Source organism: Lonchura striata, chromosome 7, assembly GCF_046129695.1.
Source record: "Lonchura striata isolate bLonStr1 chromosome 7, bLonStr1.mat, whole genome shotgun sequence".
NCBI classification, from domain to species: domain Eukaryota; kingdom Metazoa; phylum Chordata; class Aves; order Passeriformes; family Estrildidae; genus Lonchura; species Lonchura striata.
This window is the reverse complement of record NC_134609.1, coordinates 15,182,265-15,308,636: the sequence shown is the minus strand read 5'-3', so window position 1 is coordinate 15,308,636 and position 126,372 is coordinate 15,182,265. Positions and strand designations below refer to the sequence as shown.

Genomic DNA, 126,372 nt, shown 5'->3' with positions numbered 1-126,372 from the left:
TGCTGAGATCAGTTTACTTGTGACTAAAATCCTTGCACTAGCCTCTGTGTGAACATTAGTGTATTACTCTTGCCATTCTCTGCATTAGACATGAAAGACACATGACTTCAGAGTGGCATTCACAGCTTCAAACAGTAATGCTGGTATTTAATAGAGAGTCAGTTGTCTCTAGATCTGCACAAAGCCAGGGGTATTTTGACATCACTGTCAAAGAATGTCAGAGACTGGAAGAGAAAAATAATTCTTTGTTGGAAGACTGAAAGCGTGTTTTTCCATGTTTTATGTTTAATAAAGAAGAAATAAAACTTGGAAGGATATTCTTTTATGCTATCCAAATGTATACTATTCCATTTACTGAAAGCTTGTTGTAATGAATCTAGATATGAAAAGATACTAATTATTATAGATTGGAAACAGTGCAAAGGAAATTGATGCCTTAGTAAATTTAGTCTCATCTCTCACTCAAACTTCCCCAAAGCAAAGTAGAATTAGATCTGAAGAGCAGTCATTTTAATCTGGGGTACTTTACTTTTTTTTCCATGGGAACTGCACATGAGGATTTAAACTTAGCAACATGGATTTGAATTTTCCAGGTGCCACTTGCAGATTCCTTAGGCGTGTCCACAGGTGTCCCTGGAGAACAGGCTGAAACCATTTTTCTGAGATTTTGGTTAAGTAACATGGAGGCTAGTGGAAGGATTCCTGTCACCTCTGATCCTGCACACTGTGCTGCAGACCTCCTGAAATGTGCTGAGCACATGCCTTTACACAGGGTTTGTTTGGCTGTTCACAGGATCCAGGTTTGGGGTTGTGCTTGGAAAGGCAGTCCTGAGTAAGGTTGGCAGCAGAATTTTGTCTCCTCCATGTAAGTGATTTCAGCCCATGAATTTCACAGAACCTGGGACTTCTCTGGGGCTCTTTCATACCGCCTGGTGCACACCTTCCTTTCCATGAGGCTTGGTTTGATGTCAGCCCCCATCAAAGGGTGGGAGCCCTGGTGTTCCTGGGGTGGCTTGGCAGCACCAAGCACCATCACTGTGGAGGAGCCAAGGCTACCAGGCACCCTCAGAGCAGAGTTTGTGTCTCCTGGGCATGAGCCAGCAGAGTGGGCATTGCTGGGTCTGTCCTTTGGTCAGAGAACAAACAAGTCAGGCAGGGCCCACATGCATCAAATGGAGCAATTTTATTTTACTTCTGCCACATAGTGTGTTTCTTTTGGGGATTCTTAAGTCCTTATGCAGGGAGAGGAACATACAGTGGTCTGCTGTGGTCTGCTTTTGTGCTTCAGCTTCAGGAGCTGCTCTGCTGAACTGTGGGTGGAGGTGGCTTCTCTGGCTGCAAGTTATGGCTTAGTTTAACAACAGCAACAACCCTCTTCTTCCACCAAAATAAAAGAGATCTCTGTGTGCATTGTTGTGGGGTGTGGTTGGAGGAGAGAGAATCACTGTTTTCTTAGTGATATTCCCAATCATAATTTTTTTTGTCCTTCCTAAAAAAAGGCTAAAAAAAAATATTCCAGTCCAAAGAGGCAGGCCCAACTTTGTTTCAACATAATTACCTTGCATTCAGTTGAACTTCAGCCCTTCTGTACACTAACACTTCAATCTAATTGTTTGATTAAACTCGTATTTCCTCCAGAAAGGTACATAAATAAGTGAATTGTTGAGCAAATTAAGAATACTTAACAGCATTGCATCTGAAAAGTAGTTACGCTGATTAAATTTTCTGTCCTTGAGGATTTTCAGGAAATTACTTTTGATCGTCAATAACACAATTAAGTAAACTACACGCACATTAGCATGAATAATTGATAAGAAATTATGTATTACCACGAAGCACTGATTTAATAATTCATGATGCGACACTCTAGTGACTGTGCAAAACTGGATAACATCTACAAGTCTGCCTGATGTTGCTGGAAATGCTGCAAATACAAACAAGTCCACAGTTTTGTTGTACAATAAAGGAAAGTATCTGATGCATGCTGTAGTTTCTGTTTGTTTAATACTTGAATAAATTTAGAAAGAAGACCCTGAAAAGCTCCTGTACTGTTTTCATTCAGATCAATTTCTCTGTGCAAGCACCTTTCCCAGTGATGACTGCCCAGTTCTGCTCAGACCACAGTAATGTTGCAGAGTGAGGGAGGCTCTCCCATGCACAGCTGGAACCTGCTGGGTACCTCAGAACTTGCAAAATTTGGAGTTTCAAAGCTTTACAAATCCTCCTGGTAAGGAGCAAAACAGCATTATACCCCCTTAGAGCCTGAGCTCTTCAGTGTCTGATGTGTCTGTGATTATAATTATTTAGTAAGATTTTGTGGGTGATTGCTCTAAGTCAGCCAAAAAGGAGGCTGATTTGTGTGTTTTGAGTGTACACAGTTACACTAGTTAAACCCTAGGCCAATTCTCTTACAATTCTCGCAGTCTGCCGAGGGGAGGCAGATGAATATTCATGTTCTTGTCAGCAATTGGAGCAGCCAAGGCGTGGTGAGCCACCTCTTCCTCTAAGCCTTCGATCTGAGACCTGGCTGCTCAGGGTAGTGCATCCCAAGAGAACCTGCTTGAAGTCACTCAGCAATAGCACAAGGGCAAGAGCAAAACTCCAGAGATCTGTGTCTCAGTCATGCTTGTTTCTAGCCACCAGACCCTGCTCCCTTCCAGATGGACTGCCCACTGCAGATGAGCCACCTGCCCACTTTCTGTGCTGTCATATATCAGGGCTATGCCACTTAAACCTTTCTAATGGCCATTTCAGTAGCTCTGATTAAGTCTGGCATTTAAAACTTTATAACTCAGCCATAAAAAGTCACTCAGGCTGAACCCCAGCTTGAGAGGCCCAAGCCCAAGGGGATGATTTACATGAGAGCTATTCCAAAATTAGACTGCATGGTATTTTTTTGGTTATGTGAAGGAAAATTGGAAGCCCAAGGTTTAAGGGAAAGGTGTAAGATAAATATGTTTTGTTTGACAGTTCACTGCATTGTTAATAGATCCTATGAAATAATTTTCTCTGGATTTCTGTACTTGCATGAGCCATGCATAGCATGGACAGTTACTGTGACAACATTGCTTGCTTAGGTTTGGCAAAGTGTCTCCAGTCCTGGGCTCCTTTCTCAAGAAATCACAGATACTCACAATGCCCAGGCTCCTCCTCATCCCCTACCTTCCCTGCATCCTCATTCATGGCTCTGTGGAAAGCCCACAGCCCTGCCTCCAGCCCTGGTGCTGGCTCGCCACTTGTGCCACCACCATGTGCAGTTCCTGCTGCCCCAGGGCCGAGCCTGGCACTGGGGAGGCTTTGCCAGAGCCATCCAGGAGCCCGTGCTCAGGATGTGTGACCACAAGTTGGGCTGGGTTTTGTCACTGGGGGTTGCTGCAAAGTGCCACACTGTGGGGCTTCTTTAAAAGGCTGCCTGCCATTCTCTCAGCTCTCCGTGCTTGTTACCCCTTACACATCTAATTAAGTCTCCTTATGCCTATGTACATTATAACAAGAAATGTGGAGCTGTGTTTTCACTTTTGCTCAGTTATGCTTTAGGCTAGTCCTTCCTACACTGCATGCTGGATAGTAATGAGATTGTTGGTCTAATTGGCTCTTTATTAGGAGTATTATTTACAACAATGCTGAAGGCCATGTGCATACAGATCTTCGTTTACCATTAAACTCTTATCTCTTGCAGTCAGTGCCCTCCTCTCTGTTGCCCACAGACTGTTGCCCTTGGCGAATTTGGGATGACCTCTCCACTTCCCAGAGGAGTCCCCCATTCCAGGTCATAGCCAGGGATGAAAGCCTGCTGGCAGGGCTGTGTCTCTGGAAGTCTGCACTTGTGCTGTGCACTCGAGCTTTCTGCTTTGCCGCAGCAGAAAGAAGCCAGCCCAGTGTGGGAGGAAGTCATTTGCTGCCGGGTGGACCACAAGGGAACAGGGGATGGAGATGAAATGCTTGTGGTGTGCTGCTGTGGCACATTCTCCCTCTAAACGAGCTCTGCTCGATACAGAGGCTGCTGTGCTCGGCTGGCGGTGCGGTGGAAGCAGCGTGTGAAGCAGGGGAAGTGAGATGCCCTGGACTGATACCCAAGCCTTGAGTACATAACTCAGAGCTCTCTGCTGAAGAGTTTGACACCCCTGGCGGGGATCACGGTGCGGCCTGAGGGTGGGGGGTTGCACCACCACAATGCCATAAATAAAAATGTAATAGAGTACAATAAACAACGCTTTATTCTTTCCGGTTAAAAACTTCCTTTGCAATGTAATAAAATATTGACTTTAGGTGGCCATATTACCACAATATAAGATCTTTTCCTGACAACTACCGAAAAAGCATTTAACAGTCCTGGCTTGTGAAAATGTGAAATTCATTGGCCTGTAGCGCATCTAGCCTTAGTTGAAAGCGATGTTTTGACAACATTTTAATAATCCAACCACAGTGGCCTTGTCTACCCTGAGTTGTCTGCCACAAATAGGTGCTGATCTGCTGTTTCAGAAGTCTGAGCATCATATTTTGGAGTTGTGAGATGTTTCTTGTGGCAAACTAGTAATAGTTAAATCTCTCTAGGATTTAAAATATTGGCTTGCATAATTCTAGTATTTAATTCAATGGCTTCTTCTGTAGTCAGTATTTTTTCAATATAACATCCATAATACGAAACAGAGAAGGCAAAAAAACTCACTGTTTGTGTAATTTTATTTAAAAAGAGTTTTCACATGCAGAGCCACAAAAGGCAGCTTCTAGAACTCTTCTCTGATGGGCCTGGAAGTTACTGAAGCTGCTTCTGGTCTCAGAAAATGCAGCTAAATAACTCTACAGCGTCCTGGAGCATCTGAGATTGTGACAGCTATTTGTACAGAGAAAGTATCCACTCCTCTGGGCTGGTCTAATGGCAGAGTGGCTGTTACTATCCTGCTTTCTAAGTCCCAGCACAAGCCAGAGTACTATGACATTAATGTTTATACGGGTGGACACCAGGAATATGCCATCCTTCATGATTTACTTACCCATCTTCGTCCCTAACAATGGCCTGAACACACTCTGAAAAGTGCCTTCAGCCCAGTCTGGGAGACGTCTGATAGTGTCCTGAGAGCAGCAATCAGAAGGCAGGCCAGACACAGCCAGCCTGAGACACGACTCCTTGGGACTGGTCAAGGCCAGGAGAAAACTTCATTTTTAATTAAACTGTGTTTGCTTTGTCAGCCAAACTGGTTTACCTTTCAGTTCTTCTGTTTTAGAATTCTTTTTTATTAAACTCCAGCATTCAGTATTGGCCCTAGAGACTAACACTTGCTATAGTGGCAAATTTATTAGGGCTCCCCTAGGTACAAATAGGCCAAGTTTTTATTATGTGCACACAGCTTCTTTTCACCCATACTGTAGCAATGTGTTAAATAAGATCCAAAGCCCATTAAACGAAGAAGCCCATCTCTGCAAAGAAGACTCCCCAGGAACCTAAAGTCTGCCTGTTGTATCCCAGCTGGCTCACCCTCACTCCATCGTGCTGGCTGAAGCCATCAGGTTTTGGCAGATGCTTGAGAACCAAGATGCTGGTGTGATCACCAGCCTTGGCAGAGCAAGGGATAGAAGCATCCCTGGGAGTTGTTACTTTTTATTAGAAATATTCCTGTAGCAGTGCACAAGAAATTGGCTGCTGGCAGGAAAGGAAGATGTACAGGAGAAAAGAGCTGATCCTATTTCTCCTCTGAACCATTACTTTAGAGCTAAACCCAGCTGGGACCGAGTCAGAAGTTCTCCAGGGAGGATTTGACAATCACAATCTGACAAGGGTCAGAAAGGAAGTTTCAAAATGACTCTCAGAAAGCCAAATACTTGAATACTTCTCCTGTGGGTCTGAACCTGGGAGCAATCCAGATTGATGCTGCTGCTTATTCAGATAAATAACACAGCAAACAAGCAGCCAGACATCCTGTGTGTGTGTGATTGTGTGTATGTGTGTGTGTGTGTGAGCATGCATATTTAAACCACAGCTTCCTCTCTCTTTTGGTGGAGTTCCCCTCCACCGTGCTCAGGATCAGTGTTTAGGTGAGTCAGCTTCATGCACCCCACAGAGCCCTTTCTCTGTCAGTGCAGGCCAGGACTCTACACAAGGTTCCACCCCTTCCTCCACTATGAGACTGTGGGTGGAGCTCATAACCTGGCTCCAAGCTGGAAGGAAAGGAAGGGGGAGAATTTCTTGCTGGGTAGTTTTTTACTGGCAGACCCAACCTGAGCCCTATATTACTTTGTGCAGACATTCTGAAGGGAGATATTTCTTGCTAAGAGGTCCCATCTTTTAGTAATTGAATGGGTCTCCACAGTCTGAGAGGTAATTTGTCCCTTCACTGACAGCTCACATCTGGGACCCCTCAGTGTCACCCTGCTTCTCAATGCCACACTGGGTTGTCTGCATCACATCATCACAGAGATGAGGAGCACTGCAGCTGAAGATGAAAGTGGTACTGTTTGTTCCACACAGAGGGGTCACTAGGTCTTGGCTGAAATTCTCTTTTGAAGTATCTGGTTGGTTGGATATATTTTTTTTTTTTGGTTATATGTCATAGGTCTGCTGCTCTGTACAAATATCAAGTGTCTACAGAGCTGTTGAGGTTGGGAAGCTTCTTGTCTATAGGAAACTCTGAAAATCTTCAAATTCCTAGCCAGTTCAGATGAAATCAAACATTTAAGAAAATAATCCACTGATTTAAGAGCTATGCTTTTTCACCAGCTTGAGGAATCACATACATATTAAAATTTAGTGACACTGGTTCTATTCTGTTGCTCAATACACAGTTTGCCAGACACTGTGAAAGCAGGAAAGGAGGGAATAAATGAAAGCCTTTGTTATTAATTAGATTTTAGAACTATAGTACTGAACCACAAAAGTAGGAGCCAGGGTATTGGAAACACCTTATTCCTGCTGCCACTGCATAGGAAGGCAATTTAACCTTGATTCCATGCTCTCTGTCTCTGGGACTTACATGTGCCCAACCAAAATAGCTCCTGCATGTAAAGGTGGATATATCTGGCCCACAATTTAACATGGCCCTTAGCACCTGCCACAAGGGAGAACTGCATTGCCCAGATGCTACTTTTGTAAATGATGGCATCGTTTAAGTACATTGCTTTCACTTCATGCTTTCCCCCTGCCTTCTCTCAGGGACTCTCTCTCTTCCTGAGCTCAGCTCCTCACATTTCTATCAGCAGGAGGGAACATTTTGGGCTTGCTAAAGGCAGATTGGGAAATACTTGTGCTGGCAGAGTTGGCAATAAGCAGCAAGGAGCAAAAAGTCTTCTAAACAGCCCAGCATGTTATGGAGGATGATGTCTGCTGTGTGCTCTGTTAGCTAACAGCATGTACACAGCAGTGTGAGCATTAATTTGGGGGAATTAGGAATGAGTGAGGGTTTAGCTCGATTCAGGCTGGATTTAGGATTAGCCATAACAAAAAAACACACAAATTGGGATCGTGGGGCTTTATCTGTGGTCTCTGAGCATCACAGGCTTCCTCCTGCTCAGCCCGATTGTATGCAACCATGGCTGACAATGCTGCTCCAGCAAATGACAGAGTACAGATGCAGACACACATAAAACCTCTGGTTTACCCCCAGCTCAGCTTTATTTACAGGATGAAGGGTATTTACCTGCTGAAGGAGCAGTGTGGCTGTACCATTCCCCTTACATTAGTGCCATCTCACAAGCACTGGAAGCTTTCCAAGGACCAGGCTGTTTGGGATTTTCAGATGAGAAGCATAAAAATTGACAAGTGTACAGCACGCGGTTGGTGTCCTGCTGAGCCTGATCAGATAACCTCTCAGTATACCCCAGGGATGCAGATATTGCACACCATTAAACATGTCTCAGATGCCCAGAAGGATATAAATCTACAAGCAGGTTGCTCTGCCCCTGGACAACAGAGTGAGCCGCAGCGAGAGCAGCCTCCCTGCAGCGCTAATAGCAGTTCCAGCGCGGAGCGGGGCACACGGCAGCTGGACCCGGGGCCGCGGGAGCCCCGCGCCGGAGGAGCTCGGCTGCGCTCCCGGCGACAGCGGAGCTGCGAGCACCGCTCTGTCACTGCATCGGACACCGCTCTGTCACTGCATCACACACCGCTCTGTCACTGCATCAGACACCGCTCTGTCACTGCATCGGACACCGCTCTGTCACTGCATCACACACTGCTCTGTCACTGCATCGGACACCGCTCTGTCACTGCATCACACACTGCTCTGTCACTGCATCGGACACTGCTCTGTCACTGCATCACACACCGCTCTGTCACTGCATCACACACCGCTCTGTCACTGCATCACACACCGCTCTGTCATTGCATCGGACACCGCTCTGTCATTGCATCAGACACCGCTCTGTCACTGCATCACACACCGCTCTGTCACTGCATCAGGCACTGCTCTGTCACTGCATCGGACACTGCTCTGTCATTGCATCAGACACCGCTCTGTCACTGCATCACACACCGCTCTGTCACTGCATCAGGCACTGCTCTGTCACTGCATCGGACACTGCTCTGTCATTGCATCAGACACCGCTCTGTCACTGCATCACACACCGCTCTGTCACTGCATCAGGCACTGCTCTGTCACTGCATCGGACACTGCTCTGTCATTGCATCAGACACCGCTCTGTCACTGCATCACACACCGCTCTGTCACTGCATCAGGCACTGCTCTGTCACTGCATCGGACACTGCTCTGTCATTGCATCAGACACCGCTCTGTCACTGCATCACACACCGCTCTGTCACTGCATCAGGCACTGCTCTGTCACTGCATCGGACACTGCTCTGTCACTGCATCGGACACCGCTCTGTCACTGCATCACACACCGCTCTGTCACTGCATCACACACCGCTCTGTCACTGCATCACACACCGCTCTGTCACTGCATCAGGCACCACTCTGTCACTGCATCAGACACCGCTCTGTCACTGCATCACACACCGCTCTGTCACTGCATCAGGCACCGCTCTGTCACTGCATCACACACCGCTCTGTCACTGCATCACACACCGCTCTGTCACTGCATCAGGCACCGCTCTGTCACTGCATCAGACACTGCTCCTCTTGCATCACCATTTTGGTGACCGTAACATCTCTTCTTCATTCCAAAATGGGCAAAAACCCCCCAAAGCACCACTACCAACAGCAAAACAAACAAACCAATCAAAACCCCCAAACACTGGGGCAAAAAGGTCAAAACAATATTCAGCTCAACAAACTCCAAAGAAATAAAACAAAAAACATTTTGTGACATTTAAAAACCTTTTCTGTATCTTTAAATTCATAATACATGCTTTTAAAATAATGATTTCTTTAAAAAGTAATTTCAGTCCAAAAGAAAAGGTCCAGGACTGTTTACTTAGACATCCATGTAAGCAAACAAGGACTTCTCAATAATTTTTGATCAAATTTCCTGTCTGAGAAGACAGCAGATGAAAAAAAATTAACACTCCAAATACATAGGTTTTTTACCAGCAATTTCAGTGTTGTCAAAGCAGTGTCTTTTTCAGCAAAGAAACTGCTTTATTGGAAAATTCCTGCTAAGGTGCAGTCATGTGACTTGGCTGTCGGTGGTTTTTTGGTCCAGTACTCCAGGTGGTATTTGATCCTGCTTGGTTTATGTTAGGGTTCATCTGGTTGCTAAGGAAAGGAGTTTATGGCAGCAAGATCAGTGCTAGGGCCAGTTCTGCTGCTGGGTTGAACTGCTGGGGCTGATCCCGCTGCCAAGAGGAGTGTTTGTGTCTTGGGCTGATAATGCAGGGGGTTCAGGAGGGGGACACAGTAAGCCAAAGGGCATCTCCATCCCCTTTTCCAGTTCCACCTGGCCCCAAACTCACCAACTGCACCACCTTAAGCAAGAGGGGAAAATGTGTGGGTGATCACCCTGCCTCCAGCAGAGAGATGGAGCTGTGGGGATATCCCAGGTACGACCCTAGTCCTGGCAAGAACGTGGAAAGAAGCAAACATTCATCTCCCTGGGGCAGTGGAACATGGGAATCCCAGGGGAAAATGGAGCTCCCTTGTGGACATGTGCACAGGAGCTGCAACAGGACATGTGCACAGACAAGTGGGAGCTGGAAAGGACATTGAGGGCACTGTTTAGACCATGTCCAGACCCTTCAGAAGGACATGAAGCCTGTACCTATAAATTTATATAGACATGTAGACACACCTAGATGCATCTCTACACAGCTATGGGTGCACTATTTATAACATTGTCTTAATATAAAGTGATAGGAAATCCTGTTTTCATTATTTTTCTAATATTGCCTTTTAGAAATTTCAAGTAGTGCAGACGCTTTTGGCATGGAATAATTCTGGAATGTTTTCACCCACATGCCTTGGGAAGGGATGCAGTCTCAAGGCACCTGTTCCAGGCTGTCAGTGTTCACCAGCAGAAACCGATTCTGCCAACAGACTTTCAGGAATCTCAGGACAAGCAACGAGTGTTTCTCTTGGACCACATCCAGTTTTCATCCCCTGCAGCTTATCAGTGCTAGGAATAGAAAGATCAGTGTTTTATCTCAGAGTCTGTCATCTCTACCCTGTTGATGTAAGAATGATCCTGAAGAAGGCCACCTTAGCTCACCTGAAATGCTTCATGTTGGTGACAACACTGACAATGCTGGCACAGCAATAATTCCATTTTCATGTGCTCTGAATGCTGCCATTCCCCATGCCAGCTTTAAGAAAGCAAAAGGACAGTTGTGATGAGGCTCTGAATGCCAGTGGGCAGGAGTGTGAACACACCAGGGAGCTCCATGACAAGGGAGTCCAAGCCAGCATAGGGAAGAACCAGCCTGTCAGGCACATTGCCTTTGGCAAGCCCTGACTTTGCAAAGTGCAGATCCAGCTTTGAACACTTTTACTTTTTGCTGGAGTCCCACTTCTTTCCATTGCTAGAAGGATTTCAAAGATTGTCCCTGCTTATCACAGTCTTCTCTCTCTTCTTTCAAAGTACCGCAGGCCTCAATCTATTCAATATGGACTTGGACACAGGAAAGTGCTTATCTTTTACCACTGCAAGCTGCTTCCCCAAGGCTTGTGTTAAATCTGCTTTAATAAAAACACAGAGCTTTAGTCAATTGGGACATAAAAGTTTTCTCTTCTGCACTATTGGAATGCTGCTTTCTAAGTATGTTCAATAGCATATTAGAAGCAAGTCTCTAATTGGCCATATAGTACCAAAGATCTGACTATCTAATGTGAGAAATCAACATCATGAAAACTTTGAGAATATCAAAAAGAAGCAAGGGAAGACCACAGGTCATTTTCAGCCATTCCCTATCCATTTAAACCCCGTAATTAGAATATTATATTTAGTATCAGGGGACAGTATTAAATGTGAGATCATCATAAGACCAGAATAATCATCCTAAACACAAAATAAATTAATCACTGACCTCTGCTGTTATAATGAGGATTTCACAAAAAAAAAAACAAACCAAACACATTGAAGTCCAATTTACTCAAGTGTTCCATGTTCTTTATCTCCTATAAGGCTCTGAAGCAGAGTTTCTTTAATAAAAATGACTGATGTACACCAGTTGCTCCAAATTACACATTTATATGTATTCACTAGAGCCCATGTAACCCATCATGTGCAATATCACCAGCTTCTGATGCTGTTTTTCAGTGAGAGAAGGGATCAAATTTAGAGTTTTTTATTTACTCAGAAATGAAACAGAGCATATCCCCCAAATACAGATGTGCAAACCTGTCAATGTATTTCTGGTAAAAACATAACCAGCCAACTATTCTCTTTATGGTCTGTTATATTCCTATTACAGGAGCACTTGCACTGTCAGCAAGGACTTCTTGGATACTCAGGGATCGAAGCAGAGCAAACCTAAATAAAATTGCCAGTCTGGACAAGGACTGAGCCAAAATCACTCTGAGAAGAGTCTCCACTGTGTTTCACAACACAACATACAGTAGGAAAAAATAAGGAGAAAAGTGAAAAAAGACAAGTTACACACCTGGCAACTTCCCCCAGGTGGATTGGACACAGGGAGTACAAAAGTGCTGATGTCCTCTGGGTGGTGGCAAGAAGGTGATCATCTCCCTGTGCTTTTGGACTGGGTGCTGGCACCATATCTCCATGGTCCTCTAGCCAGACAGACCACTGCCCTTGCATAACAGGGAGGGTGGGAATGATCACAGGAGTCATGGGCCAAAGGTGCTTCTGCCCAGTGTCCTCCTCCCTCTCTTTAGGAAGGGGAGGAAGGGGCATAAAGCCTTGCATCCAGTCATCTCCTAGATCTTTTAATTGTATACCACAAACACACACACACACACACACTTCCTTGCTCTCAATTTTCTCTGCCAGCATAACTGGAGATAGAATTACAGTGACACATATTTACAATGAAAAAGCTGGCTAGAAGTCATTCCAGTATTATAAAACAAGTCCCATTTATTTTGTTTATTAATTAATAAATAATTACTTATTTGCAAATACAGTTGCATTGATGGAACATATATCTTCTTAGACAGATGACTTAGGAAGGCACTGAACTCCCAAGGAGGGGTTGACAAAAATCCATGCATGTAGGCCATTTCAATTAAACTAAACTCTCTGAAACAAATCCAGCATTTTCCACGAGGAAATTTAAGCCCCTGGGACAGAGCCATGACTGTGGGGTGGCAGCCCAAGTCTGCCATGTGACAGATGGACTGTTGGCATTACAGTCAACCCACAAGGAGAAGGAGATTCAGAGGGAGGCAGTTCTGGCCCGAGAATGAAAGACTAGCTAAGCCTCAGTCACACCTGCCAAGGAAGAATCACCACTGTAAAGAGCTCAGGGCACCAAGAAATGCAGCATGCACAAAGGCCACATGCAGGAGAAGGAAACAGTGAGAACAATGGCCCCTGTTCCCTTCAGCCTGCTGTGTTTCTGTGCATACCAAGAACCTGCTCTGTTCTTTAGTCCTAACCACAGTCTGCTGGCAAGGCAGAATTTAGCTTGGCTTGCCTCAACACCTGTTTAATCTACAACTTAATGTCACTGTCACAAAACACTGCTTTCCTACAACTGCTTTCAGGCCTATTGCACATTTCCCATAGCACCCCTCCCCCAAAGAAAAGGGTCAATTTACAGCTCTCATTCTGCCTAGTACTGACCTCCTCCAGCCCTGTTTCCCACAGCAGCAATGGAAAACATCCCCCAGCAAACACAAACACAATAGGGTAAAGAATGAAAAATATTTGTTATTTGAAAAGGTGTCATTTGTCTTCCTTTAATACACAAACATCTTATGCTCACCATCACCAGCATTACTGCTTTCTTATACTGATATGCAAATAGCAGTTTTACAGGTACATTACATATGTATATAGGGTTGTTTATGTGGATGCATGTATGTGTTTGCACACACACACTCCCACAGCCTAGCAAGAAGTTGGCCAGCAGCATGGCCTAGGCCAGAGACAGGTTTGCTGATGGGTTCCTGCTCAATACCAGGCTGGGACCTGGAGCAATACTTTTCTAATATCATTCATGCCCTGTGGCAAAGTGCAGAAAGCTTTGGATACAAGACAAAAACCACTTTCTTATCTATTCTCTAAACTCCCCTATTTGTTAAATTTCACAGAATCATAGAATTATTAAGGTTGGAAAATACCTTTAAAATCATTGTGACCAATAGTTAGCACCAAGTGTTCACCACACCTTTTGAACACTTCCAAGGATGGTGATTCCGCTAGTTCCCTGGGCAGCTTATTCCAATGACTGAGCACCCTTATAGGGAAGAAATGTTTCCTAATGTCTAATCTAAACTTCCATGGAAATTACCTCTCAGGTGATTTCCTCAGGTGCTTTCACTTGTTACCTTGGAGAAGACCCTCACCTTGCTACAACAATTTAGCTACAACTTCTCCAGGTCAAAAACCCCTCTGTTCAGAGATGTTCAGAGACACATGTCCACTGTGAATGCAGCTCCCTGAAGCTAGCAGAAAGGGCTGATGGAAAAGAAGAAGTCCTACTTGAAATGTATTTGGTATCCAAGTTAGAATGCTCCTCTTTTGATGCCCGTGTTTCAGTTCAGCTTAACAGCAGAGGGAAAAATACACCCTGCTTTCCTCTCATACCTGGAAGCAGTATGATGGAGCATCCCATTCTCCACAAGAAGAGTTTTAGGAGACCCTTGATAAAAGGATTCAGAAGCGTGCAGGTCTACAAAATAAATGGCAGTTAAAGAAGTAAAAGGACTCTTTTTAAATGCATGTATACATTTTTGTCATCAAGCTACCATTAATTTTTTAATCTGTGCACAGATACTTCATATCCACAGTCTTCCCTTGGAAAGGAAGCTTTTATCCTGTCCTCTGAGAGCCTACTTCTTGACTTGTGGATGTTAAGGGCATTAAAATTTGTAATACCACACACACACACACACAAAAGAAAAAAGGCTTGTGCATTCTGATGGGCTTTAAGATTTCATAGGTTTTGTCTAAATGTACCATGGAAAACTCTAATGGATCTATTTATCTATATTTTAACATGTGGATGAGATGCTACTCTACACTGGATAGACATTATGCTGTATAGAGTGACAGCAACAGAGAAGTGCAACATGAATAGCACCATCAGTTTACAAAATATTGGTGACTAAAAAATTATTTATAGGAAGAGCCACTTCCCTGAATTGAACAACTTGAAAATTAATTCTTGTTCTTGAAACACTCTCGTTTTTCAGGATTTTTTTAAAAAACTTTCCTTCAAAATGAGCCCTTTCTCAGGGGAGACTGCATTAGCTGAGCTCCAAGTAAAAGTTACTTAAAATTTTAATGTTTTCAGAACAAGATCACAGGATAATTCAGGCTGCAAAAGATGTCAGGAGATCTCTGGATGAACCTCCTGGTGAAGGAGGGTCAGCTTTGAGGACAGCCCAGGTTGTTCAGAGCTTTATGCAGTGAGGTGCTGAAAACTTCCCAGAGTGGAAAACTTAACAATAAATGTTTATTCAAATATGGGCATTTAGCTGAATATGTTTAAAACTCAAACCATACCAATACAAGCTTCTTCATTTCCAACACCTCTGCTGCAATCAAACCTACCAAATCACACAATGTGTAACAGGTCAAATCAACCACAGAAAATCATCAAAGGCTAAATCCAAACCCCACTGTAATCAGTGAAGTGATGTCCTTAGTGTTTGTCTAAGAGAAATGCTTCAGTAAGTGGCACTGATGAAAGGAACTGTCTGGTGGGACCAGGACAGGTTGTGAACATATGGCTCATGTCAGGGATGAAGGAAGGCTGAGAGCTGAATTCAGGTTAAGGAAGAAGAAAAAACACATAGTGGGTCTGTGTCCCAAGAAAGCCTTCAGTCCTGGGAAGTTTTCTGAAGGAATACTCTGTCATAAATATTAACACTGGAAGAGGGAGCAGTGTCCTGTCTCCACACTGTATTCATTAACATAAGGCCTGATTCATCCCTTTCTTTTCAGGAAGTCAAGAGCTGCTTCACTGAAAAAAATCCTGTAAAAATTCCCTAAGATGTGAATCAGGCTGAAAGTCACTGGCATAATTCTTCCTTAGAGCTTCTGCACTTCAGTTATAACTGGGGAAAACAGTATGAAAATGAGACAGAAAAATCTAAGCCAATACTCCAAATATAGATATTTACAAGCAGGCACAATACATTCAATTTTTTCATCTTTTCACCTAGGTTTACTCATTAACTATGATGATAAAAAAGAGCTTATGCAAGGATGAGTGGTATTTTCATACAGATTTTCAAAGAAAAGTGATAATTCAAAGAAGCACTTTTCTAGAAATTAATACTTTGGACATTCTGAATATTTTGTTTGTTTTTTTTTGTTTGTATTAGATAACAGAATTCACAAGATCAAACCTAGGTACATTTTTCAGGTTTTAAAAGTTAGTTTCAGTGGGAGCCTGAAAACAAAACAAAACACGTTTCAATTACAATAGTGAAGAACTTCTTGTCCTAACAAGCAATTAAATACTGTAGTGGGATTTCATTCAACCTTGCTCCTCACTAAAATATTTCAATCCAAGTATCAAGATAACCTGAAGTTTTAAGTTGCATTATAAATAAACCCTGACTCTGGGGGAACCTATTTGGATGTTATCAAGATATATAAAGAATTCAGCAGCATGTTAGTGGGCACTGCAAAAGTATATGGGAAGTCTAGAACAGCAGCAACTGTATTCTGGTTGTTTAAAAGGGTTTTTTTGTTTTTTTCAATGGTTTTTTTATTGTGCATCCAGTATACAATCTTCTTGTCAATGACATCAGGGCAATCAACGTGTGCAAAACATGGATCTTGCATGTATGGCATACTTGTAGCCACATACTTTCTACCTGCCAATGTAGTTCAAAGACAGTGAGTGAGGAAAGCTCAGTAGATGCAGCTCAGTTCTAGGTCTCACAGGATGCATAGGATGGTCTCATAGGTTTTATTTAGTGTCATATATCATGCAGCACATCTGGGCAGTAGGACACTTGCTTTGGCTATCCCAGCCTTCTTAATGACAAAGCAGCAGCAGCAGCAAGCAGTGGCTTTACATTGTCAAATGTATTTGTCTAGCTGGCATTGCCCCTTCATCTCACTGATAATTTGGTGCTTACTCAATTTCTCTTTCCTTTTAACACGAACAGCTTTTGTTTCCTTTCCCACCCAAACCACAATGAGATCCAAAGTGTTGTACAAATATCAAATCTGCATGTGCTTTTGTGTGCATGTGTCTGTCCAAACACTTCTTAAAAACACTAGCTGGCATGTTTTGTTACTTCAGTTTTCAAGATACTCCTTCAGCAGCAAAATCATCTAAATTGGTGAGGGTGACAATGCTAGTACTTTGGATTGGGCTCATATCCTTTCCTAAGTGAAGCTGAGTTTCTCCAGCATCCCGATGGTAGGAGTAGGAGGCTGGTTCAGTGTCGGGCTGAGTATCCACAGACTCAGTGTGTCTGTAGTCCTGCTGCCCATCTTCAGGTAGTTCAGCTGGTTCTGGTGCAGCAGGCACTGACCAGGCAGGTTCAGAGAGCTGAGAAGGTGATTTCAGCACAGCTACTGATGAGGCTGGTAGAGGCAGCACTCTAGGGTAGGAGGCATAGGGAGAATTCTTAATTTCTGAAGAGGTGGACTGGTGTAAGTTCTGATCCAAGGAAGGGACTGAGACTTGAACATATTTGCCTGTTTCTGGGTCATAAAATGTCTTTACATTAACTTCAGCTGGTAAATCAACGACATAGTATTGACCGGAGTCAGGGTCCTGCAGGAGCTTCCGCTGGGTGGAAGAGGGTGAAGAGCTTGCTGCTGGTGCCAGTCTAGGTTTCCCAGGAGTGGTCTCTGTGGGAGTAAAAGTTGAAGGAAAGGGAGGATGAAGGGGAGAATATACTAAGGGTGAAGCAGATACTGTTGTCTCTCCAGAATGAGTAGGCTTTCTCCCTACAGCATCTGCATGCTCAGTCTGATGGCTTTTCTGCTGCTCTTGCACTTTTTTCCTCTTGCTTGCCAGCTTTTTAGCCCGACGCAGAGCCTTTTCTGTTTTTGGTGGCACAGTGGGTGGCTTGCCTGTGGGTCTCCCGCTAAGTCCCCTGGGCTCCAGTCTCCCATCTTCCCGTTCAACATCTAAAAGCAGATTCCTCTGTGCTGAATTGATTATCTCTTCTGCAGGCATATAAGCTTGCCTCTCTAGTGCCGTGTTCCACAAGGCAGGATTTGTACCATCCTCTGTCTCTCTAAAGCCAGAAATAGTTGGCTTATCTGACAGTGAACTGGCAGCAAGAGAGTGCATCGTGCTTCCTGACCTGGGGCTTGTAACAGCAGAGCATGAAAGACTGTCTAACAAAGGTGCATCTTCTGTATGTAGGATATCCTCTAAAGTGTCATTGGATACAGAAGAACATGTGTGGTCCTCTAATATGGAGCCAGTTACAGGGGAAATTGTCTGCCTAGTGATTATTTTTTTTGCACAAGAGCCCCCTTTGCGGTTAGATAAATGATGATTCTTAAAGTAATTTGTCTTTCTTTCTGCAGGATAGCTGGGGTTGTTTTGTGCTTGGTCATTTTCCGGACCTATAATTGGCTGTGTTAAGCTGTGTCTTGCCTTTGTAGGTTTCTTTTTACTTCTACAGACAGTTTCCTCATCCACTTTCCCAAATTTATTTAACAACACACAAGTCTTTTCATCTTCCTCTGTCAGTTTTCCAAATGAAAAGCTCTCTGTATTGTCCAGAAGACTGGGATCCAGTGTTACTGAAGTAGATCCAGGCTCACTGGCTTCTTTTTCTCTGTCAGGTGCTCCATCTCTCACATTCTGCTGCCCTCTGTGTCTTGATGCCCACCAGCCAACCTCCTGGGCGTGCAACATGTTTCTGGGCTGCTTGTTGTAAACTGCTGGGGACATAAACTTACGTTCCATTTCCTTATAACTGCTGCTCACTGTATCATCCAGGGAAAATGACCGGAGTAGGGGCAGCTTGACAGCCTTTATTACCTGAGGTGACCTGAATGTGTTATCTTTAATCATGAACAGACTGGGTTTGGTTGAGCTTGAAGATGAGGGTGTTTGTGGTTCCTCAGGCCTGGAGATGGACGTGTCTCTTATATTGTCAGATGCAGAATTTGTGCTGTTGGCCTCTTCTCTTTTCTCTCTCTCTAGTTTCTCTTTCATCAAGCTCCTCTGTTCATTCCCAGTAACACTTCCCTCCCTCTTCTCTGCTGCACCAGTATCAGGGCTGATACAAGCACAATATTGCAGTTCATCTTGCCCAACCTCTTTCCATCTCTCCTTGTGCCTTTTCTTACTTCCTGAACCCATTTCGCTGTCAGTCCTCTGGCTTTCTTGGAGGCATGTCTGTTCCATCAGGGGCACTGGCAGAAATGGCTCTTCCTGAAATGGCTGCTCCACTGTGGAGACAAAGGACTGCTCTGAGGAACTAGTACTTCTTTTGCCTCGTGCTTCATGGCCAGGTACCACAATGTTAGTTTGGGTGCCACTGTAAGGTTCATCTTCTGGTGGTGAGAGTTGGTTTAGGAGTGTTTTGAAGGCAAAATTTTCATTCTGAATAGCAGCTTGTCTTTCATTTTCCTCACTCTGCACATTGTGATTTCGCATGGGCTGCCCAGCTTTCGTATCTACATTGTCTCTACTGAAGGGTCTCTGTGCTGTATACTGCTGATGTTTTCCTAAGTCAAGTTCATTTGATTCATGTCTGAACAAGGGGAAATTTTCATTATCCCCTGTGTTTTTATCAAGATCTTGGTGTTTTGAATTGTCTTGCTTCATGCTGTCTCCAGTTTGGTAAAATGGAAGGTCTTCTGTTGTCTGGGGTGAACTCAAAGTCAGATAATTGCCTGTGAAGTGTCCAGTTAAATCGGTTTTATTGTCATTTTCATGAACACTGCTAGACAATACATAAGCTATATCACTCAATTCATCTTTCTCTGTAATATTTTTCTCACTTTTGTCATGTGAAATTGAGAATGAGGAGTCCATTTTTGTAGTCTCCTGCATATTTTCCCTTGTTCTATTTTTCTCCTCCAAGGCCCTTAACAGGGGAGAAGGGGTATAAATGCTTTTAACACGTTTGCGCACATCCTTTAAGTTAAATAACAGACTTGATGCTGTCAACCTGCAATTATCCCAAGACCTGTAATCATCTAAGGTGCTCTCCCCATGGTCTCCTGAGGCCGTGCTCTCTGTGGGAGGAGGTGTCAGTGGGATCAGCTCACTTTCAACAGTGTCCACCTCCTGTTTTGGTGGTATGATGGGTGTTAGGAGTTCGCTGATGTTGAAAGAGGAGCTGATGGATGCAGGGGAGCTTGCCTGTTTAGCCAGAGGAGTCACACGCAGACCAAGGTCAGCACCAGTTGCCTTTTCAGACAGTGAGGTCTTGTGGCTGTCTGTGCCCTTCTCCTTTGCAGCCTGTCTCTTCCCTGCTGCCCCTTCTGTAGCCCTCTGTCTCCTCCAGGGTGGATGGGCATTGCCCAGCTGGGGGCTCTGGGACTCCTCTTCAGTGAAGGTGGCCTGGGGTTTCGGTGGAGGTGGACTGGGGGACTCAAACCTGAGTGAGGGTGAAACCGTCCTACAGGACACAGACTGGGGTGACACAGAGGCCTGGGACAAGGCAGTGGGGGAAAGTCGAGCTGGCACTGGGGGTGGTGGCACAGGAGGGGCTTCGGGGCTCGGGGGTGTTGAGGGGCGGCCAGGCCGGGAGGGGGGTGGGAGAGGAGGTGCTGGTGGGGCAGGGGGTGGCCGAGGGGGACCCTGGTGTACATGGTTCCTAGGGGGAGGAGTGGGAGGGAAAGCAACAGGATATTTGCTTTCTGAAGGGAGGAGACCCTGAGGTACAACTCGGAGAGAGAAAGAAGCTTCTTGTACAGTTGGCTTCATCTGAAAATCTTTATCTTTCTTAGCAATAGTGGTCATGACAGGTGACGATTTATGTTCACCTGTGTGGAGTCCTTTAACAACTGGTGATTCTTCCAGGTATGCAAGACCATCCTTTTCCATTTTTATGTGAACAAATTCCTCCTTTTCTGTCATTTTTTTATGATGAACATTCCATGATTCAAAAGCACTATTTTCACTGTGAAGAAAACTACCTTTTTTTGCTGGCTCACTAACTTTCAAGTTTCTGTTTTTTAAAGCCTTCTTAGAAGAATGGGAAAAATTTGACTTGGCTACTTTTGACATCTCAATCAGCACAGGATAATAACCATCAGAGTCTCCATAACTCAGGTCTATTTTATTACGTCTTCTCTGTGGCTCATGTTTGCCGCTGAGGCAGTGGCTACCTTGACTAGCCTCAGAAAATTCAGAAAGTTCCTTGTGGATACTTAAAATGTCTGTATCATCCCAGGAAGCAGTATCACTGCCATGATTTATTTTGTATTTTTGAAAGCTGTTCTTAATGGGCTGCTTATTTGCTATCAGAGAACTTCCTGACCCTTGGTCTGCAGTCTTATCAAATGTCTTAATCAATGAGGACACTTTTGAAACATGCTTATTGTTCCTTGGACCAGGGACTGGCAAGCTCAATTTCCTTTCCATGGCAAAGGTGTTGTTTTTGGCAATCCTCTTTTCCTCCAAAGCATACTTAGGTAACTGCTGGAATGTAGAAGCCCATATTGTATGTTCATTGTTTCTTGCTGTTAGCTTGTCACAGACATTGCTTTTCTTGATGTCATGGTTTAACGTCCCTGAGTGAATTTTAGCAGACAACTGGAGGGCAAAGTCAGGTGAAATGCAAAGTTCTGGTTCATTGTAAGGGTCTTCAAGTTCTGCTACACACAAACTTTTGAAAGCCCGATCTGTGAGGCTGCTCACCTCTCTGTCTGTGTCATCCAGGAGACTCCCAATACTTGAGGAATCACTGTGTCCTTCTGTGTGTTTCTTATTTCCCTGCATTGTTCATGAGAGTCATGGGTGAAGTATCCAAAGGATACTTTTGTTTGAGATGTTGAATAGGCAGGTGACTTTGTGAGGCAGATCCAGCTGTTTGCAATTCACAAGCACAAAGCCATTCTTCCAGATGGTGCTGCTGCACATTGACTCATCTTACAGAATAGCTGAAGAAAACTTTCTTCTCTGCAAGGCCAAAAATTATAAATTACAATTTTTTCTATATTAACACTATTAGGCAGAGAGCATTTTCCAGATATATCAGTCGCTGACTACTTTTGTGATGCTACACAACGAACATCATCACTGTTGTTTTGATCAAAAATCACTGTTATTTTAATCAATTCAAGTAGCTCATGGTAGATAGTTTAATTTCTGGAAAGAGCCATTAAAAAAAAGTGGTTTTACCTCATATTTTTACTTGAGCTCTTAAACAAGGACATAAGAAACAGATTTCAAATACTTCCCTTTCCATACCTCCAACCATAAACACTTCTAAATGCTGTGCATCCATTTAGAAAAGAAGATTAGCCATTTTTGGCCAGGAAGAATTAGTAACAAAAAATTGCTTAAAAGAGATGTCACAAAGTATATCATTGCATACTAAAACCAAAATGAAAGAAAAATTTACAAAACTGAATTGTCACAGCTTTGTCTTAATAACTGCCATGAACACAACCCTTGTTTGAGAAAACAGAATAGCACTACAAGTGAAAAGGATTTCTGTGCATGTTCCAGACAAACAGTGCTGGGGTACAGTTTAGCCCCCCATAGCAGGATACAGCAGGGTTGTGTTGGTCTGTTGGATTGAAGAGGCTGCTAGCATCAGCTTAGCCAGCAGAAGGCAGGAGTGCCCCGGGGACTGTAGCAGACCCACTACAGCAGCACAGGGAACATTTGATTTCAGTTCCAGCACTGCTGAGAGCTAAAGGTAGCACATTCAACACAATTATAAGGTACCACAGATTATGACACACAGTCAGGGCCCACAGTACTGAGATTTTTGTGTATGTCCTGTCTGAACACAGGATGGGGGAATCTTTTAATTGAACAAGTAATAGTAAAATAGACCCTTTGGCTGTACTTGAAATCTCTACACTACAACTCTTCATTTTCTCTGTAAATTTTTTAGATTATTATTCTCACATTCAAGGACTTGAACAAAGTTTTGACTAACTTCAGGGAGACTAATTTTAAAGGCATACTCCAGAACTGGCTAAAATTCTTTAATGAAAGACTGGTCTGTATCTCCATTTCCTCCTTACAATGGAATTATGAACTTGTGATGAGCTGAAATACCACGGTTCACATCTACAGTGACTTCTATACAAGTAGAAGATAGCTACATCTCAAGCTTGAATCCACTGATTCAGCTCATAAAACTGAGCAATGAAATTCAGATCTAGATTCCAACCTCTTCAGGTGTCCAAATCCCTGATTCCACCTTGGTCCATCTCAGTGAAACTGTTGAAAAGAACCTGTTTCTCTCTATGATGAACCAGTGCTGGAACTGAGTTTAATCAGCTGAATTACTCTGGCTCAGTTGTTTCTTCAAATAAAAACACTCCTTACCTTCCTTTTCTATTTAAAAGAATCTCAGCCAACCTATTTTTAGACTCCAAGCATGATAGTGAATTTAGATCCTATCCTTCCAGCCATGCAATTCCAATGACTTATGCATAACTACAATAGATTACACCAGAAATAAAATGAACCTAACAGAGCTTCTCCATCTGACTTTGTACAAAGATTTTTCAAAAATGAGTTTCTCTCCCCCTGCCAACATACATCTTTGTGTATAATGCAGCAAGAAAAAAGAGAAGACAAATGAAAGGCCATCCTGCTCCTGGTTTTGATTCTTAACTGTTATACAAACAAGAAATACAAGTACATACCTGCCTTATAATTTTGCTTCTTGTTTTTAGAACTCACTCGCATACTTGTATTTGGCTTCTTTTCTGACCATCTTTAGTGAGGAGGTAGAAATAGTCCAGTGATGTAGATTCTACAGAAGTAGTGCCCCAGGATGTTTCTGACCTCCAGCATTTTTTTTGATCCTAAGTGAACTCTGAAATTTGAAAACAAAGATATTTGTTTGCATGATCTGAGGATTGTTTTGTCCATTTGTTCGTTCCCATTTTACAACCATTTTAGGGCTGATTTACAGGATTTCTTACAAAAAGAGACAGCTGTCCATTCCAGAGTGACAATAACCAAATACCTGTTGGGTTTGATAGCTTGTGGAGTGCAGTCAGGTTCCTATCAAACAACTGTCACAATCTCCAGCACACTCTGGTAGCCCCAGCAGGGACTGGCAGCTGGGTGAGCAATGATTTCCTGGCATTCTGCCCTTTGCAAAGGCTGGGAGATGATTCCAGGCTAAAAAGAAGAATTCTTCCCTGCTGTGTCACCCTTTCAGAGGGACTGAAAGGAAACTATGTGCCTCCACTCCACCTGTATATGGCTTTCTACTGGCAATAAATACAGATGTCAATCTGGACAACTTGGAACTAAAGCAGCTGAAGTTTGAAAATCCTTTTTTTTCACTGTCCTTGTGGTAAAGGAGATGAAAGGTGGACAGCTGGCATGGTAAGGGGCAGTAAACAAAACATCTTTTGCTTCCATGCATGAACCAGAGGCTGGAGATACTAAAGGAAAGCTCAGCCATGGTGAACATGAACTGCTGCCATTCTTCTGCTGTGGAAACCCCCAAGGTTCAGGTCAGCTTGCCTAATCTATGCAAGAACATAACAATTTCCCACAAGGAAAACTGTCTGGCCCTGAGGTAATGCAGATAGCAGAGTCTTCCCAAAGGAAATTTTTGAGTCAGCTCATGATATCCAAAACCTACTGGCAAAAGAGGCAACAAGGGCTCACCCACTGTGATTGTGTCCTGCACCTCACCTGAAGAATGGCAATTGTGTGTTTAGGGATAAGCCTGTATCAATCACAGCTTTATGTTGTCCAAGATGTGTGGGTAAAAAAAAAAAAAAAAAAAGTTAGACTAAAGGAAAAGCAAGCAAACAACAAACAGTGCTGCATCTGGTTACAGACAGATGTAAAAGGTATCCTCACTCCAGAGATGTGCAGTCAGTTCTCTCTTTGCTCAGAGGTTAAATTACAATTTTACTGCTTCTGCGGTACTCTTAACTGTGCAAACCAACACAGACATGGTGATTAAGTTCTGTCTTACTCATTAATGGGGCTGCTGACTACATTCTAGTGGCACAATGTTTATCACTACTTAGTGGTGGTGGAGCCTGATCTAGGAGGAATCTTGGCTTTCAGGTCTGGAGAAATATATTGTCCCTTGTAAGCTGAGAACTTTAGCTGAAAAGTGAGTAGAGTAACTATAAGCATGGAGATCATGATGTAATCTCAGCAATTATTTTCCTAGATGGAGTCACAGTTAAAAAACAACTCGGCGCCACTGATTAAGGAAAGAATAGTGACTGCCACTGTCTCAGCAACCCTTGTGACAATCCTTGTCTTGCCTGGACATAATACGAGTGCTTGTAAAGTGTAATGTTTCAAGCTGGAAAAGCTGCATCTGCACCAGGTGTTTAAGGTGCAGACCATTACTGGGACTGGATGGAAACAGCAACACTGTACTGATGTAGCTATTCCTTGTATAAATATGATAACACCTTCTTAGGCAAAGAAGCTGTTCCTGACTGGTTTAATAACCTGGTAAAGTTCCATTTCTTTATCTTTTTGGATGAATATGACCACTAACAAGCAAGGTGCAGTATTTGAGTTTAGGTCAGGATTCAGCTAGTTCAAACATTTAAGGATGTCTGAATTTAGTCTATGTTAAAGAAAAAGGAAGGCAATGCTGGGCATCTGAAACCGCTTGGAAATGCTGAGAAATGTGTGAGGTGTTAGCGGTAGCCATCATCTGATAGGAGCTACTGAAAAAGTTTGTATGAACAGAGATTTCAAGCAGTTCAATCCAGAAACCAGCCTCTCCTCTCTTTTAAATAGGAGGCTTTTTCCAGTTTCTCTCTTAAGTGCCTAGCAAGTTGTGATGAGGAGGTTAAATTACAGATACTATTCCTGGCCTGGCACAGACTGAATGTCAGCCTTTTTTTTTCACTAGACAGGAGCTGGGTAAACCAGCAAACTTGGCTGGAGCGTATGACATCACTGCTGCTGCAATATATAAAGGGCCAGTTGGTTCCTCCACCCCCTTGGGCTGGTATTTGGCTGACGGGTTATGCCATGAGACATCACAGTGGCATTTTGGCAGTGTCTTCTGGGAGTTGCATAGCAGTCTGAAGTCAGCAGCATTGCATTACCCATGAGAATGAGAAGGAAAGATTTTTTTTTTTAATCTTTGTGAGCTGGTTTCTTCTCTGCAGTATCCATCCACAGCTCCAGTTCAAAACCCAGAGCCCTGTGACTGGGCTGACATTTTTTCAGCAGCATGCTCTACTTCCACACATGCTGCTTTAAGTTTCCAGGGGCTCATAATGACAATGAATAGTTAATGCTCCTTACCATGGGAAATAGGAGAATCCCTAATGAATTGATGACTTTTTTGCATAGGTTCATATTTGTTGATGGCACACACAGGACTTCATAATCAGATGAGAGCTCTGGCTAGAAAAAGGTCTCTTCAGTTTTGTGTCATCAAGCTGGGACAGCGCTCACAGCTGGTGGCAGCTCCTCCCTAGCCCGAGTGGGGCTGGCTCAGTGAGGTCCCTTGGATACTGCCAGAAAATCCTGCATGGCAGCAGTGATCAACACATGAATGAGCACAGAGCCTGCTGCAGCTGCTCAATGATCACAACACTGATGGATTCATTGTGCATTTAGGAAAACAAACAAAAAGGTGTCAGGGAGTTTACATGAGGACCTGGGGGAGGATCACAACACCTTCAACAAGCAGGGCAGCTGCTTCCGAGAGAGGCAGTAGTGCTCAAGCCACATTTCCCTGAATTGTCAAGAAAGGCAATTTCTAAATTGAGGTGGACATATAATTAAATGTATTAGCACAAGCTTCTGTTTCCCTCATCCAACAAGATCACTTTCACCAATTCTTTGTAGTCATAAAGGGAAACCAAAGTGAATTCTCTTGTTTGGGGAAAGGGAAACCACTTCACACAAATAAAAATACCTGCCACAACAGATGGAAGATGAAGAAGTGGATCTCTCCAGCTTAGGGTGAAAATCCCAAACACTGGCAGAAATGACTAGCATAGAACAAGGTGACCTCAGCTACTCCAGCATCAGATCTTTGAACACTGCACTGGAAAGCAAGGAAAAGGAACCATGTGTCTGAACCAAACCAGTGCAGGAAACTGGGTCCATTCCCCTTGAGGTTTGGCCTAGCAATTTTGTCTTGAACAGCTTGTTCTGGGCCAGAGAAGAGGAGAGACTGTTCTTGATTTTGGGCCAACTTCTGTTCTCGGTTACACTGGTATAAATCTAGAGTAATTTCACAGACGTCAGTAGAATAACTGAGAACAGAATTGGTGACTGAATACATCTACTTCCTCAGCCAACGCTGGTGCACTATCCAGAAGCGACATATGCAACTGTAACCACAGTAAAGTGAAATTCATCTGTGAAGAGCCAAACCCCACCCCCACAAAGTATTCAGACCAACATGCAAAGGAAAGGGGTTGGAACTAATACCGCATTGTTATGCCACCAAATCGTGCCCTCTGGAGAATTCTGATTTTCTAACCTGTATTGCTCATCACTGAAAATAGCAGTACATTTGGGATAAAGTAATGTTGCTCTTTTCTGCAATATTCACTAGAATACATAGATCTAAGAGTGGTGGGTAGGCATGGTATGGTTCTAAGCTGCACCAGCAGAGCTGGCTGCCAAACTGAATTGCCATCATGTGGACAATATCAACTTTTGGAAATAGCTTTGTGTACTTGTTAGGGGAGGTTGTTCTCATTTAGATAGCTTTTGAAATTTCACATGGAATAAAGATTCAGAAGAGAAATTAAATTGGGAATTTCAAAATTTCATTTAGAATTAAAACCCTTTTTTTAATTTTAGATTATGCCACCATTTTTCAGTGAAAAAAGGCTGTGAGAAATAACATGTATATATACTATAATAGTTATAATAGTATGTTATTAATGTCCTTAAATCAAAGAGGGTGTATGCTATTTAACATTAACTGAAATCTTTCATTTTATTTTCTATGTCAAACAATACTCTGATGGTACTGCAACAGAGTGTGATCTTGTTTTGAAATTTCCCTAAGTAAATATTTTAAATTATAAAGCCCATAAATTTTGAATTATCTTTCTAGGGGAAATGCCATTAAAATGAATATGATTGTGATTTTATTTGTTTAATCAAACCTCTTCTCATTTTTTTTCTGAAAAAAAGAACTGAAGTCTTTTTCTTCCAGTGAGCTCCACTGGAGCTACTTCATTTGTTCCAATGGAAGCTGGAACCAGGGAATCATCAGTTCAAGGAAGGTCAGTGTAGGCTGGTGGAAGTATGAACACCAGGAAGAAATGTACCCAGTAAATGACTGTGTGCTCTGTATCCTGCTGTGTCCTTTCCTCAAAGGAGGTGAACCTCTTGCAGCCCCAGCTGAAATGCTTACCTTTCCAGCTCAGACCACAAAGCTTCAAACACTGGAAGATGAAGACCTCACATGAAGAAAAATGGGAGGAACAGAGACTGCAAGTGTCTCTACCTTTCCCTTTCTGGTTCAGTGGCAAAGACCCAACAGTTATTTCCAGCCGGTCTCCGGACTGCCTTTCCCAATGTCCTCCAAATGCCCCATCCTGCCAACAGGCCTGTTACGTCTGGAAGAAGGAGATGTTTCTCAGAAAGGCTTATATCTGCACTGAGGCTTTCTTGCAACTCCTGCTCATCCTTCCATCTCCTGATTCACTGCCTTTGAAGAGCCAGTAGCATGCAGACATGACAGGGAAGTCAAAGGCACAGAGCACATGACTGACACAGGCCAAGGGAGGTACAGCACTTGACAAACAGCACGAGTCTATGAGAAACACAGGGCAAGAGGGATGGTGCTCCTCCTGTGACCTGCAGTCAGCACAGACAAGTGACATTTAAGCAACTGAACCCAAACAGTGCGTTTCTTGGCATTAAATGTCCGCCTGGAAAAGGCCACTGTCTGAAACTAGGTCAGTCACTGTACACCAAGATATTTATACAGCTCCCCAGCAATATGGTACATGAACACCTCGTGGCTATTTATCTTTCAAACTCTCCCACTGTGGATCTGTGTCTCATCTACAGGTCAGCAGCTAAGGACCAGCTTCAACTGGCTGATTTGCCCAAGATCAAAGGGGGCATTTGTGGCAGAGCAGGGAACAAAATCTGTTTTCTGAATTGCACAAGAAGAGCTCAGCCTTTCTCAGGTAATGTAAAAATATGCTTTCCCATAGCCCTTCATAACTCATGATTAAAAATCTCTGTGAGCCCACCCCAGCCCCATTGCAACAGAGTATGTAGCTTGGCATTACATTGTGTAGTGAAATCCAACCAGAGTTGGAGGTGACTGACTGCAAAGATCTCTGCTTCATCTCGGGTGCCTGATACCTAAATTTTGCTAAGATTGTTAAAACTCAAGCCTTCCTCACTAGCTAGCGGTGACAGGTGACAGACATTACAATGGTACGGTGCCCTCACTGAGCACTGGAAGGGTTTTGGCTGATGAGACAGGTGTTCATCTCCTTCCATTCTCAAGAAAGATTTAGATGATGAAAGCTTCAGAGCTTTCCCTTCCTGAATGGAGAAAGGAGATTTTCCCACAGCAGAGGGAAAACTGTGCAGTATCACAGCATTGCAATGGCTAGAGGTAGAAGATGACAAAGGGGGAAGGGGAATAAAATGTATGGTCAAGAATAAAAATATAATATTTTGGCTGCCTTGTAATCTGGAGCAGACCAGACAGTCTCAATCCCCGTCATGGGAAAATCGTAACCATATCAGCAAGTATGTTAGACACAAATGGGAGACAGGTGTATTTTCCTCTGTGACCTACACAAGGAAATCTGCTGCTAGCAACAAGCCATGCCTCACTTCTCTTTCCAGGCTGGGGAATCTGAAACCATCCCCCACTTACACTGCCCTCTGCCCATCAGTCCCAACACTGATACCATCAGCATTGTCAAGTTTACACTTAAACCATTTAAGCTTCTTGACAAGGAGAGTCTGACCCACACCCACCACACAGGATACGGTCTTGGGAAACAACAGGCTTGCAGAAAAAAAAGGATTACTCTTTTACTGGTAGTCTCATCTGCTCTTTTTCTTTATAACTTCTGGATATTTTCAAGATTTGGACAAAGATTTTGCTGAATCTGTTTTCTATTAAGAAGAGAATTAAAAATGCTTGAACGTGCTAGGTTCAAAATTGTTCCAACTTCTAAGCAGTTTTCTCACCCACTGAATTCCACAGGATTTACAGACAGGCAACATACCAAAATACCACAGACAAAAAAGATGTAGGCATCAGAGGTGGGGGAAAAGGTGGAGGCTCTGGTTTACAAAATACTCTGGCTCAGGTTGCAGGAACAGAGCTATTTCTTACTTACACCTTGCTATAGCTTTCAAATGCTGCCAAAAGAGCTCTGCTCCTGAGCAGCAGTGTGGCAGGGAGGGTGACACTCAATGCATGCCAGAGCACATGACTCCAGCACACAGCCATCCTTTCACATAACATCTCTCCTCCAATGACAAACTGCTCCTCAACCATTGCTGATTATAACAGAGCCATTCCAGAAGGACAAAAGCTGTGGCTTGCCTTCTGCCTGCTATCTGGAGCATGGCCATGGGACAGCCACACACCTATGGGAGGCCTCTGGGAGAGCAGGGGAGAGCCCCCTCACCCTTGCCCCAGGTATCTCTGGAAGCTATACTACTTTCCTCCTTTTGAGGAGCAAAATCCAGGAGAAAAATCCCACCCTGAACAAGATGAGCCCTTCCAGCTTCCTCTTTCTGCATTGTGCACAGGAGTTGTTTTGGTTTTGCCCTGGGAAATGTAGACTTCCTATTCAGAGATTGACTAATTCTTATGATGTAATGGTGTGTCCCCAAGCCAATTCCTCATTCTTTCATAGTTAATGAGCTTGCTACAGTGTTTCTTGTGATTATTCTGTAAAGGATATATGTAAAAGACAGAAAAAGAAACATCAAGAGTTTTGAGGAGAATCCACACTTGCTCCCCAAGAGATAGACTCTGATGACTCTGGTAGAGTCAGTTCCTCAGCAGCTTCAGTGATACTTCAGCTTCCCTAGACCCTCTGTCACCAGCTACTTCTCCTTTCCCATCCCTTCTCCTCACTTCTCTCACACATTACAGAGGTGGCAACTCTAGCTACTTGTCTGTGGCTTCATACAATTCATAAGCCTGGTCAAAAACTTATTTCTCAGTTTTGGAGAGACAGACCAAGTCCTAATATCACTACTTCAAAGCAGATCAGTCAAAATAAAGAGTCTCAGTGAACAGTATCATGATAAGGAGTGCTGCCCCACTGCCCCAGCACAAACCCTGACACAGCTTGCAGGGGTCAGTTCCCTCTGAGCATGATGTTTCTGCACCAGCCTCCCAGGCAGTCCTGGGCACTTATCCCAATTTTTGCACAGTGAAGGCCTGTGCTTTGAAATATTCAAAGGATAGAGACAGAGATGCATGAAATATACCTCAACAGAACAAAAGCCATCAGAAGAGTGCAAAATTGTACATGGGTCTATAATGAAGCAGACAGGCAAGCCAAGCTGGCCTTGAGGTATGACAGCTTATGTCTGATCCAGGTAAAGCTGATAGACAGAGGCACATCTGAGACTGAGGATCTGCAGTAGCTGCAAGCTGCCAGAGACTGCTGACTTGCACATTAAGGTGTAGCCAAATGTTAACCACATACATCTCTTTAAGAGACTCTTCCAAAAAACTGCAAGTGGAAAGTATGAATAAGGTGGCCTTCATGTACCTGACTGTCACAGCCTTCTCACAGTCCCCAAAACAGCCTTTGACACAGTGTGTAGCTAACAGGGAAAACATCCTTGAAACTAATGGGATGTGGCTATGTGAGAGGCTGAAAATAAAGATGCATCCCTATTTGACCTTCTTGGCTCATAAAAAGATGGGTCTGACTGTTAACACATGATTTAGATTAATCATTACTAGCTACTTGCCTTCTTGTATATCATTATTTGCAAGCACAGGTGATGGATGATAAAGAAACATAGAACTATAATTAAATATCTGCTTTCTATTTCTGTCCAAAGAGGATCATTTGGCAGGGAAACACAAGGGAAACCTTACTTCTAGGTAAGGGTTGTCCTTTTACAGCTTCAATGCTGTCTTAATTTCTGTGAGACTGGTAAAGCACAGGGTCTTGGTGGCACTCTTCCACCACACACACTTGAAAGCCATAAAAACCTGACAAGCAGCAAGAAAGTCATAACACATCAAGCTCAACACACACATACACATACAAATATACATATATAACATATACATACATATATATACACACACAACTTCAGATATGTGTGACCCATCCAAAAGCATATGCAGGCTTGATAGAAGAGGAACAACCTTATCTCAAGGGTAAAGTTCCCCTCCGAGTGAACACATGCAGCTTCCACTGTGGTCCTTTCCCTACACACCTGTCAGCTGGCTCACAGACAGCTGATCCCAAAATGCAACACAACCTCAAGCAATGCAGTTACCTCTAAAAGCAATGAACTCAGCCTCCTGCTCAGAGCAGTCAAAGCTCTGTGTGACCTGGCACCCCAGCTGCAGACAGGCCTTCAGCTAAAACCACTTGCAGAATTTGCCTCTGCCAGCAATTTTCCCTGTGTGTAACTCAGCTGGACTAAAGAAAGACTGATACAGATGAGTGGAATTTTCTCCCAGCATGGCTCATAGGGTTAGTTGACTTTGTTTCTGGTCTTGGAGGGATTAACAATCTTGTGGACCTTTTCCACAGCTCTGGTAATGCAAGTACAGGTAAGACAAGCATTTTAGAGAAGCAGGTGTGAATAAGAGATTACAGAGAAAAAAATTCTGTGTGCTTTTGGCTTGCAGTGCAGGGATGCAACTACACCTGCAAACCTCCACCCAGCTGTGGCCTTCAAGTTACAACTGTTTTGGTAACTAGGCTGAGAATGCATACAGAAATACCTTCCTAATGACAGGCATGGAATGGGGGGGGAAATGTAGCTGGGGCTCCAGTGTACTGGGAATATTTTACATCCTTGTGTTTGTCACAGACCTCATCCTTTAAGCATTTAACTGAGGACATTTATTTTTTAAATGGTCAGTTCTTTGAAGAAGTAAAGGAAGAGAGCCACAGACTTTAATCCTGTCCAGAAAGCTTATTTGTCCTTCTTATCTCTTCTCTTTTTTCCTTCTCCCCTGCCTTCCTCCCAGAAATGGCAGAGGACTAGGGAGGATTCCTCTAGCTGGTACTGTACAAATTCAGTGTGAGCCAGTCACTCTGATGTGCTGCTGTAAAACTTTTCTCTATTCAGATGTAATCAGATTGCCAGTTTACAAGCCATTTAAAAAAGCATAAGCACTTTGGCTTCTCAAGCTCAATTTTAATTATTTCTGTTCTTTTTTTTTGCCACTGAGTTCTGCAGCTAGACTAATAAAATGCAGTTCCTTAGGATAGCAGACTAAGAAGTTTTTGAATAATTGGAGTAAGAAAAGCCTATGCCATTTAAGTAATCTTCCAACAATTAAAATTGGATATAAGTCATAGTCACAGTAATTTATAGTGGCCTCTCAGCACTGCATAGGTATTTGAACTATCTCAATTTTTCAGGCTCTGTAGCATGGTAGTTACTTTTTATAAAATATTTAAATTATTCTATTCCTATTTGTTCCAAAAAAAGAAACATCCAACAGCCTTCCAAACCCTATAAAAATCACCAAGTTTTAAAAAGTAGCTTATCTGTAGGCAGTAATCACCTGGAAAGCAAAACCAATGTATATTTCCTTAAAGTTGTTTACAGCACAATGTACAAAAATTAAATGAGCTTCATATCAATTTAGCGCTCTTTTAAAAGGATCATGCCCCTTTGCAAAATAATTACATGTCATAAACAGTATTCACTGCAAACAAATCTATGTGTATGTCTCTTTCCACACACAGACTTTCAGAGACAATCCTGCATTTCTCTGAGAACAAAAACAGCTGGACAAAATGAAAGGACATTCCACCTCTAATCACTGAAGAAAATATTTAAATTATGTTTGATCTGATCAATCACATTACTGATCCTTGAGTGCACACACATTCACACACTCAGAACCACCATTCTCCACAATTTCCCTGTTTTAAAACCACCCAGATGCTTCCCCCTTACCTTCTGTGCTCCAGCTTCCTGACAGGGACATGCAGGGCTGTGCTTTCTTCCCTTAAGTCAAAGCCCCAGCACATTTTAAAGCAGCCTGCTTATTATTAGCAGTTCCCATTACTTATGTGTGTCGGACTCTTCTTCTGAACATGGTTATTTTAATAAAACGATGACTGAAAAATAATAAAAGTGGAGGAACTAACCCTTGAATCCTCGCAGACCTGCCTAGCAAGGTGAAGTGAAATGAGCAAGGAATCCAAGGTTAGTAAAATGTATTTAAATAGTTATAAGGCAAGGGGAAACCAAACGGAGATCATGGTGGGGAAGAGGCAAACATACGTATCGGAATAACCACGCGGTGTCGAGTAACAGACAGATGAAACAAACAGTCATCAGCTATTTTTACATTCAGATTGGCCATTGGTAATTCTTCAGAGATAACTAATACAGCCAGCAACTCTGGGCCATGGGCTCGCTGCTGCCAGTGACTCAAACCTTAGAGCACTGCAGTTTTGTACCTACAGGTGGGAGGCAAAGTGTTTATTAGGGTCACCACTAAAAATACTGCCTACATACGCACACGAGTAACACATTGCTGTCCTCTGGGTGCTTTTTCATAAATAGCTCATTTCATCATCAAGGCTGGACACATGTAGCCAGTGTTCTTCGACTTCTTGGAGTAAGGACCTCTTCCACTGTCCCTCCAAAGCAAACAAGATCAGCCATCCTGCTGGAAGGCACATCCAGCATTGGGTTTCATTTGGCAGACTGCAATAGGATGTTGGATAATGGGAGAAATATGCCATGAAGTCAACAAGCTACATTTTTGTACTGCAGATCTGAGCAATGGATGGCACCCTGTGCCCTGCTGAGTGCACACAGCTCCTTACTGGAGTCATGGGACTCTCCTGGGGTTTGGCATCATGTTGGACTTGAACCACAGGCTACAGCTAAATGAAGAGCAGGATCTCCTGGATTACAGCCCAACTCCTGCTTCCGCGGCAGAGCAGGACTCCACATGAGCCCAGCAGACATTTACACATTAAAAGAACTGCTAATTACATTGCTATAGCACCAGCAAGTTTCTGCTGCCTGTTTCTGTCCAAGCACCAGGACACTTGTGAAATCAGGACAATTGTCCCTGAGATCCAAAAGCAGCCCAGGCTTACCCCTCCTCAGAGGGACAGTGACCTGTCTTCTCCAAAGCAACCTTCGGCTGTGAATTCCCAACCTGAGAGAGGTGTATTTTTCACCTTAAATTCCAGCAGGAAGATTTTGCAAAGATGACTCTCCTGAAGTCCTGGTCTGGGCTTTGGTGCTCAAATATTTCTTACTCATCCCAAACTGAATGCTGGTCTTGCAAAACATCAGGGCACTTCTAAGTGCTAAGTTCTGGCCTGGAACTCCAACAGCTCCCCATGCTCTGCACTTGTAACAGCATTTATGCACAAAGTTCTGGTGTATCATCAGTCATGGCACCTATGGACTGAGACATAAGAGAGGTGGTGCACACTGAAAAAGATGTTTGGGATTACAAGACACAGTGGAAAAAGTAGTCTTCACTGCCACTAATATTGGCAAAACTGTCTGTATATGTGTCTGTCTCTCCCACAGATTTCTAAAGAGGGGAGGAATGTATTTTTGGCATACTTGTGCTAAAAATAAACCCATCTCTGCTGTCTATGAAGAGAGGCAGGTATAGCCCTGCTTTCTGTAAGCCCTGAACTTGTGAACTGCTGAGAGGCTGAATCACAACTAGAAAGATCCCTATGGAAATGGTAACTGCTAATGCAGGAAGGTTGGCTGACTGCTTAGAAAATCCAGAACAGGCCTTTCACATGAAAGCAATGGGGGTTAACACTATTCATCAGGATAAATGTGGTTCACAGGCTCCAGCTTTGAAAAGACTCAAATCTTGGGACAGGCATTAAGCTCATTCAAATACTGTGATAATAAATATTTGCTAATTCAGTGTTCAGATGAGAATTTGGGATCAGATGGGCTGTCATTAAAATAAAACCACTTCTGGGGAAAATTACTGAATAACACACAGGAAACACAACCCAGTGGCACTTAGATGTTGTTATCCCACTCCCAGGAAATTTAAAAACCAAAAATTCCTGCTGCTTTCTTTCAGTCAGTGTCGAGCAATAACAGATAACACTGAACTTTTTCAGACAGCAATTTGGACTGAAATTTTAAACTTGTATGAAAACAGCATGCAATTTGTACAAATATGTCAATGGAAAATGTATGCATGTTTGTATGCATAATGAATTCCATCTTTCACACACACACTTGAAACTTTGTATGTTTGGCAATGTTGAGAATGCTGACAAGAGAGCCTTATGCAAGAGCAGTAGCTTTCAGCTTTTTCTGATTTGTATCCTACCCCAACAGTTTCTCTAGGGAAATAAATTGAGTTCTGCCCTACTGAAAGAGCCAGTTTTTTTCCTTTGTTTTTTTCCTTAGCTGCAAATCCCAGAGAAGCAGTATGCAGACCCCAAGAGGTCAATGCACCAATCACATGAAAAAAGTCCCTGGTACATGGAAACCAAAAAGTGGAACTGATTATAAACAGAAATGAAAACATCACCCTGGACTAGGAAAACTCAAGCATCAAACTGTTTTTGTTGTAAAAATTAAATGTTTTACAATTCTCAAGGCATTAACAAGCAAGGGGTCTGTGTAGGATCCCATGAGAGCAATAGGACTATATTGAGTTTTCAGCTGCTTGGTTACAGCACTTTTTGTCCAGCAAAGCAACACGGGTTCAGTTCTTACCTGGAAGCCACAGATTGATTTATTGACTATTATCACAGTAAGTGGAATAACTTGATGTCTGGGCATGGACAAGGAGCGTAGGTGAGTGTAGAGCATTGGTTGGACAGAGTAGCCTCTGGGTCTTATCAGCTGCACAAAAGCAGTGAATTGTTGATACAGGTATTTTCTCTCCCAAGGGGGAACAAGATCAAGGGTGCATTTTCTGCTCAGCACCTCCTCCTAGCCAACACAGGCTGTGCTGCACAGGCATCAGGGGAAACGAAAGGTCATAATCCTCTCTGTCTGTGCCCAGCCCCTTGTACATCCTGGTTTGAAGCAGATTCTCTCCTGACAAACCCAGCTGATAAGATGTGTGTGAGGACATAAAGATCTCCAGAACCTGAGAACCATTAGCAGTCCTATGGCCTCTTTCCCTGGGGACATTTCTCCACCTGTCTAGAAGAGTTGCTTATCCCCTTCATGCAGAATTTGTGCAATGAGACAGATGCATGACTCATCCACAGCCTCTCTCTAGGACTATTCCTTAGGGTTCAAACCTTGCCAGAAGATAAAGTTCATTGCTCCCAACTCTAGGGACTCCTAGAATTCTAACAAGGAAAGAATTTTTTAAATTATTGCATTTTTTTCCTATTTGTCCTTATTGAAGCTTTGAATGAAGCCTAGCTAAGTAAAAAGTCTCTGATCTGAGAAGGGTTCAAGAAAAATAAATATTTACTTAATTTAATATTTCATATTTTTATAATATGGTGTTTAATAAAATAAAATGTCAAAATTATTTTCGTCTTGCTCTCATAAAGTAGTAAAAAATATTATTTACTAAAAAATCATTATTTTTCTTCTCTGAAATCAGATTTCTTATGAAACCAAGAAGCTTTGCTAACTTTTGACTCTGCATTTATGATCACTGCCAGACATTGGTTCCACCATCTTTTTGTCCATCTGTGAATAAGACCTTAAATGCAATTTTAATAGAATTTCTGATCTCCTGATCTCTCCCTGCTGCTGTGCCATCAATAGCACCCAGACTCAGCTGACTCAGAAAGAACTTGTCTGGATTCCAGCCTGGAACGTTCATCCTAAAACTCTGTGAAGTGCCCGACCATGGCACCAGTCTGGGGCTCTTTTGGCTTTTGAGGACAGAATGTAGACTAGAAGGACTCTAAAAACACAGCCTCAGGGACACTTTGGCAAAGGATGTCAGTCATAACCTCATCCTGCGTATTTCCCCCAAATCAAACTGATGTTTCAGTCAGGAGCAGTCACGTTTCAGCAGTAACACAGCCACTCCACATACAGTGCTCACTCCTGAGGAACCTCAGAAAGATGCTTTTGCAAAACTGCCTCACTATTAAACACTCTGCCAAGAGTGGAAGACAGATGTGGCAATAAAGAAACTAACTACGGAGAATGTCAAACAGCAGAAGAGGGCTAAATTATTCTACAAATAAAGATTAAACCTGCAAAGCACTTTTCTATCTAAGCCCATTTTTCAAAAGGCTTGCATTACCTAAAATAGCCAAAAACCAAGCAAAGTATCTATCTGCCTTCTGGGCACTGATTTTTCTTGGAAACCTTTCCCTTCTCATCAGGATATGTCAGCAAAAGCTGGCACCTTGCAATTTGCAGAAGAGTTTCAGCCTGTGACAGGACATGCAATAAACTAGTCTTTCTTAAACTAAAGTTTAAGAAATAAGCACAATTGTGACAAATCAGATGTGGGAAAAAATACGGGTAAATAGTTGGAATGATCTAAAATTAGTTCACATTAAAAACATTATATAGAAGCCAGCGACATTTAAAGATGCTAAACCAAATGCATTAGGTAATTTATAAACATAGCTATAATCCATCTAATTTAAGAAAAGGTTGGAAGAATGTGGGGTCACTGGCCTAGTGTAAATATTTCCCATTTAAAAATTGCAAAGCAAAAAGCAGAGACCACAGGCTAATTAAAATAGCTGGACAAACAATGATGGGAACCATAAGGGGCTATTTTTAGGGGATCGTATGAGAGCCCAGGCAGCCAGAAGTCCAGTCAATCCAGAGGTGTCACATGGCTGTTCTCAGTCCCTTGCACTCTCTCACCCCACCACAGACAAGGTGAACCAGACAATATGGTATTTGTTTCATCCCCACACACCTCCATCCAGATTTCATTAATTATTTTGCACTTTACACAACACATTGGATTAATTCCCATGGAAGTTTCCACAGAATCACCATCCTTATCCTGTCCCAGCTGAGAGATGGGTTTTGAGCAGTGAGAGCAGGGCTTACTCCCCCTAGTTGCTAGGAAATGACAAGAGGAAGTTGTGGGATGCTGCAGTTCAGCTGGTACTGCAGAGGTACTGTGGTACAAATGTGTGCTTATCTCTGGGTGAAGAGAGGTGAAGAGTGAAAAGATAAAATATTAAAACTTGTTAGAGTCTAATGAGTTGTCTGAATTACATGGGTTTTCATTTTCTGGTTTGTAGAATACACTTTCTGTGGTCCAAGAAGAAGAAAGAATGAAGCACAGCAGAAGAAAATAATTTTATAATACAATTTTATTCCTCTGAAATCAGTGAAACATAAAAACATGCTGCATTATCTCAAAAAATTCAAGAGTCCTGCAAAATGGGTTCAGAAGATATTGGGGTGCAAAATATCACCCTGCATGGTTTTGTACTGCAGCACCAGTGGATAGTGAAGGGGAGGCCAGCTGGTTTAGGAGAAAGGTTCAGCCCAGATGTGAATCAGATAGGAAAGAAATTTAAATTTGCATTTCCTCCTTCTCAAACCAACTTTCTTGCTAGTTCAGAATGCTTCTCAGGAAAGGGTTATTGGAAACCACAAAGGTTTTGAAAAATATTCAATTTTTGCATGTCTTGGCAGAAAAACAGGTACCAGGAGTATGCAAGGCACAGAAAACACACTTGCCTAACCTGCTTCCAGTCCACCAGCAGATCAGAGCACACCCCTTAACTGCAAGAAGCAGCACAGCTTTTGCATTTCTCATTCCAGTAATTCGAATAATTATAATAATCTCTCTCCAAAATGATATGACTTTAAGACATGTTTAAGAAAAGTAATCAGTCTAAAATCAGCATTCAGTAAACCAGAAAGCACTAGAATGAGAAGCTTATACCCATCTTTTCAGAAAAAGCCAGTGTGTAATTGTTCAAGGTTTTGCTGAATGTCAGGAAGGGAAGACTAACAAGGACTGAGATTATCAGTGCTAGCGGGAGGAATTCACACGAACACAGCAAGGCCAAGAACAGCTAAAAACCTGGCCTGAAAGATAGCAAATGTGCTTCTCTGCAGAACAGTGCTCAATAATGACTGAGAAGAGAGCAGCCAAATGAGGAGCAGAAAAGCAAGCACTGCAGAAAAGCAGGGAAACAGAACCAGGGCAAAACTCAGACAGAAGTGCTTGGTGCTGCTGCACTGCAGGAACTGGCCCCAGCTCCTCTGGGCAGCACACCTGGGCTGCCTGACACAGCCAGGACCCACCTGAGAGCTCCACAGCAAAACCTGCCCAGGCAACTGGGTGAACTGGGAGGCTAGGGATGGATTTTCACTCTTTCCCTGTAGTTGAACTTGGAGAATGGAGTCAGTGATATATATGGAGTAGATAGGAAGATGCCATCAGAAAACAACCTAAGAATTCCCCCTGGCCCAAAAGCTATGTCACAACCCCTTAATGATGATTAATTAGATGAGTCCCAGGTAATCAGAGACTATTTCTAGTAGTAAAGTGATTCCTGGGACTGGAAGTCACCATACAAGATGTATTAAAGTGGCTGGTATCAATAAACTGACAAATGCAAACAAAATAATCCTTTAATCTCATTCTGTTAAGGAAAAGGCATGTGGCTTGAATTACGATCATATAAACCACTGCCTTCAGGCATTTTTGGAATGTTTCTAGTCTGCTAAATTCATTAGAAAATTCACACTGTCAAATATTTGAATAAAATATAATGGGGATAAAGAGATAAATACTGTCTCTTCAAAAAGTCACAACTGATTTCCTTTAGACTTTACAAAAATGTTTTAGATAAAATAAGATAAACATAAAACAATAATGAAATTATTACTGGTGAAAATTCTAATGTGGCAAAGAGGTGCATGATTTTCTTCCTTCAGAGATTAGGGACTCTTCTCTTAGGAACAAAACTAAACATGTTCACAAAATCAAGGCTTCTAGTTGATACATAATGACACTCATACCGATATTGTCCTTGATTTCAGAAGTGTTTACACTCAATACAGAGCAGACTGAAGCATTTAAGCACTGCAAGTTCAAACTGCATTTTCATTGGAGTCTTTTAGTTAGTGATAGAAAGTATTGCTGTTCCAAAACACAGCAGCAATTCCTACATCCAGTGTTCCCACATCCATTAAGAAAATGACTGCATATGCAGGCAGGCCTGAACAAAGAGGCAAGGTTTGATGTCTCCACTGGCAACACTTTTAACAGTGTCCATGTCATTTGGGATCACAAGCCCCTCTTATTTCAATATTCCAGTCTTATCAAAGGGCAGCAGCATCTCACACATTTCAAAGTGGGGCATGAAAACTGGATATTTTGGAAATTGATGTTTAGTGTAGAAGCAGCCTGGCATATGCAGCTGAAACAGCTCTAATCAATAGAATTCATTCCACGGACATGAGTGGGAGCTGGAACATGCTCTGCTGGCTTATTGCTTCAGACAGAGTTTGTGCTCTCCTCACAGGAGGGATGCTAATGAGACCTTGGATTAGTCTTTTTCCAGCTTAGTTGAGCATGACAAGCATGAAACATCTCCATTGAAAAAAAACTCATCTCTACCCTTTCTGAAAGGCTAAAGATTTTTAGGAAAACAACCAAAGAAAAAAATACAAAACTTCGATGCTAGTAATACAAGATCAGAAGAAAGCAAGGAATAGGTGTTGTGTATCAAAATGCATAAATATGGAACACTCCTTTAAAATAATATTTTTATATTGTTCAGCATCTGATGTCTTGATGAATGGTTAATTCCAGTGTGCTGATGCACATTTTCCTTCACACCTTTCACAGCTTTACCATTTATTTGGGTATCAACGTAAAAAAATTCTAGTAATGAAATTTCATAGTGCCTTCAAAAATCATTTGCAGACTCACTGCTCCTACAAAATACTTCAAGTCTAATCACACACTCCTTCTATTTACTATTTGAGCTAGATTAGTCTGTGAAGTCCAGGAGATTTTAATAATACTCACTCAGTATATCAGTGGTTTCCACTGTGGCTGGTACCAGAGTGAGCAAACACCTAACCTTGCGATTAGAGATGATCTGTAAATCCAGGCCTATGAACACATGGTCATGTTGTTTAAGACAAAAAAATCCCTGTCAATCCCACTGTCAATTTGAATAAAATCACCCTGCAAAATACATAGAGATTCATATAAAATACTTGCATTGATATTCTTTCCAGATCTCACCTAAAATTTGCTTTGTAGACGTGTTGTTAGCTTCAGAGCAACCAAACTATATGCTCAAGTTTATACTGGGAACTTATGAAAAAGCCATCTTTCTCCTCTTCTGGCATTATGGACTATTCAATAGCTCATGCTGAGTTCTAGATGGAAAAACCTCCAAGGGAGGATTTTTACTAGCACATTCTGCCTTCTGCAAATTACTGTGGTATGATTGTAATACCTTTGTGCTTTTTTCTAACTGCTGGTCATATTTTAAAAGTGCCTATTGCTCTTGAGTCTAGAGCTGCATAAACAATAATAATTAATAATCTTTGCAATTATCTTATGCCAAAAGAAATCTCAGCTTCAGCTTCAACTGGATACATTCATATGTCTTAAGTTGTTGTCTAGGGTTGCTATGCACTAACTGTTGGTATGTTCCATCCCAAAGGTGGCTCTTTGGGAAACTTTGAAGCTCTATAAATAGAAGATATTATTTATTATTATTGTGAGGGCACAGGAACGCACTAATTCACCCTCAAGGTACAGAGACACTTAAGAACACTTGTTTCAGTGCTGGATGCAGAAAAAGAGATAGAGAGCAGCTCTAGTGGCAAATATCCTGTATGAGCAAGAAGGAGAGATCAGTGGACAAAATCCATCACACCCACTGCTCACCTTTTGCAAGTTTAAACTGATCTTAGCTCCTTTTCTCATCCCTGGAGGTTAACAGACACCTCTGGGATGCCTGACATGCCCTTCTTCCTGTAAGGAAGAATCACAAGCTCAGAACACCTAGCAGACAAGAGAGGAAGCCTTCCTGAGTGGCTTAGCCCAGGCACCAAGTGCTGAGACAGCTGAAGAGAGGTGGCAGGACTTTGGCCCTAGAAAAGGGACAGAAACCCAGCAATGACTGAGATCCCCTGAGCAAGGAAAAACAAATGAAATACATACCAGAGGATATTTAAAGTGAACAGGGATAATGAGAAAATCTTAAACATTTAAGAAAATAATAAAGGGAAAACTAGGAGCAGCGGTACAAGGAAAGTCTGTTTTTCCTCTAAAATTTGCAGGTCTGGTCCTATATCTGTATATTAATTGTGAATTTTCCAGCAAGACATACAAGTAGATTAAGATTGCATAGGATCCAATCAAAAGCACCTAAACAAATTAAGTATTCTCCTCTAAGTGACTTCCCTCCAACCTTCCAAAGCAAACCATGCTGAGCTGTCACCCTGATGGAGAAGCCCCATGCACAGCCCTGTCGTGCCTATGGTGCTGGGCATGCACCACAGCCCGACCAGCCTTTGCCCTAAGCTTTTGTCCCAAGACCTGAGTGTCATTCCTGACCTCTGCAATGCATCAGGATTTCAGAGCTAGGCTGGAAAGAGGGACAGAGGTGGTGGACACTGAAACTGCTGGCAAATTTGAGCAAGACAGGGTGCCAGCCCTCACCAGTAAAAAGTTCATATATGCAAAGCAGGTTGTATTTCATTTAATTAACAGTCAGAAAACAGAATTTCATGCAGAAAGAAGAACTAAAGAGACACATACCCAGTTACCTGCAGAGAGAAATCTGCCTGTACCAACGCTGTCCTTCCCTCGCCGTGGCTGGGACAGTGTGAGTTGGCCTGAAGTGAGCCAGGGGTGCTGAGTGCTGCTGGCAGTGACACCCCAGGGCTGACACCAAACCCACCTCCCCCTGCCCCAGGCTGCCAGCATTATGGGTGCTGCATCACGACCTCACAGCTCCCCTAACACAATTAAGTGCCTAAAGGGACTTCTGGGCAGAGCCCCTGCTGCTGACAGCAGTGACAAGCAAACACTGCCTTTGCCTAAAAAGATAGGTGCTCTTTTCCAATTAAATGAGTCTTGAAGTCTGTTTCCTTTCACTGCTTATTTGACAGCCCTGTAAAAAGTGCATGTGCTCAGCTCTCAGTGTGCTGAGTACAAGGATTGGAGGACAGAGGAGAGGGTGGCCATGGCTTGACCCTGCTTCAGCAGCTCTCTGCCTGGAAGCAGTGAGGGGAGTGAGTAGTTATGGTTCAACTCTTCATTGAGTGAAAAATTCACCTTAACTTTACCTCATTCTTCTCCAGAAGAAGTCCAGCAAAGGGTTAGGGTGATGCAATCTGCCTCTGCCCAGCCCCTGGCAAAGACAATACCAAGCAAACACTCTTACCTCCACCAAGAGTCAGGGAGCTCAGGTATCAAGTGAAGGCTCACACAACAGCACTGGAGCTGAGGGTCTTTCTGATGCAAGAAAATACTCTGCATTTCTTTACACTTCTACTCTGTGGATTTTCTTTAATCTGCTCTTACAACTGCTTTGCGGTGACAGCAATCACTATAGACTATTCAGAATGGATTTATGTGGGGACACAATACTATTCTTGGTCCTTTTCCCAGTCTTCTGTGTGCCTTTCTAACCGCTGAGCGTGAAGCAGATATTTTGGAGGCATGAATGTAGCCCACCAGCGTGGAGACACACATCCCAGAGCCAGCACAGCAACACTGTGCTGAGAAAAGCATTTTGGAAAATCCTGCTCCTTATAGCTCTCTGCCAAGGCAGCCTCTGCAGGCTGCCCCAGGAGTGTGTGCTACATCCACAGCAGAGCCAAGGTCTCAGTAATTGCTCCTGCTGTGTGTAGAATACACCATTCAGTTTAGCTTCTCCTTAACTACTCCCATTCTTTCTACCTGATATTAATCATAGCAACTACCCTTAACAAAACCCTGCTTTCCTCCCAGTTTTTGCCTGTTTTTTGCCAAAACCCCACAGAGAGGGAGTCCTGAACTTGTACCCATTAATTACATTGTGCATTCAGTGTAAACTGTACCACTAATGCAGGATGAGTCCTAGAAGTGCCTAAACACAGGGATGATGGAATGAGTCCAATGAGAAAAGGTACCTACAACCTAGGTTGGCAGTGGTAAGTCAAGGCTCTATGCCACAATCACTACAAGGTGCAGTGTCAGACTTTGATGATGCAGCTCAGAGGTTCAAATGAAACTGATGGGGCATTTCTAGGACTGCATCTGAGTTCTGCAAGTATTTGTAGAATTATGAAGGTATGGTTTAGATTGCACTGAACTGAACTCATCCCACCAAATTCCTTTCTGCTTGCTGCTGCTGGGTTTTGGGTTACCCAGCTAAGACAGATGACATACAAGTCACTTAAGGGCTGAGATGCCTCCTTACCAAGTGGATTTTGCAGTGTGCTGTGCTGGGAGGTGTGATGAAGAGACCTCAGCCTGGCACTCAGCACCCTCCCTGGGACTGGAAGGTATCCCAAGCTCAGCAGTGCTTGCAGTACTATTCAAGGGGAATTGTGCTGTGTCCCAGGGGTCATGGCAGCTCAGGTGTGATGTTCACAGGTGTCTGCAGTGCAGAGACACAAAACTGACTGCTGGAGTACCACAGGCTGGACAGACCTCAGCCTACAGACACATCATGGCAAGACACCTGGGAAAACCTTCTGCAAGAAGTTCTCGCATATCTGTTATGTTGTTAATCATTGTATCCCAAGCATGATCTCTTTGCCTCGAAGTCAGAAATGCCTTCCATTGTGGAGTTAATTCACAATCTTAACAACACTAGAAGGCAGGTTTTTGTGGTCAAATATATTGCCACATTAATAATTTCAGAATATTACATGAAGCACAAAAAGAAAAGAAGTGAATAAATTAACAGAAGAAGCCTGCATGGCTCACTAGAGAATTAAAGTGCCATTTTATTACACACACCTCAGAGTTAAAGTTTTAATTTTCTTTTAAAAGATCTCAATATATAATTTTCATCTTCCATATTCAAAAATACTTAGAGAGAATGATTTGTTCTTTTGTTGTAATCCACAGGACAAATATAGCTACAGTCAAGTGATGCTGACCAAATCTCTGCAATTTCTCTGTGATAACAGAAGTGTTCTTAGTTTTTGTATTCATTATTGCTCTAATAAGGAACTTTTCTCCAAGGATCCTGATATTCTTTAAATACAAATGAATGAGTCTTTCCCAATCCCTTGTGAACTGCTCTGCAGTCTTGTTTTACAAACAGATTAACAAGCAGAACACTGGGGCAGAGAGGTGTTACTGGCCTTATTTCCACAGGAACTGAATTTGAAACAGTTCCTAGTCAGTGATTTGGCTCAGGTCAAATCTCTAACTCCTAAGTTGGAGGCAGCTCCAAGAATGATTCCCAGTGCCCTGCTTGGGACAAGCCTCCCTGTCCAGATGCATGGCTGCATACATTCTTACAGTACAAACACAGCAAGGACTGCCACTTGTGGGTTTCACTTGCTCTGCTGAGCCGGCACTGAGGAGCTTTTAAAAGTGGAAAGGCATTCAGAGGCATCTTTTTCTTTTACAAGCTGCAGACATTTGCCTCTTAGTGAAGAAGGTCATCAACCAGGCACAGAGATCTCTGTGAATATCACTGCAGCAGTTTCCAAATGGCTCCTGGATGCAGCAGCTCTCCTCACTGCCTTATATTGCAGACCAGCAGAGTTATATTTGGAGACAGATATCAGGATTATGTTCCCAAGAGCCTCTGATGGAGTAAGTTCAGAGTGTGGTGTCATGATGGACGTGCACACATGTGCCCTAGCAGAGTAGAGGTCAGCCATCATTCATGAATATGTGGAGACCACTTACAGTCCAGTTACAGCATATGCTAGTAACACGTGTTCCCCACACACCCTGTTTTCTCCCCAGTAAGCTGCTATATTTTTAATGTCTCCATTAGCTTTTGGAACAACTGACAGCTTTAAGCTTTTCCCTGCAATGAGCTCCAATGTGGAAACATCATGCAGCTTTCAATCACAAGCCAAATGGCTAAAGATTTTAAGAGGAGATTCCAATACCAGAATAGGAAGCCTGCCCAGTCAACCCTACACCTTTAATATAATTATTCTTTATTATGACCAACCATAAATGCACCTGATTCATGCAGTACTATTTGTCTTCAGAAATGCTCTTACTGAAATTGCAGGTGAGTGTCTGTGATTCTGTCCTTAGTGTGCCTCTACCTAAAGTGAAGTTGCTGGCCCTCATGCTTCTGTGGGGAGACAGAAGATCCAGCATTTAATGCAGCAACACCAACTTATGCCCAAAACATATCAATGCTTATGTTTGTTTCAACACAAGAAATTATTCTTTTGTTTAAAGGGAGAAAAGTGCCATTAAATGGTTTCTACATGAGGCTATGAGTCCTCAGTCCCCCCCAAAACCATGAGTTATGTTTACAGCTGCTGAAGAAAAATCTAGCTGGTGCAAAGATTCAAAGTGGCAGTCAAATAAAATACTATAAAGCATCTGCTGTCTGTCCCACCAGCTATGAAAGAGTCAATGCTCAGGTATGAGATAAAATCATGTCTCTCTAAGAGGAATGGGATTTTCTCTAGGAGCAGTAAATTAACTAAGGCTCTTAATTTAAACATCACTGAAAAATATGCCTTTTACTATCAAAAGTTGGCTCAGTTTTAGTGGAAATATCCAGATATGGAAAGGCATGAAGCTGTCCCCTTTCAGGTAGTTCAGTTGGCAGAGATACAAGGAATAGAAAGAGGTAAAATCACACTTCTGTCACTAAAGGAAGCACACTTTGAACAGCAATTTAATTCAATTTAGAAAACTATTGTGTTAAAGCAGATCCATCCCTTGGTATGATCCCTTTGATTTAGCTTTACAGCAGTATTTTGACTAAGAGGCTACTGACTGAAGAAAGAGCAGAGCAGGTCCTGAAGCTGCTCCAAGCCAGTGAGGTGTTAGTGCCCAGCAGTTTTCTGGCTTAACCTTAATGCCCCATCTCCCCTCTCTGGCTCTTGCTGGCCTCTTTGGATGACCCAGGTATCACTCTGAAGAAACAGAGCAGACTGAAAGTCCTCCTGATAAGAATTTAAACTAAACTTCATCTTTCTGGCAGAACTGAGTTAGGAAGAAACCACACATAATTATGTTGGCAGCCAAGGGAAGACTATAAGCCCCTGGAAACCAGGTAAGGGAGATATTTGTCTGGTAAGCTGTGGTTGGCTGACAGTGATAAGAGGTCTTACCAATTTTAATCTTAAATAATAGTTGCATTTAGAGTAAGAAGTGCATTTAAACTGATCATTTTCATGCTGTGGTATTGTCAGTTGCAACACTAAAGGCAACTCTGGTGACATGAAACCTCAGGGAAGTTATCTCCCTGTTTCTGTTATATTCCTCTCTAGAAGGTGTCCTGGTGTCCTGGCTTGGGCACAGCCCAGCCAGGAGCTGTGCTCCCTATATCCTCCATGTGCCACACATTCCTGGGGTGCAGACCAGTCACTCTGTCAGGATATGATTCTGATACCACTTTCAGTTCACGTGAAGCTTTTTTTAAGTTCACTTTTTGCAGATGAGCAAGGAGACAGCATCCCTCATTTCCTTGGCTGCTCCTCTACCCCATCTACTCTCATGATTTCTGAAATGATAACACATCCTCTTGTTTTCTCCCACATTGGGGCAAACAAGTTAGTTATCAACAACTTTTCAGCAGGAGCACTTTGGACAAACACCTGTCAGCTGTTGACAATCTGCTTTGGTAGGTTACCAGTCACCCTTACACTCCCATTCAACAAATTAATGCAAAATGTGAAGTAAACCAGCACAAGAGCATTAGGAAAACCAGCTCACCGATATGAATCTTCAAGAAACTGCTGCTACACAGAAATGTTCTGGCAAAAAATGCCACACAGGAAAGTCTTTCCCCTGTGAGATCACAGAAGTCAAGAAAATAGGCCATGAATCCCATAAGTCAGGACACCCACGCACAAAACATCTCTATTCAGGCAATCAGGCAAGCAGAAAAAGAAATGGTATTTAAACACATAGGTGGAGGTAGAGATTTTGATCTTTATAATACTACACAGCTGGAGAAACCTTGGGACCACTGAGTGAAGTCCTGACCATCAGTATCCAACCTCTCTCCTGGATGATTCTCCCAACACCAGCAGCAGTCAGAGACCTTGATGATACCATTACATTCCTGCATTTACTGAATTGCTTCAGCTTTCAAGCAAATATACAGTATCATAAATGCTTGACTTAAGGATAGAATTGTGAGTTTAGCTCCCATGTGACTTGGTGACTTCCTAAAGAAAAGTGCTCTGTGAGGACAGCCCTCTTGGAGAAGGGGCAGGCTGGGGTCACGCAGGAGGAAATGCTGCAGGGGCTCCAGGGGTGGCACCTCCAGCTCCCCACTCCATGGGTCATGGGGATGGTGCTCTGCAATCAAGCCACTTGTTCCTCTCTTGAACTTAGACCCTGCAGGCAATGACAGAGCAAGCCATCCCACAGCATTTCTTTATTTTCACGGGCACACTCCAAAGTCCTATTTTCAAAAACAGTGTGAGCACTTATGAGAGTTAAGTCCCAATGAAAATTACATTTTGCAAGTGGTGCTGAATCTATTTTGCACTTTCACAGTTGTATATTGACCTCTCTTGTGCAGTATAGCTGGTAAATCCTTTTATCCAGCTGCTGACAGCCTCTCAGCTGAGCACAGCTCTTCAGGCTCCTAGAAAACATCCATTTCTAAACATGAAAAAGCCAAAACTCTCCAGATCTTGTGACAGCAAAAGACCAGCTCTGAGGAGGAGTTTAAGCAAGAAACTCTGCAGCTTTTTTGCTGCCAAGTTTTCCATTATTTTTATGGCTTAGAAAGGGGAAGGTGCTGGCAAGATTCCATGTCAGTCTTTCAGAGGGTCTAGTCTTCTCTAGCATCCTTCCACAGGAAGATACCCAGATTATCTACAGTCCAACTCATTTAAGCCTTCACAAGTCACAGTGAGTCCAGGAGGCAAAACACACCAGAGGGTAACAAAAGCACTGTCCTCTAAATCTTCACTACTGGGGATTTCAGAGGGAAATATGAGATGCATCTAGTCCATTGTGACAGGAGAAGACACTGGGAAGGGCAGGGTATACCCTTCTCCTGAGGGGAAAATAAAGAGAGAAAGCAGGCATTTTTTCGGAAGATTAACAGACTAGAAATTTCTTCTCTAATACTAAGGAGTTCAAGAAAGATTTTATGTATGCTCAAAGGAATGAACAAATATTTGTAAATGCTGATAGACTGTAAATAAATAAATGAAATATTAATCATTGTTTCCATCAAACTCTAGGAGAAATCCAGCTTTGCATTATTTGGATAAGGCTCTGTCACTAGTTCAGCCTTGCCATTTTTAGAAATTATTAGAGTTTTATAGCAGGTCTGAAATTCTATGCCAATGAGACTGTGATTTTAATGCATATTAATGGCAGAAATGGGGGAGGGGAAAGGAAGTTGGTGTGATTCCCTTATAGAGTACAATACTAAATAAGAAGATTCCAGCTGTGCAACAGGAAAGTTAAAATGGTTTGTTTGGATCATTAATATTGCAATGAAAACTAATTAAACCTGGAGCTACAAGGAGGAGCTCATTAGAGATTTGAATAGAGGCAGCATAACACTCAGCAGCCTCCAGTTTCTTTTATCACACCGAGTGGGATAGCAAGAGTTCACTGAAAAGACGAGGATAGTCTGAAGTGCCAAGGGGATATGGACACCCAGTCCATGGGATGCAACTGCACGAGGTACCTGATTGCCACAGGGCTTCTTTGGAAAATGCTGCATGAGCTTTGTAGCTCTGTAGAATGAGCCAAGCCCCTTTACTGGCTCTCTGCTCAGACTAACATTGCTGCTATGCTATATCTCTGTCCCCTTGTCTGACCTGATATCTGAAACTTAATCTAAAATTTCCTTAGCCTAAGAGCCCTCAAATATGCTTTACAAAATATACCTGCTTGTTTGGCATCAGTCCCTACATGCCCACCCCCAGACATGGTACTTTATAGTCCGCAGTTTAAGTGTGACCCTCAGTTTTGCATTTCCTTTCTCCTTTAACATGTCATGCCCCTTTTGCTGTAGTCAAAGGTGTCCCTGCCCCTGTTCTGTGGCCATCAGCATCCTCCTACAGCTATTTAAATCTTCTCACTTCTGGTACTGTCATTCCCTCCCTCCCCCATGGCCTCCCTACATCCCTACCCCCCTCAAATCCTGCTCCCAGCTTCACACAGAACCAGGGACTATACTAACATTTTCCACATTTGTCTCAGAAGTGAATAATGATCAGACTGGGCTTCCCTAAGTCTTGCATCCTTGCAGCTTTAAGTAAATACTGAAACCCCAGCTAAGCTGTTAATTATCCATGGTAAGTGCTGGTAAAAGTGCTTGTATTTCACTCCAGTAGAGGCTGCCAGGGTGAAGGAATGACCTCTTAATGCTGATCAAAAAGAACTTCATGGGGGAGAGTCCTGAAAGAAAAAAGACACTTTGTAATTTTACTGATGTTGTCTAAATGTTGCTGGATTGACATCCTACTGGTGACTTGAGTAATTTAGAAATCTTTCAGTCACAGAGAAAAGAGAATAAGATACTAAAGCAGTGACACACTAAACTGCACACATGTAACTCAGACTAAAATTTTTTCTACATGATTTAGACAAAAAAATGCCAAAGGAACATAATATATGAGGCACTGGAACTGATGAGGCACAGCAAGAAGTTGCCCAGAGAAGTTGGAAGTCCCCCACCCCTGCAAGTGTTCAGGGCTGGTTTGGGCTCTGAGGAACATGGTCTAGTGAAAAGTGCCCCTGCCCTTGAGAGAGGGGCTGAAACTAGATGATCTCTAAGGTTCTTTTCAACCCAAACCATTCTATGATGCTACCAAATGAACCCTTGCCTCCCTTAATCACAGTGTTAGACCATGTGAACATGTGGACCACTGAAAAATCTTCCATTTTCAACTCAGAAATTTTCCATCACTACAGCAGATGCTCACTGAGGGTTTTAGTAGTTTTGTCCATCTTTGGGCATCAGGGAAATAAATTTTGAACAAATCCTTCTGCTGCATCTGCATTCACTTCTAGGTGATAGCCAAAGGACTGGACTGGAAAAGGCAAAACCTCAAAAAAGGAGAAAACAGACAATTAGTACAGAAGATCCCAAGAGATGAGAATGAATCCAAGCAAGTCAAGAGGACATCAGTTCTAGCCCAGCCTGCATTTCAAGTAGATGGTTTTGATTTTCTGCAGCCAAAACATGGACATGTAGATGTGATCTCGTCCTCACTCCTCATTCTGCAAACCCTTGTTTAGCTGAACCCATAAAGAGACTTTGTGTACATGGGCCAGGCTCAGGTGCCAGCAAGCCCACAGAGAAAGTAAGAGCCCAAGAGAGGCAAAAGTGCACTTCAGACTTCCCTTGAATACAGGAGTCCCAACCTAAGCTAATATCCATGTACACTGAACAGATTTATACAAACCCTGCAAAATTCACACCAAGAGATCAGGGCTAATGTTATGTGCACTGCTTCCACCTCTTCCCTGGGGGAGAAATAGATGAGTTTGTCATGATGTCACTTGTGCCTCTTTATAGCAATCCTGAGAACCTACATTCCACTTTCTATTTTACCCTCCCTGATGCTCCCCCTCAACCAAAGCCCTCAACAGCATGGTTTTGGAATGACAAATATCTTCACAGGCTTGAGTGACTGCAGTAACCTCACATTCCCTTTCCTGGTGCAGCTTGCATATCACAAATTCACATAGTTCGAAGTCAGCCCTTGAATACTTCACATGCTGGTTCTGCTGCTTCCCCCTATGGCATCAACACCTTTAAGCAACCCCATGTTGCCCCTGACCTGGTTCATCTGATATGCTTTAGGCTGATAAACAAGGACAGTGCCAAACAAAAGGGAAGGAAATCAAGAAAGATGTTATGGCCAAGCTCTTGATTTCTACAGAGCAGTGAAGAAAAAATTTACATAAGCTGCCATCAGCAGACCACCTTGCATTTGTTGTCCACCACCTAAAGCTTTTAGGGATATCTTCAAATTAATCTAATTAACTAAGGGCTCTCTGTGAGGGGAACCAGGGGTGTAGGAGCCTGCAAGCTCAATAGAGATAGACAATGCAGGGGAATGGCATCTACCAGAACTTGTGGTGCTGCAAGGATTTAGTGAGGAAGGCAGTCTTGTTTCAGATCCCTCCCATAAGATTAATTTGGGCTGTGATGTAGGCAGACGTTAGTACACAGTAAAAGCTGAATGCCTTGGCTGTCACTTGATCAGGCATAGTGATGATTTTACTAGCAAAGTGCCTCTGCACTGAGCTGCTGCTTCTGCTAACTGCCTATCATTAACACTACCTCCGTAGGAAAGACTTCAGGCCTCATCCATCAGAAAAATAATATAGCTTAGATCCTATAATATTCTAAGATTCTAACTATCTTAAACCATAATGCACATACTTAAATTTCTGTTGAAGGAGTTAAAACAAGTTTTTACATCCCTACATCTATATATAAGGGTTTAAAGAAAGAAGGGAGGTAACATATTTAACTCTCTTACTTCAGCTACCTAAATTTGAATTTTAGTGCCATTCTTCCTTTGACTATAAACATCTTTCCACTCAGTTTGGCAGACACAGCCCTTCCATGCACAGATGATATATCTGAACGCCCCTGTCAGAGGCTGAAAGCTTTCGTTTTCCATAGAGCAAAAGGACTGTTTTCACAGGCAGATAATGTAATCTATTTCGGGGAATCTGCATGGAAATGAATGCTGAATGGTTGTTTAACCTGGTGTTTATGAAGATGTCTAATGACTTTTAGTGCTTTTAGATGTAAAAGAAAAAAATCATATTTCTAATCCCAAATAAGGGACAAGCTTGTTTATGCCTCTTATATTCCATTAAAGATGCAACATTTGCTTTATGTCAAGAGAAGTCCCAGCTTCTTTAATGCCTTCTATAAGTGCAAATATTAGCTGGCACTGAAATGGGATTCAGTTAAGATCTAACGTCATGTCACCAATATTGCTCATGTTATAAAGAAAGTGGCAATTCTTTTGAATAGGAACTGCATGGCTTGTTCAAGTAACTCCACTCTATGTACATTCAAAATTGGCTTCTGACAACAGGATTTCAAAAGTAAAGTGCAACATATTTGTACATGCGAGGAAAAATATAAATGAGCTGTAGGAGAGCAGTTGTCCACTATTCACTAGGCATAGGTGCCCTTGACTAGCAGTCTGACAGCAAAAGCTTCCTTATCACTAAAACAAACACACACACCCAAAACCACAAGCTGAACATTTCTACCCAGAAACTAACCAGGCTTTCTTGTAGAAGTTACATATCTCACATTTCATATCCCCTCTTTTGATGGTTGAATTGACTAGCAAAAGAAAAAAAGAACTCCCTGGATACATCATTTTTTTGCTGTGACAGTGCAATGGATCATTCTGTTCTCTGGTTACAGCACATCATGAGAATGCAATTCAGTGGGTGACCCAGCCAAGAGGGGATAACAGGGACATGAACTACCTGAATTACCACTCTTATGGAGCACTGAATCTACATTTTCGCAAAGGAACAGCTGTTTTTCAAGAGTTCATTCCTCATCAAGACATTCAACCTTTCCACACTTACAGCATATTTTCTTTGAAGATTTAGCCTGTTGAAAATCCTGCCTTACACCTGGAACAGGAGAGACAGAAAAAGTTTCTTTTACTCCACTACCTACATTCTTTAGTAGATCATTTGGAGGAAACCGACCATGGTTTCCCTTTAATAAAGTCCAACATGCTTATACAGAATACAGATGGAGACGAAATGCAAGAATATTGGATGGAAAATGGACATATTTTATCCTTTCCTCTTGCTCTGACTGCATTTTTCTCCTCCTCCACACACACCATCATCAGAGAGTAAGCTTCTAGCCATTTTCAGAGGTTGCTTAGGAACTTTTTAAGTTATCATCATACTCGTTAAAGATATTTTAAGACACAGTTGAGTGTATCAGAATATGCAACAATGACAAAGCCAGGCTGCCTGGCATGTTTTGTTCATGCAGTATGAATACCTACATAGGAAAAATTCCAGCAGTGCTGCCTCAGTAAAAAACTTTATCAACAAATGCCCCTCCAGTAACTGAGATAACCAGAGGACCAGACAATATCATCCAGTGAATACTGGAGCCCCTCATTTAGGATCACCCAGTCCAAAACTCACTTCTCAGAGAGCCAAACTCTCTCACAATTACTTTTTTTCATGAGCTTTTTGGGATTGTTTCTTTCTCCTGTAGCATCCCAGTTTCTCTGGCACTATATAAGTACTACAATATCTCCACTGGGACTTACAGTGCTTCAGAAAATATACAACCTATGGGATCTCCTCCTCCAGTTGCTCACTCAGATTTCAGCAATGAAACAAATAATGTAGAGACTGCTTCAGCACTGTCTTTCCTGATGTACACAAGTACATCATTTGAGTACATGTCCCAAGGCTTTTTTCTTTGCCTCCTTGCACTTCTCTGAGTTGGTAACAGAGCCAAACTATAGTGTCCCTCAAGTAAAATCCAGAAAACATGTTTTTAAAATGTACCATCATCTCTGTAACATAACGCATTACTTTACATGGAAAAGGAAAGAGAGAAGGAGGGGAATAAAAAAGGAGCAAGCCTGGAATGCCAAATGGTTTCCCACAGTATTCCTTAACACCAAGGGAGGAAAGCATTAAATAACTGGTGCAGGCGTGTTTCCCTTTGTTAACACACCCGACATCTGTGATTCTGCTGCTTGCTGCCATGTGGAATCCCTTCCAGTTGTCCCAGCCTCTCAGAGTCCTGACAGAGGGAGTGATGGAGAAAATAGCAAAGGAAGAGCAGCTGTGAGTTTTCAAGCATAGTTTCCATTTGTTCTGGATGCCCATAGCAAAACCACCTTGATTTTTTGGCAGTAGCCGGCCTGAACATGTTTCCTTCAATTTGTTCCATGATGTGACATGACATGTTACTGGAAGGTAGCACATCCACACACACCAGACTGCCTGAGGTTGTCTAATCACCATGGTATCCATCAAACAAAGTGCACAAAATCTTTCAATATTTTTCTAAAAATATTTTTCAATTAGACTCAAGATTTACTTGGCCACACTCTGAAAGAATATATTTGAACCTGAGGACTGGATCTGTGTGATGATGAGCTCTCATCAAGAGCTGTTAATGAATCAAAGGAAATGACCCCTTGGATCTGATCAAGGAACAGTTTCACTCCTGTCTAGCTGAAGTGGCCAACACAGCTCATTGAATCCTGTCAACAGGATGTTGACATGAGTCAGCCAGCAATGTTTGCATGGGTCAGTCTGTAACAGAATATTCTGCTTATATAGGGTGCTTCTTTTTGATTTTTCACTTTGAGACTGCATCCCATTGCACTGAACTGACTACTTTCTTTTCAAATAGTTTAGCTTGCCATTATTGAGAGAGCTTTTCTATATCTGTCTGTCTGATTTGCCCTGCTGAAATTCTTCATTTCACAACATTTAGTTTTTTTAATTTTTAAGAGAATCTCCTTTTTGAACCCACAACTGTCATGGCACCCCATGCTATCCTACGCTGTTGCATTGGTCTTTGTTTCATCCTGTTCAGTGCCATCTGAATCCATTTTTTGCCCATAGAATGAATTCCACAGAGAATCAAAGTTGGCCAGGACAGATTTGTTTTGAACCTCAGATGGAATAGAAGGAACAGCATTTTAGTGTGTCTCTAATTACAGCCACCATGACAGTTCATATGTGTAGCAATAAAAATAACCATAAACCTACCTAATCATTAAAGTAAAGCAAACAGCTCCTCTCTGTATCATCATACACAGGTACTGGAGTTGCTAATAAACCAAGAGGAGCACTGAGGCACTGGAGTAGCATCTTTCCTATCTCCACAGTTTCTTAAACAACTTTAGAGGCGTATTTTTATTAAGTATATGAAAGGCAGATGATCTTAAACCTCAAAAAGAGTCTGTATAATAATTGTGTGCTCTTCTAATGCTCTCCAAAGACCTATTCAGAGTCCATTCTGAAAGACAATAATATATCAAGAACTTCTGCAAACTTCCTCCTAATGAACACATGCCAATTTGAGACCAAGAATTCTGGCCTCGGAGGACAAAATAACCACTGCACTTAGTCTCTGGGTGTTTTGCTACTTTATTTCAGAGTGATTCAAAATCTAATTAAATTTCTAAACTCTAATGAAATTACAGAAGAAAAATCATTTAGGATTATATTATATACAATTACTCACAGCTGAAAATTACAGTTAGCCTCTTTCACCATGATAGGGTCTCCTGAGAAATCCTTGTTATTCATATAACATATAAATCTGACATTACTCCCACTATTTACAGGTCGAAGGTAAAAGCAGAATTAATTAAACATATATATCCTGCCCAGTGGCTGGATGGTGAAGAACAGAGGGAAGGTTTATAATGATGATGGTGCTTGAAACCACATTTCCCAATTTGGTCAAGAATCAGAATAAACCTATTACAAAGCAGGATTATATTGTCTGTCTTATTCTGGTGAGTGCTTTTTCTTGCTGGAGATATTCTGTGAACAAGAACAGTGAAGATTACACAGTCAGCTGTGTGCAATCACCTAGCTAGGTTCTTTGAAGCATTCATGGAAAAATAGCAATGGAATAAAGCAAATAGCTTTAGAGATTTCGTCCAAATACTCAGATGCTTAGTTCTTTCTTGGAAATACTAAAACTACTTGAGACTGCTGATTTGGGCCAGTAGAAGCAACAAAAACCAACCAATCCAAAACAAAGCAAAACCACCCCCCCCAAAAAAAAAAACAACCAACAACCAAACACCAAAACAAAACAAGCGAGCTGACATTCCTGTTTTTACTTCTAGAAGAGGTTTTCAGGATCCTTGAAGCATGGGATCATTTGCAGATGAAACATGAGGATCCTGATATTTCCCATCCAGCTGGTGCAGAGATTTTTGTTTGCTTGGTTTTGCTGTTTCCAGCTCTAATCCCATAGAGAACCAGGAGCAGAGAAAGAACAAAAATGGACCACACACACATACACGTGTGTGTACACACCAACACTACAGGTCAAAGCAGAAACAAATACTTTCTATGATATCTGCCACACTCAGTCAGTTGTATCAATGCTTCACACAGCAAAATAGGACAGGGGCATCAAGATATTTTTCCTAGGAAGTTAGTGTCTGGGAACTGGCTTGCAGTGGTTTAGCAGCCATAGTGTGCTGCTTCTCTACTCCTGAAAAAGCTGATTATGAAAGGGAAATATTCAAATAAGTGCTCTGCTGAAAACATGATAGTATTCAAGTTGAGTTCATAAGAAAGCTAGCAATGCTGAAAGAGAATGCCTCAGAAAACTTTTGTAAGACAGAAAATCCACTTGGTTATCCACGGATTTAGAAGATTTCAGCAGAAACAAATTCACTATGGTAGGATGCTTTTGATATGCAAAAATAACTGTTCCTGTTTAAAGATGCCTTAGAGAGCAAAACAGTTGACCAGGCTGTGACTGTTGGCTGTCCATCTTCTTCAAACATTTTCAAGTTTATTTATGTATTGAGTTGAAACCCAAAAAAGGGAACTTCTGTTTGCAAATCTAACTACTCAGGATGTGACTGTAGTTTCTCAACAATCATGTGACCTACTTCAGCTTGTTTTTTCAGTCACTGCAGATGAGCAAAATTCATGAACACTTGGGTGCAACCATTCTGTTGTCACAACTTCATAATGACCTTACTAACAAGCTGGAAATCAGCACCAACAGCATTTCTTCTCTTACGTAAGTGATCTAACTTATTTGTTTTCCACTCTGTCTGAGAACTTTTATTCCTGAGCTTGATGGGCTTATTTATTCCCTAGCTTAATTGTCTATATCTTGTGTAAAACTCTGTTTCTTGGAGAAAAAAAAACAACAACCATTTGTTGAGCCAGAGGGGTACTTTGCTGAGTATGCTAGCTCACATTTCCTATTCTGGGTGCAAAGGGCTCAGCTGTGCACGATCCAAAAGGCAGAGTGAATAAATGGCTGCAGCTTTGCAGATGTGATGAGCACCTGCTGAGTACCTTGTTTAGTACTTTTTGTTTTTGTCTCCCTGTACAGGAAACAGTATTTCAGTCGAGTTTGAGGGAAAATTGACCTGCGTGCATGCTGACTGCAAGCTGCTTTTGGACTCTCCCTTACTGGACTTTCATGGTCCTGACTCACACTGCTTCTAATGCTCCCTGCTGGCCCAAAGCAGGGATTTCTCACAACCTGTTTTTTACTTCATTCTTACTCATCTCCACGCTGTGCAGGGAAGTGGGGCTCATGGCTAGGAAGCCTCAGCAGGGGTCATACGAGCATTGGGACAGCGCTGTCTAACGCGGAGTGGGGAGCTGGCAGCAGTTCAAGGGGCTACTGCCGTCCCCGTAAGTTTGTTAAGGGGGAAGGCACCACCCTCTGGTGGCAAAAGCCTCAGCTTTTACCTCCTCCCGTACTACCCTGCTTCATGCAGACATTCACAGAAAATTACCATCTACGCTTTGGGAATCCCGCAGGAGCAGTTTGCCCCACCTGAGACATGCAGACGGGTGTTTCCAGCTTGCATCCACTGGATATCCTGTCCTGCCTCACCTTCTGCAAAGCTGTCCACAGATCTGCAGCGGTGCTCTACCCTGCCTCTGGGGCTCCCAGAGATTTCCTTCCTTTCCTATTTGCTGCCTCCATTATAAATGGCAGCGAGCTCCTGGCTGCTGCAATGCCACAGGACTAGCCATTATCTGTTGCAATGAGGAGAAATAAGAGTTGGTGGAGGAAGGGGAAGAAAATTGGAAGCAGGAGGTAACAAGCAAAGGAACCAAGGCCAATGCTGTGTACTTGGAAAGACGAGGCACACATTGCTGTTTATCACTGCAGGTTAGGGCTGGGAATGGTTTACAACGCCTAATCCGGTGGGGAAATTGAGCTCTTCCTGCTCCCTGATTTGATGTCCAAATTGCATTCTGCACCGTTTTCCTGGCTGAGGTGACCTCTGGGCAAGGGCACCGCGTGAGCGGAGCTGCGTCGCAGGGAGCCCAGGCACAGCAGTGACACAGGCACAGCAGTGACACAGGCACAGCAGTGACACAGACACAGCAGTGACACAGGCACAGCAGTGACACAGACACAGCTGCTCTCTCTTGGCTCAGCTCTACGTGCAGCAAGGTCTGGGGAGGGCTGAGTCCGCCCAGAGTGGCACCGAGATCCCGGCCCAGCGAGTTTATCTGCGGCTCCATCGCCCGCTCAGCAGCTCTGCCCTGCCGCGGCAAGCGCCGCTCTGTGTCACCGAGTGTTTGCGGCCGCAGGGAGAGCTTCCCGCTGAGGGCCCGGCTCCCCGGCGCATCCTCCGCTCCTCTCTCCTGCCCCACCTGTACCGGGCCCATCCGCGGGCTGCTGTGCCAGCAGCACTCACCACGGCGCTCCGCGGCGGCTGGAGGCTCCCGCGGCGGGCTCCCGGCGCTGCCGGAGCCGGGGCGCATCCCCAGCGCTGCGCGCACCGCGCCCCAGCCGGGACACAGCACAGCGCGCGGAGCGCCGGCTTCCAGCCCCTCTGAAAAATGATCCTCGAGTCACTCGAGCGTGGGTATCAAATTCATCTGCTAGGCTCCTCCACACAGGGGCAAACACTCTGCAAGTCCAGAGGGTTTATTCAAGGCATGTTAGTCTAAACTCCCGACAGCGAGAGTCAGAAATCCAGCACAGGGACTAGAGCACTGCCTGGGACTAGAGCACTGCGGGGTTTAAGCCATCAGTTCTAACCCACCCCAAATAGGAGGTTTTTGTACATCCCCAAAAGATCTAAATTGCAGATAAGATAAAAATCAAACAGAAAAACGTGTATTTGCAGTAGTTAATCCACCTATTTCCGCCCAAGAAAAAACTGAAACAAATAGAATTCACCTAACACAGTCTTTGAAAGCAAGCAGTATTTAAGCAGCATCCAGTAAATGATATTAAACCTTAATTAAAAGCATATTGAAAGTATGAATTGAAAATATTCTCTTTAGTCTTGTGGGTTTTCAGGAATTTCCCTCTCTTTTTAAAAAGAAACTAATAATTTAATCTCAATATATTAAACTGACCTACATAAAATATTCCATGTAAAATATTATTTCTGCCATAAAACACATAATCTGTCACTGGTTTAATTCCATTAGAAAGCATACATTAAGGTCTTTGTATTATGATCATTAGGATAATAAAAGTAATACAATATCACTTTTATTATGCTTGAATTTAAAACATTTTTCATATGAGCACAAAGAATAATTAAGGGGATAGAAGAAAGGTGTTTTTTTAAAATTTATAATGAAATAAAATCACAGGCGAGAGCAAAGAGACTAGTTTTTAATACGGAAAAACCAGAAGCTATGCTTTTTGTGCCCACTGTATAGCCTTAGAGCTTTTTGCTCTTTTTAAATTTCCTTATCTTTATAACTTTGATTTTGGTCGTTTAGTATAGTCAGTATAAGCATAGATTCTCTATCCCTTGCAACTCCTTTTCTGAGTGTCATGGAGGTTTTGGATAGAAAATATTTCTGCTTGTACAAAGTAAATTCCCAGACATTTTCATTATGTAGAAGAGTTTGGCAAAAAAAAAAAAAAAAAAAAAAAAGGACTTTTAGCTCTGAATTATAGTTCCCATTTTTTTTTTTTTTTAACTCAAGCTCTTTTCCAGATTTTTGAAGCTTGATTTGTAATTTATTAAGATTTTGGAATAGAAATGTGATTTCAGACCAGGAAATAAAAATAAATCTGTTATAAACCACCCAGTATATCAGATTTTTTTGAGATTTTTTTGGCATAACTCTGGAAGCCCCAGGGCCCACACTCAGCTCAAGAGTTTTAGTAGTCTGAAAAGCAGATAGAAGATTATTTCTGTAAATCTACCAAAATGCCTTGTTTTGGAATGTAAGGACTATGCATCAAGCTTAAAAGTAGTCATGTTTCTAGCATTCATTTTACTGGACAACAAATGAAAGAAGACCCCAAAACCTCGAGAAAATAAAATTCTTTGTCCACAAAATGTGGAGAGGAGGAGCTGGGACATACAACGTTGGACACCTCAGCGGTAGGAAAACTAAGTGCACTTAAGACACTGCAATTCTACTTGGCTTTCAGCCAGACAACACTCCCTCCCAGTCTGTGGTGGGGAATGCCAATGAAAAGATGATGTTGTGTGCAAAGCGGCTGTGTCCCCTCCAGGTGCCCCATGGACTGTCACCCTGCCAAGGAGTGGTGACTTCGTGTTGTGCCTGAAGCTCGTGCAGGAGGCAGGAGCTGAGCAGCACACAGGTGTAGAATGCAGGAGTCATATCTGCCTTCAAAGCCTTCTCATGGTCCAGCATCTCATGCAGCTACATCAGTTACATCATTTGGAGCTACTTAAAAAGGCCTTGGTGGAAACATCCTTTACTGAAAAAAACATTTGAGTGTACATTTTAAACAATTTTCTGTGACAACCAAGCAACATTAAAAGTAAATACGACCTCTCCTTTTTCTCAGTTTTTAAAAAAAGTTGATTCTGTTTTCTTGCTAAAGTATTTAGCAAGAAAATGTTTAAATGTTTTCTGTAAAGCCACTTCATTCTGGGGGCCTGCACACTCTGAGCATCGGGCACCATGGCTCAGTGACTTTATGGAGAAGGGAAGGGCCAGGAGGTGTCCCATGAACAGGGCATTTGGTATAGAATTCTCTGGAAAGGTTTGTTTCCAGCCTACAAAATTTGCTTGCAAGAGGAAAAGACTCTTTTCTGCCAGCAATAAATTACATTCTGAAGACTGGAACTCCAGGCAGGATTTGGATTCATGGGAAAAGGGGTGTTGGGCTATGCCATATCCTCAGTTATTAGCGTGTTTTATTAGCTTTAGTGCATCTGTAATCTTTTCCTTGATTTATAGCATCTTCTCTTGTATATAGCTTTCTGGCTTGCAGTGACAAAACATGGAATGGAAACAGTGCTAAGGCAACACAAATTTTTGGAATTGTATTTTCTCTTCTGGTCAAAAACTGGCACAGTGTGGCCACATCTCTAGGATGCCCTCATTAACTTGACTGATAACATTTCACTACTGCAGGAAGCCTTGAATTCTATCCTAAGATTTCTTAGAATCAACTATCCCCTTGAAAATGGCAGAAATGACATTCTGCTCAATGTCCTAACAGGCTAAAATATTTCCATTCCAGATTTTTGGAGAGCAAAAGTACATGCTTCTGGAAACCCAGAGGAGGAAATAGGTGAGTTCATGGTGGGATTTACACATCCAGACAGGAAATTAGAGGTAAAATAACAAAACTGAATGTCCTTAGAAGACTTCATATACTTTTTAGGTGTAGAAGATAAACACTGTGAGTTTGTAGTTGCCTATGCTGCAGAGTCCAGAGCATGGGACTCAGATCCTGAACACAGGCACCCCCTGCCTGACATACAACCCTTATGTACACACAGTGATGCCAAATCACAAGACATAGTTTACACTTTCCAATTCCCCTTCCTCCCAGCAAAGGCTTACAGAGGCAGAACAGCTGGGCAAGGCAGGAGGCGAGGGACAGGGAGGTGGATATGTGCATATCTGGGAGCAGCAATAACAGTTTGGAAGGATGCAGATTGGCAAAGGAGTGTGGATGGGGGATTTTGCTTTTGGGGTATTTGTAAAGCCCTGGTTCTAAAACTCAGCTGAGACTGGCACACACTAAAAGCTGAAGTTGTTCATTATCAAAAAACAGCCTTGAGCCCCTTAGCCACAAGTTCACATGGCTTCATTTTATGCAGAGATTTTAAAGAATAGACTCAGAGTCTTCTCAGGCACCTACTCTGGCTCAGCATTTTTTTTTTTAGGGATGTGTTACATCTGAAACTCAAAGAATGTATTTATTATGTAAAGGCGTATACTCACTGAGTTGTTTTCAATATTTGCAGATTACACATATGTTATTATAGGAGTTACTCTGGGAGCAGTTCTAGCAATCGCTTTTGTAGCAGTAATAATCTGCATGATCAAAGCCAAAATGATTGACAGTGACTTTGGAGGTAAGACAAAATACTCCTTATCCCTTTTCCATAGATCTGACTCTCCTCATCTTCTGATACAGAAGATCTTAGCATCAGTGTTAGCAATTGTGTATGTACAACACCTCACAGGTTTTCCTGTGAAGAACTATTTTAAGAGTGTCTGAATTGCTGGACTGCCTAGAACTGCAGATTCACATTTCACTATAACCAAGTCTACTCTTTAGCCTCAAAGTTGTTTCTCATGATACCCAGGGGATATGCTACAACCAAACTCAAACCAGACAAAGTATTAGCTAAAACACAGCTCTGAGAAAATTGTCATGAGATATTCCAGCTGGAAGAATCAATAAGGGCTTAGGAAAGTTGCATGACACAACCAATATCAAAGAGTTTTGCCTCAGAAAGGATGGCTGGATCTTTTCCAGCTGTAACTATGTAATCCTGGTTGCCTCCTCACAAATTCTGTGGAGGCCTATCACCACTCTGTTCCTTGATTCTCAACTAACCACATTTTCCTCTTCTCACTTTAGAGTCAGATGGCAAAATGGAAAGAAGGTAAGAGTCATTGTGTTTTCTGATTTCTCTCTCATTATGCATGATGCTTCCCCATGTTGGAATGACTTCACATAACACACATGCCAAGCCTCTAGAGGACTGGGATATCTAGTGAATCTGTATGGGAAAAGGAATTTTCTTCTGCTTTTCAACATTTCAGAAATACACAAGAAAACCCAGCAGACTGAGATTCTTTTTAAAATGAAAATCCTCCAAACACTTGTGATGAAGCTTCTTTTTTGTTTGTTTGTTTGTACTATGCATAATAACAACAAACTCTGGACAAATGTCTTCTTCTAAGGTTACTGTGTCTGCATCCCAGTTCTGAAAACTCCTTTCACTCTGGGCTCTTACATGTCAGGGTCATGCATTGATCATTCCTGCTGGGAGGGATGCCTCTTTGCCCTTCACCTTCCTCCCCCTTACCCAGAAACAGTAAGGCCATTTTGGGTTTGAGCGCCTGACCAGTCTACCAGCAATTTCTGTGCATAAACCTGAAAAAGATTAGGACTATGTACGATAAGGTCAGAAGAACAAACATAGAATACCTGTTAAATTTTACTATGCTTTCAGGACAGTGTAGACAGAACAACGAACAAAGTCCTGAGAAAGAGCTAAGCCAGAACAGAAAAGCCAGAGACCAGAGTCAAGAGAAAAGGGAATAAAGGGATGAGAGGGACAAAGACAAGAAGAAACACGGAAGGCAGTGGTAGATTTACTGCCTGGAATGCAGACAGGATGATCTATGAATTGTTCCACACTGGACTTCTCTAGCTCACTTTGCTGTTTATTATGTGTCGTATTTTCCTTCAGAGACAGACTGAACATTTTTTACATCATCCTCTTATCTTTCTAGGGAAGTGAATGACTTTGTGGTGGCAGCAAAATTTAACATCTTTAATGGTGACCTTACATTGACCTCTTTGATATTTCCTTATCCTGTCTGCAGGCATTTGCTAAAAGGTAGAGTGAAATTTCCAGTTTCATGACAAAATTCTGGTCTTAAGGCTTAGAAGTGTGACACAACACAGAAACATTTTGCCTTAGAGTCACTGACACTGAGAGAAACTGTAATTCCACAATATTTTGGGGCAAAACTATTTAAGTTAAAGATGACACTTTTATGGCTGAGTAGAAAAAAACTTAGAAATCCACTGCCACTTCTTAATCAGTGTACTTTTCAATTCTGCTGTGGTAATCAGTAATTTACTAGCAAATCTTTGTTCTCATTCCCTTCAGGGCATCTATGTATTACTCTCTGGTAGGTCACTAAGGGATTCTATAATGCTGGTAATAATCTGTGGAAACAGAATAGCCTTCTACCGGTTTTGAGGAAACCTCTGGCAGTAAAAATACTACCAGAGCCTATAAACATTTAAAAATGCCCCAAATAAACTAATATTTAGTAGGATTTATTTAGGTCACCAGAGACACATATGATAATTAGGTCTAAATTTATTTTACCTACTTGCTTCAGTTCCCTAAGGAATTCTAATTTATGAGATTTTTAGACCTGTGGCTAGTCCTACAAAACCCTCTGATAAAGTGAAGTCCATTATCTGAAATCACCTGGATTATTCCCCACCCATACAGCCATCCTGAATCCCTCAGGGAAAGGGAACCTGAAACCTTCATGATGGTGTTAGGAGACACCATCCCTTTAGGACTGGAGAGGAGAACTGGCAAATCTTCTGCAAACAGCTTCACTTTCTGTTTGACCAGGGATGATTATTAATGCTTGTTCGGGAAAAAAATACTTAATCCAACTGATAGAACACTCAACCAAATTCACCTTCAGCCAAATTTTGTTTTAAATTTTACATCATTATTCCTACAAATGCCACCAGCCACTCCATATTTCCCTAGCTGGGAAATACTCCAAGTGGGCACTACCCAGCACTGCACTTCCACAGCCAAAGGAGTTGCTCAGCCTCGTACCAGCTGAAGATCTTGATGCACACAATCATCCTCTGTGTCAGAACCCCAATTACCTGGTACTGAACATAACTGACCCTTTCCAAGAACAGATTTTCACTAAAATCAGGAAATATTCGGATGCATCCCCCTTGATAATTTCCAAAATACTTAAAACACAAGTGCTTTGATACTCACATGATACTGACAGCTCATTGTGAGATAATTAACAGAATTTACCACTTTATTTAGTCAGGTACATAACATTAAGATTTAAACAATCAATTCACAATGGGTTGCCCTTAAACTCAACGGGATATTTACGAACACTTGAGAAGAAAAAGGCTTGAGGCAAGATTCTGTCAGCCAACAAAACAGCAATTTATATGTCAACTGACAATTATTTAACGTCCTCTTTTTTAATTAATAGCTCATGTCAGTATCAAATGCCATCTTGGTGTAAGCTTGGTAAATTATAATGCCTAAAAATTTCATGCAAGTTTAATGTATTCATAAAAATGTCTGGGTACATTTAATGCTGGCAATATTTTGAGTTAACTACAGTGCATGTCAGCCAGATTTATTTTGACAGGAGACAAAGAAAGAGACATACAGAGACAAGGAGAAGGGTGGAGAGACACAGAATGTTTAGTAAAAAGGAAAAGGTATATATTTTAAATCTGCCACAAATGAATCTGTTGCCAACATATCCAGGCAACAGCACACACAAAATTCCCTATGCCATTCACTGGGTTCTACAGGACTCCATGTAAATAATCCAGTAGAAAATCAGGTTCTAAATGCAATACACAGGTTCTTCTGATGTTTTATGGAAGAGAGGAGGAGCATGGGAGATGCTTGCCAAGTGTATTGGTGATTTTCTTTTCCTATCCAAAGCCTCATCTAAATAGTCTCTTATATTTTCCCTCCTGACTTTTAAAGGACCAACTTCTCTCTCCTTTGCTAGACTGTGCTTGAGAAACACAGGATACTTTTGAGAATTGTAGCATTCTTTAGATGAATGGAACAGGTCTTAGAATGTTACTGCACTTTGAAAGCCTCTAATATGTTCTAAAAATCACCAAAAACAGTGCCACACATTGCATAGGAGGGGAAATCATCCACTTGGAAAAAATAAACATCACAGATTGATGGCATGGAAAAGACTAGGTTTGGGCAATTGTGTGCAGGTTTCAGTGCTGGGCTGCAGTTTCTTCCAACTACCAGAACTGTGGCAGCCTAAACATCTGAACCAGGAGTCTTTTCCCTAGCATTTTGTCATGTTCAGGTCTGTAGCCTGACAGGCAGGGACAGTGAACAAGATCTGATCTAAGAACATAATATCCTTCATACAGGTTTAAAGTCAGATAGAAAGACAAAGATCTTGTTTTGGAGATGAGAAAGAGTTCTTTCTGATCCAAACTTGGTCTACAACACTGTGAATTGCAGAACACATAATTTAACAAACAGGAAGCCAAAAACATAGATGTGAGTCCCATCACTTCCAAATGTGAGACACAGTCTGTCCAGTCACTGGAGTCTGAGCTCATAAATAAATGTAACTGGAGATCTAGTTTTGATGCTAGAATGGGTACTTGAAAATGCCACATGTGGAAGTCCTTTGAAAAATGGTCCCTAAATTTACAAACCAAAATCCTTAAAAAATACAAATTGAAAAAAAGAGACTTTACCCTTGTCTGAGAGTGTCACTGAAAGAGTGATGCATAAGGGAAAAGGGTGAATATGGACAATATGGACAGCACAGGTTTCCCAGGATGCTGGGCACTGAAATGCATTGCAGCCTCTCACATACAGTGCCAGGTATTCACAGGAACACTAAGTTCAGCCCACAGCCTGGCAGCAAGTTGCCTGCATCTATCCTTACTCTCCTAAAACAAGCCTATTTTTTCTTTTGCTGTCCCAGTAATATTTTAAACCATCAGTTTGATCTTCTTGGATCTGTTGCAGACCAGTCACGTAGACTCAGCAGAATCTTTGGCACCTCTGTGTGAATGGATTCTCTTAACATCCCTCAGTGGTGCCCTAAGCTGTTCTTTCACTTGCCATTCTTGGTTTCCCAAGCAGACCTTCACAAGATCTTTCATTCTGACAAGTAGGATATTCTACATACAGTTCAATCATCACATCAACAAAGTTTTCAGAAATTGTCAGTGGTTTACATAGAAGGAAAAACAGAGTGAGCAGGGACACTTAACCTCTCCAGTGATCCAAATAAGCTTTGCAAAATCAATCACAAATTATTCCTGTGAGGTCTGTTGTCACTACAGAGCCTCTCTTCACATTGCCACCATGACCTAAGACCAGCAGTGAAGAACTGTCACAAGAAGGGGAGTGGAAGACAGCTTGGAGGGCTCCAGTCCTCTTATGCACAAGTGCATCTGCACTTCACTGAGTAGATACCACCTGCACAAGACAATTGCGGCTCTGTTGATACACCAGAACACACCCAATTCCTCTCTCAGCACTGTAAGGAGTAGTGGGTGGCTGATAGGCTGAAGGCTGTATTCACTGCTTTAGGTTTCCTCAGCATGCATACTGGGAATTGAGTTTAATGGAAAATATTTAAAGCTTCACAAATGCCATAATAATGCATGCTATTGCAAATAAATTTAAGGATGGGTAGAGATGATCTAAACAACTCCATGTGAGTGCAAATGTTAAAAAATGGGCAAATAATCTCAGCAGAAATAGCTGTCTCAACTCCTTGTAATATACATTTGCATAAATAAAATGTCAATATCCATTCTGTGTTGAGGCAATAGTCACCAGTGACTAGAGTAATAAACTGTTTTTTCTTCCTAATTCTGGCACTGCCCTGGCTAGCTGAACTTGTTCTTCTGAACAACCTTGGACACGTCCCTGGCTCAGGTTACCCTTTCCATAAAATGAAATTAATCTTTTTATCACACACTTCAAAATCAAGGACATAAAGCTTTGCACTATGCTGGGGACAGCAGGCTTTAAAAAGCAGCAGTAAGACACTCTGTAGGCTCCCAGCTCCATTCCTGGATTGAGGGAATACACACACAGCCCCTGAAAGACAGTTTATATATATATATATATATATACACACAACACACATATTTATGGCACAAACTGCTAGGGAGAGATTAATTCATTAAACCCATTTCAATGACACTGTATACCTCAGTGATGCCAACTATGAGCCTGATGGGCAGAGCCACACTTCTGGCTATTTTTTGCTCCCCTGGCCACCCTCCACATTCCCTGGGAGGGCACCTGGCCCAGGGCTCCTGTTCTCCTCTTGGATCTGGGGACTGCCTTTGTGGTTGACCTTTTCACAGCTGCCAAACAGGGAAGAAATCCTTACTCCTTCCTACCCTTCTGCACAACTGTTTGGGGCTAGTCCTGAATAGCTCTAAATTATTTGATTGTAGGAGTTGGTGCCAAACCTGCCAAATCAGGAGAATGCTTTCCTGGTAATATTCAGACACCTGTCAGAGGCAATTCCTTCCACCGCCGTCGTGGTCGCTGCTGGCAAACATGCTGGTGCAAATTATTCCAGCACTGGAGGAGTAATTCTACCCTTCCCTAGAGCTGCTGCAAGTCTGGATACAAAAAAAAAGACAAAATGTTTCTGAAGAGTACACTCTTCACCCCTGTCAGCAGGCACCCAGGGTAACTCAAGGATTAGATGCCACCGAGCAAAGAGCCTCCTGCTCCCTGGCAGCACCAGTCTGCCAAACAAACTGAGTAGCTTTGTGCTGCTAGGGCTTGTCGGAGAAGTGACAACATGGGATTAGCTAGGAATCAAGCTGCTATCATAGCTAAAGGACAGCTTAAAACCAACACAAACCAAGGCCTCTTGGTGCAAGAGGCTCAGGAGTGCCGCAGGTGTTAGTCAGACAAGAACAGCATCGAATTGGAGCTCCTGCATGCTCCAACTCACAGGTTTTTCTGTATCACATTTAATTTCTGTACACAAGTTCCCACTAGACTTATGAAAAAAGAATCACCGATTTCAGATCCTAAGAATTTTTGTCAGTGCCATCTCAGAAAACACAATTATTTGCAGATCCTTTTTTAAGATCATGTGTAGAGTCTATCGCATAATTTTATTTCAGTTCCCTGATCTCCTACTGTCCAAGAGTTCTGCCTTGAACAACCTGCACTAAATATCAGCATAGCTATTTGTTTTTCTCCTGATTGTTGCTTATAATCATCCACTCTCCATATTCCATGTGTACTTTACAGCCTGGTGTCAGAGCACAAATAGCAAGCTGAAAGAAATCAATGAGTAACCACCAAGGGATGCTGACTTCTGCTGCAAGTGCTCGGGGATCTGTGGTATACTTCTCAGCAGTTTGCAGAAGTTTATGGGCTTAAAGGTTTTCCATATGGATTTAAATGGGGTTAAAAGACACTTTGCAGAGACTCACAGAGTCAATGGAAAATTTGCATGGTCTTATAAAGGAAAAACACTGCCTGAAAACTTGTTAGATTTTTGTGTGTGTTTCAGTGTGTGCATTAAAACAGCACCTGGCTGACTCTCAAGTCTTATTTACTATACAGACATTGAAATGCTTGTGCTGGCACAGGAGAGGTGGAAGCTGGGAATAAGAAGAATAACTAACCCTGTAGGCAGAAATGGACATTTTAAAGTGTTTGTGAATGAGCTTCCATGACTCCCTGAAGCAGAGCAAAGCACAGGAGCAAAGGATGTCCCATGTCTAGAGAAAGGCCTGCTTCTCTTCTCCCCATCCCAGCACAGCTGTATGTTCTGCTCAGGCAGTCACCCTTCTCTACTCTCTCAGGGAACTGGCCCTGCCAAAAATTAATGTGGTAGAACATGAAAATAATCTTCAGGTACCAGGCTGTTCAAGGATATCTGGCACAAGGGAAGTGCAACTGAGGTGCCAGGGAAGGCTGGACTGTCCTGTCTTGCAGGAACTGGCATTGTCAAAAATGGGAAGATTGCCTGAGAGCATCAGCAAGATGGCCATTATCTCAGGGTAGCATTGGCCTCCCAACCAATCTCTTCTTTTCTCTTTATATATGCAGAGAATTGAGTTAGGATTAGACCACTTAGGAACTGCCCTTACTAGCAGTTCTCTGCCAGCTTCTTCTCCTGTGACACAGGCAGGAGAACCTTATCCAATGCTGATTCACCTCAGTTTGACCACATCACTTTGCACTGGCCTATTCTGTATTAATCTGTTGTTAAAAGTGGGGGAAAATACTGTATTTTTTAAATTGGCTACACATCCAGACAAAAAAATGTAGCACTTCACAGGCTAAAGTCTGTTATTTTTTGTGAAGAAATTTTTGACAAGTTCATAAGCACAACCTATATCAGGTCCCTGGTTATGTTTTGAAATGCCTCTCCTTTCTGGGAAAGACCTGCCACAAACTGCAACAAGCTGAAAAATATTATTGCATAACTGATACCTCTTCAGTAATGTCAGAGCTGTGTCACTAAAAGAAATACCTTGTGTGTGCAAAGTGCCAGACTAGCACAGGCAAAGGAGGGCTGAAACAAGCCCCAGGTACCTCCAGTGTGGTCAGCAGGCAAGCAGGCAGGTAGAGATGAGCCTTTGTCCTTGCATTCCAGGAGCAGACACTTTCTGTGGCTGCCCTGGAAGCTCCCAAGGGCTGGGCAAAGCAGGCAGAATGGGAACATAGCTGTGCTGACTCACCCCAGCCCCAAACCAGAGAAAGAAGGGAGGAAAAACAGCAAAACAGAAAAAATGCCTCTGGTTCCAGCCTGTGCCTCACTATATGGTCTCCCATGCACTGTATGCTCAAGTCAGACTGGAAGGATGAGAGTCAGAATCTTACAGACACTAACAGGGCAGTGAATTCCACGTGAACAGAAAATTTTGGCAGAGCATTCTGAAAGACACGAGTGACAAAATTTCTCTCAGAGAAGGAAAAAAGGCTGAGGCAAATTATGCAAAGCATGGATTGTCCCTGCCCACCAAATCTCCTGTGACAGTTTTCTTTAGCAAAGACACCAGAAAATGCTGGAGTAGTATTGTAGGAATGGGACTACGATGAAGTTCATTTCCCTGTGGAGTAGTGAAATTTCATATAAACAAGTCGAGGGCTACAAGACAAGATCAAGTTCCCAAGCACTGACACTAGATGGAGCAAAACTGAATAAAAGATTCAGAGTAGTAAAGAAAAGATAAAAAAGTTCCTGCAACTCTAATGTGTTACTTATTTGAATTCTCACCTTTCATTATGGCTCTGAAAGTCACAATTAATAGCTCACTCTTTATACTTTGCAGGTCAAACACAGGATCGAGCCAAAACAGGTAAGTTTTGGGGGAAGGGGTGTGGTGGCACAGGGAGTGACAGTAGTGGGCAGACCCAAGGTTGCAGAGGCACCTCCAGCGAGGGAAAGGTCCTGGAGCACTAAAGGCTGTGGGGTGACCCTGAGCCCTTGCTGACAGCCCGGATCTGCTGGGCACTCACTCTGCACGGGCCAAGGCAGGTCACTGAACCGTGCTGTCCCACAGCCCCCCTGAGGCTTACCTGGAGCTCCCTGGTGCAGGGCCAGGCACACTGCGAGGCTGGCTGCCCTCTGCAGCTGCCCCACGGCAGCAGGCACTCCACCCATTAACTCCTGGGAAGATGCTCCACAAAAGGGATCCAGGAGCTGCTCCCCACTCTGTGGCAAGGCAACAGTGGGAAGCGCCCCAAATGACAATAGTCCAGGGTCTGCAATACAGGGAGCCCTGGGATGCTGCCTGAAAAGGCATGGCTTGCTGCTAGTGGATTCCTAGTGGCAGTGACAAGGGCATCTGGAAGTCACCACAGCAGCCACAAGCATGCATTTGCTCTGTTAATTCACTTGGGAAAAACAGATGCCTCCAAAGGTACAAAGAAACATCTAGTAAAAGAAAAGGTAAGTGGAAGGAAATTCATCAATGTAATTCCAACATCTCCATTAAAATTTTTTCTAGAATTCCTGTGATTTTTATGTATCTCCCAGCTCAGCTTTTACAATGATGTTTTACCTGGGATAATCCAGGTAAAACCAAAGCCAGAGAGTTATTGTTAATCTGTGATTTTTCTTTCTTCTCACAGATGACAGCAATGCAATAAGAAACCAAAGTACAAGAGATCAATAACCCTTTTGCAATCAACAGTTACCACGTCTGAGGATCAATAGAAGTCTCTTGTGCACAGGCAGGAATCTTACCAATACCAATCCTTTTCTCTGTTCTTTAGTTGAAAGGCTGATTGATTGTTTACAGGAAGAGCTTATAGTGCAGCTAACTTCAATAACCTGCACCCAAAAGGCCTGCAATCCCCCTCAGCATGTCTGTGAAGATGTGTGAGGAAAATAAAATAGATGGGTTCTGTTCACTAATAGATCCTCTTTATTCTGTGATAAGTATATGATTGATTTCTAAAGTCAGTTAAATATCAGGTATTCAGAAAGGTGGCAATATAAATCAGCAGCAAAATGCATGGTCATACCCATATTTCAAGATAAGTAAATAAGTATTTCAGCAACTTGGAAAATCATTCATTTGAGGTTAGAACAAAACAAGGCTTCTCATTTATATCAGGATAAGAAAATAATTCATTAATTTAAAGTTTTATCTTTTTTAGATCTAGAACTGATCCTTTTGTAGGTGTTAGTGATGATTTAAACAATTTTAAAATTAATTATGGCAATTTAAAATTAAAAATTCCTTTTAGAAATGTTTTTTATGTTCTGTTGACACTTCATGTCAACACTACAAACAAGCTAATCTGTTATTTCCAGAATTTCCTTATCCATATTTCTTTAGTATAAAACAATGCACTAAGTTCAAACAGAATTTGTGAATAATTTCAGTTTCCCAGCACCTTCATTCTTGTTTTAGCCTTATATGTTCTGATGGACTTGATTACATCAAAATTGCTTTGCCTGGCTCCAATTATAAGCTTCTTACAGTGGGAATGATGAGAAGAAAAGTTAAAGCTTTGTTTCTGAACATTTAGAGTAGTTTAGATAATTTAAACCCAAGTTATTCTGTAAACACTTTCCAACTTTTAACAAAGCTTTGAGTCGGTGGCTTTAGTTTTGGTTCAGAAAATAATGCTGTAGATTCTATTCTGTTTAATCCTGTTCTTTCAAGAACGCTGTACGTAACATACTATCATCACAAGGTGCAAGAAAACAGGGAGATTTTTGTATTTCAACCCAGGCTTTTCTTTCACCTTGTGAAAGAAAGGGCAGGCAGTGTCAGCTGTGAGAGCTTTGGGAACTCTTGGCCACCATCATCTGCTATTCCTACAGCTTCTCTCAGGAAACCCAGCAGAACTTCAAGGCTTGGGGGCCTCAGGTAGACAGCATGCCAAGTGAGTTAAGTAATATCCCAGTATTTCACAGGCAGAGCTGCATGTTGGAGCATTACAAGATGACTCCAAACAGGATGTTACACTATTTTATTGCAGCTTAGCATTATCCAGACCCAGAGACCACAACCTGTAAATAAATAGGATCTTCATAACCTTTTAGCTCAAGCCAATGTCTATAGACATATAGGCTTTTTAAATCTCTCACTTTGCATACATTTTTAAAGTTCACTTTTATACCTGTTTTGGCTTTCAGTGTGGCAGATCATAATAAAAATAATAAAGTTATTTCCAGCTCTCCACTAATATAAGAGATTTAATCCAAACTAAAAAAAAAATAATCAATTGTAAGACTGAAGTCCAACCTAGAAATTCTGAGTGTTATTAAGAAATATCAATCAAAAATCATGGAGACAAGGGCCTCCTGTCCAGTAATCAACTTTCAGATCAGGCAGAGCTGATGTGCTGGGTCAGGGACTTAGAGGAAACATGCTGTTAGAGCATAAGAACAGATATATCAGAGTTTTGTTTTTATAAAGAATAAGCTACTGTACTACTTGTAACTAACTAAAGGGATCTCAATATAAGCATTTTTTGACTTTCACAAAGCAGGTCATTTGTCAAATGTGCACAGGAAACTGGATAGTAATTTTTGCACACATTCTGAACACCAAAACGTAAAATTTCTTTTGACAGAAGAATGATAAATTTGAATACTTTCCCTGGTTTCCTAGGTGTCTGTTACCCATTTCGGTAACACTGCAGTTCATTAGCAGCATTTGCTAACAGATAAACTAAAGCAGTAATGTGATACTTGTAAGTAATTTTGTGTACATGTGTAAGTGAATAAAGCATCTTGTAAGGTATCTGTTAATTGATTTGCTTCCTGCAGTATCATTTTAATTAAGACTTGGAACAGAAGAGAGAGCATGTGGTCAGGGAGGAAAGCTATCACCTTCACTTATTTGTGTGAACAAATGTTTCAGTACACATCATTTCAGTACACTATGGGAAATAAAAATAAAAATAAACAAGAAATGCTAAGCTACAAGCAGTAGAGGAGAAAGGCCTGGAGAATTAAGGTTGGTAATCTTGAACAGACAAATGTGCTGGGGTAGTGAATAGATTATGATTTCTTAAAACCTTTTGGTGTGTGCCTTGGCTCCTGGGGAGAGGGGGAAGGATGAGAAATACTGAGACAAGGCAGCTGGGCACAAGGGACCCTCAGAGCTACTGCTTCTGTTCTGAAAGGTTTGGGCACACTTACATGTGGCTGCAGACTTTTGCCACCTCAGGGAGTTGCTGTTTTGTCCATTCCTACAAGCAGCTTTACCAGCACCACTTGGAGCATCAGCAGCTTCTAAATTCATGCCAAACTGCACACCAGTGCTTGGAATTAATCAGTGAAGGAAAACTAGATGAAAAATTAACATCTGGGAGGCATTCAGTCAAAAGACTGAACAAAAGACACTGTTAACACCACAAATTTTTGATGAAGGTTGAGCCCAGGCAGTCAACATCCAGCAGAACAGGCACCTACCTGCACTCACCTGTTTGCCTGTCCAGCACAGGTTATGCCTGTCCATGCTACACACCCCGTGCTCTCCCTGAGCTCAAGGGCATTCCCCTGAATGGGTAACAGTGGAAAGCTCTTTGCAGTCAGGGTTTGGACACATGCCCCAGCATGTCATGCTGGACCTCGGTCCTTTCACAGCAGACGCCCAGCAACAAAATGATGCTGGTGAATGGAGTTACTCAGAAGAGCAGACAGTTGTAGGCACAAGAAGTGAGCTAAGAGGTGCAGGCACAGCGTGCATGTCTAAAGAGATAACAACACAGCATTGGCTTTAATTACATTGCAAGAGCCACAGCAACAGTGAGACCATTCAAGTAAATTCCTTCTGTCAGCTGCATCAGTGCAAATCAAAACTAACTGCAGCAGTCACACAGCTTGGTGGGGCCCTTGCTCACACGATAATAAATCAGGCAAAAATCCACTGGACTCAGTACCGCCGCATGGGTAATTAAAATGCCTGTGGGTGAAGTCCTGGGGACCCCAGTGATATAAATCCACTCTAAAAAGTATAAGGAAGAGGAGAGTTGATTCAGCTCCTCCCAAACAGAAAGGATGACAAAACTCAATGGTCAAAACATTTGCAATATGAATTTCTCTTGGCTTCTCTCATGCCTGTGAATGAAAACGCAGATCATTTTAGTCAGGAATATTTTTTCTGTTTCTCAGAACTGCACTTAATCAAATAAAAAATATTATTAAAATTCTTTGACTCGCCAAGCAAATATGGGAAAACACAAGCAAAGAAAGTACCTAACTAGCAGACCTGATAAAGGCTGTTTATACTATACAAATAGGACTTCTGAAAATTGCTCTCATTACACACAGGGAATATTACAATAGTCAGCCTAGGTCTGACAGAGGTCCATCTTCTCTGATAGCCTCTTTGCCCCAGCAAACATCTAGATGAAGCCTAAGAGCATTGCAAGGATGTGCCAATGATCTCCTAAAAGACTCTACAATCTTACAGCAAACTTCTGCTCAGTGTCACTAAACCAAAAGTGATGAACTTACTGTTTTCTGGTGTATTTTTCTTCCATTGTCAAAAGTGGTTAATTCCATAGATACTATATAGTTACACATAAAAAAACACAAAGGCCTTTGTCCTCCCTATCAGTACATCAGTGAATTTGTACAAATTTTCATGTTAACACATAATTAAAGCAATTCACATAGTCCTAAGAAGGCATGTTCACTCTTAAGGAGGGGGGAAATGAGACATGGAGCAGCCCAAGTGCTGCAGCAAAGGCTAGTGCAGGATCAGCAGAGCAAAGAATACAGACAAAGTCTTCCAAGCTCAACATGGTGAGCAACCTCATAGACCATCATTTTTCTCTACTACTGCCTCCAACAAAAATGCTGCTTTTGGAGTGGTTAGGTGTTAAGTATTTCACCTTATTGAATATATATGGTTTCAATTCTCATATTTCTGGCTTTAATTCCTAGACAAACCTTGTGCTTTCACTGACAGCTGCACCAAAGGGAGCCTCAGCAAAGTCAGTGACATAACACTGGGCTTCAACATTATGTGAGCTAATAACAAGCCCAAATGCATTGTAAACAAAGTGGCACAGTGCACACATTCTGTCTTCTGCATCCAGACAAAAGTATGTCTCGTGTTTCCTGCCCCATGCCCCCTCTCTCCATGCCATAATCCACAGGCTGCTTGCAGGATGCAAGTGGATTCATTTGCACCCCTCACACCACTGCTGATGGGGATCTGTCCTGATGCAGACTATCCACAAGCCTTTCCTTTACAGATCAGATCCTATCCAGCACTATCAGAAACCTGCCTCAGTCAATGGGCAATTAAAATAATTACCTTTAATTGTATTCTTCAATTACTCCACAGTACTGAGGGAAGACTTGGAGGGCTGGGACCAGATGCTAGCATATTCTGTTGTGATTAAAACTGGCTGAAATGCTCCAGTGAATATAAACCACTGACTATTCACCTGTTTTGGGAACAACCCCTGTATGTTTTAAGCTGCTTCATATTTAAACTCATTAGAGTGACACCAGGGAAGCAACAGAAAGCGGTGCTGAGTGCACAAGGGCTCCTGAAGGGACACCTTCAAAGGAGCTGCTACCTTGAAATTCATGCAAGAAAAAAAAAAAAAGGCTACTGTGTGCTCCTTCCTGCCAAAGGGATGCAGTGCCCAAAGTAGAGCTGGAATGGCTCTTAGGTACCTCAGGGGGTCCTGGTGTGAGGAGATGATTGGATGTGTGTGGTATGGGACTGTGGACAGTGGTAGGTTCACAGGGACTTGGCTGGGCATGCCTGGGAAATTGTTTTTTCTTATAAGCCAACTGATGATATAAAGGACACCTAAATATGAGAGAGAACCAGCTGATGTTGGGAAGGGATAAAAAATGATTGCAGAGGAAAAGGCAGAATATGTGAACTTATACTCGCATCAAATCACTGTTTTAGCAGAGTGGTGCCAACAGTCATTACTTAATTTGAAAATTTTGCACTATCTGATACTTGAGACACTAAGTCTTCAAGTCAAATGGCTGTGGCAACACCCACTATAATTTTGAATATACCTTACTTTTGAGCACATTAATAAATAATGCAGATCTAATCCATAACATTTTCCAAATAATGTTAATGAGACAATAACTCAAATCTAGTTCCTATTACAGCATGATCTACATGTACAAGATAGTGCAAATTGAAAATTATTCTCAAACACATGTTATGTAAAATTAACATAACCAATAAACTTTTGATTCAGATCCAACACCTGCCAGGCTTTTCAAACAAGATGACAAAGCTATGACAGGACCTTCTGTGTGAGTCAAAAATGCCTTCCTACCATGACTAAAGCAAAATTAAAAATACGTCTCATGTCTTTGATTATTCAGTAGAAACCATTCAGTGACCTAAAAGCAGGTGTTTTTTCAGGCATCCTTTTTGGAGAGGTGATGTTATTGATCACAATCGGGCTGAGGCTTTGAGCACATCAAGGAAAGGAGCAAAGGTGGCTGTGAGAGCAGCAGGGCTCATCTCCAGCAGCAGCAAAGAGAACATAAAAGGATCAGGGGGAATCCAGAAGTAGTACCTAGACCCAAACCAAATAACAGCTGCTAGTTCTCTGCTCCCAAGCCTTCCTACTATTATCTGTTATCTTCTCCTGCATAATTTGTCATAATCTCTGACTTGTAAGGGAAATTAATCATGCTTCAGAAAAAATGAGATTTCTCACAAGTAGATTATCTGTCTCTGACAAACAAGAGATAATTCAATTAGCTTCCTTTTCTAAGCATTTAGTAACTGGCTTTGGTAAATTAGTCCTTTTTGTAATTTAGCTATAATTTAGGAAGATTTAATATGTCATTAGGCACACCAAATTCTGTGTTAATATAACGTTATGGCTGAGATTTTAATTGCCCCAGAGTCAGGAACTGTATATATAAATGGCTTGATTCCCACATGGAAGCAGCTGATAGGAAATACATAGAGCTCCACAGAAATTCTCCTTAAAAATCCCTTCTTTTAGTTAAGCTCATGTTTAAGGACTCTGGAGAATAGGAGGCTTTCTCTGACTCTGGTAAGAATTCCAAGAATTCAGTGTAAAAGACAAATATTCACATGTTCATTTGCAGAACTTCTACACACTACAGAAATGTATGGATTTAACCCTTCACAGTTCCCAAAGTTGCTATTTCCCATCCTGTAAATACCTGGGAAAATCCCACTATCTAACTGTACCCAACTGTGTTTGATGACATTTTCTTCTGTTTCATTCTGGAAACAGGCCTTTTAGTCCTTTTGGACATTGCCAATTGATACTAATGTAATGGCATTAAAGAAGTCAATGCAACTACATACTGAGAGTAAAAATCAGCGTCTTTCGTGCCTGGGGAAAAACAAGAGACAATCAAAGCAATTGAGTTGTATGGATGTCAAAAGGCCTAAGTGGAAAAGCAGATTTCAAAGCAATGTTAATTGCTCTACCACAGCAGAGTCAGCCAGACTTTGCCTGAGCAGAAAGTGAAGAGTCAGTTAAAGCAGACTGAACCCCACACACTGCTGGCTGCAGCCTGGCCATTCCTGACTGGTCCCTGGAACAACTGAGCTCAGGGCATTTCCCAGTGTACTGAGTAGTAGCCTGCCCATGGCAGATCCTTTCAGAGCTCATGCTTGACTGTTGGAATCCATCCCCATACAGGCCACCAGTTATTGGTGTTGGTGCTTGGCACCAATCAATGGTGGATGGGAGCTCACTGTCACTTTAAGTTTATTATCTTACTGTAAGACTTTCATACCTTCTCTCTGTGAGTTCTCATGGGCAGCTCCTCACAACTCTGACTTCTTTTCTCTTTCTTCCACATGGCTGGCTGACTTCTTCCTGTCTCTAGCATGACTGCCTAACCCTTGCTCTCACAGCAGCAGCCAACTGACTCCAATTCTCCTCTTCTCCAGCTAACCCACTCTTTTTTAACACCCATCCCTGTTGGACCATCCTTATTGGACATAGCTGTGATCTATTAAGGGCAGGCCTGTTCCTACTCTTGGGTAATTAGCACAGCTGCAACTCCTCAGGGGCAAGATTGCCTTCAGCACTATCTGTATTCTCCTACAATCCATCCTCCTGCTTTTGACTGTATGGATCCACCAAAAAGTGCTATGATTTGGAGAATCTCTTCTTTCAGAGAATTTTGGCACTCAGGCCAAGGCAGCCTCCTGCCACCATTCAAACAGATTTGCCAATTTTTGTCAGAACTTGATAAAAGAGCAGAAGACTCCAAGACATTTACATTCCAGCATGCTTCATGAAGGCAAGCAGCTAGAAAAAGAGGACACAAAACCCTGTTTCAAGCTTCTTCCCAGTCTGGGGTCTTCTCTAGATCTCTCTTGGCAGGTTACCTGATGCCAAATAAGATCCATGGCCTTACTTCGCAAACATCAACCAAGTACATAACCAAACCTGTTGGGAAGCCGACTTCATTAGTTCTGTTTCCTTCTCTCCCAAGACAAATCTGCTTACCCTGGAAACACACATCTCTCAGCAGAAGATGAAGAAGATGGCCACAGCTTACACCAAGGCACTTCAGCCCATCAGACTGGCACATGCCAACTCTGTGGTAAACCACACCGATGAAAACACTAAGGTGGATATCACAGACCTTTTTCTCACAGCCTTTCTGATTTTCAGCTGGAACACTGGCACCTATTTAATGCCAAGTTGACCAAGAAATGCCTCAAAGCAGCATAATCTGATTCTCTACCTGTCTTGAAAACACTCATCACCATCATGACAAGGGAGCTTATATCTCTGTCAAAATGCCCTATGTTGTAGCCATTCTGCCATCATACTTTCATTTAGAGAAAAATAAGAATTTTCTTCAATTTTATTTTAGGGTTAAGATACTGCAGGACTCATTAGAAGTCATGTTGGTCACTAGTTTAAAGCCCTAAATTAATATTCAAAATAAAATGTATAAAACGGAGGCTTTTTAATGAGTTTTTTAAATGTGGCAATAGGAGGTATGATTCTGTACTCACCTGTACACCAGCAAAGACTGGGAGTAATTTGATGGAATTCCTGCAGGAAAGAGGAGTATGGACAGGAAGAGATTTCAGCCCATGTATTTTTTAATTTAAAATATTCCTATATTTAACTACAGTTCCAAATGCAATTCTTATTACTATTAAGGGATTTATTAGGTAAGGATTGCTCTGGACAAAGCCCAGCTGACCTCAGTGGGAATTTTGCCCAAGTAAACTTCCCATTGGAGTATGCAATACTATTTGTATGCTCACAATCATAAGCATTAGCAGAGACCAGACCCACAGCTGAAAACTGTTTCATTAGCTCTCAAAGGTGACATTACCAACAGAGGCGAAGCTTTAAAAACTATTGGGACAGATTCCCTCTGTGCCTTTTTGGTCTGCATGGTGTCCATTAACACTCTGCAGACAGCTGAGATGAATTCACAGCCCTGGCCTGCAGGCTGCATTAAGCTCTTTTAATTTTCCCCATCCACAATGCCATTGCAGGGCATAAAAGTGAGGGGTGGAAAGGTAAATGTCCTGGGGAAAATGTGTTCAGCTTGTGTGCAGCTGTGCCTTTAAAAACTGCTGTATGAGACGTGTAGAAGGAAATGCTCAGTTCAATGGTGCTCCATGCAGAACAATGCTGACACATTCAGATATCACATTTACAGACTGTCAGGCTCTTGGACTTGGCATTAGCTCAGGACAAAGTACAGTATCAGGGAGAATCAAACTATCCTGCAAGAATGAATAATGGAGTGGGCAAACTCCCTACTAGTGAAAAAAAAAACCCTTAGAGAAGACATGCACAGTTTATACAGCTACAGTGAATGCTATGAGAAGGATACTGGGCAGAAAGTCAATTTATTTCTGATAAAAGTTGGTTCTCAGTCCCTTGAAGTTTTAGTTTTACTAGTTTTCAATTAAGACAGCCAAGAGTCTCACAATGAAAATGGATTGCAGAACCTTAAGGAGGACTGCATTCTGTGCAGAAATGGAGCAAAATTGTTTTAATGCAGGGGGAATGGAAAATATTAGAGGAGTTTGTAACAGATCGAAGACTGGAAAGAGGAACTTTTTTTTTCTGGAGTGGGGAGGAAGGGGGTTGGGGGAGCATGGTAGTTGACTAACTCTGGTAAGAGCAGAGTTCATCACAAGCCTGAAGACACACATGCACAGAGAAGCCAGAGGGAGGATCAGGAAAGACCCAGAAATAAACTCTGGCAAAACATCTGGAATTTGACAAGCAAAGGAAGTCACCCAGACTTAACTGAAGCTTACAGAGAGCAGGCTGCTCTGATACTGTGGCCATGATAGCATGCAAATACACCATAAGTAAAGATATAAAGACAGGAGTGCTCATGACATTCAGAGTACAAAACAACAGTATGCAACTCAGCACACAAGCCAAAACCATGCCCAGAGCTTAAAACTATATTAGAGCTATAATTCATGATGAGATGGCAAAGAAAGCTTGGCAAGTTCAATGATGACAACACCAACACTGCTGCTTCTGGAGATGTCTGGACAGCATGGCTACAAAACATGATTTGGCTGCAGCTGTGGGCTGCTCAATAATATTGTGTCTTCCGAGAGTTAGTGAAGAAGTAAAATCTTATAGCTGATCTTAACATTCTAAGTCTGGTCAAGACAGTGCACTCATTAGAGAAGCAGTGACCAAAACAACTAAAAAAGGCTTTAGTAACACTTTTGGAAAATTGGGATGCTCCCAAAGTGGGCCGAGCAGTGCTGAAAGGACACAATTGCTCTAACTCACAGGAAAGCTACTCTTGTAAAGAAGGGTCAAGCTTAGACACATTTTTCTGGGAAGGAAGGGAAGAAAATATCAGTCCAGTTGTTGAACATTTGTTTTGGTTGCTGAAAGGGGCAAAACAGTTAATAGAAAGCCAGGTTGTCCCTGAAGACAAATACTGATATGAGCAAAATCAAAGTACAACTCAGGGTATTTTAGTTTTTAAATTTAAACTTCAGATCTGCTTTTGCATGTTTTATTAATGCAGAGACTGTGCAGCATTTAAAAATGGAAATATCATCACTAGAAAGAACTACAGATGCTAATAATTAGTGACACATTACTCACATTTCATTGTAAAACAGATGTGTGTATTAATCTAATTATAACTACTAATATAACATAGGCCTTTGACATACATATGTGAGCATAATATTTTTTGTGAGTCAGTGCTTTAAATATGGTTTTGATTTTGTTTACTTTCTAAGTTAAGTGTCAGAGAAGGAAAGTATATTTGTTACAGGCCAACAGATCAAAAGAAGCAGAGAAAGTCTCTGGGTATTCTCTGAAACCCGTGTTTTGTCACTAGGCATTTTCAACGGGTGAGTGGAATGTTATGATCTCCAGCTTCACTCATATTCCTTCTTTTTAATGATAATACTTCCTTACTTTGAGGCTGTACCACAAACAATTATGGAACATTTTGGAGTCTGCATTGTGTGCTATTACTTTTAACAGATAGTATCCTGCTTCCTTTTTTTCCCTGTAATCTTTTTTTTTTTTTTCTTCAGAGCACTGTTCAAATACACTCCTCTTTGGAAAATTACTTGCCTAAGCCATGGATCATATTATAGCCATTTAGCACTGTGGTCATTCACTGTCTGGCTAGCTTTTCTTTGCAGTCAGTGTTGACTGCCTGTGCACTGAGGAGTCTGAATAACAAAAATAAATAAATAAATCAGACTTCAAGAGCAGAATTAGCAGCAGACATTTAACAAGACACTACAAGGTACAACAGACCTTATTTGCCAGTCAAACAGAATTTAGATGCTCTCACTCACCCATCTGATTTAACCTTAGAGATTTCCTAGATTCAAATACAGACTTCCCTTAAAGATCAGCACAATGTCTGTTGTGAGTCGCAGAGGAGGCAAGTTCTCCTCCTTCCCATTGGTGTCTCTCCACAGCCATTCAGGCACACACAAACCTTGTAGCTTGGGGAAGTCAGCCTCAGGTGTGGGATATTAACTCCCCAGCATTAACTCCCGAGGTGGAAGCTTTTGCTAAATGCCTGCTGTGGATAACATACATTTTGATAGAATTGCAGCACCAAGAAACTGCACTGTTTTTCTACATACAATCCCACAAACCCATGAAAAGCAACTCAGCCACTGCTTTCTGGCACTCCTCATCAACAATCCCCATCAGAAATTTTCACTACTATTATTAATAACTTTTGACAGACCATCATTTTAACCATCAGAATAGAAATAGTCTACACATAGGCTCTCCACAAAGAGAAGTTTTGTTTTTTCAAACTGTGCAAATATTTGTATTCTCTTTAAAACAAACAAACCAACCAACCCGCCACCAGAGCTTTGCCAATATCTGATGTAACATCAACACAGTACACTTTTAATACCTTCATGGGTGACAAACATAATTTTTCCAGGGTACAATCCTGAGTTCAAAGCTGTCTATCCCAAGCCATAGAGAATAATTCACACAGGTTTTCTGTCATCTAAAAAGTGCAGAGGAAAAGCCCTCTTAGTGTTGTACAGAGGAATTTGATGGATGCTCACTTGTAATTCTGCCCACGTCCCAGCTGCCCTGCACAGACTATTGTTCCATGTAGCCATGGAGCCAGCAAATCAGACCAGACACAGTCAAAAGGGATCTGGCTGCTACTTCACCACATCAAAATCACTAGTTTTTAATGGGTCAGGACCTCTCCTCTTCCATCAAACAATGTAAATAATTTGGCGCCTTTCAAAGGCCTGCTGTTGAAGCAGTTATCTTCTTCCTGTTTTAGGAGACAAACTTTGTCTATTGCCTTCTCATGTAAGGAGAGGAATGCAGGAAAAAGAAATCAGATTTTTTTTTTTTTTTTAATAGGTAGCGCATATTTGAGAACTTATTCAAAGCAACTTCTCACACAGAAGAAGTACAGGCTGATTTGGTGATCTGACATCTCTACATCTTTTCCATGTGGCCACAAAAATGCAAAGAAAACTATCTATTTTTGGTTAAGGGATACATCCAAGCTTATGGTATATGCAGCATGTGAGATTGGCTTCTTTCTCTGCAAAGAATCTTTTAACAAGTGGCACCTGAATTTCTTTGAAAAAGACCAGATAACGTGTTTCTTTTGCTCGCTAGTTTTACCTTTAAAGGAAAGAAGATGAAGAACACAGCTGCATGAAAGAGATGTCTTTAATGTGCTACAGCATTTGCCTGTTTTTCACTTAAATGCAGTATTGAGGAACATATGTCCTCGTCTACAACATGAAAGACATTCTATTCTAAAATACCCAGTATTTGAAGGACATGAAACAAATACTTTGTTTATTCAAAGCTGGGTCAAAAATTCTTCAGAGAGATCATCTTAGAAACACAAATGAGGTAACTTTTTAAGCAATTCACAGACCTACTGGATATTTGGATATACTTTTCCATTATTTCACTGCTCAGCAGGAAACACAACCACTTGTCTCATCCATAAGTCCTCCTGAAGCTTAGCGATCAAAGTTCAACGAATACTCAAACCTATAAGTACACAAAATCTGACTGAAGTTGCCCAATTAAACTGTCTCTGATAAAGATTTTTACTGGAAGAATTCCTTAAGAAACAGTAGGCTTTTACTTCTGTTTTTGACTGTAAAGAATCTGTTTTAAAATTAGCAGCTGCCAAAGTGTAGCAATACCATCCCTGACAACAGAGCAAAAGTGCAGCACATCTTCCAGGGACATTCCTGAGGTTAGGGAAGGATTCCCTGCTTTTCTGACAACAAACTGTGCTGTGAGTATGTGTGTGGGTATTTTGTTTTCAGCTTGGAATGTTTTAAAAAACTCAAAACTCAGAGTCACAGCATTTATTATCAAAATAAGAAATTTGGTCAAGGATTTATTATCCTTAAGAAAAGCAGAAACAGAAGAAACTCTTGATGGACATGGTAGAAAATGGAGATCAGAAGGCAAGATTCTATCTATGTCCAAGAAGGACAAAGTAGGTCAGATACAAAATGTTGTTATTCCTTGGGATGTGAAGACCTTAAATGTTTTTTTACTGTGGTGTGTTCAAGGAGACAACATACAGAAAGCATAAAGCAGTCTCAAAAAAAAAACACCAAAAAAAACCCCCAAAAAAACAACAAGGCTTAAAGAGCTCTTTAGATCTCATTTAGTCTAACATTCTTCCCTTTAATTCACCTTCACCCAAACCTTGCATTCCACAACCATTCAGTTATCTGCTTGGACACTACTTCAATCTTTCTCAATCCAGGTCACTGGGTAAGGGCAGATCAGAAATATCAGGAAAGGGAAAGGGGTGCATTTCTTGTAGTGTTTCTGAACAGAAGCAGGTAGGTCAAAAGAATTTATGTGGAAGCATTTATTCTTAAGATACATCAAGGCTAAATGTGCTATTTTGGAAAATTTGTTGAAGAGATATTTGAAAACTTAAGACAATAAATCCAAGCATAAGCTAACAAACCTGAGACCATCACACTACACCTTCTGACTTTAGTTCACTGCTTTTGTAGTGTGACTTGCCAAAAGCCATGGAGCAGCTCTTTGACCAGCCCTATGAGGGTACAGTGATTGTTTCATGATCGGCTTCACATTAAAATGTTCTCCCTCCCATCAAGCTTTATTCTATCAGAAACCAGGTCTGGCACCATGGGAGCCACACCTCCACCTTGTCCACAGAGGAGAGATGCATTGGAAAACTTCTGTCTCCTCAGCTCAGAACTAAATGACCAAAGAGCACATTGAGTGGTTGGGTCTGATCAGTGAGGCTCTGAGACACACCTTGTGAGACAGCACATGCTGCAAACCATACAAATCTGGAAAAGTCTCCAGGGAGCACAATACTGTGTGTTTGCCCTGCCCTTAAGTATTTGTTTATTCCAGCCACAGTCACAAAAAGGGCACTAAACCAGAATAATCATTGCTTTATCTCAGTAGAGTCATCTTTATATAAGTCAAGCCCTTAAAAAAAAAGGTCCAGAGACAAATTATGGACATAAAGTCCAGATAAAATATGGTGCCAACACACGTTGTGTGGAAAGCAAAGACTGAATTCCATGAAATATGAGACTTTACAGATAAACCATGTCCTGTGGTCTTTCAGAGAGACTTGTCCTTCCCCAAATCTGTCTGCAATAATTATTTGGGGAGAAAGGCAAGGAAGGCAGAACAGGTGATAGCACAGTGCATTGTCAGGACAACTCTCACTGACTGTGTGGTTCTGGAGTCTGTGCTCTCTCTGAGCTGAGCAGAGGGAAATCAGCAGTCTCACAGGGACCAGCTTGAAGTCCTGGCAGTAATGTTTTACCTGGGACAGGTGCCTAAGGAGAATGCATGGCCAGAACATACCAATACACTGAAAAGCCTTTGAAATCCATCTTAGCATGACATTTGCCCACTGACTGCCAGAAATAAGGCCACCTAAAATTGACATGGTAATATTTTTGGAGAATAGAACTGGAGCAGCAATGGACTTTTTAATGGTTTCCAAATGACACTGCCACTCTATGAAGCTGATGCTACTTTATTTGACTATATGAAGCTGGAACTGTGTCTTTGTACACAACAACTCTTGCACACACCTAACTATGCAGGAAGTACACATGACAGAGTCTCTAAACACTCTTGCAAAACACCCACAGGTCTCATTTTTTCTCAGGATTAGCAGTGCCCTGAAAATTGGAATGATCAAACTTGAAGCAAAAGCTAAGAAAAACATACTAAATCCCCTGTGTTTTTGTGCAGTCCCAAACATAATAATAAAAATAATAACAGATGCAAGTTTCCTGTACCAAAACAAAATGTGCTCTTATTTGAAGAAAGAGAAAATGAAAACTACATTATAGCATCAATAGTAAGAATTTCACTTCTCCATAAAAGTGGCTGCACAACAGCCACAAAACCTCAGATCCTACCCAGATATATCAGTATCATTCATTCATAATCCCGAAAGAAAAAAGGAAAAGAGAATGGAAGAAGGACACTTTACACAGGGGGAAAGGAAATCTGCAGTTAACAAAATCACCCCATTTTAGATATTTTTCAATCACTCAGAAATAAATGGCCACAAGAAAAATATGATTAAAGCCCCAAACACTGTGTAAACATTGCATGATGTTCACAGACATAAAAAGCATGATTCTTACAATTTGGAAGCTCTTACATAGTGCTTTTTTCTGTTCACAAGGAACTGGGTTCACAAAACTGTATTTTCCACATGCTGGTCCACCAAATAGCCATAGAAAAATACCATGGGCAAAACCATGTTGCTCATAAGTTCTGGATTGCTACAGTTCAAAGGTAACTTGGCCCATTAAAGGAATAGGAAAGTTTGGATACAGATCCAAACACCCTCCATGCGTGGCAACATTGTATTGGTTTTTTATTTTACCCATCTTTAATCACTGAACATTCATTTTTAATTAGGATTCCTTGGGCAATGGGAGCTACCAGCTGCTGGATTCTGAAAGAGACCTGGCCATAACCACGTCTCTGAAGGTAGGTTCCAGACAGGCAGAGAGCATCTTTGCATGCTGCCTACATGAGGTGATAAGCTGTAGTTGCCCTGAAAGATGATGGCCAGGTGAAAGATGAAAAGTTCAGAGAGACAGTTTATTGCTGCAGGTGGGGAGCAATCTCCCATACATCACTCAGAACAAGCATAGCTCTCCTTAACAGCACATCAGGTGTGAAAGCTGGCAGCTGAACACAAGGTGGGAGCTGCAGCCCTGAGAAAACCTTTTTTCCATGCTAGAACTCAGCCAAAGCAGCCCAGTGTGAGTTGCAGTGGATACCACTGTGTCCCCCTGCCACACTGCAACACTACTGTTAGGGCAAGGCACGATCCTGCTCGCAGGAATCCTGCAGCATGTTCTGGAGACAGATGTGGGATTGCAAGTAAGACCTTTTAAAGAAAGAAGGCAGGTCAAGAACAGCTAGAGAGGAAGGACAGGACAGCAAAAGCCAAGAGGCTGTGGTTACCTCTCGTGACAGATGTGACTTTGCAGAGAGGCAAAGGGGATTTACACAGCAGGTCTCACCCGAGTGACTAAAGCTGATATTTCAATAACACTGCCCCAGGGAGAGAGGGGCTCCAGGCTCTGCAAACAGTCAGTCTGCGCTGTGTCAGCTGCACTGGAGTGCTGATTAGGCACTTTTCTCCTCAGAGCAGGCCCATTCAGCAGGAAACGAGGCCACATACGTGCTGCCAGAGCTGAGAAAGCCATATCCTGCGGGTCAGAGGCTCCACTCGTGTGCGTCAGCACACTTCCAGAGCAGCAGAGGTGCACTGTCTTACAGAGAGCTGTGCACCCAGCCTGGGGGAGAAAAAGGGAATTGTACTGCATATTCATTTGGCCTTTGGGATTTGTGGTACATGGGTAAACTGTGATGGCATCAGGTAAGAGACATAAAAAACCTTGAAAAAACTTTTTACAAAAGCAGAAACATTTCAGCAGCAACAAATGGGTGGAAGAGATGTAAGATTTTAACAGTAAAGAAATTCAAATCATACAACTGCCACCTTTCCTGGTTGCCTCAGTTCCAATAGCAAACCCTTCCAACAGAGACAAAGGAAGGTTGCATCTCACCCACCTGCAGCCCAGAGGTGAGAACCAATTTGTAAAAAGTCATCCAACAAATCAACATCAAACCTGGGAAGATGGGAGGTCAGAAGTTTATGTTTGTCCACATCTCACTAGACCGAATAGTGCTGTCTGCCACATGAGTATATCCTAAGGGATTGGCACAATGTAGATTTCCTCAGGTGTGTTAGGTGCTGGGTTACCTGATGAGTGCTGCTGGCAATACTATTTAGAGATAGCAAGAGAGAGACGTGTACATAGATCTATGAATCCTGTTCTAGCTGTGCAAAGAAAAGCTCTCCCTTAGCAAAAAACCTAAAAGGGCAGCATCACCTGAGCTAATTTATGCTATGACAAGTAAAAAAGACTTTCAGTCTAGACCACTTTCAAAAGTACCTTTGGAACTTTAGAATAAATATCCCTTTAAGAGTAAGAATCACTTTTTATGTTGAAGAACTTTCAAGATGGAGCTATAAGAGCAATTTTACACAAAATTCTACATAAATTCTACACAAAAGAGAACCCACAACACAGAGGGAACTGTCAAAAGTACAGAGATCACGTGCTCAAAACAGAAAGAGTATGCTTTCAGTAAACTGTCAGACTTTCAGAAGTCCAGATGTGCCTTTGACTCCTCCTCTGTCTTCTATTATAAGCAAATACATTATAAAGCCTTCTCCCCAGTTAAATAATTTAGTTCTGCCCCAAAACTTGTTAGGTTTCTCAATGCAATTGAAGGAACTGGTGGTGCAAACAGGAATGGAGATTGTTGACAAACAACAAAAATTGATACCGATCCTTGCAGGGCATCTTTCAGCTCTGTAGGGCCCAACCACTCACCTGAGACCTTAGGCAGTCCTTATTGATGTCTTTACACCAGTATTTTGTACACACCATTAAAAGATTAGTAGGCTGAAGTAATTTATCAGAGACATGAAGAGAGGCTTGAACAAGCCTAGTAGAACTATATGAGAAGGCTTAAGATGTCCATCCAACCTAATATCTTCTCTCAAGCAATGACAAGGAGTAGATGTTTTGGAAGGATATGCAAAACCAGTCATCCCTGATTTCCTCTCTATTAGCAGTCTAAGGACATCCTGAAATGGAGTTTCCATCAGGATCATCAAGCTATATAACTGCTGGTAGAATGTTTCTGGTGAATTTGTCAATTTGTTTTTGAATTAGCTTATTGATAGGATTTCCCTTTTGCTGTTAAAAGAGTAGATTTGAATCTACAAATTTTAATTACCTCCCCAGGCAGTATAAATTATAAAAACTGCTTCTGCTTCCTCAAGTCTGATGATTGCTCTGTGCATAATCCAGACCTGTCACTCTCTTGTCAGAAGTGTTTGCTGTATGGACACCAAAGTCTCTCCCTAGAGGAAACAAATTACAAGATTTTAAAGGCAGTTTTCAGTCTCATAAGGATCAGATTTAGCACACGCTAAATTATCTGTGATGTTTAAGAGCAGACATGTATTATCCTGTCTAAGTGATTACTAGGAGAGGGGTGGAGTAGCTAAATTCATACTAATTGCCCTATGCAGGGAAGCAGGAATGCCAATGTGTTTGTATCATCCACACTTCATGCAACCTGAATATATAACCCATCATACTTGCTGGCAGAAGTATTAAATCCATATCTGGGGAGATTTGTAGGCTTTCAAGAGATAAACACTTCAAAAGGAGCACAGGAAAAAGGCAGGAATGGACTGCAAGGTGCCAACTTCCCTTGTTCGTTCTGGCCTAGCACTGTAGTACCATTTGTGAAAACAAGAACATTAATCTTAGGGTGATGCACCTTAAGCTAATGTATCAATTAATCAAGGATGGTTTTAGATTGATTGTCAATGGTCTGTAGGTGCTGTCACAGCAGAGGGCAAACACCAGAGCACAGAATGCCATGTCCTGGCACAGGTGTCCTAAATGCCTACAGCGTTCATCCCCATGCATGCTGTTGGGCTACTCCTGCCTGCTACACTTCCTTGTCCCCAGGCTGCCACCACCTGAACCCACGGAATGGGAGATAATGTTAACTAGAACTACCAGGGAGCAGTGGTCCTGTTCCAGCTATGGGAATGGGATGAGTGGAATGGGCATGAGGGCTTGTAAAATTGCCAACACATCCAGGAAACCTGAGAGGATGCCTAATACAGCCTTCCCCATGCCAGCAATCTAACCCACAGCCTCCAGCTGCCTCATCTGCTCCAACAGCGGCGTTCTGTGCTCAGGGAGGAGGGAGTTTCTCATTTTCCCTCGACACAGATCCGTGTCCTTTGGGCAAGGGGTGTGGGTGTGCAGAGAGCATCGCGGAGGCTAGAGATGCCTGTCTAGCCCTAATGCCGCCCTACAGGCATGGTGTGCACAGAAACGACAGGGAAAGGGGGCGAGAAAAAGAGAGTTGAATGGGGACAGGACGCTGGGAAGCGCAAAGGAGTAGGGAGGGAAGGAAGAAAGCGGGAATAAAAAAAAAAAAAAAAGGAAAAAAAGGAGGAGAAAGGGGAGGAGATGAAAAGCAAGGGGAGAAGGGAGGACCGGGTGGGGAGGAGGCGAGAGGCCGGGGAAGAGAGCAGGGAGGCAGCTCGGCAGAGGGGGACGGGACGGACCCGGCGCCCCGCGGGCCATGCGCCTCCTGGCTACGGCGCTGGCCGCCCTGCTGGCCGCGGCCTCGGCCCCAGGTAAGCGCCCGGCGGGCCCCGAGCCCGGCCCTCGGCCCTCGGCCCGGCGGGACCCCGGCCCGGGCCGCCCCCGCCCGGCGCCGCGGAGCTCCCGGGTCCCGCGGCGGGCCGGAGCCCCCGGGGCTCCCGGGGCTCCCGGGGCTCCCGGGGCTCCCGGGGCTCCCGGGGCTCCCGGCCGCGGAGCCCCCGCCCGCCCCTGCCCCTCTCCCTGCCCCGCTGTCTGCCCCGCTGCTTGCCCCGCTCCCTGCCCCGCTGCTTGCCCCTCTCCCTGCCCCTCTCCCTGCCCCGCTCCCTGCCCCTCTCCCTGCCCCGCTCCCTGCCCCTCTCCCTGCCCCGCTGTCTGCCCCGCTCCCTGCCCCGCTCCCTGCCCCTCTCCCTGCCCCGCTCCCTGCCCCGCTCCCTGCCCCTCTCCCTGCCCCGCTCCCTGCCCCGCTCCCTGCCCCTCTCCCTGCCCCTCTCCCTGCCCCGCTCCCTGCCCCGCTCCCTGCCCCGCTCCCTGCCCCTCTCCCTGCCCCGCTCCCTGCCCCGCTGCCTGTCCCGCTGTCTGCCCCTCTCCCTGCCCCTCTCCCTGCCCCGCTGCCTGCCCCTCTCCCTGCCCCGCTCCCTGCCGCTTCCCCGGGCGCCCGGCAGCAGCGCTTCTTCGCAGCGATCGGATCCCCTTCAGAAAAGAAAGCCCTCTCCATGCGAGTTCATGGAAGTGGGTCTCGGCTGTCTTCTGTGCCAGGCAAAGCCGAAGCGAAGGGAGATTCGGCGTTGTTCTTTCCACAGGTGCCCCGATCCCGTTGGCATCAGGTGGAAATGGGACCTGTAGGTCACTTGTAAAAAGCGTCCTCTCTTTAAGACCCTTTATGCCTCTGAAAACAAAGGTATATTGTATTGGACAGCATTGTGTGTCCTGAAGCTGCAGAACAGACACAGAGTCTGGATCTGAACTTCCAGGTGCGGTGAGCTTAGAGGGGTGGGGAAGCCTCGCTCATTCGAGGCTTCAGTTTGAACTCCAGTGCAGAAAGGCATGAGATGGTGGAGGCAGAGGTTTGGTTCAAGTCCATCTTTAGTCAGTGCAGAGGCTTTCTCTGAGGGGGAGCTTCTGACTTGTGGAACTTGATGACAGATCTGTTCAACTGTAAATGGCTGGTTGTTTTTTGGTGCTCTTGCTAGCCAGCTCCTAATTATTTTCATTTAAACAAAGAGTTTTGCTTCTTCTTGGGTCATCTGCTCTTTTTAATTGTAAGGAAATCAAACGAAAGTGGGCTTTGACAGTAGCATAGCTTCACTGAACAAACTACAACACAGATAAAAGCCACCCCATATGCTTCCGGTCATGCAAAGCTGAGATGAGAAGGTAACCACCTCCAGTCCCCCAGCTGTCAGTCCTTGCAGCACTCGAGGCTGTGTTGTAGATTCTGCAATCATCTCCATGGAGGAAGAAAGAGGTCTGTATATAGCACTAAACCTGGACTGGGAGCAGCTGTGCGCAGGACCAGTTCCACTCCTGTCTCAGCTGAAGTAACTGGGGCTCTCCCACAAAACCACAGCCATGCTGAAACTGCTCACCACATGTAAGGACCAGCGGCCACTCTAAGTCCTCTGGCACTGTTCCAGCACAGACAGAGGGGAGAGGCCCTGGCATAAACAAGTTTCTGGGTGCTAGAAGTATACTTTGGTACTCCTGACAGTGCTGTTAAAGTGTTTTGCTATGTAATATGGCAGATGGCAAAGTCCAAATCTAACTAATTCTTGGACTTTGCTGGTGTAAGCAGAAGTAGACTATTTTCAAAGTGGGATTTTTGAAAACAGAGCTTAGGCAGCAGTCACCTTTCCTGAGTCCCCACAGGCTACTGAGGCATGCTGGTGGAACATACCAGAGAAGCAAGCAGCTAAAATGTTGGGATGGGAGCAACTGAACAAGCTCATTGCAAAAAGGAGAGAAGTTTGATGGTTAAGCACACTGCAAAGAAATCACCAAGTCTCTCTCTCTCTCCTCCCCCCATTCTGTAAATAATTTCCCTTTCCAAGCAGAAACAAGACTGAAACTCTTGTTGAGCTCCACCTGAACACCTTGTTGAGCTCAGGTGAGCTCCACCTGAACAGCTGCATTGTACTGTACTGGGAAGGCAGAAGAAGATAAACAGTGATTCCTCACTTGAAACAGTGATCTGAAGTATAGAAATTCAGTGCTATGTTGGCACACAAGTCTGCTCTTAAGTTGTGAAGTTTCCTGCTCTTGGCAGGAAGCCCATTACAAGGGCCAACCTCATGTTGGGGTTGACCAGTGCCTGCTAAAGACAGGAGGAACATGTCCACTAGTGTCTGAGGGCCTTGAATGAGGGTTTTGCTTTCCACATAGGAGGTAAATAAACTCTTTCCTTCAAAATCCACTGTTCCTCCTCTAATGGCAATAGTAGGATAAAGTCAAATGGATATTGTTTTTCTGCTTTATATAAAAGTATCACCTGACCCTGTTCAACATGTGCTGATACCATGATGAAAGCAGCATGAGATTTCCAAAACTCTCCCCAGTGCTGCACTTGTGCAGCAGCACCAATGGGAGCCAGAGAAGGAAGATAAGGAGATAGGTTCCCGCTGATCAGAAACATGAAGGAGGCAAAATTTGGTATGTCCCTATAAAAAGGCATGTCCCCAAAGGAAAAGTAGAAGCATTAGGTATAAAATACCAATGTTTGTATGAGTGTAAACAGCTAGAAAGGGATCAGAATCTTCATGTACAATGCTGCTTTATCTTCTCACAGAGGCAACCATCATCACCATATCTGACTTCCTCTGCATTTTCTCTTGGGTACTTCTTGGCACTATGTTCTGCCTAGTTTGGAATTAAGCAATGTTTTTTTTTTATTTTTGCCTTTTATTTGGGGACTCTGTTTCACAATTGCTCCTAGCCAGCTTTTTCAAAAACGAAATTCACATGTCAGTTAAATGACATAATTGTTTTTCTTTACAGTTCTCATGACATGTTCATAATTTCAGTAGAAAAAAGGTCTGTGTTTCTCATTTTTCCAAACCATAATTTTATAAATGATTTATTAAACATTTCTAGACAAAGTACATTTGAGGACACAAAAAAGTGTTGAAAATCTCAGAGATATTCCTTATTCACTAAGCAGCACAGACTTAAAATTTAATCTTATTTTCCTAGCAGAGACAGCCAGTTACTGGCTTCGCTTCTGCTGGTAAAGCACCAAGGCTGGTAAGTCCAGACAGTAATAACTGAAATTTCATGTGTGGATACCTTTTGGTGGGATTCAGCCTTAAGTTTAAATTTCAACATCCTGTTCTACTTTTATGCTTTCTACAATCCAAAATAACCTCTTATTTTGGCATTCACATGAATTGCAGACACAAACATAATGCACAAATAATTTTACCAATAACCTCATCCATGATTAGCTGTAGTATCTTCAAAAATTAAAAAAAAAAAAACAAAACCAAACTGTTCTTTATATAAAATATTTTCTCCTTCAAAACAAAAAAAATAATGTCTACTTGGAATAAACATGCCATTCAGTAGAGGCTTTGATGGAAATGGCACAAAATAATGATCATACTATTAATTTTCAGAATTCTTCTCAAACAGTTGCAATGCAACTTCTTTAATTTAGTGGATTTACTGAAGTAAGGTGATACAATTCACTGCTTCATTTCACTGCTTCACTGGGACTATAAAACCAGCGTCTTTGTCTCCAGAACTCCTTCAGAAATAGAATGGAAATACTTTACTTACTCATTTTGAAGATAAATATATGTTTGTCTTTCAGGAGCTGATGTCAGACAATAGCCTCTGCCAAAACACTCATCCCCTAAAATGTTCCTTGCTGATGTGCTAGAAAAGTGTCCAGAAATGAAAAAATCATCCTCCCAGAGTTGCAATTCTCATTAGTATTTGAGTACAATACAGTATTCACATAGCAGGAAGTTCACAGTTTAGAGGACATTTCATGCTTTGCAGATTGCATTGCAGGGAGTGCTTGCTCACTGCTGGAATGTGGTTCTCTGTCTAGTGGATGCCCTCACACAGGTGGGTTACACATCACAAGTCATTTAGGGAGCACATTGCCACAGTACAGCATTGGTCAGAAATAGATCACTCTCTGATATGACTAATCAGGACTTTCTTAATGTGCATTTGGAAGGAAATAAAATGAGTGTTGATTCCCATGCCTCAGAAAATCAGTCCAGTGTAAGTCAGTTAGGTCAGGAAAAGGAAATCTTCCTCTAGGAAAGAGCTCTGGACACTTTTTTCAGCCTTCACCTATACTGGCTATTATTAGAAGTAAAGCAAGAGAGACAAAGAACTGGTGTAAGTGATGGTTTAGGATGAAGAACATTTTAGAAAAGAATCATAAATGAATGGAACAATGGAATAACAATTTATCCCAGTATGATCTCATGCCATATTTTGCCATGCAAATACTGTCAGATGAACTTGAATTTGTAGAAAAACTAGTCTGAATTTAACCCAGGTTTGAGATGACCATTTGATTATGACAAGGACAACATTACTTAAAAGAGAGGACATGAGGAACTGTAGACTATAGAGAATTTAGTGGTCTTGCAGTGATAATCTAGGGAACAGTATGATGTAAGGTCTGCACAAATGATGTCTAAAAGAAGTAGACAGAAGCATGCACATTGAAATGCCGACTTTATCAAATAAACATAAGAAGAGGACAGCAGGTAGGAAAAATTGAGGATGGGGTAACAGAAGTGGAGCAGAAGTTAGTACAGCAAAATCACATACTTGGGGATTAGTAAGAATTTCTTTGATATGCTGGTGACTGAACTGCAAATGACGAAGAAGGGAAAAAAAACAATTATGCTATTTATTTGTCACCTGACATAAAATCACATATGAAAAAGGACAAGATAATTCTGGGATATACCTTGCCTGGTATATCAGTCAAATCTGAGAAGTACTCGAGTATTCCACAGGACAATGGAGAATTTTTTTCCAGACACTGCCTGTAACTGCAGTCAATTGCATTAAAAAAAAAAATTAATTACAATCAACCCCAAAATTTAAACTACAACCAATGCAGAGAAGGGCTGTTAGGGTGAATAGGGAAGACACTACTTTACTAGAGGAGACTAACAGAGCTTGTCTTCTTTAGCTCAACAAAGCAAAGGCTGAGGCCAGATAATTGCTCTGTATATGGAGTCAGGAAGTAAGCTCTAGAGAAGAAAATGCTATTTTAAGCTTAAAGCTGGCACAGGAACAAATGAGCATAAACTGGTTATTGAAAGCATTTAGCCTGGAAGTCCTAAGAAAGATGCAAGCTGTCAGAAGAGCTGGTCATGAAACAGTTTCCAAAACTGTAAAAGACCGATAAAAGTTTACGTGAAGTTGGTCCTGTGACAAGGTCTCCATGTCATCTCTAGGTTATTGATTAGTGACAGAAAAAATGCTGGGGCAGACTCACAGGAGGAGGGCCTCACCCCATCCTTAACATTCACAGAGAGGCAGATGATGTCAGGTTCTACAAGGTCATTCAATTACTGCACACTAAAGAGATGCTGTCAGTTTACCTGCTCTGGGCTTGCATGCTGGGACAGATTATGGCACTGTTGTGCCAGTATGGAGGATTCTCACCAGTTTTTCTTTCCTTACAGATGTTTGTGAGGCTTTAAATGTGACAGTCTCTCCTGGACCAACAGTGCAATACTCTGAGGGGGATAATGCTACCCTTTACTGCCACGTTTCTCAAAAGAGAAAGACAGACAATTTGCTGGCTGTGCGGTGGGTCTTTGCTGCATCACCAACCCAGGAGCATCTGATGATCAAAATGACAAAGTTTGGGTCTGTCCAGTATTATGGAAATTATACTCATCATTTTCACAAGCAAAGACTTCATCTTCTTAAAGAGAAACGTGGAACTATGTACAAATTTCTTATTTTAAGCCTCCAGCAAACAGATCAAGGACATTATATATGCAAAGTGCAGGAAATTGGCAAACACAGAAATAAGTGGACAGCATGGTCAAATGGTACAGCAGCTACTGAAATAAGAGGTGAGAGATTACTGATTTCAAGTCCATAATTTCTTCTTGTCCTGTGATCCCCATTTTTTCTTGTAAATTCACCCATAAGACATTTGAATTTAGATTATTTTTGAATGTAATCTGTGGATAGGAGAAGAAAACCTAATAGTCAACTTACGTTTTGCCTCTCTCTTAGTGTTTCCCTTGGTCCTAGTTCTAGTCTAGCACCAGTTGATAAGTAGCACTTTTACTATCACTTCAGTGCTATTGTTTATACCACTTGCAGTCAGAAAGCAGAGCTAGAAGAGCAATGGCCAGCCTGCTGGTGTTGAACTCTGGATAAAATGCCCAGCAACAAGTTGAACCAAGTTGAAGACAAGCTATCTCTTTGGGATGTATGAGCTCAATTCTTAAGCCACCACTCTCAGAGATGGGTGAAGTTGGATTTCGAGAACAGATTCCTTTGAAAAGGTGGTTTTGCTCAGCAGCTGTGCCATCAGTGCTAGCTGGCAAATTACCCCCTCTGCTTGTGTCTCTATGAAAAGAAAAGTTGGTTTCTCACAGGGACAACTTTAAAGATAAGGCCAGAAAGCAGTGTTGAGTGTTTTCTCATTCACTGAATGATGTAAGCTCCTAAATGCCTGTAGTAGAAATATATGGATTTATCAGGAGTTCTTGGAGATGGAATGGCATGTTCCAAGTAAGAAAAAGAAGAAGAAGAAAAAGCAGAAGAAAAAGCAATATAAAATATTGTCACCCCACCTGTCATACTCCTCCTCACAAAGACACACTCCACATCTTTCATAGCTTCTTGGAATATTGCTAATTATAACACTGAAACCTCTCATTACTTTTCAGAGCTAAACTATGGAGTTCAGATCAATGAAATTACTGAAAAAAAGGAAATCCATAATTGTTCAGTCCAGTCCTTACATAATATTTTCCCCCAGATTTCTAGTATGAGTCATGAATATATAATCAGAATAGGGATTTGCGATCTCATTATTTCATCATTTTCACACTGTGCTCAGCTGTATTGCCGCTCTCCACTTCAAGTGACCCAAAGCAGAGCAGGAAACCTGAGACAAGGGAGGAAGGCTGGCCAGCCTGCAGAAAGGTTTTGACACCCTGTGGGGATATGAGGCAAACACCGCAAACACCCTGGCCCCTTAAAAGCCTATTTATTCTAACTCTAAATCTAGATTAAAGATACCAAAAGATATCTGAAATACTGTATATCTTTAAATGTCATAGCAACTGTTTTACCACTTAAAGCCTCTTGACTGGAAACAAAGGACCGACCACCTTTGCTAGCATTTGGCTAATGCACCCTGAGTGTACAGTACTTGCTGTGCTTAAGAGGGAAGGTAACGCTTTTCCAAGTACTGATAAAGTTTCCAGTTTTCCCAAAAGTAACACTTGGGCTTTTCAAGGAAATTTTATTCCAAATGCATTTTGTGTTTTATATTATGATCAGTTACACTTTTTATTGCAAAGGGATTTACTTATATTGCAGTTAGACCCAGGATGCAACAAAAGGAGCAATACAAATTGCCTGAAGCATTTGGATACTTAAGTTATACTGCTGGTGCTTTTTCAAATAAGGTAGCAGTGTTCCACCGCATCACAATTGCTGTGGTGCCTAACATTTTGTTCCAGTAATGTGTCTGCAGTTATGCCCAAATTCAAAATAGCATCTTTATACTAAAGAACCAGACAAATTTCTTAAAACTTTGCACATCAAGCAGAGGCAGAAATAGAACAGTCCCTTTAAAAAAAAAAAAATATTCACACAGAAAGAGGAGGTTGCTCTGCAAGATGCAGATTTCCAGGGGGAAAAGGATAATTCTGCTTCTTCAAAATGTAACTTGCTCTTGAATCAAGTTGACAGCTGGATCTGTAGTATCTACTGCTATTCATTTAAATTCAGATTTTGTTATTTTCCAGCAAGTTTGCTTGTGCAAACTTGCATAGGCCATTAATAAGTTGCAAACACATTTTGTCGCAACACATAGATTTGTACAAATATACATATTGGACTTACAGAAAAACAATTGAGTTACAGGCTACAATTCCTTACCATATAATGATGACATTTAAATTTTAATTACATATCTGGCTTCTACTTTAGGGGAAAAATGCATTTTTTGGAAAAGAAGCCTTGGAGATGGAGTTGTTACAGTTTTGTGTTCCTGCGCTCATGTCAACTACAGCAACTGTAGTGTTTTCAGAAGGTCCACCAGAAATTTGAACTGTTGCAGTTTGTCCCTTTCAGTGTTGTGAATACAAGACATTGGAAAGCATTTATAAGAAGGATATTGTTAGTAAATATTTTTAGTAAAACCAAGAAAAATCCATGTGCCAGTGTTGCCAAGAAGTGCCTCCTAATCCAGCCACACAATGTCTATGATAAGGTCAACTTTTTCTCCTTCCCCCATATTCTCATTAAAGGCTTCTCTTCCTGGGCTTGTGTCATCAATGTCAGCCTAAAACCAAGTTAATTATAGTTGAGAATACACAAAAACCAAGTTTATCAGGAAAAAAAAAAATCAGAAAAATGGTTCTTCTACTCCCTTCCTATCAGAAAACTCAAAGTAATCAGTATCTTTCTCAGAACAGTATTCAGCACCCCAAAACCATCACTTACAATCAGGCAATCCCTCATGATACTGCACATCTCTTAGGAAGAGCAATATATGTTCTAAATGATGTAGTAGTCCAAGAGAAGAGACTACTTGTGGAAGGACAAACATAGAAAATTAGGCAGTCCATGTATAATCCTATTGGCATGGACAACAAAAACAAGTAGATGATCACAACAATCTGTCTTGTTGGGAAGCTTATTTACCAGAATTTACCATAGAAGAAAGTCTGACTTCTTAGTTACATGTGGCATTTTCTAACAGTAAAAATGTTGCAAGATGCAGGAATGCAAGTTTATTTTTTTCTCAAAATGAACAAAAGCCCTTTTCTCTGGGAAGTTATCCTGAAATACTTGCCAAAAATCTACACATGTGATGCTTTCATGTAAAAATGAGTAATTTGTTAAAATATTCAGGATGAGCTTCCCATCAAAACTGAAGAGATTTCATCAATCCTGAAAGTTGTATATCCGTTGATCTAACCCCACCCTTCACATCCCTGCAGGGCACTCAGTAATGAATTCCTTTGCCAGTAAGATACTTGTTCTCTAGTGATTTGCCACATGAAGCTCTTTTGGAGGTTCAGACCTCACTGGCAATCTAGAGGACATTATCAGACTCCCATTTCATTGCAGTGATTGCTAGAGAAAGAAAAGTCATGGAATTGGCCTAAGTGATGTCATAAAAAATATCAGCATACATAATCTGGTGGAGGAGAGCAGAGAGGGTTTTGAGCAACATTTCAGCAGTCAGAGCATTTGGATTCTGGTTCTAGGCTGTACAGCTGTTATGATATTGGCAGTCATCCAGCCTTCTGAAACAGAGAGGAAAATTCTGTGACAATTCTGAACTGTTTCATCAAAAGACAATTAGACAAAGCAAGATCTTGGGACACTGAAGTCTAAGGCAGAATACATTTACTTCAAGAGGTTCAAACTTCTTTGTCACACATTTTTCAGTTTTTGTCATATCTTGTTTGGTTTTTTTCAGTGATTTTGACAAAATCTTCTGATCTTCCAACTTTCAAGAAAAATCATGAAGCTTGGAAGTTTTTTGAAGGTAAAGATACATCTAACTGCTACTGTGTTTATACATGATGTTAGTTTAGTCCAATGGACAGGACAACTAAAGTGTCCTAAATCAGGACCAACTTTGCTAGTTCCTGTGCAAACCCAGCCTTGCCTGAGAAATCGTCCCACAAGATACAAGAAGTGCTGGACAAAAGAGACTAGAAGAGTCCAGCTTCAGTTTCTTGTATATTTGTTATGGGCAATGGGAAAATAACCACTGGAAATATGTTACAAGACCTGAATTAAAGCCATGAGGAGAGACTAAGGCTGTAGTTTGCAAAAGAAAAAAATAATCTTACAAAAATTTCAAGCCAGTGCTGCCAGCAGAAGAAGCAATTGCAGAATTTCTTCCTTCTTCCCCAGCCACTCAGCACTCTCCCCACTGCCACTTTTCTTGTTTTAGTGCTTGTTTTTTCCTTTTGTAACCAAAAAAAAAAAAAAAAAAAAAAAAAAAAAGTATAGCTGTTTGAGCTGGGAAATAACTCAGCTGAAGTCCTTTTGGGTTTTGAGTTGTTGCTCAAAAATCCCCAAACCCCAAACCAGTCCTTTGTTTGCTTCTGAAAGTCACAACTCTGAAGTGCAGTTACGCCTATTTGCATTTATGCAGACTTCAACCAAATTTCAAACTAAGCAGAATACTATAGGAAAGTTTCAAGAGGGTTAAACTACTTCTGAACTGTTACCCTAAATCTATTGGACCAGAGTCTGTTTACATCTTGTAGGTGTAACTTTTTCCTGTCCCATCATCATGAAGCATCAGCTGCAGCACTGACCATTATCTGTGCTTGGGTTTCAGATCTGTACGTGTATGCAGTGTTTGTGTGCTCCATAGGAATCGTCAGTGTCCTCCTTTTCACACTTGTCATTCTCTGTCAGTCCCTTCTGAACAAGAGGAGATCCACAGGTGAGTGAAATACCACTCTTGATGACTGCAAAGTCCTTGCCAGAAAGGGGAACAGAGGGAGAGGAGTGCAGAGAAAGCAGGAAAAATAAACATTTCCTTGGCTTGATTGTAATTTTAAATAAAATTGGTAGGAAGAGGAAATTTCTGCCAGTCAAATTAGAACATAGGCATTTTCTTCCCTTTAAATAGCGAGGAAATAAAACTAAATTTGCTTTGGACTTTTCAAAAATCTTCTACCTTTGCACAAACATAAATTGAAAGTAGTTGGAACTTCTTTTAGAGGAGACCAAGTGCCAAACCATTGAGTTGCATTCTGACCAGAAGCTAAAATTTTGCATGAGCCATGTTTCTCTAAATGTGTAGAGGGGTTTCAAAGCAATCTTAACTCTGTTCTATTTTATTCTCCTTTCTTGAGTAGCTGTCTATATTGTTGGGAATTTGAGGGCTTTTATTAGCACTATCTCGCAGTATTTTATGAAACTAAAGCATCATTTCAACTTTCAAATCTGTCTTTCCATAATAATATTTCAAGATCAAGGGTTACTGTGTCATTCTTGGCCTCAGAGAGGGTTTCTCAAAGAAGCTGCATCAAAGCAGTGTTATTGTAAACAGAAGTGCTATTTCAGATCTGTGGAGTAACCAGTGCAGGCTCTACTTTCATCTCAGTTTAAAAGTGGTTTATTTGGAGACCGCACACAAGCTACAAGGATGAGATACCAGCACACTTAGCAGCCACCATGTCAGAGGAGAGTGTGAGGACCACCTCTGAACAGAAACTTTCAGGAGGAGTCTGGTTAGTGAGTTGCTGTTAATGACAGGAGAGAATAATGAATTTGCTGCCTCTGCAGCCTACAGAGATCCCACGAAGGAGTGAGTGACTCAGATACACAAGTGAGGACATGTAAGCCAGAAATAGATGTATAGAGAAGCCCTTGCCTGACCACAAACACATTTCAGACTGTGGCTCCATCTTCCTGGTTGTGCACTTAGCAGAGCAACTCTGATTCTAACTGAACCCAACAACTCTGCTTGCCAAGAGGAAGGAGCAAGATCGATGTTATTTTTCTTACCCTGTTAAGTGATGACAAAGGTTTTGTGCTAAGGGAGTACTCACACTTAAGTATGTTGGTCATGGTGAGTCACCCTGAAGCCACAAGCGCTAGACTGATATATCTCAGTTTTTCTTTAGCAGACATTGGGTTAGAATTTGCTTGGTTTTGTCAATCTACTACTGTGAGCATACAAGCAACTTGAAGGAAAGGTCTTTTTACATTGAACCAACAGCAGCTAAATATTAATATACAATATAGAACAAGGATTTACAAAAGAGAAAAAGCAGGTTCTTATGAGATGCTGAAACCTTTCTTTGCTACCCAAATATCTGAATATTTGCATGCTCAAAAATGTGTCAGCGTTGTACATGAGCATTCCCTTAGTCCTGAAGGATTGGGCTACTGTCCTCCTATACATTTTAAAAAGGCCAGACAAGTAGATGGAAGCATTGCCTTGACTGGCCTAAACCTTGTCCTGTGTTAGTCCCAGCTCCTGGTGCTCTCAGCACCCATTTCCTTAGGACCAAAATTCACCTCCTGGGAGCTGTATAGCTAAGTCCAAATAAGAAAACTTTCCTATAGTTAGGGGCAGAGTCATGTGAGTGCCCTGGTGTCTGCTTTTCATGGTCCTTTAAAGAACAGAGAATGGGAAGGGAGGGGCATGTCTGTGTTGCATTCAACTTCACATCATGACCCAGGGATGCACTTTCTCATCCTTCTGAGATATAAATTGGCAGTAGGTTGACCAGGAGAGCCAGAGTCTGTCCTTTAAGAGAGGCATAGAAGCCAGAAAGCCACAAAAGAGCATTTTAATAACACTGGCTCCTAAAAGGCTGCAGTGGGGGCAGCTGCCCTTGCTCAGCACTACTGACTCAAAGGAATATGAAGAAGGATTTACGCAGCTCACACACACAGCTGTCAGAGACAGGATGGTGGCTGGACTGGACCTCTGATCTAATCCCAGAAGGGATCTCTTTATGCCTGTGGCCACAGTCTGACTTACATTAGGAATAGCCATGCCTCCTGTGGGTGAACAGTTTATTTCAGGCTTCTGGAAATAAATACAGGCACCACAAGGGAAATAAAAGTCTTCAAAGTAAAATTACTGGCCTGCTGCGCTTTTCCTTAGCAAGCTGTCTTTTGGCTGGGCTGACCACTGGAATGTGTGTTGCCCAGCATTTCCACAGCAGATTTTTGGTGTTGTTTCATACATTCCCCTCTCCCAAGACTAGCTATGTCTTCAAGTCTGACTGCATTTTAAAGCACAATACAATGTATGGTGACTATCATCTGCTCTCCCAGTGTAACAGCCTGGCAACTCCACCCTCTCAGCAACACAGGTCTGTCTGCAGTGCTCATTTGAAATTCATAAACTATGCTGGTATGAAGCCACATTTTCTTTCTTTTTTTCTTTTCTTTAACAGTGAAGCATTACCTGGTGAAATGCCCCCAGAACAGGTAGGGTATTACACATCTCTTTGTTCTGTACCAAGGTACCAGCTCTGGATTTGTTTTGCTATGTGTGCTATTTGTTTTGCTCTATGTGAAAAATAGGAGTAATGTTTTCAAAATGCTTATGGGAACATTAAGATTCGCAGATCCCTGGCTCCTGAATGTGCCTGTTGTGCATGAAAAGGGAGAATCTACCTGGGAGAATCTAGCTGTAGGTCCTGCAGGTGTTCCAGTGACAAACCTCTCCTTGATGTTCTGAATTGCTTTCTGAAGAAGCCTGCTTTCAATCTGTGTGGGTTTCCAGGGTTCCCCAACACCTCATGGGATGGTAAAGACTTAAACTGTCCATGCACATAGACCAAATCACAATGTGACCCAGGGGCTCCCACACACAGGGACAGAGTGGACTTCAGATTTTCAAGGCTCACAGTCTGTTCCCAGCTGAAGACTCCAAGTGATGGGAAGAATTCTTCTGCTTCTGCAGTGTTAATCACTGTCCCTTTAAATACTATCAGCTGCCAAAAGTTTTTTATGGTGTGGCTATAAAACTGATTCCCATTGTATGATTTTCCTAATATGTATATTGGACTGGAACTGCAGTAAAAATATATGACAAATATTTTACAAACAAAAAAGATGAAAGAGGAATGCCTCATAACAGCACAGCTGTTTCCCAGTTTTCAGTGACAGAAACCATGTGTTTTTAGCCTTTCAGTTTAAATATGTGACACCTCTTGGTGTCACATATTGTTTCTCAAAGTCTCTTTAAACACTATGGGATTCAATGCCAAGTACAGCACACTCTAGATCCTCCAACAGTGTGATTTTTATGCATTCTCATGGGATTATCATTGTATTCAATCTAACTGGCACTCAAAAGTGAAATCAAAACAAAGCAGCACAGGGTTCAGGACAGGCCAGTACAAACCAAAACTTTCACGTTATTTATGGACAGATCTTTGTTCTGTGACCTTGACCAGCCATTGCACCACCCAAAAATTTAGAGACAGCTCAGCAGTTTTCATTTTTCCTGCATGTTTTCACTTTCCCCCTTCTTTAGTAACTACTGGGACAAAGTTGGAATTACAAAAAACAAACCAACAAAAAAGAATGGGGAAGGGGAGGAAATCAAAGTATATTGGTAAGGAATATAAAAAGAGAAGAAAAATGAGATCCAACTGAAAAAATGGAGCATGTTAGATAAGAATTTATTCAACAAATTCTGGCTCTCTGGGAATAGATGATGTAGCAGTGATACTGCTGCAAACACTGAACTTAGAGAGCAAACAAGCCAAGGTGATTTCTTCACCGTAAAACAGATCCTCTAGAAGTGAAAGAAATGCATGACTCTATATGGATAAAAACATGGTTTCATGTATTTCAGTGTGACAAGTTATGCTAATGAAATCCTCGATCACACAAATGCATGTCTAAAGTGCATTGACTTTGGGGCTTTAAAATTAAATACCTATGAATGTGTTACCAGCATCATAATTATGTTTCACACTTGGTACCATTTGTTTTCCATCCTCTGCTCAAAATACAAACCATCACTTCCTTCAAACTCATTGCTCTTCACCTGTAAATTCCTTGTCTTGGAACTTAATTCGACACACTTAGACCCAAAACCTACTGTCTAAATATCCATTAGGACAAACTGATTAACTAATTTGCATGAGGTCCTTGTCATTTAAAATTACTACTGTGCAAAATTCAGCCTTGATTAGAGAAGCTCAACTCCAGCTCCCTTAGTGATATTTCAAACAAAGAATAGACTCCACTTTCAAAATTACATTAATAGTCTGGTGTCTAAGAAATGTCTGTATTCCCACTGCAGTAATATGTAACCATCTTAAAATATTTTTTGTCTTGACATGAGAATGATGTTTTTGCTTTTAATTGGAATCTAAAGCACAACGGGCAAAGTGATTTGCCCCAGGTCTCACAAAATGACTGTGGTAGAAAAGAAAATTAAATCCAGATTTCTGGAGTATAACAAAGCAAATGTTTAGGTTTTGGTTTGCTACTTGACCAATAACAAATTAAGGAAAAAAAAATGAGTTGACCAAAATCCATTTCTTTACCACATTTTAAAAATAACTACCTAAATAAAATAGTACAGTTATTTTTAGTTTCCCAAACCACCTAATTCCATTTTCTGGTATTTTCTTTAAATGGCCTTCTTCATATTATTTTCCTTGTTATTGGATCATTTTGCCAGTTTTCAGATCCAGAAACCCCCAGGAGGTGAAGCTTTGAAAGCAGGAACATTTTTTTCGGTCTTTTATATTTGTGTTGGCCTGAACTCTCTAGTCCTTCAGTTACTGCTCTTCTGGAGATAAGTAATTGGAGGTAAATAAAGTGTTTGCCTCAGAAAGCTGTCCATCTTGACACCTTGGTTCCACAGTGCCAGTCTCACATTACAGGAGCACATTCTGCCACACAGAACCAGAAACAAGAATCGAGATATCCCTGACACCTTTTCACACAGCTCTCCTATCTGAAAAATATCCGAGTAACTCCCAGTTCACTCAGGTGCATTTTTTGTTACCCCCTGCAGACCTTTGACAAGAGAAAACAGCTGACTTAGATGGCAATGGGAAGTTCCACATCCTAGACTCTAATAAGGATAGCAAAGTCAAGATTCAGTAGGTGTTGGAACAGCCGTGACCTTCAGGGCAACTGCTGCCCCATTCTATGATTATTACACATCTTCCACAGGTTACTTCCCCAAACACCTATGTTAATCTTACACTCTAAACACTCATTAGATCCTTCAAAAAATGTACCACATGACACCATTGAAATAGAAGCCCAGCGGCTGAAGAAGGAGCTGGAGATAAAAAACTAACTTTCCTTTTAGACATAGAACATGAAAGCTCACAAAGAGGCAGTGTTTCAGGTCCAAGGAGTCTTTTCTGAGCCTCCTTGTTTGGTTTGAGGAACTCAGCTCTGAGACAGCAAGTATAGTTATTGTATCTCCCAGAATTAGTTAACCCTGTGTGACCCTGGCATTTAAAAGAAGTCTGCAAGTCTCAAATACAATTCTTTGTAGCTTCACTTTTCCTGGAAAAGCAGGAACAATAACTAATGCAATGAATTGACATCGAGATTTTTCATATACTGTGCTTAAGAAGTTATGTCATAACGACAGCATCCTTAAGCTACACATCTGCCTTAATGACCTTGGATTATTAAAACCAAAAACATTTAAAAAAATCATTCTTGTCTCCTTTTTGGTAGTCTTTTTTCTAGGTAGTTTCCTGTCTGTACAAAGAAACCAGGCATAACAATTTCATTTTCTGCTGGTTTTAAACCATTTAATCTTGATTTTGGTATAGAAACAAATGGTTGTTGTGGGATAGGTTCATAGTAGAGCAGGCAGACTTAGGAATTGTTTCAATCCAGCCCTCATTTGTAATTTATTTGTACATTGTGAACATATTTTATTTTTTAAACACTTCTTAGAAAGTTTGGCAGCAAACCTATGTTTTTGACTGAGTACATGAAACAGAAGTCAGGAAAACCAACAATCCAGAGTCCTTTTGCAATCCATACAAATGTAAATCCAGAGTGATTTTACCAGTGGTAGTGACATTCATTTGAATTTACAACTGCATAAAATGGTAATGTCTGTAATTTTGTTGTTCTTGTGTGGGCAATAGCTGAGATATCTTAACTTTCATTAAGTCTTTTGCCCAGTCTGAATATTTTATTATATTAATATAAAGAGTGTGTTTCTTTATGCAAAAGAATCTGGAGAGGAACAGTAGCTTGGGACAAATGATTTAAAATTCAGTGGAATAAGTGGTGTCAGTGTTATGACTATGGAGACCCTGGTTGTATTCCATGGCTTGGTGGACTCACAGCACAGAAGAGAAAGGTCCCCACAACCACACTGCCCTAACCTGCTACAGTGAGCCCAGGGGCAGATGCAGCTGAGCAGCCGCTGCTTACCAAGTGACCTCCATCACTGCAGTCATCATAACTGAATGGTTTACACTGTCCCCACACCCCAGCTGTAAGTGAAGGTTCCTTCCATCACCACTGAAGCCAGTACAATGTTATTCCCCTTCAGCTGCAAGCAGGGAGCCCCTGCAGAGTCAGTTACCACAGCTCAGTGACCCCAGTGACAGCCACTGCAACCTGGCTGCATATTTGAGCCCTGAATATTCAAAGCAGGGCTTTTGATCTCAGCCTTTGGGAGGTGATAAAGATAAAAATCCAGTGGATAGGGGTCTGTTTACAGTATAATTTGGATTCTTCCCTGATAGCTAAGAGCACCTTTTCAGCACAGATGTACTGGGGAATGCCTGAGTTAGAGAGTGGAGCACAGCTTCTTGTTTCATTTTCCCTGGGCACACTGGCCCTCTTGAAGAAGCCAGATTTTGCAGATGTGGGTTTTTGAGCTGCTTGAAGACATGCTGCATGTTCTCCTAGTCCCTCAGCCAGTCTTAGCCCAGAATCTGCATTGAAGATTTTGCTTTTCCATGCTTTTCCCATGGGAGCTTATGTAACTACTGTAATCTGAGACTCTGACCCTCGAGGTCAGGTGGGCAGAAGTTCACCCTAGGTGCAGCAGTGAGGTCATACATGCTTTTAAGGAAGAGGTTCTATGAAATGCATCTTGTTTAAACCTGACAGTTTTCTTTTTCTATGTCAGGATGAGTGAGACTCTTTGGGCTTCTCAGCCATACTATATGGCTGAAAAACTGCAAATCCCAGAGGATTTGCAACCCCCATAAGAGGTTTTTCAATATATACCCAGATCACAATCCAGGTTGTTGGGCACGGACTCCCACAAGTGGAAGGTGATGTGTTTGTGTGAACTCACAGTGGACAAACTTTCTTTCCTTCCACTGCCTTCATTTCCCCCTCACCCTTGGGCCTGTGTTTTGCAGCTCTGGTGAGACAGTTACCAGTGTAACCAGCATGTCTCCTCTACAGCCTAAGAAGGTAAAGAAAAAGAAAGAGAAACTGGAGCAGCCACCGGCCATCCCAGCAAAAGGTATGAAAATAGAGGCACAGAAGTATTTCAAATCCTGAGCACAACCATGGAGGGACAGCAGAGTGTGGGACATCAGGAATCCTGCACTTTGCCACTGTCTGTGCCTGTGAGGTGGCCTGTTCTTGCTCCCATTTGGGGGGAAGAAAAGGCTGGTACCTGCTGTGGGACAGGCAGTCACCTCCCTGCAGCTTTAGCCATTCTGAGATGCTACTCAATGAGTCCAAGCAGGAGGTTTCAGCTCCTACTAACTAGAGGGGAGAGAGGAGCCTCTGCAGCAATATTCACCCTGCTCAAAGAGAAGATTAAAGTTAGGCAAGTTGAAATTAATTGTTGGGGGTATTCTGAGGGAAGCCAGCACATTGCACTCTTTAAAACTGGTGGTGCACTTGGGAAGCCAAGCAAACTGAGCAGGTAGAGACCAGCCTCTTGGGGACTTCATTTTCCAGGAGGATTTGCAACTCCGGGGTCAGTCTCACAAATCATTGGGTGTACTTTCTGAGCAACGCTGCCAGTGCTAAGCCAGTGGGAGAGAAGAGGGAAAGGCCCTGAAGAATTACTGTGGGTTAGATCACAAATGATCAGTTCCCAGAGGGTATACTTCCTCTAATATTTGCATACAAACAGCATGTCTTGCATATCAGATTCTTTAATCTTATGAATTTTTCTAATTCAAAACATTCATTATGTTTTCTTGTAAAATACCTGAAATATGGTTAAATTAATATATAAGTACATGCATTTACTTCTAATTTGCTGTTTATATGTAATTTATAGATTGCTAATACATATACTAAAAATTAAAGTGAATGGTGTGATTGGTGATACATATACTAAAAATGACAATGTGAAATGATCCCTGAATATTTATTTTTGTAGCTCCAATTGCCAATAATTTCCCGAAGCCCAAGCTCTTGAAACCTCAAAGAAAATTGATCCTGGTAAGTGATTTTCAAATGTCATAATTTTCTGTATACTCCTCTCTCAATACAAATGTTGTAATGTTACTAGAACTTTGAGTTCATATATTATAAATAGCCGTAAAAATTATACAGGTACTTTTTTAAGTAATAATTTTTCAAGCGATTAATTATCTTGGTTCTTTTCATTTTGAGCATTGTGTTACACTGGATTATGTTTTCCAGCTTTCTAACAGTTCTCATGTCTCCAAACTTGGCCTGTCCTTAAATGAAACCTGCTGTTCATTGTCACATGCTTCTAGCAGCTGGTGTTTTGGAAAAAAATACCAGTTACTGACAGAATCATAACTGTACTGTTCACACTTATTTTGAGACTTCTCAAGTGAGAAATGGGGAGCCTTATTCTGCACTTCATTGGTATAAGTCAGAAATGCCTTGAATTGCAGGAATAAGATGGATATATATATATAGGTCATACTAAGGGAAAAAACATTAATATAACAGTTTCTCTTGGGTACAAGTTTCTGTTTGAAATATACTCTTACAGATACATGCCAAACAAATCAGATGGATGGTGAGATGTTTCTCTTCTTTTTTAAGAAAGTAGTGCCTGGACAAGACATCCAGTTGTAATAGATGACAGAGTTTTTTACCAACTCACTTCAGATGCTTATAGCTGCTGTGGTTCTGCTCTGTTCTCTGTGTAGGCAAGAGAAAGAGAGATGAGTTGGAGTTGGAGCCTGATGCTCCTGGTAATTCTGACTACTGCTCTGAGTTGCCTTTTGGGAACCCTTTCATCCTTCTCTGGCAGTAGAGAGATCCCAGAGAGACCAACTTTCTTTATTAGGTGAAGGTGGATCCTAAAATTATGCCACTGGCATAACTCAAATGCCATGTGATGGTTTCACTTTCAGGTGAGGCTTAGAACTGGGAGCCTTCCCACCAATTGTCAGTAAATAACCTCTACTTTTTACAACCATGTATACCTGGGCATAAAGCCAGGTGACTTGAGAACAGTTCAGCTAATATCTTGGGCAATTTTACTGCTTGGATAAGGAGCTTGTTGTTCCTCTGCTGGTCCTGCTGGGATCGCCCCTTGGCCAAATTCTGCTTATACAGGTCAGGCTTTGATAGAGGAAGAGGCAGAGTTTTAAAACTCCCTGAAAAAGGCCTTGTGTTGACATGTGGCAGGCCAAAGCTATGCTAAGAGGACAAAGACACAGATGAGAGCACTTGGCACCAGGGGTGACAGCCACCCTTTGCCATGCACATGGAGTAAATGCCAGTGCCCAGGCACATCAGTAATCAGGCAGTCTTCAGATCTCTTACAAAAAGCTCTCACCAGTTAAAGCACTCAGATACTTCCTGCAGGTCAATAAAACACCTCAACACATGCTGAACTTGAAGGAAACCTGTTTCCAGATACTTTTTCTTTCTGGACTAATTCCAAGGATAGCCCTCAAATAGCTGCTGCTCTTCCCTTCTTGCTACCCAACACCAGTCAAGGTCCAAACACTTTGGAGGTGAGCAGGAGTAAAGCCTGTTCAAACAATGAAATCAGCTTTGTCTCCCCCAGCATAACTGAGGATCCACAGCTGCATGCAGACAGCAAACTCTGTTTTAATGCCTCACTGTTGGACTTCAGGCAGCTGTTTCTGTATGTTACTCTCTTTTGTATTTCACCTCAGAGTGCACCTGGAGAGATGCAGCAGCCCCCAGAAAGTTCACAATCTATGGACAGGAGTTAATAGTTTTAAGTTAAAAAGTGATGCAACAAATATGGACTCACCTAGCAATAAAGTGCATTAAGGGACAAAGCAAACAAAACCAAAGTCAGTCTATAACGCACATTCAGAAGCTGAGCAGGGCACTTCCCAGAGCAGTTTCCTAATTCTGTTCTTCTTGCCTCCTTTTACAACAGAGTTGTCTATGTTTTTGAATTCTCAGGGAAAAAAAAATCCATACTTTCTGCTGTTAAACTACTTTTTTTTTTCAGTGAGGAAAATGAAACTAATTGAAGTTAAAGAAGTTTATAGAAAGACAAAAAATACAGAAAATACAAAGACATATCAAATACATCTAAATGAAACTTTTATTTTTAGTAAACTTTTCTCCCCAATTTTAATTCTCAAAAACTCTCAGATTTTAAACTTTCCATCTGCTTTGGGGCAAAAAAAAATTTATCATCATCCTGCCAAATCTCTGCAGGATAAAATAACCTTTTCTTTCCAACTGTAATGATTGCACAGCTGGTGTCTACACTAGGTCTTTTTTCACTGATGGCACATGTACCACATAATCACTACTGCAAAGACAGACACAAATTGCTGAGTTTCTGGGCTACTTTTTCATCTTCCTTGTGCAACCCAAGGAAGAGACTATATTGGGGCATTGGGACAATATTCTAGAAAACCTAAGCTAACAAGCTAGAGTGTAAAGGAACATTACAAAATAATTCCAGTGTTTTGGGAAATTTTTTTGTAATAGCCTAAATACCAGCAAAATTATTTCCAGAGGACATATGCTTTTGGTTTCTTGAAAGATGTTTATAATAAGCTAGAGAATTTCTTTTGTTGTTAACGTGCTAGAATGGGTTGCAGTATAATTTTCCAAGAACACAATAACCTGGATAAAATATGGACATAATCTCAATGAAAAAAAAAAAAAAGTGAGAGAGAAAGCCTAATATCAAGTTCAATTGCACCGCTTTGAGTAAAGCCTTTTAAATACTCTGTTTAAGTCATATTGCTTTTGCTTTAGCCAGAATAACAATTCTATGCTCCCCCTGTTGCAAAAATATTCCCCATCAGTGTCATTCTCTATTAGCATCAACGAGAAATGTGTACAGATCAAAGGAAATAGAGATGCTGAAATGCAAAAGGGGATCTTTTTTATAGCATGCAAGAAGCACAGAGAGTCATTATGAAAAAGAAAATTCTGAAGGCCCACAAACTCTTCTCTCTAAGGGCTGTTCTGCTCTAGCCTTAAGTAGTTAGCCCTTTGAGTTGGTAGAGATTAATCTTCTACTTCCTCAACCAAATTTTCTGGTAAGACTTTCATTGCCTCCTAGTGATTAGCTGTCATAGCCCAAGAGTCTCAGTTACAGAGCATCATCTAAATGAAAAGGCTTTAGTGTCTTTTCATGAACCTTTAAACCAGCAATCTGAGGAGCTCCTGTGTGATTCACTACAACCAATGGAAAGGATGCAACTTTAGGTTGGATGAAACCTTCAAATCTTATACAAAATTTTTTGTTGACTTCATAATTTTCACACTAAATTTTAAGGGGAGGAATATCTGCTCAGATAAGACAGGCTGTAGGGAATCTTCTGATTCTGTCACTGACACGTGCACTCTTCTATTTCATATAAATATCACACTTTGAAATGAGGAATAGATCTCCTGTATTACAAATTATCCCTTGGGCTTAGTTCTTCAAACACACCCATGTAAGTGTCACAGTTCACAAGATTTGGCTTCTGCTGTTCCTACACTGACCAATCTCTTGAATACCCTCTCTGCTGAATAGAGTATATCTGGCTCCTCTTGTTCCCTGCCACGGAGGGGCTCCTGTGTGACTGCAGCAGAGTCCTCTCAGTGACCATAGTGCTGAGCTGTTGAAGAGAAGCACACTTCTGCCTCCAGCTCGTGCAGCATGGACAGCATTGTTTATTTCAGCATGGACTGGATCACCAGTGGCTCAGTGCTCCGTGGTTACTGAGATCTGCTTCTGATGATGATGGTCTGAAAGCTGCTTGAGAAACAGAAATGGATTATGGTTGTCTAAGGCAGAGGGAAATTTCTAGCAGTCAGTATTTTGCACAACTAGTAGGATTCCTCAGTAGTCTTAACTGTAGGTATCATTGGCCCTTTCCTTGAGAAAGAAAAAGGAAATAAAATACATCTGCTGAGTAATTTTTGATTCTGAAGCTGGGAACAATCAGGTCTTCCTTTCTACTGGATGACTTTAAATTAAAAGCTGTGCCACCCTCTGTTAGAAGAGTTGCTTCCTCCACAACATGTAACAATGAGTGATGATTTAAGCTCCCAATTTCTTAAGGCATTATTAATTTCCACAGACTTGGAGTAAGACCATACAAATGATATACAAAGGGCTGGTGAACAGTTTTTTCCTTGACTCCCTGTTATTATTTAATAATTCCATTCAGTCCTCATAATTCCTCTCTGTAAGATTAATAATCCTTTTTTTTTTTTTCAGTTCCTTCATAGGATGTAAGATGTCCATAGTACACGATTATCATTTACACATTCAGGTGATGACACATTTGGAGTAACAAAACTCTCACCAGTGAAATGAAAAATTTTAATCACTACATTTTTTTTTAAATGATAAGAAAGAATCAGCCTGATTTCCAGCAATGTTGCTTTAGAATCTAGGAATAACTGCAACTGTAAAAGCAATAGAGCTTTAGCAAAGGTGAGGATGCTCTTCCTCCAAAACTCATTCAGTTCAACTTATCAAATCATCTTCATCCCATCATAACTTCTGTGATATTCAATAACAAAATTTAAATATAATGGTGAACGAGTCTTCACAAATTGTTGTAGATATTGTTCTCAGGGACATACTCTCAGGGAACATAGGAAACATTTTATGCTATAGGGAGTAAAAAACAGGCATCTTAACGGGAAAAAATCTGCCCTTTTTAACTGATAATGCCACTAAAAGACGTAATTACTACTCTCCATATTTTCCAATGTCATATTTCTTAGCTTTAGCACTGAATGTCTCTCTTGATATTACAGCATTTTTACTGGCCAGTAGATGGATTTCTAGAGGATATACTCTAGAGGATATAATTTTGCAGATCTAGCTTCAGAACTTCTGCAGAAGTAATTTCTGAAGCTCCTCTGTTACAGGGGTATCCCTGGCTTTCTACTAGCAATCAAGTTACTGACATTGGTAAACACTTGAAGCTCTTAAAAAAAATCTTTTTCTGACTTCTGAGTACAATCTTAATGAGGAAGTCATCCCACTGAAGTTCATAGGGTTTGAGCATTAAGTGTGTCTGTGGCCCTCAGAAGCACTACTGATTTTAGCACAAGAAAGGCCATATATTTTAAAGGGAGGGATTTTCCAATGTAGATTTAAAAACCAAGACTATCAGATCCTTTTCTCTCTGAAGCTACAGCAAATTTTCTCCTGCCTGACCCCAGTGCTAGCATGTGCTTTCTCCAGTGTCTCAGGTGGCCCAGGCACGGGAGTGGCAGCCCATTCACTGTACATGCTGGATCTTTGCTTCAGCACATCCTCGCTTTCACCTCACTCACTGACCCTTCAGTGATGGCCAGGCTGGCAGCCATATCCCATCCCATCCCTGGCTGTAAAAACCAGGTGCTTTGAAAGGAGATACGCAGGGGAGATGATGGGCTACCCCCTTTCCCCTAGGCTGCACTCAGCATGCAGTTTCCACCCTCTGGGCATGCATACAGAGACAGCCAGCAATCTCCTCCCCTGGTAAAAAACTCAGTCAGTTGGCCTGGGGAGTCCTGTCTGAGCACTTCTGGTGGGGTGTCCTCAGCAGTGACACCGGATGCTCCCAAGCTGTGCCATCTGGACAGTATCTGCATTTTTTCCGTGGAGCTTTTTACCAACTGTGACTACAAAACAGGATGTTTCTCAAACATTAAAGGAAAAAGGGCAAAGAGTCAAGTTTGGCTTTTGCAAGAGAAAGGGAGAGAAAAATAATGGTAGTTCCAGAATGTGCTCGCTAAGAAGAGCTCCTCCATGGCAGTGGGGCCAGGCTGCTTGCTTGGTGCTGTGGAGTGACCTGGCAAGAAGTGCAGTTCCTAGAGACTGGATCACACAAACATCAGCAGCACCTCTTGACTCTATACCTTTCCCATGTGCACTTCCTGCAGCATCCCTGGGCACCACGTGCCCACCCGACAGCAGGCACGGCTGGGCCACAGGTGGCAATTTGCCAGGCGCTGGCAATCACACCAGCAAATATCTGCAGAATTGGCAGGGGTTTATCCTTGCTGACCTCATCCTTTCACTTGTGAGTGCGGGGCACGCCAGTGAAGGTGGAGTTTCATTTTCAACCTTACTGCAGGAAACCAGAGTTTCTAAAAATACTGTGAAGCTCTGACCTGAAATTTCATAGAATGGCTTTAGAAGGGACCTTAGAGATCATCTAATTCCAACCCCGCTGCCATGTGCACAATTTAGGACATATGCTTGTTAAATCCAGAAAACTCAGATGAAAATTCAATGTCATGTACAGGTTTTTTTTCCCCCGTGTAGAAGTCTTTCTGTATCATATCTCAAACAAAAACTACATTACATGTGATTATATAGACACTGAATTCAAAGGGGAATGTCTGCAGCAGTAGTCTCTAAAATATTCAAGACTGGAATGAAGTGGGAAGTCAGGCCTTTTCTGCTTATTTTTGATAGTAAACTAAAAATTCACATTGGGTTTGTCATTTTCATGATAATGTGTGTGGTCATGGAACAGTCAGATTGCAGCAGTGCATGTTGGCATCAGTTGTTTTTCCAGAGAACTTAAATTTATGAGGTTATTATTTGCTTGTTTTCTTCATACCTAATCACAAATTTGGATGAGAGTAGTCTTAGTTAAAACTTAAGAACTTTCAAGTCTGACATTGCTCACAGTAAACATTCTTGAGGCTGCAAAGAAACAAACTAGATAAGCCTGGTAGGAGCAAACTTGACATTCCTGGTCATTATGAAATAAAATTCAGAATAATTTTGATTAAAACCCCAACCCTTCTAGCTGGGGTTCTAGTTCTAGTAATTAACCCTTAGAGTTAATTTCTAACACATTTATATACTAGACAAACCCAATAAAAACTTTACTTTACTTTACTTTAGTTTCTTTTACGTATTCACATGATAGACCTTGCAGATTGCTTAATAAGAAAAATGTTCCTATAAGTGAACTCTTTTGAATAGTTGCCAATGGGAAGTCCTGTGACTGGAATAAACCAAAATTAAACTGAAGAAACCTGGAAGAAGAATGATTTTGCATTTGCCAGAAGATACATGGAAAATCATAACTCTTCCTAATTTATATTTTGGCAAGGTGTATGATCCCAAGATGAGAAAACAGACATACAAGATAAATACTGTATCTAGGAATGCCACATTGGAATAGAATCCTACTTGAAAAAATAATTTCAATATTATTTTAGAACTATGATGCAATTTTTTATAAAAGGATCTTGTAGCCCTAGAAATCCCAATGACCTCCTAGAGGAAGACTCAGGACAGAAAGAGAAAGTTGAATGGCCAGTCATTCATTGTCTCTTCCTCTTCTGCCCTACCCTCCATACCACCTATAACACCAGTTATTAAAGTCACACAATTGTTCCAGAAAGAAAGTGGTGGCACAGTTCCAGGTTAACACTGCCAAGACAATATCCAATCCTAATGAGAGATTAAATTGTAGAATTAGGGTTGTTTTTTTTTTTTTTTTCCCTATCTGCTCAAAAAAGTTGGTTTTGGACGAACAAACCAGCAAAATTAAATTAAACATGTGGTTGATAAATGAAGTGCAGAAGAGTGTATGGAATAAAAACCTGGCTACCACAGGTACTTAAAGTGCTGTTGGCTCCTATGCACTGTTATTGCACATCTTTTGCTGAAAACTGTATACCTTTCACAATTTTGAACCTCCTGTGTGTTTCCTCATATTTTCAATCAAATTATTACATACTAGAAATATGCATAAGGGAAATTATTCTACACATTTTATGGTGTGCTGTTGCTTGTAGCAGTAATTGAAGTACCTTTTCCACTTATGAAAGTACTAATTTTATTTGGTTTTATTGCTTTTCTAGATGCAATTATTTATTTAGTGTGTTTTGGCTTTATTAAATTATGTTTACTATAGGAACATCATAAAAATGTATGAAAGCAACACATCAGCCACTACTGCCCAATGACTTATTTTGGGGAATCTAGTGTTATTTTTCATATCCAAACATAATAGAATAAGGTAAGAATAAAGAGATAATCTACACTGGAAAACAATGCAATTTCGAGATAATATAATAAAACACCTGGACAATATGATTTCATAAATCTTACTTCTAAAATTTACATGAGCTGGGCATTAGAGTGGCTATTTTAGGACATGCGGCATTTTCTAAATGGAAACATAAGAAATATGATTAAACAAGGGGAAAACATATACAGATTTAACTTGTCCTGAACAACTGGTTCCTACAGAACAATGAAAATATTTCTGCCTCAACAGATGTCTGTATCAGACTTAGGAAATGTAGAGTTTTACTCCAGCAGTGATCAACAGCTTTGTTTCAAAAGTTTTATCAGATTCTTTTTTAGGAGGCTTTTCATAAGCAGTGTGAAGGTCTGATGTGACACAAAAGCTGGCAGCAAAATTCTCAATACCTTCAAACAGAAACTCAATATATTGTCATACACTGAAAATAAAATCTGCAGCATCTGTTGGTGTTATTGTGGTGCCCACCTTCAATATACCTCCTGTATTTAGCTTCTGTTATTAGCATAACTAAATAGACAGGTGCATAGCATTTGAAATCTCAAAAGGAATGTCTAACTTAACATAAAAGCAAAAAATAACTGAAGTGCCTAGAAACTGAGGCTGATACTTTCAGGATAGAAAGAAGAGGGTAATATAAAAATTTTTCAGGCATCACAGCAGTTGACTAAGTTTTTTTCAAGTCTTTAAGCCAAGGCCAGGATAGGAGAGATGTCCTTCTAAACACTGTGGTTCAGTTCAGTCTTAACATATTAACAAAGAAAATATATGTTTGATTTCTCTTACAGTCAAGATCTGTCTGGATCCACAGGAATTCCTTTTGTCATTACACCAGAGAATTCAGTGAATGCAGGAAATGTTCTGTGTTGTCAACAGCAGAGCATTTGATAGTGAATGAGGACCAGAAATTAAGATGAAATAGGGCAACACATGGAAGTGGGGCAGGGAGGGAAGACAGTGTGACCAGTGAAATGCAAAGGTGCCAGCCCTGCAGGCAGTGCCCTGCAAGGGGCTTGCACTCACTTTGCACAGATCGGTTGACTTCAGTGACACCACTCGCAGCAGTGACACCACTTGCACAGATCTTTGAGAATTTGATCTGCAGGGAAGAAATAAGCTCAAACTAATGCTGGAAAAGTGTAAACTTTCTCACCCTGATGTAAACAACCATAAATGCTGAGTGTGAGCAACTGTTGAGGCAAAAGGAGAGTATTCCAGAGCAGTGCAAAGGACAGAAAGCAGGGAAGCACAGGGACTGATTTCAGAGGATATTAGATGTTTATCTTTTTAGACAGAAGACAATACAATACTTACTCAAACACATTTCAAGGAATCAGGAATCATTTGTGTTAAATCAGAAATAAATAAGTAATAAATAAAATGTGTAACTTTTGGCCTTAGCAGATATTTACAATTTCTTCCTAACATTTAAGTACTGTGTACTTCAGTTTTAAGTTTACAACTGCTATTTCTTAGTCTAAGAGGTGCAACCTTTTCATGGTTACATCTTGTGACTGCAAAAATTTTCATGGCTGAAACGTTTTGGTTTTTTTAATTGTCTTCTGCACTTCAACTTGATGACACCAGTTATTTGGGTAGAACACAGTACTCAAGAAAATTCTCCAGTTCTTCACTTGCACAGGGCTGTAGAAATTCACCCTTTTTCAGGGAGCATAAACCTCAATCTTCTACAGGTAAACTAAAATCTATTTCAAGTACTGAGGGTCTCACATACAATTCCAGAGCAACTATTTTATTTGTTGCTGCATTTTCTGAGGTGAATTAGACATGAACAACCCACTCCCACCTGTGAGCAAAACACATGCATGAGCACAATACAAGATTTTCCTCCTCTTAAGCCACCAGAGTCTGGATGAAGCTGCCAATAGCAGTAGGCAGCTTCTGCCACACATGAGAAATTTGTTCAGTAAATCTTATTGACCATCTCCCTTAGCTAAATTTTATAGTTTTAAGTCAAATTCAATCATTGTAATACAGCAGACAGTTTTGGTGGTATGGCCTTTATTCTAAACTCTGAACTCATCTATAGCTTGGAAAAAGTATTGAAATTCCACTGGAATGGCAGTAACTCTATCTAGTTTTTTCTGCCTTCTGCGTATTTTTAACATTTTTTGGTTCTGTTAAGAACTATACTGAGAGGCTCTATGAGTGGCTGTGATTAGAGATGTAACTGGTCCAAGGTTTACAGCTGGAAAGCACATCTGGCATATAGCTTTCAAATTGTGAAATCTGCAATAAATAAAATTGGGAAATTTAGTATTAAGAAGGCTGAACATTTTGCTAACATACATCTTTCAAATCTGTAATATTGGAATTGTCAAAATATTCTGTGTTTGTAAAATTAGAAGCAAATCTGAAATTCCTACTTAGCCCTGTTTCCTATTTTTAATACTGTTTTTATTTCATCTTCTATGAACTAGCTCTAATGCAGAGTAAACTGCTTAACAACCTGGTAGAATTAGAATGGGTGGGAGAAAAACTATACCAAATGTTATAAAATACCTACATTTAGTGGAAACAACATCGTAACAAATTTGTTGGTTGTGTTTTGCAGCCAAAAATCGCAGAGGAGAATTTAACATATGCTGAACTTGAACTGATGAAGCCAATTCAGGAAGCTAAAGGCATTTCCAGTATGACAGTCTACGCACAGATACTCTTTGAGGAGAACAAGCTGTAATAGTTCATGCCTGTATAAATGTCCTTTGTCTGTGTTCTATTTAATTCTTGCTGTGCTGTTTATTTATAAAAATCATTCAAATGTCCTTATTTTTTTATTTCCATTCATGCACTTCTATTTTTCTATGAGACTCTTAAACATGATGTAGTTGAAAGTAGTCATAGAAAAAGCAGCTGGTCAACAAGTGACATCCCAGACAGCCTTTGTGGTGTTCTGTTCCTCTGCTGGAAATGGACTGAAGTTCCACCGCAGGCATTTTGAGCACTAAACATTATTCCTTCTTTACTGCTGATATGATGAGTCCAGCTGCAAGTGTCAGTATCTTAGCAAGCCTCAGGAGGACAAACAGCAGGATCCATGCCCATCAACCTGCTACTGAAGGAGAAGACCACTGACCAGGAAAATGGCCACTTTAATGCATTTTGCCCCATCAGAAAAATAATAACCCAGTAAATCTGAGACTTTTTGCTACAGCCAAGGAAAAGCTAAAATTACTTTTTCTACTTCTTTTCCCCTTCTTCAGAAATAGTTAAAAAGGTTTGTGTTCTATATTTTCAAATTCCCTTTCTAAATGACATTGTCTTTAAAAATTTATGCTACTTTTAGTATGGTGTTTAAAATAAAATATTTCAAAATAATATGGAGGAAACATTTATAGTTAAACTCCCATGATTTAAGGAAGAATATTCATAGCTTGGGAATATCTCCCAGGATTTGATTTTTTAAAATTCTGATTGAGAATAGGAAAAAATTGTTAGTGAGTAAAAAACTGAGAGAACCAGGACACTGTTTGTGGTCTTGGTTTAGTTTGGTATTTCCAAACCTGCAAAAGTTTCCTCCTGTAGCCTGCACCAATAAGCTGCTGATCTAGAGGAAAGAATTACACAGCTTCTCCTTCAGTATGGAACAGACTCTGTGAAGCCCTCCTGACTTTAGAGTTATTTCTTTGGAAAGACCAGGGCTCAGGAGATAGGGAAATGGGCCTAATGTCAGGACACAAAATAACATTCCTTTTTCTTTACCTCTTGATAACTGAGAAGGCATTCTTCTTTTTCCTTTGATACACATTCATGGGAAATGAGCTATTCTGTGCCATCCTGGGCATTTCAGTCACGAGTAGCTGGACTGATGTTTTCAAGCTCATTTATCTTCAGTGTCTAAATTTCCCCAAAGCTCAGTGATAATTCGAATACCTAACATCTTTCAGCTCTTGGGAAGATTTAACCCTTGAGTAACTGTGCAGTTCATGGAGATGTAGAGGCCTGGGCTCTTCAGGTCACCATCAGGTCACGAAGAGCCGATACTTGGCACGTGCCAGACCTTCTCCAGGTGTGTGAGGGAGCCCCATGACAGGCTGCTCATCCAGCAGTATTTATTGTGGATTTTGGAGCACTCCTTGGGCTCTGGAGTCATAATTAAGATGGCCCAAGTTGCTTCTTCCTTTACAGGTCACAGGCTTTTAGTGACAGAACAGCTTCTCACCAGGGCTCAGAGCAGAGCTGGGAATCACCACAGGAACACTCGTGCCCTTGTTCCTGTTACGGCGTGGGAGTGCAGGAGAGGAGGGTGGCGGGACAGTCAAGGATGGGGACATACATCCAAGGACAACCATGTGACAAAGCACATCACTGCCTTTTGGAGGGGTTCACCAGAATAAGCGAGTCTGTATAAACTGCTTTTTAACTTTTTTGAACAGTGGTAGAGATTAGGCAGCACACAATCTGCTATTGTCTAGCCAGGATCTGTAAATATAAAATGCAGTCATCTTCTTCCACATTGGATAAAAATCTCTTCTATAAAAAGGTATTTAGGAAAAGCTTATCAGGCTGATCATTATGTACAGTACTAATTCCAATTCTATTTCTTCATCAAAACAATTCTTTGCAAACTAAGGGCAGCTTTCAAAAATATATTTGTTAGTAATTATTTGCATTTTTAATGTTTGCATTTGTGAGTTGTCAAAAAAGATGTTTCATCTTTGCATTATTCCAGGATTTAATCACCCACCAAAAGGGCATGGTAGCTTTCCTTGTTCTCTGATCAGGTGTTGGACTTTCATTGACAACAGCAGTCAGCTCATGGACCAAAACCCAAATTGGTGCTAATGAGTGATTGAAAATTCAGGGATCAATTTTGAAACAGCCAGTTTAACTGACTATTCAGAGAGGACATCTGTAATGCAGACAGCTGTTCAAAAGGCCTTAGAAAAATATAGAATTTATTAGTTGCTACTTTGGAATTTAAAATCCTAACACATTAATGATTTGATCACTTAGCTGTGAAAACTTTCAGATTTGATTACATTTCTTTTGCATAGAACTGGCCATTGTGCCCATTATTCTGAAGAATCCTCTACTGTATATTTATGCCCAGCATGTTAATGATTACCATTCTTTATGTATTAATATCCTATATATTCCTGTTTATATTTGATATCTAATTCCCCAAAATAATAGTTAATTGAACTGAATAAATTACCTTTTTTTTTTAAGATTTGTTGTCTTAGTCTCTGTAGGATTTATTGCTTCCTAGAGAGGGATATTACTTCCTAGACTGAAGGACATATGCTTATCTCTTACACAGCATTTAGAAAGTCACAGTATTTGGAATTGAATTCTTAATTCTGCATAAAATTCTAGCTTTTAAAATGTTTTATATTTGAAACTGACTTCAGATGTAGCAGAATCCTGAAAGGCAGCAGGCCAGCTGAGTGAAACAAGGCCAGAAATGTGACTTGGAAGTACACGCATCTTCCCAAGAAGGTATTTCCTGTATCTTTTCTTATGCAATGTCCACCTAGATTTAATAAAGTCAGATGGTATCACCAGGGAAAGGAAAAATATCATCCTGCAATTAATTGCATATCTGTAAGTGTCAAAGCAGCCCACTGAAAGCCTACAGAGAAGAAAATTTCATTGAGTGTAATATGCTTTAGTATGAGAACTGCAGAATAAATGGATTTAACTCCTTTTAAGAGGAATTGCCAGGCCAAATTAATCCCTGGTGTAATTCTCTCTGGCTTTAGCAGAGCAGCAGCAGAGCTGAAGGTGGCCCATGGTTCTTTTATGACAGGAGTTCCCATGAAAACTCTTACTACCTTATTAAGCAGCAGTTGTAGTCTGTTGAGTCACGCTATTTTGGTTACTCCTTCTGTTGTCATTGGTAAAACATGGCTTTGTGCTGAAATCTTAACAAATACAGCTCTATTAGCTTCACACCAATTTAACACTGGATTGTTAAACGTTAATGTACTGCACCCTATAGCTTTAAATAGAATTAGATATGTTTACAGCTTTGGTTAAATGCACCTTGTTCCTCCACATTAAATTTTATTACTAGAATCCTCCATCAGCAAATAGGAGTAAATCATATTACTGTCGCAGGCTGTGGGGGGGTTGAATCTGCAGCCCAAGGAAAAGGTATTTTATTACTCTTTATTACAACTTTCTAATTGGTAGGTGTGGTCAGCATGTCATTATCTCTGCAATTGCAAGCAAATTATTTGTTTTAGTATAACTGGAACGTAATTGTGGGGTTCTCTTCATTAAAATGTTCAATAAACTTCTGTCCTTAGCCAAGGTGTAGACAGGTGCTGCTGGCAAAGAAGGACCCAGATCAGAAAAGATG

The 126,372-nt window shown here is 41.6% G+C and overlaps 3 protein-coding genes across 14 annotated transcripts; 2 read left to right on the top strand and 1 right to left on the bottom strand.

Annotated features, from left to right (window-relative positions):
* Positions 1 to 12,397: 12,397 nt before the first annotated feature.
* Positions 12,398 to 91,596, bottom strand: C7H10orf71 (chromosome 7 C10orf71 homolog). Of its 11 annotated transcripts, XM_031505247.1 has the most exons (5): positions 33,719 to 34,043; positions 27,972 to 28,176; positions 26,511 to 26,642; positions 23,287 to 23,459; positions 12,398 to 21,577 (listed from the first exon to the last, which is right to left on the bottom strand). In XM_031505247.1, the coding sequence occupies exon 5, from the start codon at positions 21,395 to 21,397 to the stop codon at positions 16,778 to 16,780; it is 4,620 nt and encodes a 1,539-aa protein (XP_031361107.1). In that variant the 5' UTR covers positions 21,398 to 21,577; positions 23,287 to 23,459; positions 26,511 to 26,642; positions 27,972 to 28,176; positions 33,719 to 34,043; the 3' UTR covers positions 12,398 to 16,777. The 11 variants fall into 11 exon arrangements, with proteins under 11 accessions (XP_031361107.1, XP_031361109.1, XP_021394947.1 ...); XM_031505249.1 differs by lacking the exons at positions 26,511 to 26,642; positions 33,719 to 34,043 and adding an exon at positions 60,248 to 60,373; XM_021539272.1 differs by lacking the exon at positions 26,511 to 26,642.
* TMEM273 (transmembrane protein 273) lies at positions 58,479 to 74,770 on the top strand. 2 transcript variants are annotated; one of them, XM_021539251.3, is made up of 7 exons: positions 58,479 to 58,596; positions 63,022 to 63,072; positions 63,755 to 63,865; positions 64,378 to 64,402; positions 65,259 to 65,365; positions 72,589 to 72,615; positions 73,391 to 74,770. In XM_021539251.3, exons 1-7 carry the CDS (start codon positions 58,503 to 58,505, stop codon positions 73,432 to 73,434), a joined length of 459 nt encoding a protein of 152 aa, XP_021394926.1. In that variant the 5' UTR covers positions 58,479 to 58,502; the 3' UTR covers positions 73,435 to 74,770. The 2 variants fall into 2 exon arrangements, with proteins under 2 accessions (XP_021394926.1, XP_021394933.1); XM_021539258.3 differs by lacking the exon at positions 65,259 to 65,365.
* Positions 91,597 to 92,848: 1,252 nt separating the features above from the next.
* VSTM4 (V-set and transmembrane domain containing 4) lies at positions 92,849 to 122,830 on the top strand. Its single transcript, XM_021539241.3, has 8 exons — positions 92,849 to 92,993; positions 98,619 to 99,017; positions 102,620 to 102,688; positions 103,496 to 103,603; positions 106,080 to 106,113; positions 111,009 to 111,115; positions 111,992 to 112,053; positions 122,620 to 122,830. Exons 1-8 carry the CDS (start codon positions 92,939 to 92,941, stop codon positions 122,743 to 122,745), a joined length of 960 nt encoding a protein of 319 aa, XP_021394916.1. The 5' UTR covers positions 92,849 to 92,938; the 3' UTR covers positions 122,746 to 122,830.
* Positions 122,831 to 126,372: the final 3,542 nt, after the last annotated feature.

What these genes read in the sequence shown, in the direction of transcription:
- TMEM273 (XM_021539251.3), top strand. Translation starts at nt 58,503, where the DNA reads ATGAACACTTGGGTGCAACCATTCTGTTGTCACAACTTCATAATGACC. An exon ending in AAACCCAGAGGAGGAAATAG is followed by an intron (nt 63,073 to 63,754) that starts GTGAGTTCATGG and finishes CAATATTTGCAG; the next exon opens with ATTACACATATGTTATTATA. An exon ending in CTGCAGGCATTTGCTAAAAG is followed by an intron (nt 65,366 to 72,588) that starts GTAGAGTGAAAT and finishes TATACTTTGCAG; the next exon opens with GTCAAACACAGGATCGAGCC.
- VSTM4 (XM_021539241.3), top strand. Translation starts at nt 92,939, where the DNA reads ATGCGCCTCCTGGCTACGGCGCTGGCCGCCCTGCTGGCCGCGGCCTCG. An exon ending in GGCCGCGGCCTCGGCCCCAG is followed by an intron (nt 92,994 to 98,618) that starts GTAAGCGCCCGG and finishes CTTTCCTTACAG; the next exon opens with ATGTTTGTGAGGCTTTAAAT. An exon ending in GTGAAATGCCCCCAGAACAG is followed by an intron (nt 106,114 to 111,008) that starts GTAGGGTATTAC and finishes TGTGTTTTGCAG; the next exon opens with CTCTGGTGAGACAGTTACCA.
- C7H10orf71 (XM_077784627.1), bottom strand. Translation starts at nt 21,397, where the DNA reads ATGCAGGGAAATAAGAAACACACAGAAGGACACAGTGATTCCTCAAGT.